Below are 144,179 nucleotides of genomic sequence, written 5' to 3'. Positions count from 1 at the left end.
CAGTATTGCACTGACCTGCTCCACACTAAGAACTCCTGGGGCCGATGGCTCAGCACTCGGCCCAGTAGCGTACTTTGCCAGCCACGCTTGTTTCTCCGCGTCTGCTCCAGAAGCCCCTAGGCTTGCCAACTGCACTGAGCGTGTTGGATTGACGCTGTCAGGGATGTACGCGCACATGTAGCTGTACGGGATCTCCTTGGGCGGCTCGGTGAGGAACTGGCCTTCTCCAGGATCACCGCCGATCTTGTGGATGACGTAGATCGGAGAATTCTGCTGTATTGCTGCCGCAAGCGAGTAGGACACTAGCGGCTTGGTTTGCAATGCAGCTTCCCCCTGTGACTCCCCAGAGTTGGTCCCGATGGGGAGTATTGGTTCTTGATCACCTCCTGGACAACGCAATGTGCCACGCGCTCAAGCTCATTCACCAGGCTTTCCGAGTGCCGATGGAGCGTGTGAGCCACCATGTAGTTCATCTCCTGGCGTAGGGCCCTGGTGCGTTCCTCTAAAGGCACGGACAGATCAACGTTGTCGAGAGCGCCTTCTGGTGAGAACCTCTTCCACCTGATGCCATGGTTGCGGGTCCTCTCAAAAGAGCCGATGAGATCGGCTTCGAACTGAGCTTTGATCTCATCATATTTTTGCTTGTGTTCCAGAGTCAGTTCTTCATACGTGACAGGCTTGGTGACCGGCAGAATCGATGCTTGGTCCTGAGCTCCTGCCATCTCTGCGGTGGGCGTTGTTGTTGATGAAACTCCCACCGGGCGTGCCAGAATGTGTTGTCGGTCAAAACCCACCGGCGAGCAGCGACAGGCAACACGAAGAGCCGGGAGGTCACCGGGGTGCTGGTAGGCACTGCTCCCTCGTCGACGGCCCGCAATTCTAGCACACGCCGCGGCTTGTGAAGACGCAGGGCATGCCACCTGACCTATACCCGATCAGGAAGGTGCGGACGTGCTTGCAATGATTTGCCTACATACACAAACACGTGGAAACATAAGTCCGAGCCATGGTCGGCTCGCCGGGACGACTCTTGCATCGGCTTTAAAGAGCCGATCGAGTCCCGGTGTCAGATTGGATCTGCATCTATCCGGATATCGATAAATAAAGCAAATAAGTGTAAAGCTGCTTCAATTAAATCTAGAGAAACTAATCCACGACGGTCAAAGCTTTACTGCTAGATCGGAACATCCTACACGTGATTGGGCCTAATAAACGTAAGAAATAACTGAACCGTAGCAAAAAACAGAGGCCTAAGAACTAGCAAGAGCCGATTCCCGAATCAATTCCCTATTAAGACTAAGGCAAAGCATCTAATACATCACCGGATCATCCAATCTGTTTGCAAGGCCTAACCTAGCAGATATCACGCCAACTCTTATGTACAAGAGCAAACCGTAACAGATTGGATCTACTAGACAGAAAAGAAGCAGGGTGTTGTCTCCGTGCAACTAATTCTACACAACAAGAACTAGCATAAGATTGAGACATGACTGCACAAAAACAACATGATATTCGTAGATGATAAGCAATAAAGCACAATAGATCTATTAAAAGCCATGCTACGAACATCAAGATAACTAGCATTACTCGCCATCAAAAACGCTTCAGTACGAGTAATACCAAGGTAAAAGCAAGAACAACGCTGCCCTGATTGCAAGAGGCGATCAGGGCAGCATGGCGCTTACTTGGATGAAACCCTAGAATTAGGGGTGGCGATGCGCCGAGAGTTGTTATTTGTGAGACGTGATGATGTTCCCCCCTTTATGAATAACATAGGGTACATACTTATAGTCCGGAGACTTGGGAAACAATCTAAACTAATCTTGTCCCGATCGGACTCTATCTCTAATCTTCAACTAAATCTAAAGATACATGGCCCATGTGGCCCAAACGCTCACACAGGAGCCGATTTGCAAGCCATCTTCAATCTCCTGCTTCAAGCCCATCTTGTTTTCGGCCCATAAATTAATCCCGTTAATTTATGGCGATAACAGAGTATACCGGGGTGTCATTTATATTTCCGCAGAGAAGGCGATGAGTGAGAGAATACATAGATCAGTTGGTGAGCTCTATCTAGATTGGATATTCTCATACATAAACAGGGGTAAGATAATAACATGGTAGGAGGTAGTGTGACACACACACAAACTACTCTCTTGGATAAAAGAATAAAGGTTACTTTAGGCCGGGAGCAAGGTAAAAGTCAGAGCTCGAGACAGCTGTGCTAGGCTAGCTATATCTACACTTTCTCATTAGTTAGCTCGTCAGAGATTAAACTACACAACAGGGAGATCGCTATCGAAGTAACGGGAGGAGCCCGTACACCCCGGCGACTTTATGTACCTCCTACCCCCCATACCGAACGTGGAGGATTACTAAAAGGCACAGACAGGGCTGTCACCACCTATCGGCTACCTCTACAAACCGTGGGTATAGTTGACATCCAGCAACTCTTAGCTAATCTAGACACCATGTCTACACTAGTAAGGGATACTCTAGTGCCCCACGCGGAGCCCCCACCCTCCGGATGGACAGACATCACACTAGAGCAATCATATGAATACTGGAGCAGTTGATAGAGTTCTAAAAACAAAAGACTAACCATCTCCAGCATAGGGCGATCATGCAATGCAAGCATTGAATAATAACACAACCATGACAAAAAGCATATACTCGATAACTCATAATATACTTCAAGCAGATATCGGTAACCATAGTCTAATTCTATTACAAACGACCAAATATTACAAGAGAGAGCTAGAGATGAACCCATACCAGACTCTCGAGCAACTCCGGTGACTCGATGACTCCTAGACTTCTTCTAAACTCCACTAAGCCTAAAGACTATGCAAGGAATGCAAGAGAGGAAGAGGTGTGTGGGGTGTGTGTGTGTTCTATTCTCTACCCCCCCCCCATTGTATTTATAGCAGGGAGCCACCAGCCGCAGCACCCCAAACCAACATTGTGAGCCAACAGGGAAGCGCCACGTGCCTTGTTTGAAGCGGTGGGGCCCACGGGCCTGGCCGGCCGACCAGGTAGGTCGGTCGTCCTGCTCGGGCTGCCAACTGCCCCCAACTTCCTAGGGTGGGCTTGTCTTGGTCTCCTCTTGTCCTAAAGTTAAGGCACGGCCTGCCCCAGCTGGGTTTGCTTCAGTTCTTGGGCTTCACTTGGTTCATTTGTGCCTGAATCGGTACTCTGATATATTCTGTGATTTTGTGTCGGGCCAAAGTGTGCTTGTAACCTGCATATTAGCTTGAAAACACAACTTGCATATTCTAAAAGGTAAAGTGTGATTTAGGAACTTTATTGGATAAGGATGCGTGTAAGAAATGCAAACTCTCATGATTTTCTGATCAAGTTGACACCTGGAAATGGTCGTTAGTGAGCGTCAACAGTAGGTTCCTCTGGGAGAAAATCCTATCCACTTGTGGAACAAGCGACGACGGTGCCATTGGCATTGGTACCTTCTTGGAGGCATCGCTTGTGGAGACCCATCTCGGTCAGATAATGGAAGGCTTGCCGGTGGCTTAGCGGGGCTGCTCAGGGTAGGTGACGAGCTCTAAGGGGGTTGGCGGCCTGTGGTCATCACATGAATGTTTGTTTTGGCTGCTTGCAGCGGACTGCACCAGCTAGCGTTGCTTGGGACTGTTAGTGCAGCGTGGGATTGCGTCGGAGGGCGGCACTTACAGCACCAACATCACGGGATGGCTTGGCTTCCGGCAGACTGTGGCGGGGTGCTCAGGCTTGCTCAGCGACTCCGGTGTGGTACATCGTCAAAAGATGGCACAAGCGACAACTTGACTTGCTAGTATGGCAGCGGTGGCTATTGCGTGGGTGGTGCAATGCGATGCGGTCATCCGGTGGGCGCGGTTCGGCTGTTTGATGGGGATCTTAGAACATGGGGCAACACTATTCATCATCCTGATGGCAATATAAGGAACGGATCCGCGACACGGAGTACTGTGGCAGACGTGGCGAGGGCCCCGCGTGCGGTGTCTTCTGCGTGGCAACGAGAGCTAAGAGGAGGTCTAACGGCAGGTGAGGCATGGCCACCGCGCATTTTGTCATCGCGGTGGTGATGGTGAGGTAGCCTTCGAGAGGTCCGGATTTGGTGGTTTCACTCTGTTAGATGGTGTATGGTGGGGTACCGGAACTACAACGACAGAACTTGCATGACGGTGGCCTCCTCGGTGTGGTGCGGTCTGGTTTTCTCGACTTCTTATCTACGTAGGATTGTGTTTCGATGGCGGCTTCTTGGGTAAGAGAAGGTTGGTAGGCGCGGCAACATTGTCTTGCTCGACTGCCATGGCCCTGCAGTTTTGAGTACTGTGGCCATCGAACCCTAAACCCTAGTTCATGCCCCAGTCCAACCGGGTGAGAATGGAGGTGTGAAGTTCCCCATGTTGATGCCCAATCCAACTGGGGGAGTTGAGTTACGGAGTTCCTCATGTTGACGTCTCAATCCAACCGGGTGAGTGTTCTTTTTTTATTTTTCCTGCCTATGGTCTCTTCCAGGACTGCAATCTATTATATCAATAGTAACCCGCACTAACTTGTGTGATTTGTTCAAAAATATTGAACAATGTGATTTGGCTCCACTCCATGAAAAAAAAAACCCAAATACAAGAGGAAGTTCCACTCCACTCCACCAAAAACTGGCTCCACTCCACTTTTTTTTTTTTGAGTCCTCAAGAGGTGCTCCACCAAAGAGCTGGTGGAGATGGAGTTATTTACCCACCATGCCACTAGTAAGTGGGAAAAAATGATTCGATTCTAATCTAGTCGCGATCAACAGGTCTTCCTCCCCACGCACAGAAACTCCTCCCATCGGCCGCACCGACGTTGGGACGCGCCGCCCATGTGTCGGTGTTTACCGCCAAGCTTGCTCAGGGATACCCTTAGTAGTAGGGTTTGTAGGTAGGGATCGACTGCTCTAGAACTTGATGGTACATGGAACACAAAGATTTAGACAGGTTCGGGCCGCGAGTTTATGTAATACCCTACGTCCTGTGTGGTTTGTATTGCCTTAGGTGTTGATGGTTGTTTGGAGGGGATCCCTGCCCGCCCTTATATATCCGGGGGGACAGGGTTACATGGAAAGTCCTAGCCGAGTACAGTTGGAGTCCTACTACAACATAATCGGGTAGTTTCTTTTGTACTGCAGCTAGTTCTATACCTATTCGGGTAGTTACAAAAGAGGTAAGGTACATCCATGAGCTATCCCTTACTCTAGAACATTCTATGTCTATAAACAGTCCCGCTGTCCCGGGTCTGACAAGCCCCCGAGCTCTTCGTAGCCGAGTCTCGCAGGCGTCGAGTACTTGGCTGGGTGTCTTCGAGTACTTCAAGTAATCAGAACATCCTTCTGGTTGCTTCTGGTCCTTCCTTCAAATACATCGAGTAGTCCTTCAAGTACTTCCGTTTGCTTCGAGCCTGTGAGGTGCTCAAGCCCTGAAATTATGATCGTATATGGTGTGCGAAGTACTCGCGCTCCATATGGAGTAGCCCCCGAGCCTTAGGTTGAATCGCAGAATCAGGCTGAGGATCACTTCAGACTATTTTCCAAAAAAATTGAAAAATAAATCCCTGATGCCTATATCCAGCAGCCCCCGATCCTTAAATCAAAATCCTTTTTGCTGCGAGTAGCCCCCGAGCGTAGATTTGGAATTAAGGATTTAAGTCGTCGCATCAGATTTTATCCTTCGGATTATTTGCAGGATTCATCAGATCCGGAATCCGACAAGACCTATTTTTCGGGTAAAATCCCAGAAAAATAATACAATTGGATCCACCACACAGATTGCACCCGAAATAATTTCAAGAATAAAACCCGGGATGTACGGCTCTTTATTCAGTGCTCACATGAGATGTTACTGTTTGGAGAATCTGCATTATTGCAACTTTGACTGCGTCCGTGAATGCTGCCATGAATGCGTCCGTGAAATGTGCACTGTTGATTCACGGGCTCTTCTTCAGCAAGCCTCCTTGTGGCTATAAAAGGTAGGGGAGAGGTCCTTAGCAGAAGCACCAAAGTGTAGCAGCCATGGCTTTTCCTTGGTGTTCTTGTTCACGCCCTCCTGAATTTTACGTAGTTCCTTCCAACAAAAGATGCTAGAAGAGAACTTGCGAGTGACAAGAGAAGTCTCTGCTGCCTCCTCCTGCATCCCTAGAGCTCTCATCGAATCCATGCTGGACATCATGTCCTTGCATCTTCCAATGAGGCAGATTTGGGATCATTGGGTTGGGTCTTGTTGTGTCACATCCTTGGGGTTGCCTATTTCTGGGTGCCCAAGAACTGACATCTATGGCAGGGAAGCTTGATCTTGCCACAAAGTGTTCAGGGAGAAGGAGAAATTTCTCTGCAAAATGCTACAAGAGGACTTGCGAGGTGATTACTGTAATCTGCCTCCATACTCTTGTAGCTTATCTCCCTGAATACAAATTTCTTTATTCCCGAAATGGGAATAACAAATTTGTACTTTGTCATGGCCTCGGGCCGATCTAGCTGCAGCAGGCATCGACTAGAAGCTCCAAGAGATCCAGGCGATGGGCGTGCAGGTCCGAGTCATTGTAAAGTTTAGTTAGGAGAAGGTACTCGAGTTGTAATGTCGAGTAGTTGTACTGTGTCGAGTACTTATGTACTGTGTCGAGTACTTATCCTTGTTTTGGAATGTAATCCCAGTTAAGGAAAAAAGGGTGTTGAGTAGTCGACTAGGGCTGTGAGTGTTTTCTTTTCCAGAATGTAATCTCAGAAAAAGGAATGTCTCTTTTAAATCCCGTTTTCCCGCGATTTGCAACGGACTGTTGGCCTGTTGGGTGTTTTTACCATGTTGCCCCCGTCATTATAAAATGAAGCGATAACTTAGGTTTTACCCCACCGGCCGCCACTTGTTTTTACTGCTTTAGATCTGTCTTTCTGCTCTCGAGCTCAAAGATCCAAAGTTCTTGCTTCCCTTTGCTCCCCACTATCGCCCAAGGATTTCCGCCAGTGTATGCACGTGAAGCGATCCGTAGATTTCCGGATGGCCCCAAGAAAGCGACCAAGGGGAAGGGTGTGGCTGCAGAGCCAACCCGTGATGAGGGTTGGAACACAAGTAAGTGTACTCAATCTGAGTTAGATTCTCTGGTGTCGCAGGGTCTTTTAGTTCCCAGATCTGTTATCCAATGGCATCTTGCCTTGGGTTCAGATCATCCGTATGAAAATACGGGGGAAATCATTGCTTTCACCTCATACTTGGAACGTGGATTGGGGTTTCCTTGCTCTTCTTTCTTTTCTGGACTCCTGCGCTACTACAGGATCCAGATGCATCATCTGACCCCAAATTCCTTTGTCCATATTTCCATCTTCGTGCATTTATGCGAAGCTTTTCTGGGCATCGAGCCCCATTTTGAGCTCTTTCGCTTTTTTTTCATTTGAAACCGCAGCCCAACAGATTCATCTTAGATGTAGTAGGGGGCACGAGTCTCCAACTTAGACAAAGGAAGGATAGAGTGTATATCCCTTATGACCTTAGTAATAAAGTAATCGAATGGAAACCCAAGTGGTTCTATGTCGAGAACCAGTCGAGAAGTTTTCCATCCATTACTCCCAGCCCTCCAATCCAATGGCCCGAGTGGAATAAAAAACTAGGCGACGAGAGTCAAATCTCTGAACTACTCGCGCGGATTGCCATTTTAAGGCAAAATATGTTGACTGGGGAAGCAGTCATGTTTGACTGAATGAACCGAAGAATGTAGCCATTGCAGGCTCGGGAATCGTTTGGATTCTAGTATCAGGGAACAACTGATCTGTTGAGATACTCGAAGGAAGAGATCTCGGATGATGTAGTTTTTAGTCGAATACAACGACTTCTGAAGAATGTAAATACTATCCCAATTGTTACTGGTACATTTTCTGCTGCGAATCCACCAAAGCAGGTACTTAATAAGAGTAGTCGATTCATAGAAATCGAGTACTTTACCATAGTGTAAATCTGATAGGATTTGTTTTCTGTAGGAGGACGTGGATCGCTTTAAGAGTAGTCCTTTGCTACCAGGCATTTATTCGCCCTTTTGTTCTTCTAATTTCCTCAATTTGTTAATCAAATCTTAGCATGCTCATATGAGGTTTCATATAAACAGTACTGATATCCAGACTTGGTTGTGCAGATGAGGCAACGTCTGGAGAAAGGAGTGATGGGGAGCACAGCCCCACTCTAAGTACTGATGCCCAGACCGAGCGCCCAAGGAGTACTTGGTCAGCAGTGAGGAAGCGTAGCAGCTCCTCCCATACCACTAGCGACAGGTAAGTAGCTAGTTATTTTGCAATCAAGTACTTTCTAGTTGTCGATTTGCAAGTTTTGATTTGTGTTTTTGCTTTTCTAAGTCCGGCGGCAAAGGTGCCACGGACCTCAGCATCTGGGGATGATACTGCGGTGGGACAAACTATCCCCTCCACCATAGTGGACCCATCAAGTGGGATCAGGGCTACTCATTCAGCGAGTAGTTCCAATATAAATAAGACCGTCGATGCGGGTAAGCTGGCCATGATCGCAAAGCCTACCCGCAAATTTGGCATCAAGGGGTTTGCCCTAATAAGAGCTCCTGTGTAAGTTCTTTAGAACTTATATGTGTAGGATCTGTTTTGTATCTAGTAGTTTGTAACTACTTTGTCTTTGTAGAGATGCAGTCCTGGGAGAGGACGTGGGGGCTGAGAGCCACTCGGATTCTCAGCTGTGGCTGGAAAAGCCCCCGAGTACTCCTGAGATGAGTACTCATGATGCAGAGGTGATGGCCAATAGTATGCTTCTGGATTCTCCATTGCCCAATCCTGAGAGGGCCAATGAGGAGATCCCGGAGGATGATGGAAGCAGCAAGCTTCCAGGAGAAGGAGGAGGCGAGAAGCTTCATGAGGGAGGCGATGATAGAAAGCCTGCGGAGACCCCTGCAAGTAAGCTTGTAGTGCCTTGTAGAAAGATATCCTTCTGTTTGCTCTTGATGTAATTAAGTAGCATGTTCTTCCTTTAGATTCCCAAAACACGGGGAATACTGTAGGAAGGATTGAAAAAGTGCCCAAGAAGGCTGTTGTTGTGGCGAGTACTTCCCAAGTCTGATCGGGAAGTGACTTGTCGTGAGAGAAAGTGGAGCTAGCTTTCAAGATGCTAGAGGTAAGTAGTCGAATGCTTCGAGTACTTTTAGAATAGATCGAGTAGTCTACTGATCTTTTTGTTTTGCAGGAGGCACTGGAACGAAAAGGTGTCCAGACACCAGATGAGACAGAGCTAAATGCTCACAAGGAGAGGGTTAAGACGCTCTCATCTGAGAAGACTGCTCTTGAAGGGAAGCTGAAAAAGCTTTCCCAATCTAAGAAAGGTTAGTCATCTGCATTTGATATGCACTCGACTAGTAGATCTGCTTAGTGTTTATAAGATTTTCTTTCTATCGAGTACACAGCTTGTGCCAAATCCTTAGAGATTCAGGAAAGCTTGGTACTGGATTTAAAGATTCTTATGTACCGAAACGCAGATGAAATAGAGAAGCTCAAGAAGATCAAGGAGGACTCTGACCGTGAGGCAGCGACGGTGCTGCAACAGCTCAAGACTTTGCCAGAGTCTACCTGGAGCCTTCGAGAAGTTTGTCTCTCACATTACCTGTCAGTATGTAGGTCACATACTTGGGCTGGTGAAATCTTATTGGCCGACCACTCGTCTGGATGCTCTTGGACGAGGAGCCAAGGCTGATTGTACTGATGATCAATTCCGTCAGTATTTGGTAGAAACTTCCGGGGTGGCTGATCAGATTGTAGAAGCTTTGAGCAGGGAAGAGTCTCCTTAAACTTTTCTTGTAATTGAGTTGGCGTGTGGGCCAGAAGTACTTTGAACAAATGCTGGATGTTTGTGTAAAGTCAAGTACTTGTTTGGATTATGGAATCCCTTAATGTGTCGAGTAATTGTACTCGTGAGTCCTGAGTGTAGGCAGCATTGGGCCCACTCAGTCATAATAGTAGATATGATGTATTGTATCCGTGGGTCCCTTAGAAGGCAACATATTCTCGAATCAAATCGAGTTTGTATGGTTCTGAATCATAACCATAGTGCTGACCGGTTAGGATTGAATCCCGTGGGATTAACTAAGTGGGAATAGCACTTAAAGGTGTGAGGAGCCGTAGCTTAATGTGAGTTTCCTTTTTTGGAGAAAAAATTCAATTAGCACATGGCTAATATGAACTTTGTTGTCCAATCGAGGGGAGAACTCTTATTGAGTATTTAGGAGTTTTAAGAAGTTTCTCGATAGATAAGAGGACAGGAAGCTCTCGACAAGTACTTAGATTACTAAGGGAGAACATGAGTTCTTTTTGTGTCTCAAGCAAGCGAGTAGTACCCGTCAAGTACTCGAGCCAAAAAGATTCTGTAACGGAGATTCCCATAGTAAACTATGTAAGCAGGAAACTTGTGTCAACTTATTTTAGAGTATCAAGAACTTATTTGTACTCCTTGAGGTGTTTTCGTAGTTGACCATTTAGGATAGACCTTGTTTGGTTACCCAGATAGTATGCAGCTGTTTACGAAAATGGCCCAAACTACTCGATCATATCGAGTAGTATGTCCTATTAATGGACTGGATTGATTTCTAGAATAGGGCTATTAGGATTGAACTCCATCGAGTTAACCAAGACGTGAATATTCTAGAAACTTCCCAAACATACTCGAGCAGAGCGAGTAAGGTGTCCTACCTGAGGACTAGAGTAACTCTAAGGCAAGTCTGTTAGGTACTAACCCCGTCGGGTTGTCCAAGATGAAGGTGCCGAAAGAGTATCCAAGACCTACTCGAGGCGGTGAGTAGGGTGTCCTTTAACCAAGGACTGGAGTAATCCGTAAGACAGAACTGTTAGGTACGAACCCCATCGGGTTGCCCAAGACGTAAATGTCGAAGGGATATCCAAAACTTACTCGAGCAAAGCGAGTAAGGTGTCCTTTAACCAAAGACTGGAGTAATCCTTAAGACAGAACTGTTAGGTACAAACCCCGTCAGGTTGCCCAAGACGTTAATATCAGAAAGATATCCAAAACTTACTCGAGCAAGGCGAGTAAGGTGTCCTTTAACCAAGGACTGGAGTCATCCTTAAGACAGAACTGTTAGGTACGAAGCCCGTTGGGTTGCCCAAGACGTAAATGTCAGAAAGATATCCAAAACTTACTCGAGCAAGGCGAGTAAGGTGTCCTTTAACCAAGGACTGGAGTAACTCTTAGGGCAAGTCTGTTAGGTACTAACCCCATCGGGTTGCCCAAGATGAAGGTGTCGAAAGAGTATCCAAGACCTACTCGAGCGGGGCGAGTAGGGTGTCCTTTTAACCAAGGACTGGAGTAGCTCTTAGGGCAAGTCTGTTAGGTACTAACCCCGTCGGGTTGCCCAAGATGAAGGTGCCGAATGAGTATCCAAGACCTACTCGAGCAGGGCAAGTAGGGTGTCCTACCGGAGGACTAGAGTGTCTTTTAGGACAGAACTGTTAGGTACGAACCCCGTCGGGTTGCCCAAGACATAAATATCAAAAAAGCACTCGAGTGAGAACCATAAAAACTACTCGATAGCTGCTCTAATGCTGAGCAAGACTTTCGAGGTGGGGTATTGGTCGTATGAGCGAGAGCCAAGTAGTCAATATAGGAGAAATCAATTTTATTTGGATTTGTCGAAATTACAATAACTGTAAAGTGACAGACTCTGACCCTTAAGACCTGCCCCTTGCTCGTTTGACGTGAGCAATGGTTTACATAACTGAATAAAACTTATTCGAAGATAGTACTAGTCGATATGGGGGTCGACTAGATTTGGGGTAGAGCTAGTCGATGCAGAGGTCGACTAGATTTATTGGTGGGGTCTCTTTCAGGAGAGGTGCCCCAAGGGCCTTGCGGAGTGAGTCACACTGGAAGATCATGTGAGAACTCTTTGGGTGGATAAAGCACTTGTGCAGTAGAACTTTGTTGATCCTGTTTCCTTTCTGAGACGATTCAGCTTGATGTTGGATGCGTGGTTTACCCTGAGGACGGATACTGGTGGTTGCCGTCTTGTACTTCTTGAAAGATGCGGAAGCCTTTCGGGGATGCGGTAGTTGGAAGAAGGGTTGTATGCCTCGACTTCCTCCCGTTCCTTTCTTCTTGAAATGATGACATTGCGCGCATCGCGCCCAACATTGATCACACTGCGGAGGTCGCAGTTGGAGTAGTCATAGTTGTCGCCTTGTTGTTCTTGTAGGGTGTTAGCGAGGCGCTGACGCCTGAACGCCCTCTTCTGGTTGAGATGGCGACGACGTTCATAGAGATCTTCTGCTGGATGCTGCTCGTCCAGTTGGACGGTGACGGTCACCGCTGGAGGAGGAGGAGGAGCAGGTAGATTCTCCTTGGTAGCAACTTGGGTTTCTGTGATTGTAGGAGTAGTTTCCATGTGGTCGGAAAGGTACTCGTTAAAATCATCAGAATTGTAGTCGTCGAGGTTGAGACGCTCCGTGGGATCGCCCTCAGGTTCTTCGGCGATATTAACCATGAGGATTTCACGGCAGAGGTCTTGAACTTCTTGGTCATGTTTGCTTGAGGACGGGTCTAAAGGAGTGCTCTGTTGGAAGGGCAGATCCTCTAGCTGTGAGGCAGAAGCGTTGGGATCTTGTACCTTCCTCAGGTGCACTTTCCGTCCTTGCGGCGTTGCATATATAATCAGGTTCGGGAGGGAGTCCTGATCGGACTTGAGGTTCTTAGCCGAGTTGGACTCGACTTGTTTACTATACTGGATTAGGTCGTCCAGTTGTTCCTCCGGGTCGGAGGAGTACTCGGATTCGGAGTTGGTTAGCCCACCGATTTTTGAGTATGTATGCTTTGGGTGAGCGAGAAGCGGTATGCCCATCTCTATATGAAGGGCGTTCTCATTCATCCAGTGTAGCCATGATTGAGTAGGAGTTAGCCCCTCAGGCTCCTTAATCCAGGGTTTGTCATAGATTGAGTCGCTGGATTGTTCTAGGGCCTTGGCTTTTCCTTTTTTAAGCTTGGCCAGTTCCCAAAGAGCGTCGGCATGCTCGGTTGGTTTGGCCATGGCATCCATGAACAGCTCGACATTGTCTGACCACTCTTCAAGATCGTCAAATGGTTCAAAGTTCTCGAGACCGTTCATGAAGCGATCAAAGTCCTGATTGAACTTGGACTTGACTGGTTTCGGAGTTCAAGTGTGAGCAGGTTTCGGTGAAGGGCTTTGAGGTATCTTGGAGATAGACGGTCACATCCGAACAAGACGGGGGTTTGTCTCACCATCTCCCCCGCAGATTCCTCCTCCTGATTTCTGCTCTTTGTTTTGCAGAGTGCTTTCAGCCATCTTAATGCAGTTAGCAAGCTTCGAATTTACCCGATCGATCCCTGAGAGCATGCCACCCAACCTTTTCTGCGGCGGGTTTAGTGCTTTAGTATTCTGCAAGTTCGATGCAGCCCTCTATCGATCGTGAAACTTGATCCACTCCGATGAGTAGTTCTGAGTTTTTGATCTTAGGGCGTTTGATTGTCTTCAGATGAGCTAGGTATTTTCCAAGGGTTTTGGAAAAGTAAGGCTTTTCGGAATCAGAATTTGTGTCGAACTCGACCGAACCAAGAGTTCGGTTTTGAGTTATCACGTTACCTGGGTTGTCTGGGTCGAGTTCGGGTGGAGCTCTTTTCTCGTCGAGATCCGCAGACTCGCGGATGTCGGCGAGTTGGGAGCGGGTTTTCGATTTAGGCGAGTTAGGTGTGACAAGGTGGCTGGAAAAGCCTGTCGGTGTTTACCGCCAAGCCTGCTCAGGGATACCCTTAGCAGTAGGGTTTGTAGGTAGGGATCGACTGCTCTAGAACTCGATGGTACAAGGAACACAAAGATTTAGACAGGTTCGGGCCGCGAGTTTGATTAAATACCCTATGTCCTGTGTGGTTTGTATTGCCATAGGTGTTGATGATTGTTTGGAGGGGGTCCCTGCCCGCCCTTATATATCCGGGGGGACAGGGTTACATGGAAAGTCCTAGCCGAGTACAGGTGGAGTCCTACTACAACATAATCGGGTAGTTTCTTTTGTACTGCAGTTAGTTCTATACCTATTCGGGTAGTTACAAAAGAGGTAAGGTACATCCATGAGCTATCCTATACTCTAGAATATTCTATGTCTATAAGCAGTCCCGCTGTCCCGGGTCTGACATCATGGCCCTCCCCGCCGCTCATGGCCCTGCCACCTCTCGCCACCCGCTGAATCCTGCCGCTGCCGCCCTCGAGTCGGACCGCCACCAACCCTCGGGTCGGACCGTCACCGCCGCCCTCGAGTACACACCGCCACCGTCAGGGCTCTTTGCAGAGCCTCCACCCTCGGGGCTCCTCGCGCCGCGCCGCCCTCGGGTTTGCACCACCGCTGTCGCTGCCCTCCCTTGAGTTCGCGCCACCGCCGCGGTCGAGGCTCCTCCCGCCACCGCCCTCTGGCACGGACGAAGAAACGCATGGAGGAAGAAGCCTTCCTCTCAATGTTAGTGTGGGCCCACAATGGTTAGTAGAGTGGAGTGGAGCCAAACATGATGAGGAAAAATTGATGGAGTGGAGGTGGAAGGTGGAGCAGATTTCCTAAAGTGGAGCACCATTTCTTATAGTGGAGTGCTTCCAAACAGACCCTAAAGTAGAGTTGTTACTCTAAATCTCATGTTCTGTAGCATCATAAGGTATTCATAAAAAGTCTAGAATTAGCTCTAGGAATGAAATATCTCCCTGCCAATATTATATATATAGAGTATACATACATGCGTTCTTGTGATGCTGACCAGTTTTCTTATACGGCGCGCGTAGAGCAACGCACGGCTCCTCCGACGCCGGCGAGCTGCGGTCTGGGGGGAGGGGGCGGCCAGGGAGGGTGAGAGGTGGGAGGAGCGGCCACCGGCGAGGTCGCCGGCGGCCGGAATGGTGGTGGGAGGCGGCGGCCTTTAGGTTCTGGGTTGCCGGGGGTGGGGGTGGGGGTGGCTTCATGGCCACCGGCCATAGAGGGAAGGTCGGCGAGGGCGGCGGCCAGGCGGTGGCGCCGGGCCGGGGTAGGACAACCGGTGGGCCTGTGCCGGCGGCGGGGGCGGAGGGCGCCGGCGGCCATGGGGGGTGGGGGAGGCCGGCGGGGGCGGGTGGCGGGCAGAGCGGTGCGGCGGCGAGTCGCCGCCATCCGTGGGTGGCGGTGGGGCCGGGCCGGGGCGGATAGGGTGGTGGTGTAGGAGGAGGAAGAAATCTGAAGGAATAAGAAAGAAGGAAGGAGGATGAAGAACAGTAGAGATGCTGTTGGCTGGCGACGCACGAGCGTCCATTAGCGTGACCGAATTATCATACATGAAACATTAATTGAGATGTGGCCATGCTGCTTTGTGACATGGACCTAGTATGCTTCTGCTCAGTTTCCTATTTTTTTGACGTATCCATAAATTAAGTTAGTGTGGTCCGTGCATGCGACACTACCTTGTGGCAGACATGCATACAATCATTGTATATATATGTAAACACATTTGGAAATGGGTACTTCTATGGTTCTACGTTGAACACACCATCCACTATTAAACATTTATTATATATTGAAGTGCATCTAGGCCGATAGATGTAAATGATAAGTTCGGTGATTAATGACAACCATATGCGACTAACGTGTGTTTTGAAGGAAAAATTATTGTCTAATTTCGTCTCATATGAAATGAGAAAAGAGACCCCTCAATTCGGAACAATCATGCGTGCCAAGAACTCAATCTCAAAGATTAAGGACCTTTCTAGTCTCAAGTGTCACAAAGAGATGAAGGACACTTGATTTAGATAGGGTTTATAGTTTTAGTTCTTGACCGTACTATTAAGAGGGGTTCATGAGTTAGTAGCTTGATCAAAATTGAGTTGGCTTTAGTAATCTTGCACACTCGCTCAAAAACAGCTCAAGATAGTCAGTAGAAGTTAACACAACACTTGGAAGAAGAAACAATCGAAGTTACTTTGAAATCCAAGTCAATCCAGCTGAAAACCAGAAAAAACAGCAACACCGGTTGAACCGGTGCCCTAGCGTCGGAGCATCCGATGCTTGGCGGAAGGACCGATGCCCTATCAGTCTATCTTCTCTGAATGAAGGCACAAATCAAGTCTAGCACCGGTTGAACCGATGGTCAGAAAAGTAAGCACCGGTGCAATGGAAGTTCTTTGTTCCAGAGAGCATGTTTTGGTGGACTTCAACTTCTCTTCAGCACCGGTTGAACCGACGCTTCGAAATTAAAGCACCGGTGCATTGAACGTCCTATGTTCCAGAGAGCTTGTTTGAATTGATCAGTGAACCTCTTCAGCACCGGTTGAACCGATGCCCCTACGGAGCATGCACCGGTGCATTAAAGCAAGCCTGGACACTGTGTCAGAACTCCAACGGCTACAATTTGGACACAGAGAGACCGGTTGAACCGACACCTCAAAACAGACACCCATCGGTTCTTCCGGTGCTCACGGTTTTTCTGCAGTGGACCTCCAACGGCTATGTAACTTCTTCCACTCTATATAAGGGCACCCCATGGCTCATTTCAGTTGCCTTTGACACCCTGAATACTTGAGGCCACCCTTGAGAAGAAGAGAAAGTGCTTTGAGCAAACAAGAGAAGATCTAGCATTTTGTTTGTGCTTCAACCTTGAAGAATCCATCTTTTGCAAGTGTAGCAAGTGTGCTTGAGCCAGGGCCAACTAAGTGTAGGTTAAGTGAAGGCTTAGGAGCTTGTTACTCTTGGTGTTTGACGGCACCTAGCCGGTCTTGGTGATCGGGAGGTTCTTGGTGAGCTCTTGGAGTTTGTGGGAGCCCCAAGACGAGAAGTTTGTACACGGTGTGAAGCTCGCCGTTCCGGAGATGGAGAAGGAGTATTCTTAGTGATCACTTGCTTCTTGGTGGAGCAAGGGAGCTATACCCTTGTGTGGGTGCTCCAACGTGGATTAGGGGGGAGCGTCAACTCCTCGATACCACGGGAAAAAATCTGGTTGTCTCGTGTCTTTTACTTTTACTTCAAGCATTTAATTCCTTCTGTTGCTTTTCTTGCTTGTAGTTTGACTAGGACAACTTGCTTGTTAGCGTGAGCTCTTACTTAGGATTTGATCTTGCTAGTGTGCATCCATCTAGGCAAAATGATCATGATAGTGTATTTACCTACCTAAGGACCCTTTACTAGCATGCTCTAGTGACTAGGTTTCGAATTTATAGATTGGGCAATACTAGTCTAGGTTAAGGACTAGTTAGAAATTCGAAAAAGTCCCAATTCAACCCCCCCCCCCTTCTTGGGCCACGATCCTTTCAATTGGTACCAGAGCCAGGGCTCTCTTTGTAGGCTTAAAATCCTAGAGAATGGCCGGGGGAAGTGGTGGTCCACCCAAGCTCGATGGGAGAAACTATGCTTATTGGAAAGCTCGCATGGCGGGTTACCTTGAGGCTATAAATCCCATCGCTTGGGCGGTCACGGAAAAACCTATTGTTGGTCCGTGGAATGAGGATCAAGTCAAATATGGTGCTAGAGCTAAGAATGCCTTATTTGATGCTCTTAGTGAGGAGATCTTTGCTCGCGTTCATAGCAAGAAGGCCTCTCATGAAATTTGGGAAGCACTTGAAGCTATCTATGTTGGTTCTAAAAAGCTTCATGAAGAAAAATATCAAGTGCTTAAGGAAAAACTTAATGAATTCAAAATGCTTCCAAATGAGTTGGTTGAACAAATGTTTGCTCGATTAAATGTGCTTATTGAGGACATTAATGCTCTTGAAATTTCTCCCTTGTCTAACAGTGACATCATACGGAAGATCCTACATTGTCTACACAAGCCCAAGTACAACATTGTCACCTCATTGCTCTATGAGAAGGATCTTGAAACGCTTGAAGTGAGTGATGTTGTTGGGAAGATTCGATCTCATGAGATGTTCCTCTTGGGAGAAGTTGATCCACCGCAAGACAAGAGAGATCTTGCACTCAAAGCTAAGAGTGATCACAAGTCCAAGAAAAAGAACAAGTGCAAAGTTCCATCACCAAGCTCAAGTGAAGATGAAGCTAATGAAGATTTAAGTGATGAAGATGGTGATGTTGAGCTAGTACTTCTCATGAGAAAGACCTCCAAGATGATGTCGAGGTTGAACAAGAGAGGGTACAACTATGACCCTAAGAAAAATAAGTTTCGTACCCGGAAGAGCAAAGACAATGTCAAGAAAGTTTGTTACAATTGTGGCAAATATGGTCATCTCTCATATGATTGTCCGGAGCCTTCAAAGCTCAACAAGAAACAAGAAGATGGTGACAATCAATACAAGACTTCAAAGAAAAATCATGAGAAGAAGGACCACAAGAAGAAAGGGTCTTTCACAAGAAAAGAGAAGATCAAGGCTTTCCTTGGAGAATGGATCATGGATGGTGAATCCTCAAATGATGACTCAAGTGAGGAAGAATCAAATAAAAAGATTGTGGGGATTGCCATGCATAATGATGAAGATGATGGTGATGAGGCACCTCTACCTCCACCACCCATGTGCTTCATGGCAAGAGGTAACTCCAAGGTGAGTAATAATGATGACTCCTCTAGTGATGAAAGTGAACATTGCTTATCTCCTATTGAAGTGCAAACATCCTAGAAGAGTACCAACAAGTGATCAAGAAGTACAAATCAAAATGTAAAGTTCTTGAAATTGAATATGCCAAGCTTAAGGCCTCAAATAATGAGTTAATTGTTAGGCACAATGAGATAATAGAAACTCATGATACAAGCATTGTTCCTAGCAAACAACTTAGAGAGGAGCATGACAAGCTACTTGTTAAGCATGATGAATTAAATGTTAAATATGAGGAAGTAGTTGTGCTTAACAAGTCACTTACTTCATGCAACAAAAAGCTTAAGCTTGATTATGCTAATTTAAATATGAAGTATCAAGAACTTGACCTTGCCTTTGATGCTTTGGATGAAGAACTAAAAGAAACTCAAACAAAAGTCATCAAAGTCAATATAGGTACTTCTTGTGATGATCTTGTGAAGTTGCCTCACCCTACTACTTGTCATCATGCTTCTCTTTCTTGTTCAAAGACTAACCATGATAGGGAAAAACAACTTGAGGAGGAACTTGAAAGCATGAGCAAATGCATGTTCAATGTGACAAAAGGAGAATACTTGCATAAGGAGATTCTCTTCCACAATGCAAGGCACTTTGGGACAAATGGACTTGGATCATTTCCCAACCCTCCGGAAAATTGTCCCAAGTCGCCGGAACTCATGGCATGCTTCAACAAGGAAGTTGGCTCATATTGTCAACATTGTCAAGTCACCGGGCATCACACAAGGGAGTGTCCAATTCCTACACGTCCACCTCCTACCTTGCCTCCTAATTACAAGTCTCAATTCAATGAAAATCATTTCTTGTTAAGCAAGCTTAAAAGTGGCAAGGTTAAGGCAAAGTTTATTGGCACTCAAATTAAGGGAAAGCTACCACGCCAACTATGGGTTCCTAAAGCTTTAGTAACTCATGTCAAAGGACCCAAACTTGCATGGGTTCCCAAACCTCAAAAGTGATTCACTTGTGTGTAGGTGAACTACAAAGCCGGTGGCAAGCATTGGGTGCTTGATAGCAGATGTACACAACACATGACCGGCTATGTAAAGATGTTCACCTCACTAGATGAAGATGTGGGCGATTATGAACATGTCACCTTTGGTGACAACTCAAAAGGAAAAGTGGTAGGTTTGGGTAAGGTAGCCATAACCAAGGATCTCTCTATCTCTAATGTGTTGCTTGTTGAGTCGGTTAGTTTTAATTTGTTATCTATTGCTCAACTTTGTGATTTAGGACTAATATGCACCTTTAGTGATAGTGAGGTTGTAGTGACAAGCAAGGAGGACAAGAGCTTAATATTTAAAGGATTTCGACATGGTAACATCTACCTTGTTGACTTCTCATCTAATGATGCAAGCTTGGCGACATGTCTCTTCTCCAAGAACTCCATGGGTTGGCTTTGGCATCGCCGCATTGCTTATATTGGCATGAGTCAACTCAAGAAGGCTTTCAAACGAGGAATGGTGGTTGGTGTTAAAGATGTTACATTTGACAAAAACAAATTGTGTAGTGCTTGTCAAGCCGGGAAGCAATTTGCATCATCACATCCCATGAAGGCTTATTTGTCAACATCAAGAAGCTTGGAGCTACTACACATGGATCTCTTTGGACCAACCACCTACAAAAGTCTTGGCGGTAACCTCTATTGTCTTGTAATTGTTGATGATTATTCAAGATACACTTGGACTTTCTTTTTAGAGGACAAGAGCAAGACTATGGGGATCTTCAAGATTTTTGTCAAGCAAGCTCAAAATGAATTTGAGTCAAGTGTTGTGAAGGTCCGGAGTGACAATGGCACGGAGTTTAGAAACACTCAAGTAGAAGAGCTTTGCAACGACTTGGGGATCAAGCATGAGTTTTCATCAACATACACACCCCAACAAAATGGAGTGGTGAAGAGGAAGAACAAGACATTGATCACACTTGCAAGAGCAATGTTGGATGACTATGGCATCTCACAAAGATTTTGGGCGGAAGCCATCAACACCGCATGCCATGCATCCAACCGAGTTTATCTTCACCGCTTCTTGGGAAAGACACCCTATGAGCTTCTCATTGGGAGGAAGCCCAACATCTCCTACTTTCGGGTGTTTGGTTGCAAATGCTATATATTCAAGAAAAGGAAGCACATAGGCAAGTTTGAAAGTAGATGTGATGTTGATTTTCTTATTGGTTATTCATCAAACTCCAAAGCATATCGAGTATTCAATAGTGCTACAAGCAAAATTGAAGAAACTTGTGATGTGGAGTTTGATGAGACTAATGGCTCCCAAGGGGAAGTTTTCTCTTGTGATGATGTAGGTGATGAACCACTTCGAAAAGTCATGAAGAACATCGCTATTGGTCAAGTCAAGCCAAAGGAGGAGGTAGAAGATCTACAAGTCTCATCCACTCAAGTTGAAGCCACTTCCAAGGATGACTCAAAGGATGAAGACAAGTCTACATCATCCCATCACCATGATGAGTCATCCGATGAAGAAGATGATGCCTCACCTCCTTTTCATGATGCCCAAGATGAACAAGTGGTTGAAGAACAACTTCCATTTGATGACACGCACAACACAAGTGAACAAGCTCAAGCTCAAGATCAAGATGATGAATCACTAGAAGAATCAACGTCTCAAGCACAAGAGAGGCTTACAAGAACTTCAAGAAATCATCCCATTGACTTGGTCATGGGTAACCCCTCTAGTGGAGTAAGAACTCGTAGACGTCAATATGCCTCTTTTTGTGAACATTACTCGTTTGTTTCTTGCTTGGAACCCACAAATATAGATGAAGCTCTTGAGGACCCGGATTGGGTGATGGCCATGCAAGAAGAGCTCAACAACTTCACCCGCAATGAAGTTTGGGTTCTTGAAGAACGTCCTCAAGACAAGAATATCATTGGTACTAAGTGGGTCTTCCGCAACAAACAAGATGAGCATGGTGTAGTGATTCGCAACAAGGCAAGACTTGTGGCAAAGGGCTTTGCACAAGTTGAAGGGTTGGACTTTGGTGAAACATTTTCCCCCGTTGCAAGACTTGAAGCCATTCGTATCCTTTTAGCGTACGCTTCACATCATAACATGAAACTCTTTCAAATGGATGTGAAGAGTGTGTTCTTAAATGGCTTGATTAATGAGTTGGTATTTGTTGAACAACCTCCCGGGTTTGAGGACCCTAGATATCCTAATCATGTTTATAGGTTGCACAAGGCGCTCTACGGGCTCAAGCAAGCACCAAGGGATTGGTATGAACGCCTTCGTGACTTCCTTATCAACAAGGGCTTCAAGATCGGGAGGGTGGATACAACTCTATTCACAAAAATCATCAATGAAGAGCTATTTGTATGTCAAATTTATGTTGATGATATCATTTTTGGTTCAACTAACCCCACTCTTTGCAAAGAATTTGGAGAAATAATGGCTAGGGAATTTGAGATGTCCATGATCGGTGAGCTCAATTTCTTCCTTGGGTTTCAAATCAAGCAATTGAAGGAAGGGACATTCATCCATCAAGAAAAGTATACAAAGGATATTCTCAAGAAATTCAAGATGGATGATTGCAAGCCGATCAAGACTCTAATGCCAACTAATGGACATCTTGACTTGGATGAGGGAGGTAAATCGGTTGACCAAACTCTCTATCGTTCTATGATTGGGTCACTTCTTTACCTAACCGCATCTAGGCCCGATATCATGTTTAGCGTATGCATGTGTGCCCGCTTTCAAGCTAATCCTAAGGAATCACACATTAGTGCCGTTAAGAGGATCCTTAGATATCTCAAGCATACGCCTAGCATAGGCTTGTGGTACCCCAAAGGCGCTAGTTTTACACTTTTGGGATACTCGGATTCGGACTTTGCCGGATGCCGTGTGGATCGCAAGAGTACATCCGGTGGGTGCCACTTGCTAGGGCATTCCTTAGTCTCTTGGTCGTCAAAGAAACAAAATTCCGTGGCCTTGTCAACCGCGGAGGCGGAATACATTGCCGCCGGGGCTTGTTGTGCTCAAATCCTCTACATGAAGCAAAGCCTCTTGGACTATGGTGTAGTATTAGATAGGATTCCGCTCCTTTGTGATAACGAGAGTGCTGTTAAAATTGCTAATAACGCGGTTCAACACTCTCGCACCAAGCACATAGATATTCGCCATCACTTTCTAAGAGATCATGTGGCAAGGAATGATATACTACTTTGTGGTGTTCGTTCCGAAGATCAATTTGCAGATATCTTCACTAAACCTCTAGATGAAAGCACCTTTTGTAGGTTGCGAAGTGAGCTTAACATTTTAGATGCTTCTAACGTCATATAATTGCCTTGTCATATAGATGCATTTCATATGTACATGTGCTAGGGGCTTGTCTAACCTTGTCAAGATAGTGATGAACTTGGGTCTTGCATGAGCCGGTGGTCTTGGTTTCACTCATGGCATGAAGAATGGTTCATCATGAAGAAGCTTGCCGAGGGTTCAAACTTGACAAGATAGATTTAAATTTTTGCAATGCATGTGCTTGCCATATAGAATGCATCCATATTTAATCTCTCGCTTTGCATTGGCATTGCATCACGTTAGTAGCATCACAAGGGAGCAAATCACACTTCGAGAAAGATATTCATGCTAAATATGATATATCATCTCCACAAGAGTGATAAGATCAATGTTGCGCTTTCATGCCTATTGAGCCACGTCCTATCGAACTTAAAGTTTCAATCTCTAAGTTCATAGGCAAAGTGGCTCATACATTTGGTTTTTGTGTTTAAACCTCGCTTGGATCTTAATTTGCTTATGTCTATGTAAAAGCTTGCGAGCACTTAGAAAGAGTGTTTGAGGGGTGAGGTTGTCTCTCGAAAATGATCCAAATTGAGTGTTTATGGCTTTGGTTTTTCAAATTTGGATCAGAAGTAGAGTTTGTAGTTCAACAGAAAATTTCCTTAACCACCGGTTAAACCGACGCCTGGTTTTTCACACCATCGGTTCAACCGGTGCTTCAGTCTTCGTGGCTCAGTTTCTGCATCGCCTCTGGAACAACCTCCGACCGTTACACCAATGACCACCGGTGCTTCCGATGGTTGGTGGATGAACCGACACCTCAGCATCGGTTCAACCGGTGTTACTGCGTGGAGTAAATGGCCCTTGCATAGCCTCTGGACCTTACTCCTGCCAACGCACCGACACCCGTCGGATGTTCCGGTGCCTCATTAGCAGATCTTCCGGTGCCCCTGTTGACCACGCTTTCAAATTCATTCAGATCCGGTCAACGTTGCTCCGATGGATACACCGGCGCTATTTCTCTGCACCATCGGACCTTCCGGTGCCTAGGGTTGGCGGACCTGCCCGTTTTGTTTTCACTTAACCCTTCCGCGGGCCCACGCGTCAGCTTCACTGTTTTTCTTCCTCCACGCGAAACCGCCGCCCTGCACCCGCACCCGTATGCCGCTCCGCCGCCGCCACTCCTGCGCCGCCCCTCCGCTGCCGCACGCACGCCGCTCCTGCTCCTCTACGCCGTCGCGCCTCGCGCCACGCCAGCGCCGCGCACGCACCGCGCCTGCGCCTACGCCTGCGCCGTCCAGCGCCGCCGCCCTGCTCCGCGCGCCGCCGCCATTCCAAACCAGTGCCGCCGCAGCACCTTCCCCATCTCCACGCGTGCTTCTCTGACCTACTCGCGCCGCTGCCAGGGCTCTGACCCATTCCCTAAACCCTTTGTTCAGGCGCCCTCAAGGTGTTCGAGGAATTGCCTTTTAGGTTTTTCTTCGGTTTCTTCTCTGATTTGCAAGGGTATGGCCTATAAACTCTTCAGGGATGTGAAATTCCTTTGATACATCATCCTTTGCACAAATGTTTACACATATCCTTGCCTTGATCACACACATAAGAATCTTGTCATCTATCTTTGCACATGCTCACATAGATATCTTTTTAAATCTTTTAGCGTGTCATCGATATCAAGGCTGCTATCCACTAGATTTCACGTCATAGGCTCCAATAAAATCTTTGTTTTGACTCTCTATGACAGATGGCTGGTGACAAGAAGGGCAAGGGTAAGATAGTTGTGCAGAAGAAGAAGAAGCGCACCCGTGAGGACCGCGAGCGAGAGCAAGCTGAGGCAGTTGCTGATGCAGCCGATAGGCAGGGATCGCTCAGGATCAGGGATCCTCAGGTTCAGGGGGAGCCACAGCAGCAGTTACGTCTCTCAGGACGTACTCAGATAGCTCAGGCCACACCTGAGTCCCGCTCACGTCCACGGACTCGAGGTGGTGGCACTCAGAGGGGAGCAGGTCATGCACAGCAGCAGCACACCGACAGTCAGACTCAGACAGGAGGTCAGGACAGTGGTGAGGAGCTGCCCGAGGTTGAGCTTTTCGATCTCAGGGGTATTCCAGGACCTAGGGTCAAGAGACTGCGTTATGTGACCCCGGAGCAGTGGTTTCCCGAGCAGAGGGATGTTGGAGTTGATCGTCGCTTTTACACTCTGCTTCAGGAGTCCTTTTACCATACCTACTGCCAGTTGGACATCAAGATCAGTGAGCACAAGATGCTCCACTGGGTAGCTATGCGTGTAGCAGCAGGTGGGACTCCAGTGCTTCCTCTCTTCGAGAGATATGTTGGATTGCCTGCTCTACTCAGTGAGAGGTCCAGATACATTCGAGAGTGGGTTCGAGTTTTCTACGCCACTCTGTTTATTGAGGAGGACCGGCAGTTTATAGACTTCATGTTCCAGGAGAGGCACTATCGTTTGACCCGAGCACGACTGGCTACCTTTCTTGGAGTTCAGATTGCCGAGGAGCCACACTTCATACACTATCAGGCTTATGGCAGCACGGTACCTCCTCGACGTCCTCATGAGTCTCACGTTCCATCTGACGAGGAGATCAGTGTTCTCTTTCAGCAGCCCTTCCTGCCTGGCACACCGAGGACTCCGGACAGGCTGACTCCCATGGCGCACTCTGTCCACCTAGCTCTTAGGAAGAGTCTGTTGTTCCGGATTGGATACAACGAGGGAATTACAGCTCTGCAGCAGTGGCTCTTACTATATATCATGACAGGTTGTGACTTTGATCTTGTCGACTTCTTTATCTGCGAGCTAGAGGATGTGATTTTGGATGGGATGACAGTTCACCATCGCCATCCGTTTGCTCATTGGATCTGCTGGATTCTTGCTCAGCTCAGTCAGAATGAGCATATGGATGAGCTGGAGCACTCGAGGACACTCTTCAGTTTTTACTCACCTGCTACTCCTCGAGACGGTCGTCGTGGCTCGAGAGGCCAGCGCCGAGCACAGCGGGTTCTGGATGAGCGGTTCTTGGCTGAGGGCAGAGTTGCAGACGATCCGATAGCAGCCGAGGATGCTTCACTAGCAGCAGCAGAGGCCCAGCTCCCACACTACCTGATCACAGACTCGGAGGACTCGGAGGATGACGAGGATTTTATTCCCACAGTTACTATTCCTCGAGGTGCTAATGACGATGAGGCAGGATCCTCCGGTGCAGCACGAGCCCCTGCTCCTCCAGTCTCCACTGCTCAGGTCACTCAGCCTGATGCACTTGCTGCCATTCTTACTCGGCTATCAGATCAGCAGGACAGATTTGCTGCAGCTCAGCTGAGCATGCAGGCCGAGCAGGCTCGTCAGCAGGAGGCCCAGACACTTGTTCTTGAGGGCATTCGGCAGCAGCAGGAGGCCATGAGGCTACAGCTACAGCAGCAGTCCCAGATACAGCAGCAGATGTTCACATTCTTCTCGGGATGCTTCGGTCAGCTGTATCGTCACACTGGACTGCCTGAGCCTTAGCTCCCTACACCCCAGCAGCTCCAGTTCGACCCTACTGCTCCCGCTCCTCCTGTTGGCGGATTTGTGCAGACACCCTTGTCATCTTTCCCGATGTCACCACTTCTTCAGACCGGGTTGTTTGCCAGTCCTGTTCCTACTGCTGCTCCGGTTCCTGCTCCTCAGCCTAGTGTTTGGACTGCCGAGCAGCGTGTAGAGTTTCATAGACAGCAGCAGATCCTACACTAGCTCCAGCACCCCTCGGCCCAGTCACTCACGTTCGAGTCACCTTAACAGCCTGAGGTGCTCCGTCCGTCCGTCGCGCGCCCCACTCAGCCAGACCTGACTCCCGTCACGTCTGCTCCTCCGACGGACTCCACGGTCGTCGCCACGCTAGCTTCTACCGCTACTCCAGCTACTTCTGCTGCTCCGACGACTCCGGTCGAGCAGAAGTCTTCTTCGGTCGACGACGACTAGACGGACGACGACGCCGACGACTCCGCCGCTCAGTTTTCCACCGGACCCAGCAGGAAGACCCCGCCTTCTCCAGCTCAGGATTAGATCGCCTTTCTTTTTGGTGCTTTGTTGCCAAAGGGGGAGATAGATAGGGGGAGTAGAGATAGGGGGAGGCTTGGTGGTTTGTGGCGTGATTGGATCTTCATGGACTTTGTGTATGGACATGTTATTTGGATATTGTGTTTGCTCTGTGTTGACATGTCCCTACATGTGCTTTATTTCAAGTAATGCTTGCTTGTTTATCGCTTTCTTTTTCATATCTTGTGTATCTCTACTTTGTGTTGTCATCAATCACCAAAAAGGGGGAGATTGAAGTGCATCTAGGCCGATAGATGTAAATGGTAAGTTTCGGTGATTAATGACAACCATATGCGACTAACGTGTGTTTTGAAGGAAAAATTATTGTCTAATTTCGTCTCATATGAAATGAGAAAAGAGACCCCTCAATTCGGAACAATCATGCGTGCCAAGAACTCAATCTCAAAGATTAAGAACCTTTCTAGTCTCAAGTGTCACAAGGAGATGAAGGACACTTGATTTAGATAGGGTTTATAGTTTTAGTTCTTGACCGTACTATTAAGAGGGGTTCATGAGTTAGTAGCTTGATCAAAATTGAGTTGGCTTTAGTAATCTTGCACACTCGCTCAAAAATAGCTCAAGATAGTCAGTAGAAGTTAACACAACACTTGGAAGAAGAAACAATCGAAGTTACTTTGAAATCCAAGTCAATCCAGCTTAAAACCAGAAAAAAACAGCAGCACCGGTTGAACCGGTGCCCTAGCATCGGAGCATCCGATGCTTGGCGGAAGGACCGATGCCCTATCAGTCTATCTTCTCTGAATGAAGGCACAAATCAAGTCTAGCACCGGTTGAACCTGTAACACCCGGTTTATAAAAGAACATAAACCGAGCAATCATATACGTGCCAGGATCAAGTCACACGTATATACAACAGAATGAACAGTATATCATAGCACATATCACGTAAAAAGACATAATAAAGCGAATACGAATGTTATTTATTACAATAATGACATAAATGTCTGATACAGCGGAAGCGAAGTACAAAATACGAATAAAACTCTCCGAAGCTGAAGCAGGGCGCCACAGGGACGTCGACTGGGAGACGAAGCACCTAGAAGTCCTCGTAGTCCTGGAAGCGCTGAGCGAACTCCCTCGCGTCGGCAGGAACTGGGCAGCAGTAGCGTAGCCAAGAGGAAAAAGTAGAGAAGAGGCAAGGGTGAGTACACAACTTGTACTCAACAAGTATAACACAAACTATGAGGCTCTAGGCTGGCTGACTCAACTGCATTAGCTTTTAAGTGTTGGCAGATTTTATTTAAGCTATTTACTACTAGTTGATGAATTACCATTAACCCAGTTACATAGAAATTAATCAAGTTTATTCATGTTACTACTGGGAACCAAACCGAAACCAAGCCACCAAGGTAAACCCCGAGAAGCACCTCCCTCGTCGGAAGGAGATAACTTCACTAATCAAAAGGAGGATCTGGGCCGCTCATAACCGTGAGCACGGCTAGTATACCAGTTTTACACTCTGCAGAGGTTGCACATCTTTACCCACAAGTCGTGAGCTACGCCAGTTGTTCATCACACTTCCTTAGGTGAGATGGCCAGCGACTCACTACGAGGCCTTTAAAAAGAATCTCGTTGGTAAGGCGTAACCGCGAGAGATAGGTCGGCGACGATGGGGCCCACCTCCGGGGGTACAAGCACAGGAGCGCAATCCAAGCACAGACCAAGCCGGAGGAGCAGGGACCATTGAAGCTTACTACTCTTGCCCCGCAGGTAAGTTACTCCAAACCAAAAAGATCTAGTTATTACGCCAAGTCTATCCCATTCTAGCCTTGTGGTAGCGCTGTTGTCCCAGGTTGTCGCTCTATGAACCGGTCCTTATGGAGAGTGGCCAACCAGGCAGTAAGCACCGTGCTGGCCCCCTAAACCATGTTTCTAAAAAAAACATCTTTTAACGAGAAGTGAGCCACTCAAGCCACACAGAGTGCCACTCTCAGAATTAAGTTCAAGTAAACCATTAATCAAATTAATTAAAAGGACCAGAGTGTGTTATAGCGCAGCAACCTAGCACAACTAACCAAAATGCAACCCAAAGGTATATATAAAGGATATAAAGTGGCTAGGAAATCCTTAAAGGCATACAGTATTAAAATGCAGTATGAAATTGTATTTAAAAGTGATGGGTTGTTCATGTTATACTTGCCTTCCTCGTACTGCTCCTGCTGCTGCTCAAACTGATCCGAAGACGGCTGCTCCGGGTACTGGTACTGGGGCTCCTCAGATGGATCAACGTCTACTCACGAACACATGGCCAAAACAAGGCACAGGAATAAGCATACAAGCAAACACTAACAAAAACTAAGAAACAATACATCAATACATAAAAACAGCGCACAAAGCTACTCTAGAACTATTCTACGCGTTACAACGATCGCGTGGATATAAAGAACGCTAAAATCGGAGCTAAAACGCGTAATCTAGGCTAAAAACAAGGTTCAGGGGCTTATTTGTAAGAAAACTGGAGTTTCAGGGGCTTTTCTGCTAAAACCGAGGGCCTAAACATAAATACTGAAAAGATCCAGGGGCTAACGCGCAAAACAACCTTAACTGGACTGCGGGTGCTAAAACTAAAAAGGTCAGGGGGGTCCGAGTAAAAACATGGGTCAAACTGCAATTATTTTTGAATAACTCAGGACTGCGGGTTGATTGCAGAAAACTTCAGGGGTTCTTTAGCAAAAGAGCGAGCCGAACCGTTATCTACAGATCTGGGCGCTTGGATCTGGATCCGGCGGCCGAGATCTACTGCGGCTCCGATCTAATCTGGGCCGTGCTTCTGGGATCGGGCGGCTGGGAGGATTTGGGCGCGTGGGGGCGGCGGCGGGTCAACGCCGGCGAGGAATCCCGCGGCGGCGCGCAGGGGAACTCGCCGGAGAAGGTCTAGGCGGCGCTCCAGGGGTCACTTCGGGCCGGCTTTGGTCGTGGGGCAAGCCCGTGGCACGCGCAATGCACATATGCGCTCAGAGCAGTGGATTGGGGTTCGAAACGGCGTGTGTGGCGGCGGTGGCGGGTGTGCACGGCGGAGCATCGCCGGCGAACGGGGTTCTGGGGGTGCTGGGGCTTCGGATCCACAAAAACTAGTGCCAAAAGATAGAACGGACCGAGGCGTGGCTCACCGAGGGCGCGGGGAGGCTGATTGCGCGGCGCAGGGCGGCCGGCGTCGAGGTCCGGGCGGCGCTCGGACGAAGCTCGGCGGCGTGGTCGAAGCGGGGGTCGTGGTGGGGTGTAGCGGGCCCGGAGACGCTCCAGAGGTCGAGGCGGAGCCGGAGCGCTCCTCGGCCGGGGCTCCGGTGTGGCGGAGCGGCGTAGCCGCGGTGGCGCAGAGCCGCGGCACGGCGGAGTGGGGCGGTGCGGCGGCAGCTAGGTTTAGGGGCGGCGATTGCGAGGCGAGGTGTGGGCGCAGACGATTGGGGGCGGTTTAAAGGAGGCAGGCCGGGGATCCTGGGCGTGCGTGCCCAGCGTGATCCCGGCGGAGATTTCGGGCGGGGCGAGCTGCGCGAGCGGCGGTTGCGGGGGGGAAGGGGAAGGACCGACAGGCGGGCCCGGGCTGCAGCGAGGGAGAGGCGAGGCGCGGGTGGGCGCCGGCTGGGGCCAGGCGCGGGGATGGGCCGGGGAGAGGGGGGGCGAAGTGGGCTGAGAACTGGCGCGCGCGTTGGGCCCGCGGGGAGGCCGGCTGGGCCAGCGGAGCGAACTGGGCCGAGCGGGGTGTTTGGGCCACAGGGGAGAGACTGGGTTTTGGGCTGGGTTTGGGTTTGGGTTTTCTTTCTATTTCTCTTCTATTTCTAATTCAAACAAGGTTTGAATTCAAATACAAATTTGAATTCAACCACGCTCAATCAATTAAAAGCTATGCACCAGCATGAATGCAACACAAAATTTAAACCTATGGTAAAATTTTAATTAATTAGGAACAAAAATTAGATTAAATGCCATCTAAACACAATAAACCTTAGAAAATTAAATAAAGCCAATTAAATTTATTGATAAATACTGAAATTTAAAAAATTAGGGTGTTACAGACCCTACCCCCTTAAAGAAATCTCGTCCCCGAGATTTAGCTGGGCTGGCTAGCAAAGAGATCTGGATATGTCTTCTTCAACTCATCTTCTCGCTCCCATGTAGCCTCAGCTTCACTGTGGTGACTCCACTGAACTCTGCACATCTTGATGCGCTTGTTCCGAGTAACCCTCTCTGATGTCTCCAGAATCTTTACCGGATGCTCAATATAAGTCAGATCCTCCTGGACATCGACTCCATCCAGAGGTGCCTGCTCTTCGGGTACGCGCAGACATCTCTTCAGCTGAGATATATGGAAGACATCATGAACTCCTGAGAGACTGAGAGGTAACTGCAGGCGATAAGCAACTTCGCCTTTCCGCTCTAGCACCTTGAATGGCCCCACATACCGAGGTGCTAACTTCCCTTTGACATTGAATCTGCGGATTCCTCTCATCGGAGACACCTTCAGGTATACATAATCACCGACACTGAAAGTCAGGTCTCTCCGTTTGCCATCAGCATAGCTCTTCTGCCTGCTCTGTGCAATCCTCAGATTTTCTCGCACAGCCTGAACCATCTGCTCGGCATCATCTATGATCTCAGGGCCAAAGAGCTGCTTTTCACCAATCTGATCCCAATAGAGAGGAGTCCTGCATTTTCTGCCATACAATGCCTCGAAGGGTGACTTCTTCAGACTGGCCTGATAGCTGTTGTTATATGAGAATTCAGCAAATGACAGGCACTTATCCCAACTAGTACCATACTGGATAGCACAAGCTCTCAGCATATCCTCCAACACCTGGTTGGTCCTCTCTGTCTGCCCATCGGTCTGAGGGTGATAAGCCGTACTGAAGCGCAGCTTCGTATCCAACGAATCATGAAGCTGCTCCCAGAACCGAGAAGTGAACTGAGACCCTCTGTCAGATATGATCTTCTTCGGCACACCATGCAAGCAGACAATCCGAGAGATGTACAACTCTGCAAGTCTAGCACCGGAGTAAGTAGTGTTCACTGGAATGAAGTGAGCAACCTTCGTCAGACGATCCACTACTACCCAAATAGAGTTGTACCCTTTCTGAGTACGAGGCAATCCAACAATGAAGTCCATAGTGATTTCCTCCCATTTCCACTCTGGAATCTTCAAAGGCTGTAATAGACCTGCTGGCCTCTGATGCTCAGCCTTGACACGCTGACAGGTGTCACAAATAGCCACGTACTCTGCCACCGAACGCTTCATTCCATACCACCAGAAACGTTCCTTCAGATCATAATACATCTTCGTGCTGCCCGGATGAATAGAGTAAGCTGTATCATGGGCCTCACTCAGAATCAACTTCCGAAGATCCTTCACATCTGGAACACAGATCCGGTTCTTGTACCACAAGGTACCCTGATCATCCTCTCTGAAATGAGGAGCCTTGCCCTTCTTGAGCAACTCACGAATCTCCTGCAGCTTCTCATCATCTTTCTGATGCTGCCTGATCTCTGCCTCTAGAGTCGGTACTGCCTCAAAAGCTGCACTAGAGGTATGATGCAAGAAGCCCAGACTCAACTGCTCGAACTCCTCGCATAACTCTGGAGGCATCTGGAAAGCCACGGCCATGTTGACATAACTCCTTCTGCTCAGAGCATCTGCTACAACATTGGCCTTGCCCGGATGATAGTGAATCTCCAGGTCATAGTCCTTGACTAACTCTAGCCATCTTCTCTGCCGCATGTTCAGCTCATTCTGCGTGAAAATATACTTGAGGCTCTTGTGATCAGTGTAGATATCACACCGCTGCCCATACAAGTAATGCCTCCAAATCTTCAGAGCATGCACAACTGCGGCTAACTCAAGATCATGAGTGGGATAATTCAGCTCATGCCGGCGTAGCTGCCGTGAAGCATAAGCTATCACTCTGCCCTCCTGCATCAGAACACACCCAAGACCATCCTTCGAAGCATCACAATATACCGTGAACCTCTTCGTCTGGTCTGGCAGAGTCAGGACTGGCGCCGTAGTCAACCTTTTCTTCAGCTCATCAAAGGCCATCTGGCGCTCATCAGTCCATACGAAGACCACATTCTTCTCTAGCAAAGAAGTCAAAGGCTTCGCGATCTTGGAGAAATTCTCAATGAACCTCCGATAATATCCAGCTAAGCCCAAGAAAGATCTGACTTCCTTCACTGTCTGCGGTGTCTCCCACTCGAGCACATCCTTCACCTTGCTCGGATCAACAGCAATACCTCCCTGAGAGATAACATGACCGAGGAATGGCACCTCGTCAATCCAGAACTCGCACTTGCTGAACTTGGCATACAACTGATGCTCTCTCAATCTCTGCAACACGAGCCTCAAATGCTCCTCATGCTCTTCTTCTGTCTTGGAGAAGATCAGAATATCATCAATGAAAATCACCACGAAGACATCCAGATAATCCATGAAGACCATGTTCATCAGATGCATGAAGAAAGCCGGGGCATTAGTCAAGCCGAAGGACATGACTGTATACTCATATAGCCCGTACTTGCAGGTGAATGCCGTCTTCGGAATATCCCCAGGACGGATCCTTAGCTGAAAATATCCCGAACGAAGATCAATCTTCGAGAATATACGAGCACCTCGAAGCAAATCGAAGAGATCCTCAATACGGGGCAGTGGATGCTTGTTCTTGATAGTGACTGCATTCAGCTCCCGATAATCCACACACATCCTCTTCGAGCCATCCTTCTTATCTACCAGCAATAATGGAAAAGCCCAAGGAGAGAAGCTGCGACGGATATAGCCCTTGGCTAGCAACTCATCAATAGTCTTCTTTACTTCTTCATGCTCTATAGGTGCCATACGATAGGGCCGCTTTGCAATAGGGGCTGTGCCAGGCAAGAGATCAATACAAAACTCAATGGCGCGTTCAGGCGGCATACCTGGCAGATCATCCGGAAAGACATCCGGGAATTCAGACACCACGCGAATTCCGTCCGTGGGTCTAGCCTCCATATGGTGAAGAAATCCAGAAGGCTCTACTGCATTGATAACCACCTCTTGGCCACTGGAAGCTGATAACAAGACTGTCCTCTGAGCACAATCTATCCGAACTCCCCATTTGGCCAGAGTCTCCATTCCCAGAATGACATCAATGCCCTTGGTGTCTAGCACCATCAGATCAGTACAGAACTCTACTCCCCTCAAAGAAACACTGACTCTCGGGCAGTAAGTGTGAGACCTCAACTGTCCACCCGGTGAAGATACTAACAGGCACCTCTTTAATGTGCTAGTATGAATACCATGATGCTCGACAAAAGACTGAGTAATGAAGGAATGCGTAGCACCAGTATCAAAAAGCACTGTAGCTGGATATGAATTAACCATGAACGTACCAATAACCACGTTGGGAGCCTCGGCCGCTGACTCGGCCGTCACGTGGTTCACCCTGCCCTGTGCTGGCGCCCTGGGCTGAGCTGGGCGTCCCTGCTGTCCCGCCTGCGCCTTCCGGGGGCAAGCGTTGGCGTAGTGCCCCGGCTGGCCGCAGTGAAAGCAGGTGCGAGGAGGTCCCTGAGCCTGCTGTCCGGTAGGAGCTGCCGGACGTGGAGCCTGTGGTGCCGGTGGAGCTGGTGGAGCACGAGCCGGAGGTGCCGGTAACCTCGGGCCCTGACCTGCCTGCTGCTGTCGAGGCGGGTACTGCTGCGGTGGCCTCTGCTGGTACTGCTGAGGAGGCCGGTACTGAGGCTGGTACTGCTGGGGCTGCTGGAGTCGAGGACGAGTGTTGCTGCCGGAAGCAACGGGGACAACCTTCCTCTTCTTGTCCTCCATCTCCAGGTGCTTACGCTCAGTGTTGAGCGCACTGTCAACCAGATGGTTGAAGTCGTCGAAGCGGAGGTTGAGCAGCGCGTACTGGAGGTAATCCTCAAGACCCTCCATGAAGTGCTCCTGCTTCTTGCGGTCATCCGCAACCTCGGCAGGGGCGTAGCGTGCCAGCTGAAGAAAGCGATCACGATACTCCGTGACCGACATAGTCCCCTGAATTCACAAAGACAGATAGATATCGGAAGATTAACTCAAGATTCATAAGGATGGAACAAGGGGTATTAGCTCAAAAGAAACCGCTGAATGATTATATTTAAGATTACCTGCTTCAGTGCAAGGAACTCCTTCTGCTTCATCTTCATAACGCCCGCGGGGACGTTGTGGCTACGGAAACGCTCCCTGAACTGGAGCCAGGTGAGAGCCTCGCGGTCGTGAACTGGGTGGGACTCCCACCAGTCCAAAGCTGCCCCTCGCAGCTGTCCTGCTGCGTACAAGACGCGCTCACGATCATCGCACTGGGCGATGTCCAGCTGACGCTCCACTGCACGGAGCCAGTCGTCAGCCTGAAGAGGGTCGGACGTGTGAGAGAACGTCGGCGGGTGACCCCTCAGGAACTCAGCACGCCTGTCGCGAGGCTGCGGCGGTGGAGGAGGCGGAGGCTGAGTGTGAGCGTGCTGAAGAGCCTGAACCGTGTTGTTCAGGGTAGCCATCATCTGCATCTGGAGCTGGAAGTACTGCTCCGGAGTCAAGGGTGGAGGCATCGGGATCCCAGTACCCTGGTTGTTCTGACCCTGCTGCTGGCCAGAACCTGAACCGGTGCTCCTGGTGTTCACCATCTGATTTGAACAAAAGATTCCACGAGTAAGGATATTGCAGGAATAAACTCGGATGGATATGATAACTCTTTGCGGAAAAAGACTCAGCCATGATAAAGTAGACAGGATAGAGTTGACTGTTTTACCCCCAACGATCTAACTCATTTTATTAATTAGTTAACTTTAACATCTGAGGGATTTTCTTTAAACAAATTTAAACTACTAAACTATGCAATCAGTCAAAAATCCAAATCAAACATGTAGCATAATAACAAGCAGACAATTTTTCACAACTTAGCCGAGTTTAGCAAAAGACTCGACTAACACAACGCGTCGCAGAACGTGCTATCGTATTATTATAAAAGGGTCACCTAGCTATGCTCATGGTGGTCAGATGACTGATTCAGGCCAAAATCTACGAAACTATTCTCCAGAGAGAGAAATCAAGGCAAGACGGGTAAAAGGTCATAGAAGTCAAGGGGTATAATAGTAAAATAGTTTCAGCAGGCAAGGATTGGAGAGAAGAAGTCCTAAAACTCGACCAGTTCTATCTAGGCTTCGTCCTACAGTCGATATGGCTCTGATACCACTCTGTAACACCCGGTTTATAAAAGAACATAAACCGAGCAATCATATACGTGCCAGGATCAAGTCACACGTATATACAACAGAATGAACAGTATATCATAGCACATATCACGTAAAAAGACATAATAAAGCGAATACGAATGTTATTTATTACAATAATGACATAAATGTCTGATACAGCGGAAGCGAAGTACAAAATACGAATAAAACTCTCCGAAGCTGAAGCAGGGCGCCACAGGGACGTCGACTGGGAGACGAAGCACCTAGAAGTCCTCGTAGTCCTGGAAGCGCTGAGCGAACTCCCTCGCGTCGGCAGGAACTGGGCAGCAGTAGCGTAGCCAAGAGGAAAAAGTAGAGAAGAGGCAAGGGTGAGTACACAACTTGTACTCAACAAGTATAACACAAACTATGAGGCTCTAGGCTGGCTGACTCAACTGCATTAGCTTTTAAGTGTTGGCAGATTTTATTTAAGCTATTTACTACTAGTTGATGAATTACCATTAACCCAGTTACATAGAAATTAATCAAGTTTATTCATGTTACTACTGGGAACCAAACCGAAACCAAGCCACCAAGGTAAACCCCGAGAAGCACCTCCCTCGTCGGAAGGAGATAACTTCACTAATCAAAAGGAGGATCTGGGCCGCTCATAACCGTGAGCACGGCTAGTATACCAGTTTTACACTCTGCAGAGGTTGCACATCTTTACCCACAAGTCGTGAGCTACGCCAGTTGTTCATCACACTTCCTTAGGTGAGATGGCCAGCGACTCACTACGAGGCCTTTAAAAAGAATCTCGTTGGTAAGGCGTAACCGCGAGAGATAGGTCGGCGACGATGGGGCCCACCTCCGGGGGTACAAGCACAGGAGCGCAATCCAAGCACAGACCAAGCCGGAGGAGCAGGGACCATTGAAGCTTACTACTCTTGCCCCGCAGGTAAGTTACTCCAAACCAAAAAGATCTAGTTATTACGCCAAGTCTATCCCATTCTAGCCTTGTGGTAGCGCTGTTGTCCCAGGTTGTCGCTCTATGAACCGGTCCTTATGGAGAGTGGCCAACCAGGCAGTAAGCACCGTGCTGGCCCCCTAAACCATGTTTCTAAAAAAAACATCTTTTAACGAGAAGTGAGCCACTCAAGCCACACAGAGTGCCACTCTCAGAATTAAGTTCAAGTAAACCATTAATCAAATTAATTAAAAGGACCAGAGTGTGTTATAGCGCAGCAACCTAGCACAACTAACCAAAATGCAACCCAAAGGTATATATAAAGGATATAAAGTGGCTAGGAAATCCTTAAAGGCATACAGTATTAAAATGCAGTATGAAATTGTATTTAAAAGTGATGGGTTGTTCATGTTATACTTGCCTTCCTCGTACTGCTCCTGCTGCTGCTCAAACTGATCCGAAGACGGCTGCTCCGGGTACTGGTACTGGGGCTCCTCAGATGGATCAACGTCTACTCACGAACACATGGCCAAAACAAGGCACAGGAATAAGCATACAAGCAAACACTAACAAAAACTAAGAAACAATACATCAATACATAAAAACAGCGCACAAAGCTACTCTAGAACTATTCTACGCGTTACAACGATCGCGTGGATATAAAGAACGCTAAAATCGGAGCTAAAACGCGTAATCTAGGCTAAAAACAAGGTTCAGGGGCTTATTTGTAAGAAAACTGGAGTTTCAGGGGCTTTTCTGCTAAAACCGAGGGCCTAAACATAAATACTGAAAAGATCCAGGGGCTAACGCGCAAAACAACCTTAACTGGACTGCGGGTGCTAAAACTAAAAAGGTCAGGGGGGTCCGAGTAAAAACATGGGTCAAACTGCAATTATTTTTGAATAACTCAGGACTGCGGGTTGATTGCAGAAAACTTCAGGGGTTCTTTAGCAAAAGAGCGAGCCGAACCGTTATCTACAGATCTGGGCGCTTGGATCTGGATCCGGCGGCCGAGATCTACTGCGGCTCCGATCTAATCTGGGCCGTGCTTCTGGGATCGGGCGGCTGGGAGGATTTGGGCGCGTGGGGGCGGCGGCGGGTCAACGCCGGCGAGGAATCCCGCGGCGGCGCGCAGGGGAACTCGCCGGAGAAGGTCTAGGCGGCGCTCCAGGGGTCACTTCGGGCCGGCTTTGGTCGTGGGGCAAGCCCGTGGCACGCGCAATGCACATATGCGCTCAGAGCAGTGGATTGGGGTTCGAAACGGCGTGTGTGGCGGCGGTGGCGGGTGTGCACGGCGGAGCATCGCCGGCGAACGGGGTTCTGGGGGTGCTGGGGCTTCGGATCCACAAAAACTAGTGCCAAAAGATAGAACGGACCGAGGCGTGGCTCACCGAGGGCGCGGGGAGGCTGATTGCGCGGCGCAGGGCGGCCGGCGTCGAGGTCCGGGCGGCGCTCGGACGAAGCTCGGCGGCGTGGTCGAAGCGGGGGTCGTGGTGGGGTGTAGCGGGCCCGGAGACGCTCCAGAGGTCGAGGCGGAGCCGGAGCGCTCCTCGGCCGGGGCTCCGGTGTGGCGGAGCGGCGTAGCCGCGGTGGCGCAGAGCCGCGGCACGGCGGAGTGGGGCGGTGCGGCGGCAGCTAGGTTTAGGGGCGGCGATTGCGAGGCGAGGTGTGGGCGCAGACGATTGGGGGCGGTTTAAAGGAGGCAGGCCGGGGATCCTGGGCGTGCGTGCCCAGCGTGATCCCGGCGGAGATTTCGGGCGGGGCGAGCTGCGCGAGCGGCGGTTGCGGGGGGGAAGGGGAAGGACCGACAGGCGGGCCCGGGCTGCAGCGAGGGAGAGGCGAGGCGCGGGTGGGCGCCGGCTGGGGCCAGGCGCGGGGATGGGCCGGGGAGAGGGGGGGCGAAGTGGGCTGAGAACTGGCGCGCGCGTTGGGCCCGCGGGGAGGCCGGCTGGGCCAGCGGAGCGAACTGGGCCGAGCGGGGTGTTTGGGCCACAGGGGAGAGACTGGGTTTTGGGCTGGGTTTGGGTTTGGGTTTTCTTTCTATTTCTCTTCTATTTCTAATTCAAACAAGGTTTGAATTCAAATACAAATTTGAATTCAACCACGCTCAATCAATTAAAAGCTATGCACCAGCATGAATGCAACACAAAATTTAAACCTATGGTAAAATTTTAATTAATTAGGAACAAAAATTAGATTAAATGCCATCTAAACACAATAAACCTTAGAAAATTAAATAAAGCCAATTAAATTTATTGATAAATACTGAAATTTAAAAAATTAGGGTGTTACAGAACCGATGGTCAGAAAAGTAAGCACCGGTGCAATGGAAGTTCTTTGTTCCAGAGAGCATGTTTTGGTGGACTTCAACTTCTCTTCAGCACCGGTTGAACCGACGCTTCGAAATTAAAGCACCGGTGCATTGAACGTCCTATGTTCCAGAGAGCTTGTTTGAATTGATCAGTGAACCTCTTCAGCACCGGTTGAACCGATGCCCCTACGGAGCATGCACCGGTGCATTAAAGCAAGCCTAGACACTGTGTCAGAACTCCAACGGCTACAATTTGGACACAGAGAGACCGGTTGAACCGACACCTCAAAACAGACACCCATCGGTTCTTCCGGTGCTCACAGTTTTTCTGCAGTGGACCTCCAACGGCTATGTAACTTCTTCCACTCTATATAAGGGCACCCCATGGCTCATTTCAGTTGCCTTTGACACCCTGAATACTTGAGGCCACCCTTGAGAAGAAGAGAAAGTGCTTTGAGCAAACAAGAGAAGATCTAGCATTTTGTTTGTGCTTCAACCTTGAAGAATCCATCTTTTGCAAGTGTAGCAAGTGTGCTTGAGCCAGGGCCAACTGAGTGTAGGTTAAGTGAAGGCTTAGGAGCTTGTTACTCTTGGTGTTTGACGGCACCTAGCCGGTCTTGGTGATCGGGAGGTTCTTGGTGAGCTCTTGGAGTTTGTGGGAGCCCCAAGACGAGAAGTTTGTACACGGTGTGAAGCTCGCCGTTCCGGAGATGGAGAAGGAGCATTCTTAGTGATCACTTGCTTCTTGGTGGAGCAAGGGAGCTATACCCTTGTGTGGGTGCTCCAACGTGGATTCGGGGGGAGCGTCAACTCCTCAATACCACGGGAAAAAATCTGGTTGTCTTGTGTCTTTTACTTTTACTTCAAGCATTTAATTCCTTCTGTTGCTTTTCTTGCTTGTAGTTTGACTAGGACAACTTGCTTGTTAGCGTGAGCTCTTACTTAGGATTTGATCTTGCTAGTGTGCATCCATCTAGGCAAAATGATCATGATAGTGTGTTTACCTACCTAAGGACCCTTTGCTAGCATGCTCTAGTGACTAGGTTTCGAATTTATAGATTGGGTAATACTAGTCTAGGTTAAGGACTAGTTAGAAATTCGAAAAAGTCCCAATTCAACCCCCCCTTCTTGGGCCACGATCCTTTCATATATGTATATATGTCATCGCAAAAAAATTAACTAAGTGCGAAGAAGACAGTTACGCACAATGATGAGGGCATGGCTCCTCTAGATTTTTTATGTTGACAAATCTAGTTTCTCATCGAATATTGCATTGGGCAAAATTATTTGGACTGCGTAGGCGAGTCTTTATCAGGTGGTATTCAGAGACAGGTTGTTCACGGTACTTTGCTAATTTTTGATGATGGATTACTCCTTTGACATATACCTTGAGTTTGTGCCGATGTTGTATGCAACAACCTCTCCAACAGAATACTATGAATGGGAGGATGCTATAATACATTGTTATAGTATTGGTGAATTGCCGTTAAACCAGCTGGCAAATTTGGCAAAACAAAGCTTCTCTGTTTCTGTGTCGTTATGGTTTCGAAGAATGCAGATGGAACATGGTGATGACTATTGCACTTCTTGGTATGCGATGAAGGAGGTCTTATGAGGACGATTTGCTCCTCCTCTTGAGCCAGACAAGAATATATTATCACGTAGTGGGAGTTTTTATATGGTTGCTTCTGAATTTGCTTCTGCTACACAATTTGAGAATAGTGCTTCTACTAATCAGCCGGCTATAATGGGATTGCCTAGTGATCTTTCTGCAGCCACATCCATTGTGGGAGGAGATGTCCATGTGAATGCTAGTATTTTTTATATTTCTTCTCCACTTGATTCTTGTGAAGCTTCTTGTGATGGAGCAGATAATGAGCCATTAACAGAATCTAATGATGATGCCACGACTGGTTTTTCATTAATGTCGCATGAGGTGCAGCGTGATGGAACTATTGCTAAGGTGATGGGGCAGCGTAGCAATATTTTTTAATCTGAGTGCAACATTAAAGGAAAGGTATGCAAATTGATTATTGATGGTGGAAGTTTTGCTAATGTTATTAGTTCAGATTTAGTGAATGCATTATCTTTGTCTACGCGGAGGCTTCCAACACCACATTATATGCAATGGATGAATCACAGTGGCACACTGAAAATTACTCATAAGGCTAGAGTTAAATTTTCAGTGGGAAATTATATTGACACTGTGGATTGTGATGTTGCGCTGTTGAGTGCGTGCCATTTGTTATTAGGTCGGCCTTGGCAGTTTGATCTTGATGCTACTCATGGTGGTCGTTCTAATCATCATTTGTTTGTGCACAAGGGAGTTAATCATGTGCTAAAACCAATGTTTGAGAGTGCTATACAGGCCGAGATTTTTCCATCTGTCAAGGTGAAGAAAAAGGTTGCTGGAATTACCCCAAAGCCGAGGACGGCTTTGTTTCAAGGAAGGGAGGATGATGAGGCCATGGCTCCTCTAGATTTTTATGTTGACAAATCTAGTTTCTCATCGAATATTGCATCGGGAAATTCTTTGGAGTCCTCTACTCTTAAATTTGGAGCTTTCATTTTTAATGAGAAACATATGAAAAATATGGAGAAATTTACTACTGCTGGTCTATCTTCAAGTATCATCTTCGGCGGTGTCACATTCAAAAAAGAGCAAAATATGAAGCCAAGAAAGTATATATTTATTGGTTCCATGCAGATTGATATTACTTGAATTGTTATGGCTGTGATGATGAAGAAATAATTGGAGACGTGGGTGATATCAAGTACCCAGATTTGGAGATCAGCTTGCATGGTTTATAGTTAGCATCTCTGCCGCATTATTTTATTATTTCCATATATAGGGGTCTCTAGTTTAAGTACGTAGTATCCTTGTGTTTGCATGCACTTAGAATTTTGTCATGCTGCGTCACATCTTTTTGATACGTGAGTCCAACAATGTTGGGTAGAGTCTATTCTTTTGGTTGAGTCGAACATGCATGACTCAAGGGCCTGCGTGCCTTTTAATAGGGTCGGTGTGACCATGTAAAGGTTAGACTTGATTTTATCGTGGATTTTCCTGTCGAGCCGTCGCTCCTCCTCGACCGGAACCCTAGATGGCGATCCCATCTATTATCAAGAATTGAAGCTGATCCTATCGTCGGATTTGCGTGGAGTGCGTGATCGAGTTGCTACTACTCGGGTGCGTCACTTGGATTTCTTGTTGAGATCCCTCTTCTTTTGATCGTGTTCTTCGGAAGCACGGGTGGAAGAACGTCGCTGCTGTTAGGGTTTGGATTTCTCATCTTGTGTAAGCCGAATCCAGCTATCATTCGCTGCCACTATTCTTTTCATTATCGGAGATAATCATTGCTGTGAAGATTTTCATATCGATAAATTCTCTGAGTCCGATTTGGATAGCTGAATGCTGGTGTCTTATTTGCTTTTGCGGCGGCTGATTAAAATAGTTCCAATATTGTTGCCGTGAGACTCTATGGGGGAGATCAGGTGTTTGTTTCGTTAATTGGCGTGAATACCTGATATTGGTATTTGTCTTCACGTTGAAGGATTAAGCCTGTTGAGTTGCCGCCCATATTTATTTAGTTGGAAAATACCGAATATTTAGTTTCTGGTGGAATCTCGAAGAGAACTTGTCTCAGCTATACTACTTTGTTGCCGTGAGGATAAAAATTGATATCGCTAGCTGCTGCACACTTGCTTTGGTCTGACAATAACAGGCATGGTTTGTTAATTAAACAATCATTATAAACTTATTGTTGAAAATTCAGAAGGGGATTGTTTATATTTACTTGTACCGTGAAAGATTGGGCAAAATTATTTGGACCGCGTAGGCGTGTCTTTATCACACAACTCTACAAATCCATGCATGTTTGTACATACATTTTCTGGCTTGCATGGTTTGGCCGTCACTTTCATGGGGCAACCTGCAGGGGACTGTTGCCTACATGCATCATGTGCAGGCGGTGCAGGATGTAATCAGCATCTATATATCCCACTCTCATTTGTTACCCAGTGAAACTGTCACGAGTGCAATATGGTTGGATTGATCGAGATGTCTCTCCGACAATATTAATAAGTTGTGTAGTAACAGTGGGATGTTATCATGCTATGCCCCTGATCTCGGTGAGATTTACTCCCTCCTTCCCCGTTTATAAGGCATGGTGGAACATGACACGGTCTTCTAAACAACACTTTGACCATTTATTTATCATATATTATATCACTTTTGATTATAAACTTATAATCATTGTAAAATATATTTGATTATGAATCCAATCATATGAAATTTGCATTATAAAAATAAAAATTTAATAGTCAAATTATTGGTCAAAGATGACAAGGTTTGAATCTTGATATACGTGTATGCCTTATAAACAGGGAAGGAGGGAGTATGTGTGTGATACAGTGCCACCTATGCTGTCCTCTCACCTGAATGCCTATGTACTTGATAAATCTTAGTTTTCGAGAAAAAAAAATGTACTTGATAAATCTTGTTTCTGCATGCACAGTGCATTGATACTGGGGGGTTTCCGGCCCTGATTAATAACAATATTCGATACCGTGCACCGGGTCGGCGTCCGCTCTCCGACGTCGCTGACAAGGGACGCCCTGCGCGAGCAGGCCGAGGAAGGAGATGGGCGGGCCCGAGGCCACGGAGATGGCGCGACGGGCGGCGGGCTGTAAGAAGAAGGCGCGCGCGGCGGTGCCCGGCACTGACTTGCTGGCCGCTCGGTGTTGCACATCGGGTCGCCCTGGCGGGTACATGCAGCTCCCACTACAAGAAATCCATTGATCCATGACGAATTTTTTGTGACGTTTATGAACACCGTCATAAACAGGCAGGATCTATGACGATTTATGAATTTTCGTCACAGATTTGTAAAAAGCCCATATGGACTCTAATTTGGGCTTAGTTTCCATGACAAATCTCTGAAAACGTCATAGAATGAAAATAGAAATTGTCACGGATTTGATATGGTGCTCAAACCATAATATGTTGCTTATTTTAAAGAAAATAAGATGTGTTACTTTTTTTCTTAAAATAATGTGGGTGTTGTGCAAGGTAGGAGATAAAAAAATAAGTTGCCTTCATTTGCACGTGATGGGAGAAAAAAATTCTCCCGCAGAATTGGTGATAAGAAAAATAAAGAGCTGCTCACAAAAAAAAAAGATAAAAATTGGGGTAAAAAAAGAGAGAATGGAGCGTTCGAACCTTGATCTCCAGGACCAGACCACCGTACCTTACCACTGTTCCACGCCTTCATTTGCGAAATAGTTTGGTATTAATCTCATTATATCTGATATCAGTGCTTTAATTTAGAAAAATAATAAACACCTGCGCTTGTAGGGCATCGAGCACTGCGGGGATTCGAACCCTGGGCATGGCGGTAAGACCCGGGTGCCCTACCAATGCGCCAGGCCTTAGTTTGTGATTACGCTGAACAATAAATATTTTATATAATAGTGTTTCAACGTGGCCCTACAGTGAAGAACAGAGGTGTGAATCATCTTTTTCTTTTTGATCCGGAATTAAATTTTGTAATTGGTATTTCTTCCTCATATGAACTCCAAATTTGATGGTTCTTTTTTCTGAAGTTTTCTAAAATCTGGATCTTTTATTTAGTGCCTTTTTTACATTAATTGCTATATCTAGATTGTTTTCGTAATACATTTTTTATTCCAATTAAATAGAGAATTGAAAAACATGTTTTTTGCATAACAATTGCTAATGTAATTTCATATTTTTCATTGTTATGGTCAACATAAGGTGGTGTCCAAATTTGAGGTGCATACAAGTTTGAACATTTTATGAGGTATTCAAATATCAAAGTTTGACTTGAGATATATGAAACTATGTGAGAAAGGTATCCATTTGTGAACAATGTATAGTGACATATTATTAGAACTACTTGATTTTTTTATGGGAAGCTAAAAGACCAAAAACATGTTGTCATATCAATTTATAGAATTTTTTTGACTAGATTTGGATATTACTGTAATTATTATATGGTAATTTGGAAAAAGAAGTTTGAATTATCCCTAGAAGACAATTGAATTTTTCATCCATCTCTGATACTTGGGGACACAATGGAACATATGAGCCTAAATATAATTTCTTTACAATTTTTTGTATCTTTTTGGGGTACACATAGTTCAAATTGTAATTACTTTCAATAAATATGCAGAAATTCATTTAAACCATAGAAAATAGTAAATGAGTTTGAAAATTATTAAAACTTCTACCAGACAATTTATATGTAGTCTATTATATTCAGAAAATATATTAGTGTATAGAAGATAATTATTTTTATATATTACTTCATTATGGTGCAATAAAATGGGAATAATAAAGAAAAATGTTAAATGGGCCGAAACTGCAGCTACAGCCATCTTCCATCAAAGCCCAACTTCTCCCGACCGTCCATCTTCGATCCAACAACTCAGATCGATCCGTAGATGTATAAATAGGCCAGCAAACCCTAGGTCAGCCGCCCTCCCATCCATCTTTAGATCCTGCCGCTCCTCCATTCCCCACACCCCCGTCTGGCCGCCTCCCTCCTGCGCAGCCGCAGTCCTCACCTCTCTCTCTCTCGTCCCTCCCCAATCCCCATTCCCTCATATCCTCCTCCACCAGCCGGAGCCGCCGCTCGTCCCTTGCCTCCTCGCGTGAGCGATGTCCTCCTGCACCGCCAGAGCCGCCGCTCATCCGCGGCCTGTGGAGGCAGCCGCGCATGGAGGATGGATCCGGCGACGGCCTCCTCGACCTCAAGACTCGCGGTCGGCCACCTCGTTCATCCATGGATCTGCGTCAACTTACGTTTCCTACCTCGCTGCAGGATCTCATTCGCGCCGGAGGGGCAGATCGAGATGCGGATGGTCCGAAGGCGAGATGCGCTGTTGCAGGTCCAGAAGCTCCCCTTTCCCTCTCCTTCCTCTCAGTTTGTTATTACCACTAAGAAGAAGCCGCTGTTGCAGGTCCACGAGTGGCAGGCCATCACGTTCCTGTGACTTGCCTATTACTGCAGTGGCACGATTTGAGGCAACTTCCTCGGGGGAATATTTTAGGTTCCTTCTCCAGCTGTAGATTGCTCTATTTCTTGTTTCTTCAGTTCTTGCATGTTAGCACCAGGACTTCAGTTATGAGAAGTGCCCCTTTCACTCTACATTAAGCAATCATTGGCGTGTGCTGTCTTAGCTTCTCGGTGGAATTCTTTCATTTACTATTGTCGCCCAAATTATGTATTCCATGATACTTAAGTTAGTTTTTCTTGCTGGTTAGTTTTTCTTGCAAGCAAGTATTCAGTTGAAATCTGCTATGCCCATAAGCTCAGTAGGACATGCATGTACATAACCTGTTTGATTTAATCCCTCAATGCTCAACAACTATTTACATGTGCCTACATAAATTGTCTCCGTTTCTAGTGCTGCTTAGAATATTTTACCTGCCATTTGTGTCATGCATTTAAATATTCACTAGTTCCCTTCTAGAGTGAACTGCAGTCCATGTTTGTTCTGATATGTGCTAGTCTACTTATCTCTAACTAGCTAACTCTGCTTGCCTGTTTTATTCTTCTGTGCAGTTCAGAATCGTTGGTCTAGCAGCAGCTAGGTGCCTAGGTAACAGCTGCTTGCACAGGTATAGTGAATGTGCCATCTGTCCATATGCTGTTTGTGCTTTGCACCTCTACATAATTGAAGCATCATATACAAAGGTTCGAGATAGCATTTCATGTTTTCAATGACTACTGTATGTGCTGTATACTCTTATGTCCAATGCGATGCATGCATGACTTGAATGGAATTAAATTTCATAGCAGCCAGAGTACTATATGTGCTGATGCATAGAAAATGGGCTTGGGTTGGGCTTCAGGGGCCCGGAGACATTCCATGACGGTTTTAAAACGTCATGGTTCAAGCAATCTATGACGAAAATTTAAGAAACGTCACGAGGTGTGATCTGTGACGCTCAATACATGACGTTATTTGAGATCGTCATAGATACTATTTTATGACGGTTTTTCAGTGATCTGTGACGAAATTCAATCGTCATGGATCACCAGATTTTTTGTAGTGTCCCGTCGCGTCGCTGCTGTGCGGCTGTGCCTGAGCAGTCAAACATGGCCGAGACAAAGCCGAGACAAATCACTTCCGAGACATGGCGTACATGGCCTGCTGCCATTATTAAAAATAAACACAGCCATGCTGTACATGCAAATCACTTTCGAGACAAATCACAGCCATGGCATGATAAAAAAAACACAGCTGTACATGGCGTGCTGGCAATATTTAGCACAAATTAACATAGTGATTCATACGTAATTACAAGTAATATATAACAGCAAGTATTTAGCAAACGTTGGTTCATCTTATAAAACCATGTTAGTAGCATAAACCATGTTTGTACAATAATGATGTTCCAAAATAGATCAAAGTTATATGAAATAAATAATGAACATCTCATCACAACTAAAATAAATACGATCATCCAATGTTCAGCTTTCTTCTCTTTGGAGTCATCTTTTTTGGTGGCACCGGGGTAGGCATCCTCACGGGGCTAGCGTTGTCAGGTTGTGAAGATGTGCCATCTCCTAATAACATTGCCACCATGCTGCAAGTAAATACGATCAATAATTAGATGTATGGAAAAATAATTGTATAGTGAATGTGTTAATATTGCTAACCTTCTTGTGGCCCTTCCTGGTAAATCCCGATTGATTTGTTCTCTAGTTGGCCTCTGTGGGGTGCTAGGTCCTTGTTGCATTTATTTTGTGACATTCTTCCTAGGTTACCTACGCTTCCTATAATTGATGAAATAAATTAATATTGATATTTTCATTTAAGTTTTTTGATAAAGGAAATCATCAATTACCCCTTTTTTGCGGTCACATTCAATCGGCACTTGGAACTAGCTTGTCTATGACTTTTTTCTCCGCATCTTTTGCAAGTCATAGGTCCTCTGCTCATCTTTTGTCCTTTTGCGTTTGTTGGAACAGTATCATTATCACCTTCACCCTCATGCCATCCCTTCTCACCTTCACCCTCATTGGTAGATTTAGCTTTCTTCTTATGTCCACCTTCATCCCATCCCTTGATTCTTAGTTTCCTCATTCTTCCAACAGATAATTTTTCCAAAGGTGCACCAACACCACATGGTAGGTCGACATGTGGCCACTGTGTTTTATCTGTCGTTGGCTCAATCTCTCGACCATAAGCAGCCCTGAATCTATTCATAGAGTAGTAGTCGTGCACAAATTGTTCTAGGTCCACTCCCCAAGTAGTCGTGCACAAATTGTTCTAGGTTCACTCCCCTTTGGCGGGTTGCATAGGCCAGCACAAGTTGGCATGGCTTACCGGTGTGCTGCCATTCAAGACAAGTACATGTTCGTTGGCCTAGCTTGACAATATGCCTCATAGAAACCGCTCTGCTATGGTCCCACACCTCAGCACTCTAGTTAGAACATGGTACAATCTTCAAGTGTCCCAAACCTCTAGTGTTTGCTCTTAGCTGAACCATAATAGCTGGGAGTATCCTGCCTTCAGGTAGCCTATATGCAATAATTCTTCTCTTGTTCCACAGTAACATGATCATTTCTCTGATCTTATCAGCAAGGTCAGCAACCTGTAAGTCTTTATGGTCTCTAATCCAGTTATTAAATGACTCAGCAATGTTGCTAGTTATGTAGTCACATTTAATTTCTGGGTTGAAAGCACACCTATACCATAATAGCTTATGATTGGCCTGTAACCATTGCACTGCAGTGATTCACTTACCATTTTTGCTATATTGTCATAGAAAATATCCTCTCTATAAGCCCGTGCAGCAGGATATATCTGGCCAAACCCTCTAAATCTCTTCTTGAAGTTTCTGACCATATGAAAAAAGCATTCCCTTTGCTCTGCATTAGGGAATACATTCTTCATTGCATTCTCCAAGCCCTTGCAAGCATCAGAACAAATAGCAAGAAGTGGAAGGTCACCTATAGCTTTCTTCAATTGTTCCATGAACCAAGTCCAGTTGACTGTTGTTTCCTGAGCTATGAAGCCATAAGCAACTGGATACATCCAATTGTAGCCATCAACTGCTACTGCTGCAGCCAAATGACCATTCCACCTCCCGTTAAGTGCTGTAGCATCTACGCTCAAATGAGGCCTACAACCTTCCAGGAATCCATCAATGCATGGTTTCAAGGCACAGAAAAAATGGTGGAAATATATCTCACCATCTATCTCAAGAACATCAATCTCAATGACACTCCCAGGACTCCGCTTCATCACCTCGGCCTTCCACTTAAATAATAGATCAAAGCTATCTGACCATTTCCCATAAATCTCTTCAAGTGCTCTTTTTTTACCCTGCTGTACAGTGTCATATCCAATTGAACACTTATGACTTGGATTTGTCTCCAACCTCGTTTTCAGTTCCTTAGTACCAATGTTTGGTTCAATTCTAAGGATATCCAGAGCCCTGCTAGCAACCCACTTGCAACTTGGAGTTGTAACCTGCATCCTCTCGCTAGACACACAGTCATGTTTATCAACTAGCACGGTTACCTACAAAAATAGAAAAAATGATATTAAATTACATAACTAGATGAATGGTTGAATTAAGTGATACAAAGAAATACCTCCACAGTAGCGCTGCCATCCAATTTCGATCCATTTATCCTCCAAGTACAAGGGCCTGTCGCTTCATCACCAGACTTGCAAAAAGCCCTATATTTCTTCGTAGTTGACTTCTCTACTCCTAAATGGAACTCCTTCTTGATGGCATATGTCCGCACTGCCGGTTTGAACTCTTCCATGGTTGGGTACTGTGTCCCAACCTTCATCGATGGGTTGTTCTTATCATACGAAATGATAATCACACCCGGTACGGCATCATTAGTAGGAATGGAAGCACCATCAACGTCTTGACCAAGCTCTAAATCATTTCACTGTTCATCCATTCGACGATGATGTCCATGTGTAGGTATATTTGGTGTGCCCTCATCTGCCAAGCCTAAAAGCTCGCACATTTGACTCTCGCTCAAAAGTTCAATTCGTCTCTCATCATCATGTGTGTCAACTATCTGTATGGTAGACCAATCAACTCTTTCTGTATTTTCGACAACATTTACTTGGGACCTAAAAAAGCAAAATCTAGTTTAGTGTACTAGTAACATTGATAGTAACATTGATACTAATAAATAGAGAGAAATAAATCGTTAATGGTTTGCATGGTCTAGTACTGAACTTGCTTGACGGATATACTGAACGTTCAATCAGATAGGCTGCATGCATGGTTCAATCAGATAGGCTGCATGCATGGTCTAGTACTATATCATTTACTACTGTCTAGCGTACTATACTATTTCCATGTCTTGAGCAAACTGAATAGTACATATAAATTGATCGTAAATGGCAAAAAAGAGAAATCGGTAGTGCCAATACCTCTGCACATCAAGCACCGGAAGATTGTACTCTATTCTCGGATGATGAACAGTGGGCAGCAGAGCTCTTGCTAGACCTACAGCATCGTCGCTAGGGTTCGGCTGTGGAAGGTCATCGGCCACCGTGGCCAACCCTCCAGGAGCACCAGCTGCCGTCACCTCCCTTCCAGGAGCACCAGTAGGCCCCAACGCGCCTAGGGCTGTTGCCCCGGCCGTGGGAACAGCATGGATTAGGGCAAGGGCACCACTTGGACCGGCGGCAGCTTCGCTGCATCCATGGACGGGCGGCGGCTCCCCTCCATCCAAGCACAGGCGGCGGCGTGGGGAGGTGTGGAGGGCAGCGTGAGGACGTGTGCCGGGCAGCGGCGTTAGTCGAGTGGCGGCAGCGGTTGTACGTGAGGAGTCGCAATCCTGGACCGGGAAAAAAGAAGTAGCGTGAGGATACAGAAGGACAATATTGTTATTAGAATCAAATACATGTATTTGACTATGTATTTAGGTGTATTTATGACTTAAAATATGATAAAAGGGAACAAAATCCTATTATAGCTTAGGAAAAATGTTTGGAGCCCTATTTGAGAGAAACCAATGTTTAGAGTCCTATTATAGAGAAACCAAATCTTTAGAGTTCTATAACAGCCAATTTCTCTACTTGGGAGCCTGGGGGAACATGTCATTGCAGAAATCCTCAGTGAGCCCAGGCCATGCGCCGTGTCGACCGAAGCACAGTAAGTGAAACAACTGAACATACATAGGCTGTGGTTCAGCCGTTCAAATGATCAATCAGGGAATGGAGAGAACCGCGTCCAGCAGGCCATGACTGCACTCCACCAATCTGATGATGGCAATTTCAGTATTAGAAGGGCCTGTCATGCTCTGCTTTCTGCACATGCAATGATAGTGAACTCACTATTGCAAGAGAGCCCTTCTTGGCATGAAGAATTGATCCAACATAGGGGTAGTGGGGGCTCGAGCCCTCTACCCCCTGCGCAGCATTGGAGCCCCAATCATTTTTTGGGGTATGGGAAGGAGGTTAGAGATATTGAAGGTCAAAGGAGGAGAAATTTTACGCCCTTTACTTTTATTTTCTAGATCTGGCCCTGTTGGTATGCTTCCCAGTGAATATTTTATCCAGGTCCATGTGTAATGTGACGCGTAAACGAATAATTTCCTGTGGATTTTAGATTTGTTGATAACTGAAGAAGAGATGGCAACCTGGTCTCTGACCCGGTCGAGATTATCAATTGTACTCGTACTGATGATCTAAGTTTTCTCCAGATTACAATTAATTTTTCTTGGTTCATTCAGCTCAAACTATGTATGAAACTTACTAATAAATTAATTTAATTAATTTAAGATGATTTGATTGGAGAGAGAAGTAGGATGAAATGGCTTAATCTCTATCTTTTGAGATGAAATGGTCCTCATAGAGCTGTTTGGTTGGGGATAGAGCGGCTCCGTTTTTTATTTGGTTGAAGAGACAAGATAACAGAATTTTTTTTGACGGTCATCACCCGTTTGAGGGTGCAACACCAACTCCGGCAGTTGTCCCAGCGCACCCACCCTCCAACTCCGGCCATTCCACCCCTAATCTGCCGCGGAAGCCCGTAGAGGTTCTTATATATCTTGCATACGGTGCAAACCATATAAGAATCGCACGACTAGTCGACGACACTACTACAAAACAGGTCTTTATTCCTGGCCATTTGTCCCGGCAGCCTTTGGGCCCGGGACAATAGGTGGCTTTTGTCCCGGGTCCAACGGCTAGCCAGGCCAGCGGGGGGGACGGGGGCCTTTTGTCCCGGTTGGAGACACCAACCGGGACAAAATGGGAGCCTTTTGTTCTGGTTGGTGGTTCCAACCGGGACAAAAGCCCCGCGTAGCCTTTTGTCCCGGTTGGAACCACCAACCGGGACAAAAGTCCCCCCTTTTGTCCCGGTTGGTGCCTCCAACCGGGACAAAAGGCCTTGGGCCCCTTATCCCCTTCCCTCTCCCCCCGCCCAAGCCATTCAGCTCACTTGTTTTCTTGCTGTTCTTGGCTCGGGATAGAGGAGTTCTTGCTCATTTCTTCACCACATTTGTGAAGATCTTTGATTCCCCGTCCATCCATCTGCTCCAAAGGTTTGGGGCTTGTTTTTCTCTTCTTCCTTGGCTTGTATAGCTCATTTCATACTTTAGAAATAGAGAAAATGTGTAGCTAGCTCATTTCTTGGACATTTAGCTAGCTAGATTGCATATGTAGGTGTAATTTTCTTTTAGATTTAGATGAGTATATGGATAGTAGAAATTTTTAAAATGAGTGTAGATACTTCATGTGATGTACTTGTATATATGACCATATTGTGGATAGTTGATTTTTTTATTCATGAATGAATTAATGAAATGAGTATATTATAGAATTTTTTGTATTATGAATGGATTATTTTGACACTCTAGTGATGTATTTAATCAGGCTCACATTGAAACCATCTAGAAGCTAAAAAAATCTTTATTTCGAAACAAGTATACATCGTTAATCTCCATCCAACGGTGATGGCACTACCTTTCAGGGATACACGATGCGCTATAAGGACGTCGCAAATCGGTTGGTCGCATCACCAGCACTTCCGATTGATAAGAAGACAGCATTTGACGCAGTCAGCATGCCCGTTGTTGTACTGAGAGCATATCAACGAGCATGCTGCCTGTGCCAAGTGCTGTGCCTATTAATCGTAAATGTTGGTGCTGCGACTAGCCGATTGGTGACATCCTTGTACCGCACCGTGTCCCCCCGAAAGGCAGTGTCATCACCACAGGGTTGAGGTTACTGACATATACATTTTCAGAAATAAAGGTTTATTTTTCTTCTAGAGGGTTTCTGGATATTGAAAAGAGTGTACTCCTGGAACTGAAGGGTGTCAAAGTAATTAGAAGTTATAGAGATTTCTTTCAATTAATTAGAGATTTCTTGAGGATTAATGATACATTTCGTCTTTTTTATATGATTTCATTGTTATTTGCAAGAGTTATTAATCTGATCATTGTTATTGTAATAGTAAATAATTTTTGCATTGTAATGGTAAGAATTTATAATTTTGTGGAAAATAAAGGTATTTTTCAGTAAAATATGGCTTCAGCAGCTGGAGGGTTTGATATATTTTATTTATTCGATACGTGTAAAGAATTCAAATCGATTTATTTAAAATGCAGATGGACCGGCAATGGATGTACAATGCTGACCGACGTTCGAAAGAATTCATTGATGGCCTACATTATTTTTTGTCTGTGGCTGAGGCAAACAAGCAGAATGGTTTTATGTGCTGCCCGTGTGTTCATTGTAACAATAACAAGGATTACTCATCTTCAAGAATCCTACACAGCCACATTTTCGCAAATGGTTTCATGAAGAAGTATGTTTGTTGGACGAAGCACGGAGAACAGGGGGTTACCATGGAAGACAATGAAGAAGAAGATTTTGACGACCACTTTCCCGGGAATGCTGGAATCGGTGCATTCGATGACGATATTCCCATGGAAGAGCCCGAAGTAGATGTAGCAGAAAATGATCCCAGCGACGATATGGGGCAGGCATTGCACAATGTGCAGGCAGACTGTGAGAGTGAAACGGAGAGGTTGAAGTTCCAGAAGTTGTTAGAGGACCACCATAAGTTGTTGTTCCCAGATTGTCAAAATGGATTTAAGAAACTTGGCACCACCTTGGAGTTGTTGCAATGGAAGGCGACAAATGGTGTATCCGACAAGGGATTTGGTGAATTACTCAAACTTGTTAAAAAAATGCTTCCTAAGGACAATGAATTGCCTGCCACAACGTATGAAGCCAAACAACTTGTTTGCCCTTTGGGACTGGAAGTGCAAAAGATACATGCATGCCCCAACGACTGCATCCTCTACCGAGGCGAGTACGAGAATTTGGATGCATGTCCCGTATGCAGTGCATTGCGTTACAAGATTAGAAAAGATGATCCTGGAGATGTCGAGGGGGAGCCTCCCCGGAAGAGAGTTCCTGCGAAGTTCATGTGGTATTTGCCTATAATACCACGTTTGAAGCGTCTATTTAGAAATAAAGATAATGCTAAGTTGATACGATGGCACAAAGAGGAACGCAAGAAAGACTCGATGTTGAGACACCCCGCTGATGGGTCGCAGTGGAGAAAAATAGATAGAACGTACCCTAAATTTGATTTGGATGCGAGAAACATAAGGTTCGGTTTGAGTACGGATGGCATGAATCCTTTTGGTGAGATGAGCAGTGGTCATAGCACTTGGCCTGTGACTCTTTGTCTGTACAATCTTCCACCATGGCTCTGCATGAAACGAAAGTTCATCATGATGCCAGTGCTTATCCCGGGTCCAAAGCAGCCCGGAAATGACATTGATGTGTACCTAAGACCATTGGTCGAAGAACTCTTATTGCTCTGGGGCGATGAAGGTGTACGGATGTGGGATGAATACAAACAGGAAAACTTCAACCTACGAGCATTGCTGTTCGTAACGATCAATGACTGGCCTGCTCTTAGTAACTTGTCAGGACATTCGAACAAGGGATACAAAGCATGCACACACTGTTTAGATGATACCGATAATATATGGTTGACTCACTGTAAGAAGGTTGTATACATGGGTCATCGTCGGTTTCTTCCCATCAGGCATGCGGTACGAAAGAAGGGCAAGCATTTCAAAGGCCAAGCGGACCACCGAACAAAACCGATGCACCGTAGTGGTAAAGACATCTTCAACATGGTAAAAGATCTAGAAGTTGTTTTTGGAAAGGGATCTGGTAGCCAACCTGTTCCGAACGAAAACGGAATGGCGCCCATGTGGAAGAAGAAATCTATATTTTGGGAGCTACCATATTGGGAAGTCTTAGATGTTCGTCATGCAATTGATGTGATGCACCTCACGAAGAATTTTTGCGTCAACCTGATAGCATTCTTGGGAGTGTACGGAAAGACAAAAGATACAGTAGAAGCACGTCAAGAATTGCAACGTATGGAAGAACGAGATGCCTTACATCCACAACAGCGAGATAATGGACGACAATACTTAAGTCCTGCCAGCTATACTCTTAGCAAGGAAGAGAAAGAAACCATGTTTGACTGCTTGAGCAGTATAAAGGTTCCATCTGGATACTCATCCAATATAAAAGGAATCTTAAATTTGGCAGAGAAGAAATTTACAAATCTCAAGTCCCATGACTGCCATGTGCTTATGACCGAACTTCTTCCGGTTGTGCTGCGGGGGATTCTGCCTGATAACGTCCGGTTAACCATCGTGAAGATATGTGCCTTCCTCAACGCAGTTTCTCAGAAGATAATTGACCCGGAGAATTTGATAAAGCTGCAAAACGATGTGGTGCAATGTCTTGTTGGCTTTGAGCTGATATTTCCACCATCTTTCTTCAACATCATGACACATCTTCTAGTGCACCTTGTCAAAGAGATTGATATTCTCGGACCAGTATTTCTACACAACATGTTCCCATTCGAAAGGTTCATGGGGGTACTCAAGAAATGTGTTCGTAATAGAGCTCGTCCAGAAGGAAGCATCGCCAGTGCCTACGGAACTGAGGAGGTCATTGACTTTTGTGTTGACTTTATTGATGACCTTAAACCGATTGGAGTCCCTGAATCGCGATATGAGGGGAGACTAACTGGAAAGGGTACATTAGAAAAGAAATCTTATGTCTGCACAGATGATTTCTCATTCAAGAAAGCGCATTATACGGTTCTTCAACAATCATCCTTGGTTGACCCATATATCGAGGAACACAAGAAAATTCTGCTCTCCAATTTCCCGGAAAAGTCTGAGGCATGGATTACACGTGAGCACATGAACACTTTCTACAGCTAGTTGCGGAAGCATCTAATGCATAACATGAATATAAGTGAACAACTGTTCTTATTGGTTAGGGGACCATCTTGGAATATCTTAACATACCAAGGGTACGAGATAAATGGAAACACATTTTATACGATAGCCCAAGATAAAAAGAGTACCAACTAAAACAGCGGTGTTCGTATGGATGCCACGGACAATAATGGAAAAAAAGACACATATTACGGCTACATTGAAGAGATATGGGAGCTGGATTACGGTCCCAATTTCAAGGTGCCTCTATTTCGTTGCCAATGGGTTAAGCTATCTGGAGGAGGGGTAACAAAAGATGAGTATGGGATGACAATAGTTGATCTCAACAATCTTGGGAATAGAGACGAGCCATTTGTCCTAGCCCAGGATGTCGCTCAGGTTTTCTACATTAAGGACATGTCCAGCAAGCCAAAGAAGGGGATAAACAAGCAAAAGGATGAGCCTAAGCGACACATAGTTCTATCAGGAAAGAGAAACATCGTTGGAGTGGAGGACAAGACAGACTTTTCAGAAGAATATAATAATTTTATTGCCATTCCACCTTTCGAAGTAAATGCTGATCCATGCATCCTGCTAGCCAATGATGATGCTCCATACTTGCGCCGTGATCATAATCAAGGGACATTTGTGAAGAGAAAGTCTGTTACCGCTAATCCTTCATGTACTTGAATCATTTTATATTATTGTATAAAAACATAATCGCAATTCGAATACTTTTATTATATATGTACTGTACAATTATACTTTATGTGTTATATATATTATTTTATATATTTTTCACTTAATTACTAGACTCAATTATAATTTTCATTCAATAATAGATTACTCAACTAATTTTATTTATTTCATGAAATTACATTCACATTAACACACTATACTCTCTCACTAACACACACAATCTCACTAACACACACTATCTCTCAAACTCACACACTACTCATTAATATCATGAAATTGCTTAATTTTATCTAAAATTCACTTTTTAAACGTTAATATCGTGATAGAATCCACTTTCTGTCGAAAAGCAACAGTTTGAAAAAAAAATTCACCTAATATATTTTTGCATGGTCAAAATAACAAATATGATTTCAAAAAAGTTAGATATTTCATTGACCCAATCACTTGAATGAAAATTAATTATTTTTGTTGCATGTATCAAGTTTATATAGAGATAAGAAATTTTGTTCCATAATTTTTGGAATCATAATTTTATTAACTGAATTAACAAATGAAAGCCAATTTTAAAAGAGAAGTAAAAAGAAACAAAAACAAACATAACATTAGGCGGGAACGAGGGAAAACAGGCCCCTTTTGTCCCGGGTGGTAGATCCACCCGGGACTAAAGGTGGGCCGCGGGCTGGGAATTTTCCCGGACCGCCCAAAAACCCCTTTTGTCCCGGGTGAAGCCACGACCCGGGACAAAAGGTCCTTTTGTCCCGGGTGGTGGCTTCACCCGGGACAAAAGGCCCCCCCATATATTTCCTTCCTCCTTCGCCCTTCCCCTAACACTTGGTTTCTCATCTGCGCCTGGTGCCGCCGCCGTCCTGCTCCCCCCACTGCGCGAGCCGAGCACCGCCACCATCGACGTCGCCGCCGCCCAGAGCCCCGACCTCACGCCGCCGCCCAGAGCCACCGTCGCCGCCGTCCTGCTCCCCCCACCGCGCGAGCCGAGCACCGCCGCCATCGAAGTCGCCGCCGCCCAGAGCCCCGACCACACGCCGCCGCCCAGAGCCACCGCCGCCGCCGTCCTGCTCCCCCCACCGCGCGAGCCGAGCACCGCCGCCATCGACGTCGCCGCCGCCCAGAGCCCACGCCGCGTACCCAAAGGTAGAGCTCGATCTCGTCCCCTCCAACACAGAGCACTAACAGAATCACCATGCTTGTCTGCTGCTCTCAAATGTAGGTGCATTGATGCTTGGTCATCAAACTTACAGTACCACAACAATGACTAACATAACTTTCTAATTATGATCTGCATGAGAGAAAAATTATTGATAAGTAATTGACGTGAATCTATGAATTTACTATAATAACATTCAGGGTCCAACTTAATTGACGTAAATTGCTGACTTTGATTTACTAGAAAGAAAACTCTTGGCAAGTAAGTAACATGGATCCATAAATTTTCTATAACATTTACTAATAAAAAAACTTTTAGTTTCGTGCTACTTAGACCTAAGTCCATAAAATCAACCACAACAAAAGAACCTGATGAAATCGGCACAATTCAAAGAAAGTAGCAAATTATATGGTTAATTTAGCATTGTACAGGATCAATGAAGGTCTAGAAAATTACGAGAATTGTGTACTAAGAAGCATGGTAAACTAGTATAAGAGCGATCAATCATTCAACAATACATTTGTTACCTAAAAGGTAAAAGTAATGCAGCCTGGTACATAAACTACTAAAGCTGCCTGTACCTAAAAATAGATGGAATCATACACCGAGGTTTCATCTCCTAAAAGATCGTCCTACTACGAGAGTCCCCTCAACACCTTCTCCATTCCATTGAACCCCAGAACCTCTCGCTACGTTGGGCAGCTCCTGCCTCTGTATAGTTCCCCAATGTTCTTTAATTTTTAGTTTTCAGAGTGTGTCGAGTGTTTGCAGCACTGAGATCGACATCGTCGACCAATTATGGCTCATTTTCAGTAGCTAGGAAGCTACACTCATGTAACTTTGGGACATGCTCATAATTTGAAATCATAATTTAGAGTTCATGTTATTTAGAGTGAAATCATAATTTGTTGTTAAGAGTGAAATCATAATTTGTTGTGTAAATTAAGGTATATTTACAAATTTTTAAATGTATGAATGTATGTATGTATGTATGTATGTGTAAAGTGAGTTTAAATTTCTTTTAAATATTTCATGTATATTTCTTGAATTACTTAGTGAAATATTTCTCGACCTCATCCATCGATCGGTACTTAGTGAAATTATCGATAGAATATTTCAAGTTCATTTCTTGAATTACTTAGAGAATATTACTCGACCTCGTCCATCGATCGGTACTTAGTCAAATGCTCGCAAATATGTGGATTATTTAGATAATTTTTTAAGGGTTTTATTTGTATTCATATTTTAGTTACGATGGACCCGCGACACACAGACGCGGAAGACGAACAGTTCTTGTTGAATATGATTGGCGAAGGTCAAGGAGATGTCGCTGAACAAGCTGATGATGGCAGCAATACCGACATATATTTGAATATGTCCGGTGATGGAATTGAGGCACCATCTATTCAGGATGACGCTGCTGCTGAACAAAGTGCTAATGTACATATCACAACTATAATCATTTGTAGTGACAATCATATTTTCATCTGAATCTATATGAATACTATGAATGTTTTTTATAGCCGTCTGGATCATCGTCGCAGCAGAAAAAGACGAAGCGAGGCCCAACAAAAAAACTGGAAGGGCGGTTCATTATAACGGAAGTTGGTCCAGATGGCGAACCGATCGCTCCAGAAGCTGCCGCCAAAAAATTCATAAGACAATCCGGATGTATTGTCAGGGACAACATCCCGATCAGCTTCAGGCTCTGGAAAGCTTCCAATCCAAGCGAGGAACGGGATGCGGTACCCGAAAGAGAAAAAGAATGGTGCTGGCGGGAGCTTAAGAAAAACTTCACGGTTCCAGCTGAATCCGAAGAGATATGCAAGCGCTGGACCCTGAGTAAGATGGCCGAACAGCTGCGATCATTCAAGAAAATTTTGACGAAGAAATATATCAAGACCGGGACCACACCCGTATTTACCGGCGAGCTCGAAAAGCTCAGGGGTCACCGGGATGCATTTGTAGAATACAAGTCTTCAGAGCTTGGGCTTCAGAAGGTGCAGAAGGCCAAAGACAACGCCTCGAAGAAAGTGTACCATCACACTCTATGCCAAGGAGGCTACAAGCTTGCAGTACCCAAATGGGAGAAGATGGAGCAGGATCTGCTTGACAGAGGCATCCAACCTGCGACCATGAACTGGCCTGAAAGGTAAAGGACCTGGTTTTATGGTCACGGGGGAAGCTTGGACCCATTGACTGGTGACTGCATCTATGGGTCAAACATCCAGCGAGCAGCCCAGAGACTACAGGAGGCCATACAAGCAGCGACCGAGGGAACATTCCAGCCGGATAGAGAGAGGGACGAGCTGACTTACGCCCTTGGGAATCCAGAGCATCCGGGCCGCACAAGAGGCAAAGGCGTGGTTCCGTGGAAGTATGGGTTCAGGGATTACATTGATTCATATAGAAGCCGACAAACAAGAAAGAATGATGTGCGGGAGCACTTGCGAAGGCTAGAGGAACGGCTCATGTCACACGATCAAAGACTGGAGGAAGAGGTTCAACGCCAAGTGGCCGTAGCAATGAGCCAGCAACAGCAAGCGCAAACGTTGCCTCCAGAGCCTAGTGTCGCAGCCGATCACCTGTCTCAGCGGAAAAGTAGCTGCGCTTCCACAGACGTCGCCGCCGCCGAGCCCACGGGGATCCAGGCCGCAGTTGAAGCGTCGGCCCCGCAGCGATTTCCAGTGGATGAGATCACCCACCGGACACCTTGTGACCTGCAGACTGCCATTAAGAACTTAATGTTCACTGTTGCGTACGGTACCGCCATGCCAACCGAACCAGGCGATGTGTACCACAGGCAGCAAATTCCGCCTAGATACACAAGAGTTGGCGTGGAGCAGGTGTGCTAGGGTTGGGAGACGCTCGAGCTTGATATTCCTGGAGGCGATGGGGAGAGGACACTAGCAGAAGCCATTCATGGCTACATCCTATGGGATAAGCGCTACATCGTCCTAAAGTCGGATGATCAAACACCAAGACCGGCATCTCAGCATGCCTCTCCAAGACCAGCATCTCCGCAAAACTCCCCAAGGGCAGCACTGTCTCGGCAAGGTTCACTGGCACATTCTCCATCACCATCATCTCATGCGCCGATGAACACTCAAGCGTCACCGTCGCCTCCATGGTCACCCCCTCCGCCACCGGCAAAGAAGCAGAAACGGCCGCCGGCAAAGAAGGTAGCTGCACCGGCTAGGGAGCCTCCAAAGAAGAAGGAAAATAAGAAGAAAACCAAGGAGGCTCCTATTAAACCCTGGGACATGAGCCTTGAAGAATGTGATCGGATAACTCAAGAAAGAGTTAAAGAGCACTTCAAGCCGAAGCCGAAGCCGGAGCCCGAGAAAGTCATAAATCCGATAGATTTGAAATTTTTTAAGGGAATGTGCGAAGCAAATAAGAGAAAAATCATTCCGAGAGACCCCCCTTCAGACTACGAACGCACAATTATCAAAACTACTAAGAAAAAGAAGAGACAATCAAAGTCGTCGTCGTCCGACGTTCCACAGCTCGGAGCCCAAAAGAAACAATCAATAGAGCCTCTCGTAGTGGGACAGACGACGCAAGAACAAGACTTTGTTACATTTCTAAAAGAATCAAACCTGATGGCCGCTCAGATTGCAGGGGGAGAAGATATTCCAAAGGCCGATGTGGTCGTCAAATGGATGTTTGAGATCGGCAAAACTCTTGTACCCCCCGAAGTAGTGTCTGTGCTTCCAACGCAAATGTATAAGCTGCACCAGCACTACATGCGTGCGATGGCCGATTGCATCTTCATGCAGGGCGCAAAGATTAAAGATGACGATTTCTTACGGGGGGAGGCCATTATATGGATAAACTGGGAAGAAATTTACCAACTATTCCATCAGGAGGCCCTCGACATCTCTATGGTCGGCTTGTGGGTTCTGTAAGTATTTTACTCTCCTTACGTATTGTTTTGCATGATCTCAACATACTGATCTCTTGATTTATTCGGTATCATGTAGAATGGAGATACATACTTGCAGAAGAAAGGGATACTCTCACCTCAGCTTCATCGACCCAATTACTTGTAATTGGAGGCTTCTACGTGACAATCCCGATGACATATTCCAAAACTTGTTCAAGTACATAAGCATTCATCACAACAAGCAAATGATATTATTTCCTTACAACTTTGCGTGAGTGATTCCTTCTGTCTAACTCTTTCTATTCTATAATCGAATTGTTTAAACCTTAACTACCAAGAACTGCCTCCGTATAATCTTGCAGTGAACACTTTGTCCTAATTGTCATAATTCCCGAGAAGAGCCTACTCGTGGTTATGGACTCATTGAGGAGACCTCCAGAACAATACGAAAATCTTCTTAACATGATGAAAAAGTAATTCTACCACTACTCCGTCCATGACCGATAATTTGAATCACTTTGTTACTTGACTATAATTGTTCTAATCATGCACAGGGTTTGGAAAGAATTCGCTAAAAATCATCCAGGCAAATTTGACAAGGAATTGAAGATCAAGACAGATTTTCCGGTACGCGCTTGGATGATTCGTTGCACGATTCATTAGTTTTATTATATATTCATGTAAATACCTGATAATTTCTTCTCTCTTAAAGTGTATGAGGCAGAAACCAGGCACTGTATTGTGCGCATACTATGTATGCGAGAACATCCATGGTCTGGTAGGTCCTCCAAAGGGCTGGACAGATTGGGAGGAGGAAGTAAGTAAAAAAACTTGTTAATATTTGAACTCGTATTTTAATTAGTCGAAATTAATTATCCCCTTTTTCCATAGGTCGGGGAGATGCGCGATAAACTCATACCGGAGGAAAAGATTATGGCGATTCAAGAACAATTCTCCGGATTTATTATTGAGCAAGTCCTCGATCCAAAAGGCGAATTCTACTTTGATGGAATATCTAATATTGACAATCACAGCAAATATGACAATATATGCGTATATATGTAATTAAGAACGAATATAACTATGTAAATATATATGTGTCTATGTATTAAATTTCTATTTATGAGTATGTATGTATTAAATTTCCAAAAGACGAATTCTACTATGTAATTAAGAACGAATATACCTATGCAAATATGATGGAGTATGTATGTATTATATATATAAGCACTCCAATAATATATATGTGTATATATATATTTATATAATATTGGTCCTAGACATTTTCATATGTAAAGGAATTCACATGTATAGATATGTGTATACATATATATATAAGTGAATTAATTTATATATGAAAACTATTTAGGACAAATATTATATAAGTAACTATATATATGTATATATTAGTGGAGATCATACACACTGAATTCCAATACATAAGTTTAATTGAAATGCAAAAGTATAATTGAAATAGAAAAAGAATTGAGAAAAGAAAAATATGAAAAAAAAAGAGACTTTTTGTCCCGGTTGGTAACACCAACCGGGACAAAAGGGTGCGCCAGCCACGTGGGCGCTGGCTGCACCTTTTGTCCCGGTTGGTGTTACCAACCGGGACAAAAGGTCCTCTTTTGTCCCGGTTGGTGTTACCAACCGGGACAAAAGGTCCTCTTTTGTCCCAGACAGGCGTTCCCGGTTGGGAAACCGGGACAACAGCGATTTCCCAACCGGGACAAATCAATGTTTTTGTAGTAGTGCGACTACCCAAGGCCCCTCAACCATGCCGCATTGCCGCTCATGATGCGCTAGCAGAAAGCAGACCAACACCGCACAGGAGGACAGGTGACTGACGGGTATTAGGATGGGCGTGCAGGCACATTTTTTATTATTTATTCTAGTATGTAGCAACTATTCCTTTTGTCTAAAGATTGTGACTATACCCAACATTTTCAAATACTAGATTCAACATTTTTAAAACTAGTTTCAACAAGTCGATAGACTAGATCAGTATCTTTTGGGGAAAATGTTGAAGTAGTATGTTCAACATGTTGACATAGTATATTCCGAATGTTGATTTTTTTGAAAAAAATATACATAAATATAACATATTGGATCTTATTTTTTTGCGTTAATTCCAGACAACATAGTGGTTCAAACAGTTTTTAAAACAGATTAACTGTATAAGATAAATTCATATTTCAAGTTTGAAGTTCAAATGACATCCCATCCGCCAGCTCCAATCCGGTGGTTACATCTATCCGTCAGCTGTCCACACACGTCCATATGCCCACAAACCGGCTCAGTATATGAAAGAAAAATAATTCCTGATGTTGTATAGGATTTCCAGAGGTCCACCGCCCCCGTCTCCACCTCGCGCCTTCACCGTGGAAGCCCTCTGACCCCAGTTCGCCTCTCGTCGCCGTGGAGCTCTGCCGCCCTCGGTCCGCCTCATGCGGTCACCACAGAGGCCTGTGTCATGACCAAGCATACATCCAGCTCAGCACAACCGTGATGTTTATTTGGCGTTCAGCAGTAAATGTTGACGCAAAATCCGGTCACACACTCGAATGCTCTAAACACGTAGTAAGATCGTCGACACGATCAACACTAGCAGTCTCCCCGCGCCGACCGGTCAGACCGGTATAGCGGACCGGTTAGACCAGTTCTTCAGGAAGATCCGCGAAGACCTAGGAACACGAGCTCGGGAGGGACCTCGTCGGAGCTCGTGGATCTAGGGTTGCTCTGAGGTCAGCAGGCTACTCAGAATATCCTCGAACGCCGTAGAGACGAGCGAAGAACAACAGATAGGGTTGGAAAAACTAGGGTTTGGAGATAAAAAGTAAGGTACGACTTGTTGAATCGATTGGGATTACCTCAATCGGCCTTAGCCTTTATATTTATGGGCCGGGGAAGTCGTACCCCTTCTCCTAGTCGGATTACACAAAGATTCCACAAATAAAACAACTCCTACTCGGACTAGAACTGGGCAGACCGGTTGGCCTCTGATCTGCCAAATTTTGGTATCAATATATACCCCCTGCTTTTTGGTGCGTTTCACAAGCCAAAAAGCAAGAACTAATCTGATGTACATGTTTTACATAGAGCATATAAGTCTAAAAAATAAAACTAAGGTCGATATCTAATACCGGCCATCTTCGTCTTCACGCACTTTTCCACACGCTGGGGTAAAATTTCTTCAAGTATCTCCTATTGATAGCTCTAGGTAGACGATCACCTTGCACCGTCTCCATCATATATGAATTTTCGGAGATAACCTTGATAATCTTGTTTAGACCCTCCCAACTTGGCGACCATTTGCCAAACTTGTTGCTTTTCATCCCAAGAGGCAAAATTGTCTTCCAAACCAGATCTCCAACCTGAAAAGATTTAAATTTTACCTTTTTGTTGTAAGCTCTGGCCACCCGAAACTTGTCTTTCTCGATTTTCTTTAAAGCCTTCAAACGCTTGTCGGTCACCTCATCAATGTTATCCATCATCAAATCATGGTAATCAACAGCGGAGAGGTCATTTTATTTTGTTAGTCTATAAGCGTCCAGATTTACCTCAATAGGTAAAATGGCCTCTTGACTATACACAAGCTCAAAAGGAGTAACCTTAGTAGCACCATGTCTAGATATACGATGAGCCCACAATGCCTCGGATAACACTTCATGCCACCTCCTAGGATTTTCTTCTATCTTCTTCTTGACAAGTTTGATCAAAATCTTATTACTAGACTCGGCCTGTCCATTGGCCTGAGCATAATATGGAGATGAATTGAGCAACTTAATCTTGTAAGATTCAGCAATGCCATGCACCTCCTTTGATATAAATGAAGAATCTTGATCCGTTGTCAAAGTTTACGGAATGCCGAATCTATGAATAATATGCTCAGTAATAAACTCAATTATCTCCTTATGTGTCATATTTTTCAGAGGAACTGCTTCGGTCCATTTAGTGAAATAATCCGTAGCAACCAACACGAAACGATGCCTCTTTAAAGACGGAGGATTAATTTGTCCAATGAAGTCCAACCCCCAACCTCGGAACGGCCATGACTTAATAATAGGATGCATCAATGCAGCAAGCACCAATTGTAAATCACCAAACCGCTAACATTCTTCACATCCTTTATAGTACTTGAAACAATCGGACATCATGGTGGGCCAATAAAAACCGGCTCTTCTAAGTAACCACTTCATCTTCGGAGCCGATTGATGAGTACCACAAATGTCTTCATGAACCTCACCCATAGCAACTCGGGTCTGATCTGAGTCTAAACATTTGAGAAGTAAATCTTTGGCAGTTCGACGATAAAGCTCATCGTCAATTAAAACATATTTGAAAGCCAAACGCCGAATATTTCTCTCTACACCACGACCAGGTTCTCTCAAGTATGATATAAGAGGGACCCTCCAATCCTGGGCTTCGGCCGAGACGACTGAATCATCCTCTTTGACCGAACCAGAACCAACAACAACATCACCGGTCAGACCGGTCTCGCTCATCGGTCGGACCGGTGCGTCCAGAACCAGAAACTTGGCTTTCGTTTGCATCGACTTGCGAATGTTGAAATATTTTTTTGTAATATTATAGCCAGATGTTTGCTGAGCCATAGTGTTTGCCTTTCCATTTTCTTCCCTCGGAATATGTTTAATAATAAATTCATCGAAGGAAACAATAATATCAAGGCATTTATCAAGATACATATTTAGAGAACCATTATAGCATTGGCATACCTTGGATACTTGCTGCACCACCAGAAGAGAGTCTCCAAAGTCTTCAACATACTTCACGCCCATGGATTACAAGAATTCCAAGCCAAATAGAAGCATCTCATACTCGACTTGGTTATTCGTGCATTCCTCTTTCAATCGGTTTGAAAATTCAAAAACGGCACCACTCGGAAAAATAAGAACAGCACCAATTCCTTGACCATCATCATAAACCGATCCATCAAAGTACAACTTTTATGGTGTGCAAGTAATATAGCCGACTTCTAGATCATGCTTGTCATTAATCCGATGCTCAACAATAAAATCCGCTACAATTTGGCCTCTCATAGATTTCAAAGGTTCACAAGCCAAATCATACTCAACCAAAGCATAAGCCCACTTGCCGATTCTACCACTCAAAATCGGCTTTTGCAACATATGCTTGATCACATCGGTTTGACACACTACTATACATGCATTAGATAGTAGATAATGCCTTAATTTGGTACAAGTATAATAGAGAGACAGACATAATTTTTCAATGAACATATACCTTGTCTCCGTATCAATAAGTCGCCGGCTTAAGTATGTAATGATGTAATCCTTTCCTTCGGTTTCTTGAGTCAAAACAGCTCCAATAACTTTGTCTTCAGCAGCCACATAAAGCCTTGCCCAAAAACTTTTGCAAGTCCTTCTTGCATGTAGGAGCTTCAACTTGCTTCATGGCTTCAATTCTCTTTGGATCAATTTCTATCCCCTTCTCATGAATAATGAAACCAAGAAACTTCCCAGCCGATACACCAAAAGCGCATTTGAGTGGATTCATCTTCAAACCATACCGGCGCATCCTCTCTAGAGCAAGTCTCAAATCGGCTAAATGATGATCTAGACCGGCCGATTTATTGATAATATCATTAATATATACCTCTAAGATGACACCAAGCAAATCATGGAAAATCAAATTCGTAGCTCTTTGATAAGTAGCACCCGTATTTTTCAAACCAAAAGTCATAACCACCCACTCAAACAAACCGACAAATCCCGGACATCTAAAGGCCGTTTAAGATATATCTTCTTCGGCCATAAATATTTGATTTTAACCAGCGTTACCATCAAGAAAACTAATGATACGATATTCGGAAGCCTCATTGATCAACATATTAGCTATAGGCATAGGATATTCATCCTTGGGAGTAGCTTTATTAAGATTTCTAAAATCAATGCACACTCTAATTTTCCCCGAATCTTTTTTCTCAACTAGCTCAATATTAGAGATCCAATCAGCATAACAACAAGACCAAATAAATCTAGCATCAAGTAAATGATTAATTTTAGCTTTAATTCAGTCATAAATAATAGGATTGAAACGCCTAACCGGTTGCTTAAAAGGTCTAAAACTAGCTTTAATTGGTAAACGATGCTCAACAAGATCACGACTTAAACCAGGCATTTCATGATATTCCCAAGCAAAGCAATCAACATATTCTTTCAATAAATTAACCAAATCGGCTTTATATTGAGCCGATAAATTTTTGTTTACAAAGGTCGGCCTAGGAATAGTCCCATCACCAATGTCTACCTTTTCAAAAGGATCAGCCGATGTAAACCCTTGGCCCAGCTTATCCAGATCATCAGAGTCTTCAATGGCTTCACACATATCGTTCGTACGTGCCCAATATTGATCTAGCCTCTGCTGCAGCCACTCAGCGTTGGACCGGTCTGACCGGTCGGAGGGTCCGGTCTGACCGGTCGGCCCTGTGCGCCGAACGGGACTGGACCGGTCTGACCGGTCGGCACAAGCTGTCTGACCGATCGCTTCTGGAGCTTCTGTTGCACTCATCTGATTTACATTAAATGATTTAGCCGATTGTCCATCGGCTTTAGTATAGCAGAAACAAAACCATCCTTAGTGCAACTGATCAAATCATAATCGGACAGATCCACGCCCGATAAACATTTAACGTTGTCATGTGCACTAATAGAATCTGAATCGGCTAAAGCAATAAATGATGAAGTGTCCCCATGGACTATCTCAACATCATCGCCGATCCACTGAACAAGAAACTGATGTAAGGTAGAAGGAACACACTGATTTGCATGAATCCAATCTCTCCCAAGAATTAAATTGTAGTTACCTTGCACTTCCGAGACGAAGAAGGCTGTAGCAAGCGTCTTGCTTCCAATAGTGAGCTCTATGGAGGCAACTCCCTTGGCGCTAAGGGGCTCGCTTCCGCCAACACCACTGACCGTCATGTTGTCTTGATTAAGTCCTCGTCTTGGCCACTGAGCTTCTTGTACAATGAGTAGGGCATAAGATTTACAATGGCCCCACCATCCACTAGCATGCGAGTCACCGGCTTTCCGGTTATCCTTCTCGCTTGGCTTCTGGAACACAGCTTCACCGGGCCCAAACTGAAGATGAGCCATGTCCTCCTCCGGAACCACGAAGTAATCTGAAGACAAATGCACCACATTGACCTCCAAGTTGGTGTGCTCCGGAGATGCCTCGTAATCCACCAATTCCTCGTCTTCTGATGTTGTAGGAGCTGCTGGGGTTTTATCAACAGAAGGAACCAAAACGGGTGGCACCAATTCGGCTACTGGCTCTGCACTGGGCTCGACCGGTCTGGCCGGTTGGTCAGAGCGGTCTGACCGGTCCGTCTGATCGGTCTGACCGGTCCGTCTGATCGGTCTGACCGGTCCATCTGATCGGTCTGACCGATCGGCTGCGGCGGTCCGACCGGTCTGGCTGGCTGATCAGCCGTCTTTATCTGCCAAACCTTACCTTGAGGGATCATGGGTCTGTACCTATTGAAGTGCTCATTCCTCATCTTCTCTGCCTCCTACTCCATCTTTTCCTTGTTGCGAAGCGGCTGCAGCTTCCTCTTCTATGTATGAGTCAAACCTGAAGGACACCACCTAGGCTGATGGTACTTGTCTGTTGTGCTCCTGCTGCTACCGGCCTCATGATCATTAGCCATGACTGGCTTTTGTGAAGGACCATCAACCGATTTCTCTATGTCCATCGGTTCTTTGCCCGTATCCTTTATGGGCACCTTGATTTCATCGATCTGAACAATGGCATCGGCTTTAGACTTCTCTGGATCAACAACAAGCTTCTGCTCCTCCTTCTTTTCTTTGACGCGGTACTCAAACCTCGGAACAGGAGCTTGACCTGGCCTCTGATCAGATCGGTCTGACCGGTCGGTGACGACCGGTCTGACCGGTGCAGCCTGCTGCGCTGGACCAAATTAGCGTGGCCTCAATCGGTCATGTACAGGTACTCTAGAACTTTCCCCCTGATAATGTGGAGGATAAGGCATCGGGAAATACTGCATCCATATCCCTTCATGCTCCCATGCCGGATTTGTTGCATTTGACGCTGGTGGCACCCATGTCATGGTGGCATACATCTTCTGGGGCGGATACAATGTGACAACATCACCCCTGCGCCTACTGGACTCCCTCCTTGGGGACACCAGGCGATCTTGGCGCGGTGGTGATCGCGGTCTCTTTTTAGCGGCCGATCCTTTTGAACGGTCTTTGTGTACTTGTTCAACAATTGGTTGAAGGTAGGCTTCTGATTAGCAGCTCTCCCCTGAACCTTCACCTCGTTGGTCTTCCAAGTACCCACTTCCGGACACTTCGACTTGAAAGTCTGAGGACGGTCACCAGACCGGTCTGACCAGCTGGAGGCACCGGTCTGACCGGTCGGAGACACCGGTCTGACCGGTCGTGCCTGAGCAGCAGACCGATTTTCTGTTGGAGACCCTCAAGCCTCGGGTTTCTGATGATGATCTTCAAGGTATCTTTGCCATCATCGGTCTTCTCCTTGATAACCTCTCTGGCAAGAATCTTGTCACTTGTATTCATCGGTCTTGGATCACCGATGACAACATTCTTCCCCTTAGCTCCTTCGGCTTGTTTCGGCCGAATGAGCACATTTGGATTGTTCAATTCCAGCGTATGAACAGGGAAAAAGCCTTATCAATTTGCATCTCAGAAAGTACCAATCATTCTTCATTAATGGTCAATTGTACCTGTCGACAAAAAACATTACAATCATTAGTAGCATGATATGTAGAGTTATGCCACTTACAATATGCATGTCGTTTAACCTCGTCGGGAGATGGAATAGCATGTGACAATTGGATGTTACCAGTCTTAAATAATTCATCAAAAATCCGATCACACTTAGAAACATCAAATGTAAATCTTAGCTCCTCTTGATGATTCTTTTGAATCGGCTTGAGAGACGGAACTGAACCGGGTTTGGCCATTGATGGCCAAACAAACTCAGCGGCATATACCTCTTTGCTCTCATCGTTCGAACTTTCCGAATCATGATCAAAGATATGAGTATTGGACCGATGAGGCTTAAAGGTATCCTTGGCATTTTTAAGTTTAAACTCTAAACCCATGACTTTGACTTGCAAGAAATTCACAGTATGATATTCAAAATCTTCAAGTTTCTCTTTCAAATAAGAACGTAAACCATTAAACGCCAAATCCGCCAAATCTTTTTCGGAAATTGTCAAACTAAAACACCGAATTTTAATTTCTTTAAATATTTTGAAATAATCCGAAGCAAGCTCATCACGGCCTTGCTTAATCGATGTCAAATCCAACAATTTTGCTTCGGTTTCCCCACTAAAGAAGTGATCATGAAACTTTGCTCCAACTGAGCCCAATTGCGAATAGAATTAGGAGCAAGCGAAAAAAACCAAGAGAAAGCGGTTCTAGTCAAAGATAAAGAGAACAAACGCACATGCAAAGCATCATTGAAACCGGCTTCCCCCAACTGCAAGACATATTAATTAACATGTTCCCAAGTTGTACGAGAATCATCACCATTAAATTTGGTAAATTCGGGAATACGCCAACCAGCAGGAAAAGAAACAAAATCAAACTCAGCGGGATAAGGTTTTTGATACAAACGTGTAGTACCCATATCCACCCCAAACTTACTCTTAATCACATTACCCAGATCTTCTTTGAACTTAAGGAGATCGGCTTGATAGTGCTGGCTGGTATAGAACTCGGAAAATCGACGATGTGCATTCGGATTTCCATGTGTCATCGTCTGTGAAGAATTTGGGATCGGTCCTTGGTTAGGCCCAGATCCTTGTGACCCTCCTGCTACAGCAGTGGTGCGAGGTGGTGTGTACAGTGACAATTCATTAGTTCGGCCAGGGGCAGTCGAACCTGGAATTGTCTCGAGAGGCGTCGGCGACGGTACTGAGTAACCGGTCTAGTAACCGGTCTGACCGGTCTGTGGGACCGGTCCAACAGGTACATCGTACACGATCGACGGTGGCGGGATTTGTCCTGGGAACGAGTTCGGCGGCATACCATAGAGTGGTTCAGATGTGAACTCAGGAGTAGCCGAACTCGGATCCGATGAGTTAGGATCTGACATAGGTTTTTTGCTCTTAAGCGCATCAATATCACTACTCAGCTTAATTAAAACGTCACCCGCAGCGGCTTGTGCAGCAACAATCTTTTGATACATCATGGATGACATCTTATCAAACATATCAGAGAGAGAGTGAGGCTTACATTGGGTATCTCTTCAATCTTATCCTTGCTAAGCTTGAGAGACGGCAGTACAAACTCCTCCACCCTCTTGACGAGGCCACCACGATCCTTCTTGAAGCCCTTCAAGAATTGGGTCTTGACGTGCTCCTCCACAAGAAGGTAAGCCTTGCGCTCCTCTTCGGTGAGCTCCTCCAGCGTAGCCATGATGATGTTTTCCTTGTCGATATATGAAGAGCCCATCTTCTTCGAGGACTAGATTAGATATGTTTTGAAACCAGATTAATCTGTCCCCAGCGGAGTCGACAAAAAGTGTGTTGATGCAAAATCCGGTCACACACTCGAATGCGCTAGAACGCGTAGCAAGATCGTCGACATGATCAACACCAGCAGTCTCCCCGCGCCGACCGGTCAAACCGGTATGGCGGACCGGTTAGACCAGTTCTTCAGGAAGATCCGCGAAGACCGAGGAACACAGGCTCGGGAGGGACCCGTCAGAGCTCGTGGATCTAGGGTTGCTCTAAGGTCAGCAGGCTACTCAGAACATCCTCGAACACTATAGAGACGAGCGAAGAACAGTAGATGGGGTTGGAAAAGCTAGGGTTTGGAGATAAAAAGTAAGGTATGATTTGTTGAATCGATTGGGATTACCTCAATCGGCCTTAGCCTTTATATTTATAGGCCGGGGAAGTCGTACCCCTTCTCCAAGTCGGATTACACAAAGATTCCACAAATAAAACAACTCCTACTCGGACTAGAACTGGGCAGACCGGTCTGACCGGTCGGCCCGACTGGTCAGACCGGTCGGCCTCTGATCTGCCAAATTTGGCTGTCAACAGTAATGTAGCGATGGGGATTATAAATCACGTACCCTGTGTAATGGAGAGAGACGTGTAGAATCTCTGAACTATTATCTCTATCCATTCTAAAGGAAGCAGACCTCCGAGCGCGTCCACGGCGCGAACTCCCTCAAGCTTCTTCTAATCCCAACCCCGATTCTTCTTCTTCTTCCTCAAATCCGTCCAGGCACATAACAATTGGTACTCAGAGCCTTTTATCCTACCTATCCCCAAAATTTTTCCATCCAATTCGCCAGAATTCGTAGCCCTCGTGCCACCATGTTCCATTTCCGATCCAGCGCTCTCCTCTGCATTTTAGGTCAGCGCCGCCGGGTCCTTCCCGACTCCGGCGTCCACGCCCCGCCCCCCGCCCACCGACTCCCAGTCGGCGGCGGCCACCACCAACCGACGGTTAGCTGCTCCGGCGCCGTCGTCCACTTCTCGTTCGCATGCCGCTTAGGTTCTAGTCAGGAACACGCTCTGGCTCCGCAGAAACCGTCACAGTTCGAGACCCACATGATGACTTCCATGGAGGATCTCGCTATGAAGTTCGATGGCTTCGATGCTATCATGCAGAAGGTCCTGGACAAGGTGACCGGGTTGGAGGCCTGGCGTTCCTCCGCGGACGCATTGATGGATGCTCTGCTCGCCAAAGCCGACGATACGGTGACACGCCTGCATTGACTCGAGTCTGCGCCTCCGCCACCGCCTCGGCGTACGGCCGCGCAGTTCCCTCCTCAGCCTCCTCCGGCTTGGATGAACCCGTTCGACCTAAACCTGGCTCCTGAGGCAGCGACGCGCCCATCTACGTCGACTGCGGAGCGACCCAATGGGCATGGCTTTGATGCTAGTACCCGGGTAGCTGGCGGTGGGATCCTTGGATCCGCTCCGCCACGCTCGGTCACGGGTACGTCTAACAATCCACCTCCTCATACTCTGGATTTCATGGTTGATCGTGAATCTCGTCCTGCTCGTTCTGGTTGCACCCCCAAGTTAGAGTTTCCTAAGTTTGATGGTCAGAATCCTAGGCTTTGGAAAGATCGTTGTGAACTCTATTTTGAGGTGTACACACACTAATCAGTTTTATGTGAAGCTCTCTAAGTGTGTCTTTGCTCAACAGCAGCTTGAGTATTTGGGGCATTTGATCACTCCTGCTGGGGTTGCCACAGAACCATAAAAAATTTCTGCTGTGAGTCGATGGCCTACACCTACCAATGTCAAGCAGTTAAGAGGCTTCTTGGGGTTGACTGGTTATTATAGACGATTCATTAAACATTATGGTCTCATTAGTAAACCACTAACTCACCTGCTCAAGAAAGGAGTGCCATTTCAGTGGACTTCTCAGGTTCAACAAGACTTTCAGTTACTTAAGTCTGCTCTGCTATCTGCTCCTGTTTTGGCAATTCCAGATTTCTCCAAGCCATTTGTTGTGGAAACTGATGCCAGTGATTTAGGGATTGGAGCTGTTCTTATGCAGGAGGGTCACCCCATTTCCTATCTGACTCAGCCACTTTGTGCCCGAAATACTGCTCTCTCTACTTATGAAAAGGAATGTATGGCTGTTCTTCTTGCAGTAGACAAGTGGAGACCTTACTTGATGAGTCAAGAGTTCATTATCCGAACTGATCACCGCAGTTTGTTGTTTCTCACTGATCAAAAAGCCACTACTAAACTCCAACAAAAAGCTCTCCTCAAACTTATTGATTTGCAATTTAAAATTCAGTATAAGCAAGGCAGTACCAATGCTGCTGCAGATGCATTATCACGATGTCCAGCCTCAAATGTTTCAGAGCTGCATACTATTTCAGCTTGTACACCATCCTGGATGAGCCACCTTCCGGAAGGCTATGCTGATGACCCTGAAGCCCAGCAACTTCTGGTTGAGCTCAGTATATCCCCAACTAATGACAAAGGGTTCAGTTTGCGCAATGGCATTATCAAGTACAAAGGGAGAGTATGGGTGGGTCACAATTCTTTGGCCCAATCTCATATTTTGCATGCTTTACATGCCAGTGGCATTGGAGGACACTCTGGCATTCAGGCTACTTATCAGAGGATTAAGGCACTATTTGCCTGGCCAAAACTGAAGCAATCAGTCACAAAGTTTGTTCAAGCTTGTCAAATCTATCAACAGGCTAAAGTGGAGCACTCCAAATTAGCTGGTCTTTTGCAGCCTCTCCCTGTCCCTGATAGAGCTTGGAAAGTGGTGAGCCTAGACTTCATTGAAGGTTTACCCAAGTCTCATGGGTGCTCTGTCATTCTAGTCATTATTGATAAATTTTCTAAGTATGGTCATTTAATTCCATTAGCCCATCCTCATACTGCTCTGTCAGTGGCTCAGTTATACTTTACACATGTTTACAAGTTGCATGGGTTACCTGAGGCTATGATTTCTGACAGATACTGTATTTTTACAAGTTCCTTATGGCAAGAATTATTTAAACTTAGTGATACTAAGCTGCTTATGAGTTCCTCCTATCATCTCCAGACAGATGGCCAAACCGAGCGTCTTAATCAATGTTTGGAAGCATTTCTTCGGTGCACTGTGCATTCTTGCCCCATTCAGTGGTACAAATGGCTTCCCTTGGCTGAATATTGGTACAATACGGCATTCCATACTGCTTTGGGTCACACTCCATTTGAGATTATGTACGGTCACCCACCTCGCCATCTAGGCCTGGTTGATCCTCAGGACTGTGTTGTTTCTGATCTTGCCGACTGGCTTCAGAACAGGAATCTGCTTACCAATCTTATCCAGCAGCAGTTACTACGTGCTCAGCAATGGATGAAGCACCAGGCTGACTCTCATCGTACTGAAAAAGAGTATGTTGTTGGTGATTTAGTCTATCTCAAGCTGCAACCTCATATTCAATCTTCAGTGGCTCCCAGAAGTAATCAGAAACTTGCCTTCCGCTACTATGGGCCTTTTCCAATTCTACAGCGCATTGGTGTAGTGGCATATCGTCTTCAGTTGCCTGACCATGCTCAAATCCATCATGTGGTGCATGTGTCTCAGTTGAAACGTCATGTTCCCCCAAAAGTTGAGGTTAGTACTCATCTATCAACCGTCTGCACTGATCCTGATGATTTGGTGTCGCCAGTGGCTATTGTGGAACGCGCCTTCAAGGGTGTGGGTGGTGCTACCTCTGCTCGAGTTCGTGTTCAGTGGAATTCTGCTTCTCGACTTCTTTCTTGGGACGATGAAGCCGATTTGCGCCGTCGATTTCCGAAGGCTTCAGCTTGGGGACAAGCTGCTTTCCAAGGGGAGAGAATGTCATGACCAAGCATACATCCAACTCAGCACAACCGTGATGCTTACCTGGCGTCCAGCAGTAATGTAGCGATGGGGATTATAAATCCCGTACCCTGTGTAATGGAGAGAGACGTGTAGAATCTCTGAACTGTTATCTCTATCCATTCTAAAGGAAGCAGACCTCTGAGCGCATCCACGGCGCGAACTCCATCAAGCTTCTTCTAATCCCAACCCTGATTCTTCTTCTTCCTCCTCAAATCCGTCCAGGCACATAACAGCCTGCCGCCCCTTGTCCGCCTCTAGTCATCGTGGAGACAACACGCCCCCGGTCGACCACGCTACCGCCGCAGAGACCCTCTGGCCCCGTTCCACCGCGCTGGATCTTGATCTATAGCCGGAGTTCTATCCGCGCTAGTTTTGTCGGCGTGTAAACCATCGCCCCACTGCGCCTGAGCTATTCTCCCGCCTCACGGTGCGGGATAGCGTCGAAGTGGGATGGCTCGATCCGCTCGATTTTAACACTTGTTTGGTTGTATTCTATAATATTTGCATACCAAGTTTGTATTTTGGTATGAGAGCAATCCACGTACAAAACTTTGGTTGTAAAATTGACACCTATCCAATTGCTATTCTTACCTAGGTTTTGACAAATAAATTTGGCATGCTATATTTTGACCTCCCATATTTTGATGTGGCAAATTTTGGCTGGGCAAATTTTTGAGTCCAAGCAAGCAAGCTTTAAGTCCAAATATTACAATTAAGATGACTGTCAAAAAAAAATGAAAATTGGTTCCTTTTGACAGCATTCGGAGTTTGGACAAGTTGGTTTGCGTTTTGCAACTCATGGTTTCCACAATAAAAGGTAAAAAAACAGCAAAGATATCTTTTCAAATTAGTGAACTGATCATAACTGTTTAGCTGAGTTTTGAGCTATTACAGACTTGATAGCTAGCCTCTTTCTTATACTATGTTTTGAACTAAAAAATTATAATTCATGTCTTTCAGATGGCTGTCAGATTTTCCCAGCTATAAACATTAAGTCAAACTTCAACTACAAATTTAATTCAAAAATTGAAGTAAAATTTTTGGACTAAATATTAATCATAGAAATACTGTCAGCGTAGGTGCACGCACTAGATTTGTTCATGGACCTGTACCTAAGATAAAATATATAGTTGCAAAATATCTAAAGATTTACATGAGCATCAGAACACATTTTTTAATAATACTATCACTCTGAACACTGAAATACATGTGTATTTCAGGGATGGCCCAAACCCAAATGTGAATGGCAGCCTGCTATTAGCTGGGCCATTGCAGCTACAAGAAAAGAGGCCCAATTCCATTACAAAACCAGAATGCTAGCTAGGTCCATCCCTTGGTTGCCGACAGATATACTAGACTATAATATTTTTAAGGTGGTAATAGTAACCAAAATCTTTCAGTCCTTTCCACAAAAATTACAGAAAGACTGAAAAATTTTGAGCTCTCATAGCATGGAACACAAAACTTACATAGACCCATAAGCAATCCTAAGCTCAAAGTACGATAAGAAACTTAATTGGCTAGTTTGCGCTTGTACCTCGAGGCACTATACGCAAATACAAAGCACATTCAGCAGCTGCATTCCTGCCATCAACCAGAAGAATTGATCCAGATGCCCTTCATTGAGGTTCTCCGAGATCCAGCCATGGCTCCATCTTTCCCCTGTCAATGAATTGATGAATTTCAACATGATAGAGACTAGGTAGCTCCCAAGCGTGATCGAAAAAATTACAATATTAAGACTGCAAACATTGACCACTCGTAAATTTACCACTCTCAGTGAATGACACTGTGGGATCATCTGTGCCTATGAAATGTGGGTCCAATGGTAAAACTGCAAAGACCAATGTTTGCAAATTTCTCAGCGTGATCATGATGAGAGAGCAAGCCTGACACAAGCTTCTCATTGCATCAGGAGACTGCTCGTACGCAAATTCGATGAAACCGACCACGGTGAATACTTCTGCTACACCTATGAAAAAGTATTGTGGTCCCTGCCACAGAATATCCATAGGGACTACAGAATTATGGTTCATTAGGCCTCCCTTCTTCGCGATGTCAAGGCGCACCATCTCAACTAGTGCTGCTGCAACCAAGCGAAAGCATAGCGAAAACCATACTGACACCAATTCGTTGGAGTTCAGACAGCCCTCTCTTCATGCCAGTGATCCTACTTAGAACGGGTACGAGAAATTTATTGTAAGATGGAGCAAAGATGAGGATGCAGAGACAATTGAAGGTCGTCAGAGTGGCGGGAGAAATGGATAAACCATCGTGTCCTTGCTCGATGAACAGAGGTAAGAATCCGTCAGCAGCAGTGTTGAAAATTATGCCAGCTAGTAGGACAGGCAACATTCTTGCCAAGATCTTCAACTCCTCCACTTGTGTCACTGCGCAAAGCTTCCATGGACTAGGTATATTACTAGATGTTTCGTCAGAGGCAGTGATAGTGGCAGCTCGATCAAAGAACCTAAATATGAAAATTATTAATTTATTAGAATAGAAAACAGAAAATTTATAGAGACATTAAACCTGTAACTGAATGTAGATAAAAAAATTACTGAATGGAGAGAAGATTGCGTTTCAGGAACTCTGAACGCCAGACCTTAGTCCATCAGTATGCATCAGTTTCCTGCTCCCTACTATTGCTGACTCCTTACCCGGCATTTCATACAGAAGTGAGCTATCATCTGGCACATCCACATTGATCTTGCGAGTGGCTGCAACCACAACCTGGCAAATCCTAGTGATGGCGCTTCCTCCCGATTTCTGGTACCTGTAAAATTTCATACATGCAAGAAACCCAGCAATACCGGTCGCTGAGAACAGCGTAGGAATCCCAAAGCCCCATCCCCATCCACAGTTGTCCTGAACCCACACAAGGAATGTGCTTGCAATGAAGAAACCGCCATTGACGACGAAGAAGTACCAGTTGTAATATAGCTCCTTCTGCACCTTCTCTGTCGCATCTGTGTCATTAAACTGGCCAGCTCCAAATGTGGGGACACATGGCCACATTCCACCTAAGCCTAGAGCAGTCAAGAACAGGCCCAGTGAAGGCAAAAGTTCCTGAGGTGGGCCGGGATCATCATTGTGTGCATGCTTGCTGGAAGGACTGCTGAAAGTGTAAGCAGAACCATTCCCTACAAACAGAAGTTCAGACATGCAAGCGCTCGTAATCACACACTTGAAAATAAAATTTGAGTTTGAATATGTGGAGCAGAGAGTAGTGAGATTACGGAGAGGTGCGCACACTTACAATGGTAAAGGTCATCTGGCAAATCACAATAGTTCGATGTTTGCCCCAGTATGAATCTGCCAAGAATGCTCCAAGAATAGGAGTATCCCGAAACCCAATCCCCAACCACAGTTGTCCTGAACCCACACTAGCACCGTGCTTGCGAAGAAGGAACCACCATTGACGGCAAAGTAGTACCAGTTGTAGTAGATCTCCTTCTACACCTTCTCTGCCCCATCGGTATCATCAAATTGATCAGCTCCAAATGTGGGAACACATAGCCAGATGCCACCTAAGCCCAGAGCAGTCAAGAATAGGCCCAGAAAAGGCAAGGCATGTTGAAGGGAAATCACAACTGATGAATGTTTGCTGGAGCAATTGCAGAAAGTGTCAGTAAAATTATTCCCTGCATACAAAAATAGGAAATCATGTGTCCAGCTCAAAATTGAATTCAAAAGAACATAGGTGCTGGCAAATTGAACATCTTAACTCACAATGAAACCCAATTTACCCAAGCATGATGCTGTTTTAAAGAAAAAGGAAGGACATATGAATTGCAAGATTATGGGGAAATGCCTACACTTACAAATGTAAAGTTGTCAGAGAAATCACGATTGTTCGATGTCTTCCCCAATATGAATCTGCCAAGAATGCTCCAAGAAGGGGACTAAGATAGCAGGTGCCTTGCCAGGAAGCAATATTGCTCGCTGCAACAACGTTGCTTTGCTGCTGCATCTTGGTAAGGTATTGTCCCAACTCCATAGTACGCTAATGCTCCACAAAATTCACCACCTGTAAAAACAAAGGTTTGGATAACTTAAGAATATCATACAACATACAGTAATGCTAGAATATGAGCTGATGAGAAACTGGACCGCAAGAAGGCTGCTGAGCCGGCGCGCTGGCCACCGCGAGGGTCCTCCTTGACTGCCATTTTCCTGCTGCCCTGGCATAGGCGACAATCGATGCAGCAGAGCTGTGTCTTTACCGCGTCCAGTCGGATGCATACTCTCGCATCGTCACATGCTGCGTGGCAGCGTGCACGAGTATGGGCTGAACTAACGATGTACAGGCTAGGATTCCATGCTTGCGTGCTCCAAGCCACACCTCTCTCCATCTGCCTGTATGACGGCCACCCCCAGACCCCAATGCTGCCAATCTGCCAATTTTTGCTACTGATAATGAATTCGGATTGGAGAATCAAGCCAAGGGTAAGTAGTGACCGGTCGAAGAGGAAGAAGACCACCCAGCTTTTCCTCACTGATGGAACCACCCTTCATTTTTATTTAGGGATTGCTATAGTGTGCTCGAGTATTATTTGTGCCACCCACACTCGATATTTTTCTTCTACCTCCGTCTACACCATGTGTGATTTCCACAATGACACCTAAGTCATCTATCGTTAATGATGATGTCGACTAAGTCATCTATCGTTAATGATGCTGTCGGTTTTGGTTTTGCCCCAGTAATAATCATTGGTTGATGATCCTCGGCTCACTGTTTCTTCAAGCAGAGCATATACATATGGAATTAATTTTGGGTGTATAAATAATGAAATTTTAGCAAAAATAAACAATTTGTGGAGATGCATTTTTCTGACGATGGTTAGAACAACTTATATGCACCATCAAAGTATGGATTTGAATAATGATGAAGAAAACAAATTCTCATTGTCAACACTCGGAATGAAGACAGCATCCTGATAACAATCACTCGGAATGAGATTATACTCTAGAGGTTTTATAATCACCTTTAATAATTTGGGTTATAAAAGGAAACTGCATCCCGTGAGGCTAGAGAGGCTTTTGTGTCCGAGAGAGGACTAGTCATCAGCCAGCCAGCCTAAAAAATAAAAGGTTCTTATGCATAAGTGCATACACAAATGCCAAGCCCTGTCCTGGATCTTGATCTGACTGAAGGGTTGCATATGTTCCCAACCATAATTGACATTGTTTGGTTTTTAGGTATGGCTTGTCGACCATAGATTGTTTCACATTGCACCTAAATGGTTTCACAAGAGCAAAGCATAAGTAGCAGGAAAGAAATAAAATGAACCATTTAAAACAATATTGCTTAAGAAAAGCCTGAACCTCAATAGCATGGACTCAAGAAGCATGACAAAAAACCTTCACACAATGTCAATACCAGATGCTATACATAGCTTGGAATCAGCTCCACCACTGATCACACTATCACCTTTCCACCAATCGGCACATAAAACCTGTAACAGCCAAAGTTAGCTAAGCAACTCATTCTTTTCCCCATTCCCTGAAATATGGAGAGAGAGAAAACACCGCACAAAAGAATACCTTATCTTTGTGCGAGTCCACGGAAGCCAGTGGCCACTACAATAGGAGCAATATCATTAGCAACAATTCCATGCAACAATTTAAGGAGTAAATGATGTAAATAACGAGATTATCAGAATCCTACTGCTGTTCTTAGATCCCACAACATGACTTTCCCATCAAATGAAGATGATACCAGATGGAACCAGGAGCTTGGATGCCATTTACAGGCAGTGATCCAGCTTGAGTGAGAGGAGAACTGAAACACAGGAGCTAATGTTCCTGTTTTGAAGGGGGCAAACACATCAGGTAGTTAGAATATGGTCCAAGAAAGATAACTAATAATTGCAGTTATAATATGTTTACCAGGTTTGCGAGGGTCCCATACCCTCAGGACAGGGTCAGAGCCTCCAGCAGCAATCAATGAAGAACCCTCACCGCCACAGTCCAAGCAATTCAAGGCCTTCCCACAAAACTGTGAAAAGGTTCAGGTGTAAAAGTTAAATAAGACAGATTTCGTTATGAAACAGAACACGATAGTTATAATATGAATTTGCAACATATAGAAATCAAGAACTAAGTGGAGACTTCCATTTTTCGGACAAACTCAGGAGAAAAATCATCACTAAAAGTGGAGATGCCAGTGAATTTGCATACGCAAATAGTTTTCTTCTAACTGTTGTGCTAGTGGAAAAAATAAAAACACTGTCCATACACCCCCTCCGCAATACATAGATCAATTTAAGTGAAGGAAAATCATCAGGAGTCGCTTATGAAAACCAATTACATGGAGTTAAGTACATAATTTGGAATATAAAGAAATTGTACATACCATATTCCATGTTTCTTTCACTGTTTGGACATCCCACTGCCGAACAGAATGATCCCAAGATGCTGAATATATCGTTTGTTGCTCAGGCCAGGTAACAGCAGTAACACATTGTGTATGTCCCAGAAATGTTATAGTGGCTAAACCCTGGATTACAACAGGATCCAAACTGTGAGATGAGCGGGGCATATCATGAATTCATGACTGGAAAGGAAAAAACCCTACCAACATAAAGTGACATCCTTCTCTCTCACAAAATCATGGCAGCTGATGTACATTAACTAGATACAGAGGTTTTGAAAACCATTAGCCGACCCAAACCCAATGACTGGAACGAATTCATCTAATCGTAAAACAGCATTATGGAAAGGACAAGCTTAGGGTAGACCATGAACAGAAATCATTGTTTTGTACGTAGCTGAGTATCCATATACTTTACAGGTCAGCACCTCAAGGGCAAATCAGTAAATATCAAATAAGGTGATGAAAATACATAACTTCCTGACTCACTCGAAGGTCCATGAATTCAGAGTAGAATGTAGCTAATACCTCTAACTGAGACTCTTCAGGTTCAGATGAGTCAGAATTCATCCTTCTCTTCTTCAATGAAACAACATCACCGTCTTCTTCGGATCCTTCAATTGCCCACAGCTTGATGGTGCTATCCCAGGAACCAGAACAGAGCTAGGTACCGAAATAAGAGGTCAGAAGGAAACGTGGTCACAGTAAGTAAAAATAGCAATAAACATTGATGTGAAAGACCAGATTGAGTGATTAATTACCAGATCACTTGAAGGGTCTACAGCGATACTTTGAACTGATGATGTGTGCCCACGAAGAATTTTGTAAGCCCCAACCCGCTTTGGGTAGTCCACACTGACCGATGGATCACACTTCAGGAGTCCAAGCCATAATGAAACATATAAGAAATATATTATAATGGATAAAGCAAGATTTTGGGTTAAAAGATAAAAAAAGTAGCTTCTTTACCTTGTACAGCCGCAATGACCTATCCTTTGAGCCAGTCACTACATGAAGACTGCCATCAGTTTCAACGCCTGCAATAACATGATTCATGCCGATCACTTATAAAATAATATGAAAATGCGACAATGAAGCAGAAATAGTTTTCGAACAGATGCCTTTTGTAACATAATGAGCAAAAATTTGTTATTTCAAGCATGCTGACCTTTATTGATGAATCTGGTAGAAGTAATTGCATCACTGTGTCCCTCCAAAATTTGTGTACATACTACTGCATCTTTCCATAATCTATGTAAAAATCGGAAGGGTAAGGTATGCAACAATTCCACATTCTTGCAACAAATCTACCAGAGTTAAATAAAAGATTGTTTTTTGAGCTATACATACCTTGCAAGACCATCGTAGCATCCTGTTAATATGAAACTGCCAAACAAAAAGAGTTTAGTAGTAATAGAAAACATGTGAAAGTAAAACTTAAAATAAATATTCAAGATGCAAAATGTTCATTTTAACAACAGAAATTATGAAATTCATCACTGCATATAGCTTCCTCTGATTTGATATTATAAAGGTGGACACGTGTTCTATTTGATTATTACCCCTAGATACATCTCCTTAATGTCCCCCTAGCTTATCTGGTGTGTGCTGCATTTTACAAACCAATGTCTATGTTAATTGGTGATTGGTCACTATGATTAAAGATGGGTGATAAAGGAGACAAATGAATTTTGTATGTAGAAAGGGAGATAATCTCTCAATAGGGTACATGGACATCCTGTGATTTTTATTCCAGTTGTACTCCTAGTTGTGTCAGCACTACCGAAGTAGGTGGAAGAAGGAGCAGCAAAACAGGAACAGCATGCTGTGTGCAGCAAAATTTAGCTGAAGTGCACCAATGCCAGCATAGTCAAAAACTCAAAATAAGTATCCAGAGAGGTATTTGCATGAGCAAAGTCATCTGATTCTTTTCAGAAACCAGCTGAACTAAACAATCAAGTTTCTGCACCTATTAATATCCTACCAAACTAAGGCACATCGATCAAATTCAGAATTAAATCCTGGTCATCCAGGCAATTCACATGTTATGACGAATAACAGGGGAAAAAGGCATTCCAATCCAGATAAGTTATTTCCACAGATGTCAGGTTGCACAGACACGACAAGGCATAAACCATACCTCGGGTTTGATCCATCAACCGCGCTAACCCAGTCATCATGGGGGCAGGGTTCCTCCTGCTTCCTTGGTGCCACGACTTTCACATACTCGAGGTCAAGCACCCTCTCCTGCAAAACATTCACCCAATCCTCACACAATTTACAACCACATCCTGCACAGCAACTCCTCCGGGAGAAAAAACAAGCGTAAAGCAAAAAAAAAATCGTACCGCCGAGATGCCCTTGGCGAGGAGGAACTGCTGGAGCGGCAGCCGCACGAGCTCGCCGTCCACGAGGAAGTCGAAGGGCTGCGCCTTGTGGTCCGGTTCGGCTGCACATCGGGAGCGAGTGAAGGGTTAGGAATCCGTGGCTCGTACGGCTGTATGGATGGCTGGGATTCAGCTGTGGGGTGCTCACCGGCGGCGAGGAGGCTGTTGACGATCTCGGAGAGGCCCATGCGGGAGAGGTCAGCGGGGACGGCAATGGTGGCGGGCGGCGCCCGCAGTGGGGGCGGCAGCTTGGTGACGAAGCGCACACGCACCTGGCGCGAGGGGTCGGCGTCCATGGCTGCGGCGGCGGACGGCGTTGAGGACTTGAGGTGGTGGTCGTCGGCGTGGCGGCGGCGGGAAGGGTCGGGGAAGGGTTTTGGGAGTTCTAACTGTGGGGTTTACTCGGTTAGGGTTTCAGAGATGCTGGCCCCAGTTTCAGCGAGACGACGGGGAGGGTCAGAGATATTATGGAATGGGGGTACAAATTTTTGGATAAGCCGCTTTGCCTAATTTTTATTTATTTTCTGACGAGTACTTATGTTTTTGTTTATGTTCTTTTTAATTAATATTTTTTATTTACTTTCTATATATTGCCCAAGTTCGATTTATAGTTCCAAACTCAAAATAATTTGTTTTCCATATTTGGACAGTTTCAAATATTTTTTTATCAGTTTCAAAGGCTGTTTTGACCTATTTTATGCCATATCATCCATAAACGGTGCCTTAGCATCTATTTTTCTTTTACTCTCTTTTTCTCTTACCGGTCGTGTTTGGTTTCCTAAAAATTTCTAGAAAAAGAATCTTGCACACATGGAGTACTAAATAAAGTTTATTTACAAAACCACTTCACGAATAGGTGTAACTTTTCGCGACGAATCTAATGATGAAAATTAATAAATGATTGGCTGCAGTGATGCTACAGTAAATGTCCTCTAATCATGCATCAAAACCCTCATTGGATTTATCAGGGTTCCTAACGCATGGGTTCTGAAGTTGATTTTGTAAATTTGCTTTATTTAATACCCCTAATTAGTGGTTAAAGTACCTTCTAGACATTTTAGGGAAGAAACCAAATGGAGCCACTGTTGAGAGATGTTCTCGGTCGTTTTTTAATTTCGATATTCTAAGTCGTTGGTAGGCTAGAGCATTACACTTAGTCCTAAATTTATTCTCAAAAGTAACAAAAACATTCTATGAGTTATATATGCAACGTTAAGTTGGTTGAACTGTCTCAAAGAAACATGTGTCCTCATTTCCCTCACAAAAATATACATTTCCAGGCAGGCCACAGAGAAGGGTCGAGCCGAACCTGCCCCCTCTACCAGCCATCTCATCATAATGCCGGTCCCGAAGCAGTAATCTCCCATTCAACATTGAGCAATAACGCATACACCGGGCCACAACCACACCCGATCATGAAAAAAAATCAATTGACCCTATTTCCATCATCAAATGGTTACGCTAAATTGATTTGATTGATTCGCCTAGTCCTCGAACTCTGTCGGGGTCAGTCAGTAATCGTTCTGGCCGAGGCAGTGTTGGTATTTTGTAACATCATCTCTAGATACAAGGTTATTCATGAATCATGGATCGTTTCACAAGAGCACGGAATACCGCTGTAGTACTCTACCCGAGAGTATTTCGGGGTGTCATTTATATTTTCACAGAGAAGACAGCGGCTAAGTTGTGTAGTCAGGTTAATAAACCAATTTCAATAGAATATTCAATTGCACAAAAAGAGGCAAGATAAATACTGGACAGAGGTAGTGTGACACACAAGTTCATGCTCAGCTCAAATAAAAGATAAAAGCAGGGATATAGGAAGAAGTTAGCAACTCGGGTTCTAATGTACTTAAGTTAATTATACAGATTACTGAGTACTTTACACTTATGATTATCCTAACCTTAGTCAACCTAGTACTACCGCGCTCATGACTGGCAGATAAATCTGAATGAGTCATCACAGTATTTTATGTACCTCCTACCCCTTAATCGAACATGTAGGATTATGATGGCACAAAGCAGGGCTATCACCACCTGCAGGCTACGTCTACAAAGCGTGGGAAAGGACGACATCAACACTTGATTAACCCAGACACCATGTCTACATTAATATGCGATACTCTAGTATTCCGCGTGGAGCCCCCACCCATCGGATGGTGTTGACGCTCCTTAGAGCGCCAAATTACGTACCGCAAGTGCACGGATCGTGTAGCTTTTCCCTTAGAGTATTCCCCCAAGGTTTATCAATCCACGGAATAAGTGTATTACTATGCTTAACTAAGTACTAATGACGTTGGTAAAAGATCTATATTGAGTGTTTGAGTGTGAAATCGATCTAATCTAACCAATCTAATAAAATCTAGATTAGTGAGCAATGATAGGTGTGTGCACAAGATATGAAGAGCATTTGTCCATAGGGTCTAGGATCACTAGAGATGTAATCGCCAAGCAACGAAGAACGGATCTAATCTACTAAAGGTGTGTTCCAAGATCAAAACATTTCCCTCCCGCATACTATCACTACACGAGGATAATCGGTAATGAATCAACAAGAACATGATAGTTGATGTAATCTAAGTAAACCATGCAAGAGCAAAGCAAAGCAAACCCAAAGCCAAGTCGCGAACTATTAAGCATCAAAGCATCATCAACAAGAATCGTGATATATCAATCTCATAAAGGATTCGGCAATTACAACTCAAGATCTCCTTACAACCCCATGAACAAACGAGGACTTTACCCCATGAAGCTAGGCGAAGCGTAGTCGATCATGGTGACGAAATCTCTGGCAAGGGATGGATCCCTTGCTGTCCTCCAACTTGCAGCGGCGCCGAGGGACGATGAGGCCTCCGATGTCGCCTTTCTCTTGTGTCTAACTCAATTCTGCTCCTTGACGTCGTCTCCCCGAATGCTCTCTGCGTGAGCCTAGGGGAGGGGTCTTTAAATAGCCTCAGGAAACCCTAGGTCGAAGGGGAGGCCGAGACTCCCTGAAAAGGGCCTGGGCCGGCCGGCTCAATGGGCCCAGGCTGGTCGGCCTGGCCCATGTTCTCGCCGCCTTGCATCCTCCTTTCTCCCCAAGTCTTCTGGAGTCTTCTGGAGTTTATATCTTTCACGATTGCACCCCGTTGGACGTCGTTATCTTCGAGATTTCTTCGAGGGAAAGGATAGGACGGAGAATCCTTCCTTAAATCTCTATTTGCTTTGCTTAGCCCCGAAGTATCTCGATCTCATCTTGTGGGCTTTGTCCTTTGGGCTTCATTGGAGGGTGGATGTGCATGAACGGGCTTCTAGTCGTCATGGCCTTTGGTCCTTTGCTTGGGCTTTGGCCTTCATCTTCCTTCGTGTTATTGCGTGATCATGGGTCTCGTCGAAACATCTACGAAAATGTCCAATTTCCTGCCAAAATACAACATGCTCCAAAATTCAGGACAAAATCGAAAACGGTCAAGTTCGGGTGCCAAGTGGCAGGTTAGTACATGAATCATCCCGAATAATTTACCAAAACCTCTCCTAATTGTATAACAAAATGGGTACTTAAGGAGCGCCAACAGATGGACAGATATCATACTAGATCAAACATTCGAATATTGGAACGGGTACCAGTGTAATAAAGCTAATTGTCTAATCATGCAAAACATATAGTAACAAAGCAAGCTAATTATGAAATCTATTTCTGACACCGTGGGAGATAGATCATTCAAATATAAATAACTATAAGATAAGTCTATTACAAACGACCGAGTATTACAAAGGAGAACTAGAGATGAACTCATACCTATACTTCGGAGCAACCTCGGGTACCCGAAGACTACTACTTTCAGCCTAAACTCCACTAGCCTAGCACTTGTGGTGTGTCCTTAATCCTACCCCCTCTCATATTTATAGAGGGTGCAAATGGGGGGATCTCGACTGAGTTGCAGCAGGGAAAGCACCTAGAACCGACTTAAGGAAGTCGTAGGGAAGTTTCACGCCAAGAGGCAAGGTCAATGGCAACATGGGCCGGTCGGCCGACCATATGGTCGGCCGACCCCATGTGGGCCCCAACCACCCCTAGCTTCGGCTGTCGGGCTGCCCTATGGGCCCTAAGGCCCAATTCAGGTGAGTGGCCTTCTGTCTTGGTAAGTTTCTGCTGCATGTGAGCCCATTTGATCCTTTGAATGGCATGTGCTGTGTTCTGATTGGTCGAATAATTTCCCTTTGGATCATAGGGTGCTTGCAACATGAATTTTAGTTCATATTCTAACATTGCATATTTCCTAAGGGCATAGTGGGTTTTGGCATTATTTTAGATAAATATGCATGAAAGAAATGCAAACTCTCAAGATTTTCTGATCAAATTGACGTTGAAAATTGTCTCCAGCAAGCGTCAACAAGATCCCCCAAGCTGTCCTTTGCTCGTCCCGAGCAAAGTAGGACAAATCAGATTGTTGATCAGAAAATCACTCTGAGTCGTACTTATCTGTCATGTCATATTCTGTAAGAAAGTAGTCCATCTAAAAATTCGAATAAGTTGGCCTACGTACCTTTGCCTTACTCCGTACTCATCCATGAGGCTTTTAGTCATCTCTTTGTCTTGAGCTGTTGAAAGTTAGAACAGTGCACAGAGCCACACTTACTTATTCCTAGGTCAGCAATCCATTTGGAGGTTTTTCTTGAAAGGTTTTTGAAAAAAAAAGGCTAAGTTTCTCGAATGATTCTCTTAAATCGCTCAATGTGTATAATTCCTTACCAGGGCAATCTTTGCCTCTTTTCTTTTCCTACTAAAAATAAGGCATTTGTGGAGCTCAATGTCGAATAAAAGAACTAGGCATACTTGCATTTCACATGTTGTAAAATCAAAAGTGAATCCATAGAGAAACAAATCATACAATCGTGATCAAGATGTGCATGTGTGAAATGAATGGTCGTATAACTTACTCCTGATTGCAATGACTCACTCTCTCCTTTATTCTCCCTTTTTCTTAGATCATGGCAGCCCCACCATCTCTATTTCGTCATGCTTCTTGGCATGCCTTCTTTTCTCTTTTTCTTGGGCTAACCAGGACATGGATAATTCCAGGGTATTTATTCTGGAAAGAGATTGTCAACACAAGGAGCATTTATTAGTGGATGGTGAATGATGCTAATTCCCAGTGTAGAAATTTCGCAAGTGGAGGTGGACGTGTACATGATCTTGATCACATGAGTATGAAAAGATTCTCACTAGGGTGATACAATTTGACAACACTCAATGAAATAGCAAGCAACATATATATGGTTTTCAATGTAGAACTGTATGTGGCTTTGGTAGAAATTTTATCATCATTGAGGAACTTGCCTTTCTTGTTTTATTTTATAAAAATTAAAACTCCAGATTTTAAGCATCACTCAGAAAAAGCATCACTCAGATTTTTTAATCAATCTTTTTTATTTACTTTCTAAATATTGCCCAAGTCCGATTTATAGTTCCAAACTCAGAATCATTTGTTTTCCATCCTTGGACAGTTTCAAATATTTTTTTTGTCAGTTTCAAAGGTTGTTTGAACGATTTTGTGCCATGTCATCCATCACCAGTGCCTTAGCATCTATTTTCTTTTTACTCACTTTTTCTCTTACTGTTGAGAGATGTTCTCAGTTGTTTTTTTATTTCGATGTTCTCAGTCGTTAGTAGGCTAGAGACACTTAGTCCTAATTTTTTTCTCAAAAATGTCAAAAAATATCTATGAGTTATATATGCAACTTTAAGTTGGTTGAACTGTCTTTAAGAAACCTTGTCCTCATTTCTCTCACAAAAATATACATTTCCAGGCAGGCCATAGAGAAGGGCCGAGCCCAACCTACCCCCTCTACCAGCCATCTCATCATTATGTCGGGCCAAAAGTATCAATGGCCCATTCAACATTGAGCAATAATGCACATGTTGGGCCACAACCGCACCCTGATCATGAAAAAAATCAATTGGCCCAGCCCAACCTCCTCGACCAACGTTTCTATGCCAGGCGAGGGCAAGGGTTCCGTCCTGAAGAAGCACAAATGCGTATGTAAGGAACAACAATAATTCAGGAGCAAGAGTGATTCAGCTTGGTCCTATGCAATTGCAATTACCCGCGTACCAGCGCAATGCTGATGAATGCCCGCGCACCAACCTTAGAACCACACGGTAATGAACAGCGAAAGTTTGGTAAGGCACTCGGGCAGGCGCACGGTGATGACCGCAACCATGCCACGACATTGACATTGACGTCCACGTGTTGGGTATTTTAGCGTCACGAATAAATCTGTAAGCACACGAATATTGTTGTAGTTTTCACCACAGAGTATTCCAAGAGTTATCGAATCCATAGGGAACATGTGTGCACTAACTCCTAATCTAGTCGGTCCAAGGACACACCAAGATAGGTGGAAATTGTAAAGAGGATTAATAAGATAGCACTATAGCTGAGATTAAAGGTCCATATCTCGGGCACAATGTTCGCTTTGGGCACCAGCTTACGCAGACGACTCCGGCCAACAGCTCTACGCTATATCCGAAAGTGGAGGATTACGAAGGACCAATAGGGCTGTCACCACCTACGGCCTACCTCTAACAAACCGTGGGATATAAGGCAAATGAAGGATAACCCTAGCCTAGACACCACGTCTACACTATTGATTACTATTGCAGTCTAACTACGTATGGTACCCCGTAGCAAACTATAGCACTCTATAAGAATACAGAGCGGTGAACCTGTGAGTAAGAGAACTGATCTCACTCGATTACAAGCACTACTAGCATCTACTATACCAAATAAAATACTAGAGATAGGAATCACGAATACTTACTAAAACTAGAAGAATGTAGCAGCATCCGTAGAGGTACAAGCTGAGAGAAGAATGTCGACACCCCCGCATATCACCCGAACTACTCTCTCACTTTCGTAGAGGTACAATTTGGAGAAGAGCGCCGAAGACTGGCGCCCCTCCTGAGTACCTTTACCCTCTCCCCTATTCTATGCACAAGCTAGAGAAGGCTTGCCTTTGGAGTGGAGCTCTCTTGGCTGGTGTTGTGTGTCTCAAATATGAGCCCCCACCTAGTATTTATAGAGGGTGACAAAGGGAGGTGCCTTGGGAGAGTGGACTTCCTCCAAGACTTCAACTCTTCTCCTTGTGCCACCTAGCACTTCTTAAGTCAGTGATTTCACCCCGAGCCTATTAGAACCGCCTTTGGGATGTCACAAGGAGCCAACACGTAGAAGATGGGCACGAGATGCGTCGACCATAGGTCGAGCAACCATAGTGGTCATCCGACCAAAAAAGGTGGCCAAACGGGCCCCCCTTTGGTCTAGAAGCTGCTAGGAAGGTCCTAAGGTCGGTTATGGGTGAGGCCCTTCTTAAGACGGTTTGCTTGCTTTGGTGGGCCCATGGATCCTCGTGAATGCGCCTCATTCGCTGACAAGGTGTCACCTTGGATTTATGATGTGTCCTCATGCTCTCAAGGTGTGTTTTCTCCCTTGTTTAACCTGCATACAAATATTTACCAACACTTGTGAAAATGGTTAGTAATAAACCCCTACCACTACATTGGTGTTTCTCTTTTACGCATTTTGCAGGATTTGACGGTCTAAAATTGGTACTTAAGAGCCGTCAACAACTCCCCCACACTTAGTCTTTGCTTGTCCTCGAGTAAAGGAGAAAAGACTAAGGTAGAACATAACTTCCGAAGGTGTGAAGCAAGCATAAGTGATATTCCAAACCATACCTTGCACTTGTGAACTTTGAAGTGTCTATCATACCATCTTGGGTAGTTGATGCATGGAATGGTCTTGAATCAAATCACTTCTACTCCTCATGTCATGTAGCTTGGGGTTTTTCATTAAGTTTTCAAAATAAAATTTTCCTTAGCTCCTCATTTGATTCTCTCAGATCGCTCAATGTGTATATGTCCTTACCACATCATCTGACTTGCCTTTCCTTCACCCTACTACTAATGATGGCTATATGTGGAGCTCAGGGTAGGGTATGAAAGATAAGGCATACTTGTATCACATTTATTGCAAAGTCAAAAACCGGATCCAAAGAGAAAAACAAATCACACAGTCAGATCAAGATGTGCACGTGTATGAATGTGTGGATAAGATGGAAACTCCTTTGTGTATGATCTTTCTCTCTCTATTTTTTTTGAGGACATGGCTATCTCTTTTTTTTTGGGTCGTGCTTCTTTGGCACGCCATCTTTTCTATCTCGCTCACTGTGGGTCTTGCTTCTTTGGCATGCCACCTTTTCTCTCTTGCTCACTATGGGTCATGCTTCTTTGGCATGTCATCTTTCCTCTCTTTTTTTTCTTTTTATAGAGATAGCCCATGTCCTTTTTTTGTAATAAAAACTAGAGAGAGAGACCAATACATATTGTGGAGCATTTTATGGGATGGATGGATGGTACAGTGCTAACTTCTTTTAGAAGCATAGCAAGGGGTATATGGTGTGCACGTGAATCTTGATCATGAAAGCATGAAAATACTTCTCATGAGGGTCACAACAATTCGACAGAGCTCAATGCTAAGACAATCAGCATATGTGTGTAGAGTTTTCATGTTATAACATCATATGGCTCTGGTAGGACTTTGGCAAATCAAAGAGGAGCTTTGCAAAGGGTTTTCCAAATTTTTAAATAAATTTCCCAAGCACTTGAGTAGTAAGAGCGAAGATCATATCATCAAACCATATCTCAAACATCAACTACTACGTATGCATCAAGATGATAAGCATGGAACAAAACATATGCAAGCCAACCATAGGAAATATGTGGAGCAAGAGGAACACACTGATCCATTCCATTTTTTAGTTTGATTTTAGTGGTTCGGAATTAAATTCATTCAAACTCATGAATTAGGGAGAATTGAGAGGAGAGTGCACATACTATAGCTCTTGAAGAAGATGGGGGTGATTCAGCCAAACCACCGTGTAGCCGGCTGATTCCAGTGTCCTTGCCTTGTCCCGTGTCATGTTAGTGCAGACGATGTAGTGCGATACCCATGTGGGAGATCCCGAATGTGTATGGTAATGATGATATTGAGAGATCTCCCCCACACTTGTGCTTGTAACTAGTGTTGTATTCAAACAAAATGGTGGAAAGAAAATAATGGCTCTGTCGGCTTTAAGAACCAGGGAGTCCTAAAATTTATTCGAACTAAATTTACTCTGACCATGAAACTTACTCAAGCAAGGCTGAATTGATGTTGCATCAACATGAATCCAATGCCTCGACTTACCTCTTCATTTGAATTAAGCTCAATGACTCACCCATTTGGATTTGATTGCCCTGCAGGGGTTAGTCCACATATACAACCAATATCTATAAAGGTATTGACTCTAAGAACATCAATCAAACTTGACACTAAGTCTAGGTTGACTGAAGAGGACATTTTAACCTAAGCACCATGCTTAATTTAAAATGCCTACGAATGAGTTTCCAGACACACATTCAAACATAGAGCATACAAGGATAGAAAAAGGATGCATAAAGCACGATTGAACTTTATTCGAAGAGAGATAAGCATGAGCATGAACCTGGTGATCCTCGGGCGACCTCCCGGAAGGGCTTTGATTAATGTCGAAAGCAAGACTTTTTTATAGAGCAAGGTGCAAGAGCTAACACTATTTCCAAAGCATGATAAGAATTGGTAAGAAAAGAACTTACTTGGGATAATCATGTACCTCCCCCACACTTGGAGTTTGCATTGCTTGGCAACAAAACTCAAGTGTGTGGAGTCCAAGTCACCTGTCGTAGTCGTTCCTTAAAGGAAACAAAACTCAAGGGTCTTGTTTTCGGGGAACCAGTTGAAAAACCGGTTTGTAAGGCTCTTTCCAACTGGTTTCCATAGTCCTTTTTCTAGTAGTGGTCATACAAAACTACTGAAGAATTCTGGGATGGTGAGATTGCAGTTGGCTAGTCTAACCAAAGTGTGGCATTATTTGGTCTAGATCCGACCAACTGATCTGTGAACTCGGTTTAGTTACGAAAACTTCTCAGTTTTTTTTTGCCAACTATAGGTAAACTTCTGAGTTTCCAATCCTTTGAATTGCTATTTTTGTATTTTTTTTATGACTCTATTTGTCCTGTAACTATACAATGCAATCAGCCCACATCCGCATTAGCCATACTGTTACATGTCAGTACAAGTTATTACTAGTACCAATGTGATAATTGATTTCCACCTGAAGATGAATATAATCCTTTTTCCCATTTACCCTTCAAAATACAATGCTTGCAAACAATTAGGAACATCTATATCAAGAACTTTGTAAATAAATTAGAATTATTGCTAATCCAATGTTGTAGAGTGGAACTAGTAGTGATATTTAGTGGAACTGCTGGTAGTAGTTGCACTCTATTGTCTTGTACAAGATTTATATTCCATTTATGTATATCATTACCGGGTGTAGAGTGGAACTGGTGTGTGTGTGTGTGTGTGTGTGTGTGTGTGTATTAAAATTGTTGGTTTTCCAATTAACAAACTAAACAATAAATGATTATTAATTCAATTAATCGACAATCTTGAATCAGCTAACCATGCCTTTGCTTGTCTGTCATCCTTCAGAGCTAGTAATTAAATCATACCAATGCTAATGCTTATAGTGAACAAATGTATTAGTCCTACTGTTTATGTTATCACTTGATCACTGAAATTACAGATAATGGCCTAATATTTTAAAAAACTTCACCGGAGGGGTATAACAGCTCCACTGTAATTTATTGGGAGGAAACAACCAACTTCTTGGTCGAGAAAACCCCCGATCTCTAGCTGCTCCAGTAAAGATTTTTTCCCCTAGCTTGAAAGTTGCTTCCAGAGGATTTGATCCAATCCACGACCTGAGCACTGCTACTGGAGCAATCTAACCAATTTAGTTAGGGTGTGTTTGGTTGGTGGGATGATGGTGGATGGAGCCGCTGCATCCCAATTTCTACAGCGTTTGGTTCATGGACATCAAGAACGGAGCCATCCCCGAGTAGGAATATTTGTGGTAGATGCTGCACCGCCCGGTTTCATTTTTTGGTCGAACGAAGCTGCTCGCGGTTCGTCTCTCTACTTCTTATCTCTTTGGTCACCGCTTGGTCCACTCATTCTCACCGCCCCACACCTCTTGCGCTCCATCCTGTCCTCGTCTTCCCGCCGCCGCCGACTGGCGTCCGACCCCGCTCAACACTGCAGCACCGCCCGTCACTCCTCTTCCCGAGATTCAATCGAGCACCGCCCGTCAGTCCTGTTCCCGTGCAGGCAGCAGGGCACCGCCACCTGACATTGCTACCGTCGCCCCTCCCAGCTCGTCCTCCAACCCAATCGACAGGTTCAGTTGAGAACAGGTCACGTGGGTTTCTCCTCCAATATCCCCTTTGCTCAATTGATAAAGCTAAACTTTTTTTTCTAGCAGATCGAGAGAACTGCAGCGTCCCCTCTTCTCCATTGTCCAAGATCTGTAGCATGACAGGTAATCGATCTGATCTGAAACTATATATGCATCTAGGGTTAGGGTAAAGCTTATTGGTGAAGGGATTGGAGATGGTGCAGGTGCAAATTTGGGTGTTACTACTATATTGATTGCTTACAAATTGTTTATGTAATTTTTTGCTTTGTTATTTAGATGGATAAAAGGAAGAAGCTTTTAATTTATATGGCTGCAGCACATATGTTGCTTTTAATGATGGTTGTGGTTATTCATCATCATTCCAGAAAAAGAAAAAGAGGGACACCTCGAGAAAGAATTAGCTATGGGCCCGTAGATGAAAGGGATAGGATGAGACTTGAGTATTTAGAAAATAAAATAGGGAAGAATGTTGTAACTTGTGTGAACATGCTTAGACTTAGTAAAGCATCTTTTTTCCATTTTTGTAAGCTATTTAGGGACCGTGGACTGTTGCAAGACACTACACATATGTGTGTTGAGCAACAGGTTGCCATGTTTCTGAACACAGTGGGACGCAACCTTAAAAATAGGGTAGTTGCCACAAATTTTGATAGATCCGGTGAAACAGTTAGCCGCTATTTCAACAAAGTGCTGCATGCGGTTGGAGAGCTAAGGAATGAGTTTATTAGGCCACCATCTCCATCAACACCAACTAAAATTTTAGGGAACCTGAGGTGGGATCCTTATTTAAGGTGTGAGGTTCAACCTTATATCAATTTCTTTTTCATAAACTTAAAGGTAACATGTAACTTATCTTGGTGCCTTGTATTCGTAATAAAATAGGATTGCATTGGGGCCATTGATGGCACACATATAAGAGCATCGGTTTCCGAGGACATGGAGGCTTCCTTTCGTGGTAGGAAGAATCATGCTACACAAAATGTAATGGCAGCTGTTGATTTTGATCTTCGGTTCACATGTCTTGGCTGGTTGGGAGGGGACAACCCATGATGCATTAGTTTTACGGGATGCTTTAGAGCGTGAAAATGGGCTTCGGGTTCGACAAGGTACAAAGATAATTCATATAGCTTAATTTTTTTGAACATGCCATAAATTGTTATTAGAAATATCACCAAAAATGTTCTTCATATGCTAGGCAAATTCTATCTAGTTGATGCCGGATATGGAGCCAAACTAGGATTCTTGCCTCCTTTTCGTGGTGTGAGGTACCACTTGAATGAGTGGGGGAACAATCCTGTACAAAATGAAAAGGAGCTGTTCAACCTTAGACACTCATCTCTTCATGTTACAGTAGAGCGTGCATTTGGATCACTCAAGGGGAGGTTCAAAATTCTTGATGATGCCACTCCCTACTTTCCCTTTCAAACTCAAGTTGATATTGTGGTTGCTTGCTGCATTATTCACAATTGGGTTATACAAGATGGGGGTGATGAACTAATCATAGATGAGAACAATTGGATTCCCCTTACTTATGCTTGAACATCAAGTGGGCAAGCAAGAGATCATGAATTTATGGTTAATTTTAAGCAATAAATTGCCAATCATATGTGGGAAGACCGTCAAAACCACTACACCAACAATTAGTGAATTCTGCATGTTTTTTTCTTTTTATGGAGTTAGTCATCTATGTATGAACCCCTATATTATTTGCTGAATGGACCTATGTATTATTGAATTTTCATGTATGAACACCTATATTATTTGCTGAATCGACTTATGTATTATTGAATTTTCATGTATGAACACCTATATTATTTGCTGAGTAGACCTATGTATTGCTGAATTTTCATGTATGAGCACATATATGCTGCTGTAACTTCCTTTGTTGTGTTGTAACTTCCTATAGGCAATGGAGGCTGAGGGAAGTGGATCAAAAGTTGTGGGTGGTGTATGTCAATGGACATCAACTCAGTCCTCTTTCATGCTCACTTTCCTTTCCAACATTGTAGCAAATGGCACTAAAACTTCATCTGGTTTTAAGAAAGTTCATCTCAACTCCTGTGCTAAAGCTTTGAATGAGTATTTCAAGCTCAGTAGGACTGGTGACCAGATTGCTAATCATCTGAAGACATGGAAAAAGAAATATGTTAAAATCAACCAACTTAGGAAGTTGAGTGCTGCTATCTAGGATGAGGACAATTTCATAATTACTCTTGATCATGAGCACTACACAGGCCCAGTGGCGGTAAGCAAGCATCAACTATTCTTGTTTAATTGTTACCACAAACTTGGTTGCTCTATCTATATATATATATATATATATATATATATTTATGCTATCACTAATAATTTTTTCACTCTTTCTTAGGACCACAAAGGAGATGATGAATATCTAAACAAGCCACTGCAATATTATGGTGACTTGGCTACTATCTTTGGTAATAATGTGGCTACTGGTTAGTATGCAAAGGGCTCAAATGACCCTTTAGGCACTGCATGAGAAGATGGAGAAAATGAAGGGAAAACAATGGTGCTGCAGCCACTTGATGATAATGTAGCAAGCAGACCAAACAAGAGAGCCAAAATTATTGAGGGTGATGTTGATAGTTTGGTTGCAGCACTTAAAGAAGGCTCTGAAAAGCTTTCTGATGCTATCAAGGATGCTGCTAAAACGGACAATGCACTGCCACCAGAGTTGTTTCATACTGTTAACAATCTTCCAGGTTTTGAACATGAGCACAAGTCCTTTTACCTTCTACATTTGGTGAACAATGCTCATATTGCTAGAGCTTTCAACTCCCTGCCCATTGATCATAAGATAACTTGGGTTGCCAAGTTTGTTACTGACAACTTCTGATGCACTATGGTGTAGATTGTGGTTTAGCTCATGTTGGTAGCTTTTGGTTGTGCAGATTGTAGTGGAACTCCTGTTGCTAGAGCTTTTGGTTGTATGGGCTGTGGTAAACCTAGAGCTTTTGGTTCTATAGGTTGTGGTAGAATTCATGTTGCTGCAGCATATATATATATATGTATATATATGTATATCTATATATATGTATATATATGTGTATGTATGTGTGTGTGTGTATGTATGTGTATGTGTATGTATCTGTATGTGTATGTATCTGTATGTATATGTATCTACAGTGGCGGATCTAAGGGGGGGCTAGGGGGCTCTAGCCCCCCTACCGCCTGGGACACCATGGAGCCCCCCTGGAGGCCCCCCCAAGATTTTTTTGCGCCATCAATGGAGGAAGGGGGGTGCTCAGGACTTCAGGAGCTCGAGAAAGAAGAAAGCACAACGAAGAAGACGACCTGTCCGGCTATCTGTGTGAGTTGGGCCGGCGGCCTACAGTAGCCCATGACTTACAAAGCCCATTAGCTGATTAGCCCAATCCATCCAATCCCCAAATGGCCTGTGCCCTTGAATCCCTAGCTTCTAGCGAGTACTGCCTCCGGCGGCGGGGTCACGGACGGGCGGGGTCACGGCCACAGGGGCAAGGCACCGGGGGACGGGGGTCCGCTCGCCGCTCGTGCATCGGCATCCCGCGGTGGGCGCATCCGCGCCGCGGCGCCAGGCGCCAGTGCGCCAGCGGCCAGCGCCACCGTCCAGCTCGCAGCCGCCTGGCCGACTGGCCGGACCCCTGCGGCGAGCACCGAGCAGGCGAGTGGCGGAGGGTCGGAGGGGCTGCAGCTGCAGGCCGTGAGGCCGCCCACGCCCCGCCCAGGCGCCCACGTGGGAGCAGAGGAGGCCTGAGGCGCCGAAGGGCCGAAGCGCCGAGCCAGGAAGCTTCTGATTTGTTTGAAGAAAGATAAGAAAGTGAGAAAATCCTCCTATTTTGTGATTTTTGTCCATCAATTGTTATTGATCTGAGTATACCATCTTCAATGTTTGTCAATTATTCGTGACTGTGAAAGGATGCTTCAAATTTCAGTTTTTAAGCTATTATTTGCCTTGTCACTAATTTATTTTGCCTTGTGTAGATTTCTCCTCAGGAAGAACATGCATGATTATGTGGGAGCGTCGTTTTATCTTTTGGCTTCTTGGTTTGATATGTACAAAAATTCAGATTTATCTTTTTAACTTTTCTTGATGTACTTCTCTATGTTTCTATGAAAAATGCTTGAATCTTTAGACCAATACATTGATACATTGTTCTATGGTTCCTATTATAAAAAACTTCAGCCCCCCTATACTTTATTCCTGGATTCGCCCCTGTGTATCTGTATGTGTATGTGTGTGTATGTATGTCTATATATATATATATATATGACATGTCTATTTAGCATGCGGGTTGTTGAATAGCTATTTAACACCCACGGCGGAGCAGCCCCAGAACTCTGGCGACGAGAGAAATTACGGTGCTTTGGTTCATGGGTAGTAAAATCTCTCGGGCGCGTGTATTTAATGAATAATTTGACTCCGGCGAGTGGTAAAAGCTGGCTGACAGCCAGGTGTTTTAATGTAGACTTGATCGATGGCCACTGATATTTTGGAGCATGGTTGTGTTTCAATGCACCATAGTGATAAACAATATTTAATTGGTGCAAGGACAATTCACGGGTCTGTCACAGAAATTCCCTGCTGTTGCCAGCGTCGAGCTCAATATCTATATATTCTATATAGATGCAACCCACTAAGTGTCATAATTGTATTTTTCTCAATCCTCGTGCTGCCACGTCATCAATTCACTAAGTGCCATGTTGCTATGTCATCAACCCACTAAGTGTCATAATTTCTATTTCTCTCAGTGATGTTTTTCAATATGTTGCGGTTCATCAAAAGTATAAATAAAGAAGAAGCCCAACAGCCAAATTTTTTATTTGTCAATTAAATATTACTCTATGTAACATACATATGTTAAATCCCCTCCCTTTATTTTCTTTTATTATTGTCTCATGAACATTATTTTCATTTATCAATTAAATATTAGTCTATCTAATATTAATTAATAAATTCACATTTGTTTCAAAAAGAAAAACAATTAGTCTCCTATGATATTTCTGTCTTCTAAAATTGATGCATCCCACTAGGAAACGTTATCAGAAAGAAAAACAATTAGTCTCCTATTGTATTTCTGTCTTCTAAGATTGATGCATCCCACTAGAAAATGTTAATTTATATTTCTCTCAATCCCCATTGAGCCACCAACAATGGAAGAACCACTCCTTCATCCACCTTACTATGTCTCTTCATTTCTCTCATGTTTGTAACTTTGATCATCCAAGCTGTCATTTCCTTAAGTCTCTCTATCTAACAATACACTACCACCACCACCCCTTCCACTTCTCATGATCTGTAGAACCCAACGCTCTATATATTTTGCTTAGTTGAAGCGATCGTAGCGTTACACACACTCTCGACTCCATTATTCCATTCGGTTCTGGTAGCTCCTTGCCTTCCCCAGCTGTTTTGCTACTCTTAAATTTTGTATTGCATCACTGTGGCATGCAGGAAGAGCACCGTGAAGGATTGTTCCAGGTCTCTTCTCTTCAATGTTACACATTCATTCATTATGTTCTGATATTGATACTATGTTTGGTTCCTCCTTAATATTTTACTGTTTGATACAACTATATTTCTAATTATCAACATTTCACATACAACTGCATTCCTCACATTTCATTTAAAAAAATATTTGCATAAATTTCGCTTAGCCAAAGAGTCGATACAAAGTCGAATCACTTCATAAAATGATGCAGACTTTTTCCATTTTCTCTTAGAATAAAATTAAAGCGATCTTACCATACCAATTACGATTCCTCTTTTTATCAGTTTCATCAACTTGAATTTTTTATATGCACTTCAATTTTAGTATTTAAGTATATCTTATATACAAACATGCCATATATCTCCAATGCTAAAATTGACTACAACTTCATATCTCCATCTTTTCAATACACTCAACTTCAACATTTTTGTCCACAAATCCCGCAGCAACGCGCGGGGTATTCAACTAGTTTACTACATGGCGACGCTCAATAATTACTACATGGAGTTGTAGAGGAGTAAAAAGGCTGCCCGTTTGAAAGAGTAAAACATACTGGTGTTGTAGAGTAGTAAAAAGGTAGAAAGAATAAAACATAGACAGTGTGAATCCTCGTACTTTTGGAAGCAGTCGCCCGACCTCCAACGATCTGAAAATACCGTATGTGTACGTAGGAGTAAAAAGCGACCCTTCTATGTCATGAGTGAACTTTGTTTTTGGAAACAATTAGAACCATGCGTAATATGTAATCAAGTATCTAAAAAAACACTAGCTAATCACACAGAATTTGAAAAATATTAAAAAAATCGTCACCAGGCGTTATGGCGGATCCATTTTTAATATGTGCTAGTCTCTACCAGTAATTACTGGATTCCTTAATACGGTCAGCATGCAGTCCAGGTTCAGTGGATCAACGAAGGAAAAAGTAAGGCAGGTTTGCATGACAACAAACTGCGTGATTAGTGCAAGATTACCTTCATTTTTTCTTATTCTGTTTATTATTGCATCCTTCTATGTGCACAGCGATCCATGCTTGCATGAAAATTTGTTTGTGTGGAAAATCTTTTAAATGAGTATACACGAAGGTACTTTTGCAAATGACAGGAGTATTTTCAATTCACAATAGAAGTAATTTTTTAAATGTCACAAGTATTTTTCAAATTGACAGAGGATTATCCTTCAAATGTTAGGTCCATATTTCAATAGAAATATTATTCTGCGAGTTAAATATGATTCAACGCGTGCGATGGAGCCTCCACTGGAGCTCCGATGAGCATATGGTACAAGCAAAATTACTCTGCTTTCATAAGCGGTAGTAAAAATTGAATCCAACCTGCATTGCGCATATGTGTTAATGCCTTTTGATTTCAGCACTCTGGCGGCTCTTGCAGCCGGAAATCTGGCAAACCTTTGCGATCGTAATATCCACCATTTTTGTGCCGCAGCCTTAAAAAGTCAGTAGCTAGCTTCTGGAGCTACAACGAGGTCCTATGACCGTAATTAGTTTGTAAGCGAAGGAGTAATTTTCTCTAGGAAACAAGGAGTGCTTACTCCTTTTTCCCTAAGGGAATAATTTTCGAGGAGTAATTTAAAATGTACGAACAAGAAATATTTATACTATCAACAAATAATTACTCCAAGATATCTTCATATACATAGATGGACAAAATTTGACCACTCATTCTAAGAACAAAAAGAAGCGAATAAACATCCATGAATGCATCGATCCCTGCATCCTTCTATCCCTGCATCCTTCTAGCTTGCCGCTTCTCCAATGAAAGGTATACAAGATTATCTACATGATATTAGAAACAATATGTCAAGATACTATGCAGATACTTTGGCTAACAAAAAAATATAAGCAATTGACACACTAATGTAGTTGTAAATTACTCCTAAGTGAATTTAAAATTACTTATGTCTTGCAATTCTCCAAATTAGCGTCGATTGGCTTCCATAAGCAATTCAAAATTAGTGCACCCTATATTCCTGCATGCATCATCGGGTGGCTCTTAGAAAAGTTGTAGTAAATTAGTAGTTGTGGAGAAGTAATTGAATAAAGCAACAAAGAAGCAGGAAACCCATGTAATCAGGTTGGAATCCTGCATATCTCAATATTATGACAGAGCACCAAATTAGAAGAATGGAACAAATCGTGCACACAAAGTACTACTTGCGTATAGATATTAAAAATTACCTTTCTGAATTAGACTGGTGAACACCTAAAGTGCAGTGCCTAATTTGGCCACTCAAAAAGTAAAACTCCCATGAATGTCATTCCTTCTGTACTCTAGAATACAGATCAGTTGTCGATCTTTCTATAATTTGGATCTGCAAAAAGAAATAATTTTTTACAATCTATGTCAAGGATGAACAATATGGATAGTTGTTACGCTAAGTGAACAGGATGAGTTGAGATTCTAACGGACTAGGTCCGTGAAATTAGATGATGAAGTGGCACTAACAGACTCACCAGAGAGGGGCGCATGGATGCGCGATAACCCATCAAATCGAAGCACCGTTGCGCCGCCCTCCAGGCACCCAACAACGGTTGCTTGCGGTCACCATGAGTATCGATGCCTGGCGCGCTCTCCTGAAAACACCATGATATGCCTCCTAGGGAATTTGTCGACATAGATGCCAGTGGATAAAGAGCTGCCGCAACACCCATGGCCGTGTTACCATTCCTAGGAAGGTGGCGGCAGCCCCCCATCACAGCTTGACGAAGCATCAGGTGGGGCTGGGTAAGTGGGGATCAAATCCATGCATTATTGCGTAACAGTTTTGATGAGGGAGGAGAGTATTAGGGTAAACAAAATTAAGACAATTAATTTCCACCAATTATAAAGCAAAATGACCATAATAAATATGGCAATAATGCCTATTTTATTTGCTACCAATAAATAGCAATCAATAGTGCGATTTACATGCGTAAACCAATCCCACCAAGCCACCGTAGTTTTTGGACCGTAAATTGTGGACCGTAAACCAATCCCACCAAGCGGGAGATAAGAGATGTGCACTTTTAATTGCACTAGGTTCATGCCCTTGCGTTGCTACGGGTGATAAAAATTAATTTCAAAGTAATAAATATAGCACAAAAAACATATGATATTTTGATCTTTACTAATATCCACACACAATCATATACATAATATATTATAGTTTTCAAATTTGGTAGATTCAACTACATCAGGATATCCAATGCCACATAACCCGCTTTCAAATATTTTTCCATGTGATGCTGCTATGATATTTCTAAACACTGTAAGGAGTATTTTTTCGATATGCATTTCCAGCAAATGCCAAAACATTGATCACAAACTTCTGCCTCGATGCTCGGCCATCCTGTATTCCTGTGCCAGTTCGTTGCTAATGGTGATCCCAAATTCCCTCCATAAGCATCAATTTTCATAATCTGAAACATAGCAACTGAGGCATACAAATTAGCTCCATAAGCATCAATCTTCAAGTATATATGTTCTCCCGATGCAGCATCGGAAAGGCATAAATCAAAACGGGCATGTCGTGTAATCCTTGTTCAGTACAATAAGGCAGGGTTTTATTTCCCGACCCGTAACCGGTAACCGCCGGGCTCCGGTTCCGGTTTACCGGACCAGTTTGACCGGTTACCGGTCGGAACCGGTGGAATTCAAATTTGAATTCAAAAGGCGCAGTTCAACCGGTTCGTACCGGTATAACGGCCGGTTTGACCGGTTTACCGGCCGGTTTGACTGGTAACCGGTCGGGTTGCCTGGTAACCGGTCAAATTCAAAATTTTTTCTTTTTTGGTTTAAATTCAAATGCCCGCAAAGTATACTAAATAAATGTTTGTATAACATATTTTAGTCTAAATGAACCCTCCAACCCTCTTTTGTACTACTTTTACATTATATTTGTATATTTTTGTATGCACGTTTTTTTTATTTAACTTCAAATCCCCGCAAACTATACTAAATGAACGAATTTTTGAGAAAATTTGACACCATTAGATTCGTCGCACCTTGAAGTATTTTTAGGAATTTTTTTGGGAATTTTTCATTTTTTTGAATTTAAATTTAAATTTTGAATTTGGGCCGGTTTGGTACCGGCCCAAACCGGAACCGGGCCGGACCGGTTTGACTGGCCGGTTACCGACGGTTAGGTGAACCCTGCAATAAGGTAGATGAAGACTTCATTGCCAAATAGAATATCAGAAAACCTAGTCTAAAATATAGATAATAAAATTTTCATTTTATCATGTACGTATAAATGTCCACATGTTAAGATTATATTATATGAACAAACATTATAAAAATTCAAACACAGATTGAATTATATATTATATGGAAGCACTGGTTTCTTAATAAGTAAATTCACTTGAGAACTTTGCAAATTCAGAAATTATGGAAAAAGAAACTGAAACAACATCGCTAGTTTGGAGAATACCACAAGAACCTCGACTACTCCAAACTTACATAGTGTGGTCTAGCAGTCTGAAAGTGTTAGCAATGTGACAAATGGTGAACTCAAACAATAAAAATTTTCAGTGTTAGGTTAGTCTCCAACTGCCTGATGTTTCAGCATGATTCATCATTTAAAAGGAGCAATGCTAGATGACTCACCATGGCCTATTAAATGGAGAAGGGACGGAATGCCTTGGCAGCCTGATAATCCATCAGATCAAATTAAGAAGGTAAACCCAAAATTTTTCTGTACAAAATATACCTGAAGATGAGATTACAAGGTTCTCTAAACACCAAGTGAAGATTATGCCATTCTAGCATGTCTCCTGTTAATTTCAGATAACATGTTAAAAGAAAAATAACTATCATATGATATTCAAAAATTAACTGCGAAAGCCATAAAAAAAACCAAATGCTTCACTTCAGAACCACTGAAGTGTAAGATTGGTGACATACATCAGCAAGGTCAAAGATGGATCAGGTTTTACCTATTGTTTGCAGCTTTTAATAAATCTCGGAAGCGCAACAGAACAAGAGCGTAGTTTTCTTGGAACCAGTAAGAAGACCCAATTATCATACTCACTGAAGCCAGCTACTACAATCTCTCATCACAATGACATGAAACAGAACAACTAAGTACAATTTTTTTACTCCCCCAAAAAACCTTGACTGAAAGTATCGATTGCCAGCCATCACAAAAAGTCACTACTGCCATCATCAATGGTCCTCTGCTTTCCAAGGCCAGTGGAGACCATGGTAAAACAGAATAAGTCGACGACCTCTTGAGCTCAGTGGTTGTGGCAATCTCCTACTCTCCTATAGTCTTTCTGCCTCATTTCTTATTCTGTCAAAAGCTCTAGTGTTTCACAGTATAATATGAATAAGTTAAATTCATTGGCCAATTTCTTATACAAGCATATCTCTATTTCAACATGGAACCAACAAATTGCACACAGATTAAACCATGATAAGTAGAGAAATGGGCATTTTAGCAATGCTTTTTTTTTTCATAGATGATTTGCAAAACATCAAAACAAGAAACTTTCAGATAAAGAACTTCATATTGTTCCTTCCTTTTGTCCTAGAAAATCATAGGTGGGGGACCAATTGGACCATATCAGCGATTAGGCAAAGTTTCCAGTTGCAAGGAAAAGTGAAAGGAATTGGACACTGGAGTTAGGCGTCAAAGTACACTCACCGACACAACATGTGACATTCTGCCCATGGCATAGTATGCAAACCGTTCAGTTGTTTCCTGAAGACAGTAACACTTTACCAAACAAATGCCATGTGTAGAACTCTAACCAGCAGGAGCTTCACACCTCACAAAAAAACCTGCATACGATTAGATGAATGACTTTTTTGTGATATAATAAATAAATCTTAAAAGGAATGGGCAAGTGGCTAGGACAAATGAGATTGTGAACTAACAGCGCTATCAAGATTCGATGACGCATCCTCAAATCCTTCATCAGAGGCATATGTGACAAAACCAAACCCCTTTGACATCCAACTCTCCTTGTCATAGATGAACCTCGCTTCCAGGATCTCGCTTCCAGGATCTCCCATTGCTCGTTGAACATGTTAGCAAGAGTTAACTTGCTGACACCCCCGGGAAGGTTCCCCACATATCCCTCTTAGCTTCAACATTGGAGCCTCTAGGTGAGGTCTGCTTGCTGGGTAGTGTTGGCCCTCAATTCTCACTCAAACTCCTCCTTATTAAGTACCCAATTTCAGAAATGAGGTCAACTAAATAGCCATGGGAAAAAAAAACTGGAAATTTGTGTAATGATTAAGCAATAAAACAGCTCAGTTTACTAACATATACTTAACTGCAGTCTGAAATGTAACAATGGTAGCATAAAAGTAAATTAGCTAATGCAGGTCACATCGAAAACAACAGACTATTGGCCAAAAACTGTACCTACTATAACCTGTCACAGCATCTAGTAACCTCAATTTTCTGCCAGCAGTTCAAAGATCTGTTACAATCTAACTATTTGCATAAGTGGACTTGTCACAACTCACAAAGATCACGATTCAATACAACCTAAGGGAGTGTTCCAATTGATGCTAGAGATTGCCAGAAATAAAAAGCTTTCACTATGCCCCTGTGTATTTGGATGAGCACCAAACATAGGCACGTCAGCTCACACCAGCAAAACAATGATTCTAAAATTCTAAGCGAATAATCCAAACTCCCCATAATTGTGTAAATGTGAAATTTTATATTTCAACTGCAGATGGTTTGATCAGCTTTAATAGATCACTTGGCTAGATTCGGTTATAACATTTTGGATTTCCCAAGCAAGAATGTTTCTTCAAGCTTTTTCCTAGTAGCATCAGATTCACTCTTTCACTAACACCCTCAAGATGCTACTGGATCAATCGCATAACCTGCATGGAATTAGTAGAAAAAAGGGAAAACATTCATTAAGTCCATAAGAGAGCAGACTGGCCAAAATCAAAACTGAATTAGATGTTCCTGTTAGGCAGGAAAGTTGCAGGCACAGCTGAAGCAGGCATACCACGTAAATCAATTAGCCAATTAACTTATTCAGGTATGCAACGCTGCAGTCCCTGAGAGTAAAAATAGAATAGCAAATTGGATGCAACTAACCATGATAAGCATATTCAAACAATTGGCATCCACTTTCCAGACTTGCTATCGACCGATCTCCAAGTGCAGGCAGAGTACACTCGCACACGATTTAAAGTCGAATATCATGTCATGGATCCGAGAGAGAGTAAGATGGGCACAGACTGGGCTGGGCAAGCGGCCATGATTGAGAGGGTGCGGAGGTGGGATAGGCGCAGATTGGAGAAAACCAGCTACTTCGATCGAGGGATTGGACCTCCGCCCAGAGATGAGGCCATCGCTGCCCTGTTCGCAGCGCCCAGGGATGAGGCCACCGCTTCCCTGTCCGCATCCGAGATCTCATCCGCATCCTCCATCCAAAGATGAGAGCGGACGGCGAAAGGCGGGGCAGGCGGACGGCGAGCTGGCGTGGGAGGCGGCGCGTGTGCCGGGAAGCACGGAGGTGCCGGGCTTGCGAGTGGGGAGAGAGACGGAGGAAGAGCACACCTTGGTTGCAGAGGACGGGAAATCGCCGCCGGTCATGTGGCCTTTGCTTGAACTGGTGGAGCAGATCGGAGAGGGCGGCAGGGCGGACTGGGCCGCCGGCGGCGATGCGGACCGGGCCGGTGCGGCGGCGTGGGTGATCCGGCGGCGGCGACGGCATGGGTGAGCCGGAGCGCGACGCGGAGCGGGACGGCGCGGACCGGCGCGGCGGCGGCGTTGCGGAGCGGGATGGGAAGGGTGCTGCGGAGCGGGATGGGAGGCGGGACGAGAGGCGAGAGTCGCGCCGATGGACGGGTGGGGGCTGCGATGATCATGCGCGCGATGGGAGGTGCGATAGTGAACGGCGCAGATGAATTTGATCGTCCGAACAACTGATCGGACGTGCGATAGCGAACGGTGGCCTGAACCAAAAACGACGGACGATGGGTCGCACCAAGCCGGCGTCCCTCTTACACAATTTTCAGGAGTAGATAGAGATAGAGATTTATGTTACGGATTACATGTTGGTGGGAGAAGTAATAACCAGAGTGACTTTTACTCGCCGGAGTTGGGCGGCGCCGATGGAGGTGTTGAATAGACAATATATATATATATAAAAGAGTCTTATGTACTCCTGCGTGTATCTACTCCTACTAGTATTATGGTCACAGGAGGTCAACAACCGTATCCCACGCTAGCTAACGGGTTCTAAACTTGACCCGCATACTCGTGCAGGTACGTACAGAGGGAGGCAAATACCCATGAGATCTGTATATATATATATGAAAAAATTTGTGGATCACGTCAATATCGGATGGTTGGTTGATCAACTAGCGAATCCTGTAAGCTCTCTCCGTCATAGCAATTCCTTTTTATTAGAATGGAGTTTGGAGAGAGAGTTAGCGAGCGAACATTTTTTTATGAGTACATGTTCATGTTTCTTGACAGATGTTAAATATACATATTATTTTTAGAAGGGGTATGTGTACATACTCTCTAGACAATAATATTAATATGTGCATACTTTTTTTTGCCTGACTACTGGCGGCCGGAGGCTGAGGATATATGTGCAGACTTTTTTTGACATCAAGCATGAGTATGCGTACATACTTTTCAATATGAAGAATGAGTATGCATACATACATACGCATGTACATGCTTTTCAATGGCCGTGTTCGGCTAGATCTTTTTCGGCTGCTCCTAGCTGTTGTTGGGCTGAATCCCAGCCCAGCTGTTCGGCAGGCTGCAGCTCAGTTGACAGCCGAATGGCTGCACAGCCGCCGGCTGCCTGCTTGCTGCTCGGCTGCTGCTGGCTACAGCTCGGCTGCTTCTGGCTGCAGCTGCTGCTGCCAGAAGCAGCCCAAATCAGCCAGCCGAACGGGGTGAATATGAAGAACGAGTATGCATACGTACGTGTGTATATATACTTTACAAAATGAAGAATGAGTACGTGTACATACTTTTCAATATGAAAAATGAGTATGCATACATACGCGTGTACATGTACATACTTTCCAGTAACTTTAGCATACAAGAAAGATAATATGCGATCTGAACGCATGTACATGTTGACTATACCCATGTATACAGGGACTAGCATACTAAAAGTTGAGTAACGTTGCTGTGATCTTGGTACTTGCTACTTCCACGAGAGCCACATTGCCTGACCCTTGTACTGTTGAGCCACCCTTCCTGTAAAAAAAGAAAAGAAAAGAAAATTTAGTATTGTTATGATGAGGTCGTTGCAGGAATTAATGCATCTGTGAATTTTTCATGGATGAAACATGCAGATTATTGCTTAAGTATGTTTTTCAACATAAATTTCTGGAAACAAGCAATGTATGCGTAAATACTAGGATAGTGATGTTTTATACAGTAATTTGATCAATTCTTAAATAATCTCTACTGAAAAATCTCCAGCTCCAAAACTAACGTGATTCACTTTCGTGGACACAGGTCATATTTGAAATTGACCAGTAAAATTGTGACAAATCACTGAGATGATCTAGGAGATATGATCTAGGTTGCTGTCCAGGGACCCGATGCATACCTCTGATGCGGGTTTTCTTTGGGCGTTCCAATGGCACACTGCAGGCTGCCAATATGTAGATCGCCACTGCTGTATCCCGTATGTCCAGCCAGGCATACAATTCAAAGTAAGGTGCTGCTTCAAGTTACCTTGCGCTCAGATCAGGCTAAACAGCACAATCTGCTCTCAAGGCCATGGAAAAAAACAGACTCACCAAAATGGATCTATGCGTACTTGCAAACAGATCAGATCAATCGGAACTAGAGAAGCAAATTAAAAGCAATCAAAGGACCTTATGGCTTACATACCTTCGCTGAACATTCTGATCAGCAAAACCACTTTCACATTATTCACCCTTGTGCTTCGTGGATGATCTCCACCATGGCGTCTTCCTCCATACTACTAGGTGTGAAGTCGAGACCTGCTAAAGCTTCTCATCTACGGCCGCAGATACCTGTCCACAGCGGAGTTCCCCAAGCAGAAATACGGACAGACCCTTGCCGCCGGCAGTAGGCCTGCCAAGGGAGCGGTTCGGTGCGACCCGCCTGCTGCCCCTCTGCCCCGCCAGAGAAATAAGAGGTTCGAGGATCGACCCGACCCTCACGTCAAAAGAAATTGTCAAAAGAAATTTACTGGCCCGCGGTGCACCCTGGATCGAACCCACACAACCTGTACGTTCGTGTACGAGAACCCACGCCCACTGGCGCTTCCAGGATCAGTAGCTAATAACTACGTGCGTGGTTACTGCATGAATGGGCATATATTGAATGTTTGAACCAGCTTGACCCTGTACGTATTGATATCAAGGCCCTGTTTAGTTTTTTACATGTAAACGCAAAAAAGCTGTAAACGCATTAAAGTGAAAAAGAATCTTGCTAATTTGAAGCACTAAATGAAGTCTATTTACAAAACTTTTTGTATGGATGAGCTGTAAATCGCGAGACGAATCTAATGAGCCTACTTAATCCATGATTTGCAACAGTGATGCTACAATAACCATCCGCTAATTATTGATTAAACATGGATTAATTAGCATCATTAGATTCGTCTCGCGATTTACAACCCATCTATGCAAAAAGTTTTGCAAATAGACTTCATTTAGTATTTCAAATGACCAATATTCATTTGCAAATTTTTTTTGCAAAATGAACTAAACAGACCCCAAGCAACTAATAAACAACTATGCAATGTATTCATAATTCAAGCAACGCTAATTCAAGCAACGCTAATAAAATATAAAGGTAGCTCGTAGAGTCATCATAAGGGTCTAAACAACTATGCAACGTATTGATATCAACGTCTCATTATTCCAAAGGATAACTTAATAATGTCTGATGAGAAATTTTTATTTCTCCTTCCACTTCCTGCTGTCTCTGTCTGTTCCTCTTGTTTTTCCAGTTCATCTTCACTCTTCAGTGTTGGTTCAGGAAGCTCTCACTAGCCTTCATCTTCACTCTTGAGGGATCTGAACTAAGTCAGCATGTTCGAAATTAAGGTACCTGCTGCTGCCCGGTACCAATCCTGAGTGCATATTAGTGCTTCAACCATCTCGGGGGCTAAGCTGCTGCGATGGTCACTGATAATTTTTTTTCCTGTGCTAAAAGCTGACTCAGATGCTACAGCGGAAGCTGGAACAGCTAGCAAATCCCGTGCTATGCGAGCAAGAGTTGGATACTTCAATGAGTTGCCCATCCACCACTTCAATATATCGAATTCTTCTGACCGTGGGATTGGACTCTCCTCCAAATATCGATCAAGCTCTGTGGCCATATGAGTTTCACGGTCATTGAGAAGTTGCTGATCCCATGCAGCCCATACATCTTCCCCTACTGAACTCTTTTCAGCATTTTCAGCTTGCTTTACTTGCTGCTCTGCTTGCTGAGTTGAATATGATGAAAATAACCCAAGCACAAGTTTTTTCACTTCATCAATCTTTTGCTTGCCAGTGTTAGGATAGGACTTGGTAAAAAGAAATTCAAGAAACTTAAGCTTAAACCTTGGGTCAAAAACCACAGGGACAACTAGCAGTATATATGATATTCTCCAATACTTCTTGAATTTCTTCTTCATCCCTTCCAATACATTGGCAATTTCAGCAACTTCTATGTTTGACTCTTGTTCCAAAGTTAGCTTGATCTTCCACATGTGATGGAAATAGAGGTTTGAGGTAGGGTATTCTATGCCTGAGATGACTTCAGTTGCATCTTTGAAGACTGCCAGCACCTTACAAAGTACTTCAGCTCTTGTCCATTGTTCAGCAGAGGGTGCATAAGTGTATTTTTGGTCCTCTGATTTTAGTGTGTCAAATGCTGCCCTAAACTTAATGGCTGCTTCAAGCATTGACAGCGTTGAGTTCCAACGTGTGGTCACGTCAAGGCCTGGCTTCTTCTTAGATGTAATGCCTAACCGTGCAACTATTTCCTTGAACATTTGTTTTCTAGACTGTGAAGAGCGAATGTACTTGATACTCTCACGAATGTCCTCAACAATTGGTTCCACAAACGTAAGCCCATCCTTAACAATGAGATTGAAGACATGTCCAGCACACCGATGGTGAAGCAAATCTCCATCTGCTGGTATATATTTCTTATCCATAAGATTTTTCTTCAACAGGGCAGCCATTGTATTGTTTGCTGCAGCATTATCAAGTGTGATCCCAAACAGCTTGTCTTCAATTGACCAATCTTGAACACAGTTGAGGATCTGGTTGAATAACTCCATTCCAGTGTGCGGTGTCTTCACATCTAGAAACTTGATTATCCTTTTCTGTAGTTTCCAATTAGCATCAACGAAATGACATGTAACAACGATGTAGCCTAGGGTTTGATTGCTAGTCCACATGTCCGCTGTCAAAGAGAACCTACAATTTTCATTCTTGAATATATCCTTAAGCTCAGCTTTCATCTCTTGAAAAGCTTTCATGCATCCATTCCTAGCTGTTGTCCTGCAAGGCATCTTAAACAATGGGTTCAGGCTTTCAACAAAGCTCCTAAGTCCATCATACTCCGTAACCAGGAAGGGAAGCCCATGCAAGGATATCATCCGCATCAGATGATATCGTGAAACATCTGGATCATAGCTCCAATCCTTTAAACGACTTCCACAAGGAGACCTCAATGTAGAGCTCAAGTCTTCTACTATCCTGAGAGCCCTACTCCGTTTCCTACATCTCCTCAAATGGGTTAGAAGCGCGCTTGTTCCTGAACCACGCTTCGCACCAATAATATGCTCACAATGTTTGCACTTTCCTTGAACCACCACTTCATCCTCGAGTATTGGAACATACTCCTTCCAGCATTGAGATCTGAACCTTTTTGTTGCTCTTGCAATAGTTGCAGCCATAGATACATTAGCCCCATGAGTCTCAGGTTGGTCACTATTGTTGTTACCATCGGCACCATCTATTTCAACGTCTTCTTCAAAATCTGTTAGCAAAAGAATTCAAAATGTTTGACTTTATCAACCACTATTGTTTTGAATGTTTGATTGAGCATGTAGAGGGAAATGGAGACATGAATCTCACCAGCAAATGAACTCGTGCCAATTGTTGTTGGGGAAGTGGGTGCTCGTGGGGAGCCCACACGTTCCTCACAAGCAAAGTAGGGACTTTCAGGGTACGATGGGGAAGGACACGGATCAATATAAGGTGGCAGAGGAGTAATAGGCTCTTGGCTTCGGCTTGCATGGAGCCCTTCATTGTGCCCGGGGGAGATGGCCAAGGCCAATCGGTCAGGAGATAAGATCGGGGATTCATCCATCAAATACCAAATCTGTTGTTCAAAAAATAATTAAATGTAACAGATTACTGTAATCTACTATAAATGTAGACATTACTGGAACAATACAGTAATAGAAGTGCCATGTAATAAAAGTGCAAGCAATAGAGCAAAAGTAAGAAATACAGAAATATAGATTCATGAGTTGCATCTAGACTGCCACGCCTGAGTTTCTAGTGAACAAGAGAATGAATCATAGGGTCATTAAGGCCATCAAAGGCTCTGTTTTGTGCGACACATGTAATGCTTCCGCCAAAGTAGCAACATCAATGATTGGGCTCCTCTACGCCTCTGCTTCCAGCCAACACACCAAACCAATCCGGACACGGTTCAGCTACTAAACTGGAAGTGCTATCTCACCAAGTTGCCAAAATCCATAACCTCCATGCATGTACTGTTAGGGTTACAGTTCGTTCTGTGCTAGCTACCATGCAATTCTGTAGTTGTGTACTTCATTTGCAGACATCGTTAGATGTAGCAGCTGCGTTGATTTTAGAAAAAAACAAACATTAGCCAGATCATCTGTGCATGATCTTACTATACTAGATTCTTAATACAGAAAGGGGATATAAATACTGCTACAAACTGCAGACTTTGACCCCTTTTTTTTTCAAGGAATTGACCCCTGGTCGAGGCTCGCTTTTGCTTGCATCATCCACCGGCCGGCAGCAATGCTTTGACCCAGAGTAGTCGCGCAAGGTTTTCACGTTCACTTGCGCGGATGGTAAGACCATCTTAATTATTATAGAACCTTCCAATAGAATTCCTGATGCGAAACAAGACAGTTCCACCTGTAGTTAGTTTCACGCATACGCACAAAACTGGGCTCAAAAGTCCCATTTTTAAACGACTAGACGATCATGGTCCGGGCAAGAAATCCGTTCGTATTTTTCGTGTTCCTAGTGAAGGGGTTGTCCATAGTCGGAGGGATATTCGTATCCAGATTCCAATCTGAACCCTTGCTTGCATTGCTATGAATAGTAAGAGAATAGTAAAGATTAACAACATAAAAATGATATTAGTTGATTTAAAATGAAACTGACTATCACAACATATGACCTTTTATGTTTAAAATTAATTATTTTTGAAGATATTATTGATCAAAGAAGAAAATGTTTGACTGTGACCAAATCTAAAAATTGTTAGGCCAGTCTTTATAATATTTTCTTTACCGTCTATGGTCAAAGATTAAAAGATTTTGACTTGGAAATAAATTAAAAATAGCTATATTCTGGGATGGAGATAATATGTTTTGACATGGAGATAGTATATCCCTTCATGGCTATGCTATCATACAATTGATGCGTGGACAGGAGATACTTGCATGCAGAAGAGCAATTAGGAAAGAAAACTAGACAGAAACGTTGTGTCATGAGCCACTGGTGATCTCAAAAAGTCAAATCTTTAGAGATGCATCAACATCATCATCAATTAGGAAGCAAGTTGCAGTATCACATCGTTGTCGTCTCTTAGTAGCAATGCATGCATCAGTCTAGACCGCAAACAAGAGTATTCCTATCTAAATGAAAAAGATTTTCCACATGTTTCCCAAGTATATCGAAGCCCATTTTGTGACGGGACAACCAAGTTGTCATTCATGAAGACATATGTTAAAAATTGGACCACACCCCTTTCATTTCGTCTTAAATAAAGGAAAGTAGCTCAGGTTTGATTGTTTGAACCAGGCTAATAATTAATTATAGGGATCTTTTTTAATGGTAATTATAGGGATCTCACCGAACCCGTTCATTGCTCCATAGTTCCACAATTACTTATATGATTTGTAGGGAGTTAAGCTATAGGGTGTTTTGTAGGGTGATGGACCGGGACGGGCGATTAAAGAGGGGGAGTGTATGGGAGCCTTTAAAAAATTCTCCTTGATGAGAACAAGGTTTATGTCCTGAGTTCAACCCGACACATCTCTTTTTTAACCGCCACGATAACCCAAGCCAGCTTGTGATGAGCTCACCTTAGGAACGGTTAGGAAAAACTCGACGCAAAGTGGAAGCAACTGAGAAGCAAACTACTCGATCCAAAGCTACCACAAAAGCTTTCACTTAACCGAGTATACGATGATTCAACAATGAATTAACAAAGCTCAGATGCAACCGGAAGCAAACCTTAACAAAAAGCCGATCAAATGACTCACCAAAAGGATTAGAACTAAACACTACAGAAGAGTCCTATTAACCACTACCGGCCTCGAGCTCTTTGCCGAGTGTCCCAAACACTCGGCAAAGCACCTATTGCACTTGGCAAAAGGTTTGCCGAGTGCGGCACTCGGCAAACTCCCCACGACGATAGTTATGACGGCGAAGAAGGCTTTGCCAAGTGCCTTTTCTCGAGCACTCGGCAAAACCTTTGCCGTGTGCCAAAATGCTCTTGGCAAAATAAAGTAAGGGGCCTGGCTAAACTGCCGGTAACAGGGACTTTGCCAAGTGCCAGATGGAAAGGCACTCGGCAAAGTTCTCTACTTTGTCGTGTGCCGTTGAGCTGGCACTCGGCAAAGATGGGAATTTTGCTGAGTGCCTAGGGTTATGCACTCAGCAAAGCTGATATCTTTAATGTGTGCTTTAACCTTGGCACTCGGCAAAGTCCTTACCTAGGATCCGTGGAATTGTCACTTTGCCGAGTGCCAAGGTAAATGCACTTGACAAAATTACCATTTTTTTTGTTTGTTTCCTCGCATATATGAGCCCCACTCATTCAAACATCAAACATAGCACAATATATACATCACAGGCAGTTAATATATCACAAAATGTTCAACTTTAGTCCACGAGCACAAGTCGAATATCCACAAGTCCCACATCGAATCACAAGTCCAACTTCCACAAGTCTAACATCCACAAGTCCAACATCGTATCACAAGTCCAACATCCACATGTCTAACATCCACAAGTCCAACATCCAACCACAAGTCCAACATCCAATAGTCCAGAGTCCAACAAGCACAAGTCCGAAGTCGAACAATACCTTAATCATCTCCGGTCAGACACCCAAGCTGGCCACTGCGACGCCAACGAGTGCTCGTCCGGAGGCTCATTTGATGTTGCCCCCGATTGATTCTGCAAAAAGGAGAAGAGACAAAATTAAATTTTTGAGTCAATATTTAATGTAGGCACATGCAGGCAAATACATTTAAATTCACGGGAGTGACTGTAGGGCCAGGTGGAGGAAGAAAAGACATCAGTGGAAAGGCCATCTGTGGCGGAGGTGGAGGTGGCGGAGGCTATGCCACTGTTGGCAGCGGTTGATAGTTTACAAGCGCGCCAAGACCTTGAATGTAGGCGAACATGGTCTGCATATGTTGTTACAAGGCCTCGTACCTCTGCTGCTCAGCATCCATCTTCCTCTTCCGCTCATGCTCCCGCTCCTGCTGGCACCTCAGCTCCTGCTCTTCCCTCAGCTTCCGCTCCTACTCCAAATTTGGAGTCCCTTCCTAGATTCCACCTAGGTCCCTAAACTTATCCCATAGTTCCACCTAGGTCCCTAAACTCTCAAATCGTCCATTTAGATTCCTAAACTGTGTCAAGTGTTCCATCTGAGATCCCAAACATGCCACGCAAGCTCTCAGTGCCGACGTGGCATGACACGTGACGCCATGTTGGTGAATATATACAAGAAAATCCTCATGTTGTCTGCATTTCTTCAATTTGTTCCTCTTTCTCCCTGACGGAGGTAGATCTATGTACCTCCCTGCCGAGTAGGGTTCCCGAACCCGGGTGACTACCCAGCTCGGTGACTCGGCTACGACTACTCGGCGTGCATGGACTCGGCTTTACGCTGAAAGGATCTTCAAGTAGATCAGGATGAGAGGCTCTAGCTAGAAGCCCGGATATTTAGAGATCTTAGCCGACCTCCTTCCTTGTAAAACAACCCGAGCATACCTTCCTCGTACCCCTACGTCTCCTAGACTATATAAAGGAGGCGTGGGAAGACCCAAAGGGACTTCTTCTTTTGCAGCATTCCACAAACCCTAATACAACCCCGAACACAGGACGTAGGGTATTGCGCACATTGCGGCCTGAACCTGTCTAAGTCCATGTGTCTTCGTGTTACCATCGAGCTCTTGGTCCTAAGATCCCCATCCTGAAACTCTACCACTAGGTACACCCCTGATGGATTGGCCGGAATAACAATCCGACAGTTGGCGCGCCAGGTAGGGGACTCAGGGCTCATATGTCGAGTTCAATGGCAGCCAACACCGGCGTCGTCTTCTCCGCCAGCGTCACCGCCCAGATGGAGGCGACAGTCAGCTTCTCCTTCACCTTCGGAAGCTTCCCGGAGGCCACGGTTCCCAGGAACCCCACTTCCGGCCCCTCGACCGTCAGGGCCAACGTCTTCGCTTTGGTTAGATCCGATCTGACCCGCCAGGCTCCCGTTACTTCTCGGATTCATCCGAACTTCGACGTGACGACCACGCCAACCAGGGTGACCCGTCGCCCTGCCGAATCTGCTGACGATCTAATCTTCCAGATAGATCGCGTCGGTAGATCTATCGCCGAGTGCATCCAACTCGGCGAACTCGCGCTTCACCATCAAGATGATCCTGACCGAGTCCTCCACGGACTTGACAGCGCTTCCACCAGGACTAGATCTAATCTGGTCACCCCGAGATCTATCACACCTCGAGTTCCCGAACCCAAGGCGGACTACATGACGATCACTCCTTCCAGGGCGACCCGCCGCCCTGTCGGATCTGTTAACGATCTTATCTCCCAGATAGATCGAGTTGGCAGATACATCGTCGAGTGCATCCAACTCGGCGAGCACGCGCTCCGACAACGCAACGACCCGGATTAGGTCCCCTTCGGATTCCGCAACGCCGCTACAGCGTACTCGGATCAGATCCGATCTGACTCAGCTTCGGGAGCAGAGCTCGGCTTCCAAGACGCTTCATTCACCCTCCCACCCAACCAGATCTTCGTCGTCTCCGACGACTTCGACACTCGTGAGAACGAGACCGACGAAGAGAGGGCGCAACGTCTCCACCACAACGAGGTCCACGCCGACATGAGGCGCAACGACGTGGCGATTCTCCGATCCGAGCACGAGGTGCAGGACGCTAACCGCCGCAACCCCAGGAACCGGCGCTAACTGATCCAGCCGTGCAACCTCGACGCCGACTTCGTCCTCGACTACAATGGCCAAGACGTCTTCGCCACGCCATCGGCCAACCTCGCCGCGGTGTTCCAGGTACTCGACAGCCTCCAGGAGACCCCCAAGATCGTCAAGGCTCGTGCTCATCTGCATGTGGCTGCCACGCAAGCCCAGCAGCTGCGCAAGGACAACTCGGTCTACCGCGCCCAGTCGAGTCATCACTCGACACGACCCCACGGCGACGATGAAGAGAAGGTCAACCAGAATGACCTTCGCCTCCAACTCAACCAACAAGATCTGCGCCCGCGCGTCAACAACCGTCATCGCGAACGTGACGCCGCCGAACGCGAGTGACGTCGCCAGTACGATGAGGAACATGGCGTCCCCGATGCCGACCACCAGAATTGTGGCCGCCGAGGCAACAACCTTCCTCGCAGACCGCATCGCGACTACGAACTCGGCAACGACCTCGACGGCTTCTCCGCCTTCTCAAGTCGGCTTCGGGCCATCCAACGGCCCGCCACCTTCAAGCCAACCGACAATGAGAAGTACGATGGTGAGTCGAATCCCAAGACGTGGTTGCGCACTTACTCCATCGCCGTCCGTGCGGCGAGCGGCGACAATGGCATCATGGATGCCTACTTCCCCGTCATGATGGGTTGTCATGCCCTCACCTGGCTCGAGGCGCTCCCGGCCAGCTCCATCAACAGCTGGCAAGATCTTTGTAGCGCCTTCGTCCAGTACTACCAGGCATCCTGCCCGGGTCCCAAAACCAGATGGGATCTGGCCAGCGTCATCCAGCAACCCGACGAATCCCTCCGTGACTACATCAAGAGGTACTTCACTAACCGTAATACTATTACGGAGGTTGATGACAGGAATGTTATCCACCACTTCCACCAAGGCCTCCATAGCATCGAACTATGGAGGAAGATGTTCGAAAGCAATCCCATGACCGTCCACCTCGACACAGGAAGAAGCACGATCGCACCGAGTCTTCCAAGAACCGAGACCGCAAGCGTGGCCCCGAGAACACCGTCGCTATCGCCGAGAGGTCCCAGTTCCGCTCCACCCTCAACCAAGCGGACCTGGACCGGCTCCTGGATGGCAAGTGTCCTTGGCACAAGGACGCAAACCACACCGCCCGGGAGTGCCGAGCACTCTCTAACGGTGTCATCAAGGATGACGACTCCAAACGACCCCGCCACGACGACTGCGACAGGCCGAGTGGTTCCAGAACCACCCGGGCGCGCCCGCGCAGGCACAACTCACCCAGGCGAGACGACGACGAGCAGAGGGAAGATTCCCCAGGGAACTTCCAGGAAGAAGACAGGGCTATCAACTTCATAGTCGGTGGCCCCAGCTAGCCATCATGCTGGCGCAAGCTCAAACTGGATGATCGTGAAGTCAACCTGGTGTTCAAACACCCGGTTGAGCCCCTGCGGTGGTCGGAGACGCCGATCACCTTCGACCGCCGCGACCACTGGGTCCACCTGCCCAAGCCGGGTGCTTACCCCCTCGTGGCCAGCCCGGTGGTCAGCTAGGTCCGCCTGGCCAAAGTACTCGTCGACGGTGGCAGCGCCCTCGACATCATCTTCGCCAGCACGTTAGAGAGCATGGGCTACGACATGACTACCCTAGTGCCATCTGACTAGGCCTTCTACGGCATCATCCCCAGAGTCGGGTCGACTCCGGTTGGCCGGGCTACCCTGCCGGTCACCTTCGACACCCGTGACAACTACCGCACCAAGTACATCAACTTCGAGGTCGCCGAGTTCGAGACCTCATACCACGCAATCCTGGGAAGACCCTCCCTTGCCAAGTTCATGGCAATCCCCAACCACACGTATCTTCTCTTGAAGATGCAAGCTCCAAAGGGGGTCCTCTCGGTCTACAGAGATCTGCAGACTTCCTACGCGTGCGAGGCCAAGAACATCAAGCTCTCCGACACCCTGGAACGATCCAGGAACTCGATTCTTGTTGCCCAGGCAGCAAAGAACCTCCCGGTGGATCAGCAGTAGATTCCCCCCAAGGAGTCGACTTCCGAGTCACAACTCGCGCCAGCCATGGCGACCAAGACCATCGTCCTCCGAGACGATGAGCTGCACAAGACCACCGTGATTGGGGCCAGCCTCGACCCGGCATAGGAAAACGTGCTCACCTCCTTCCTCTGGGACAACTGGGACATCTTCGCATGGAAGCCATCTGACACACCAGGAGCTCCAAGGGAGGAGTCTGAGCACTCCTTAGACCTTGACCCGAAGGCGAGACCTGTCAAGCTACGGCTCCGCCGCTTCGCGCGAGATCGAAAGGAGGCTATTAGGGTAGAAGTAACCAGGCTCCTAGCCGCTGGTTTTATCAGAGAAATCACACACCCAGATTGGCTGGCAAACCCAGTCCTTGTAAGAAAGAAAAATGGTGGATGGAGAATGTGTGTTGACTATACCGATCTCAACAAACACTGCCCTAAAGACCCCTTTCCTCTGCCACACATCAACCAGGTCGTTGACTCGACGGCTGGGTGCGTTCTACTCTCTTTTCTTGACTGTTACTCAGGGTACCACCAGATAGCCCTCAAGGAGTCGGATCAAGAGAAGACAACTTTCATCACCCCTTTCGGGGCCTACTGCTACAACACCATGACGTTCGGCCTCAAGAATGCCGGCGCCACATACTAGAAGGCCATTCAGAGATGTCTCCAGGGGCAGATCGAGTGCAACGCCGAGGCCTATGTCGATGACGTCGTCATCAAGACAAAATATAATGATCAATTCATTACAAATCTCTCCGAGACATTTGAAAATCTCAGGAAATTCAAATGGAAACTCAATCCGACCAAGTGTGTGTTCGGTGTCCCGTCCGGAAAACTACTCGGCTGCATAGTCAGCAGCCGGGGCATTGAAGCCAACCCAACCAAGGTCAACACTATCAGGTTCATGAAGCCTCCCAGGAGCAAAAAGGATCTGATGAAGCTCACAGGGTATATGGCTGCCTTGAGTAGGTTCATAAGCCGACTTGGTGACAGAGGCCTACCCTTCTTCAAACTTCTCCGGATGTCTGACAAGTTCGAGTGGAATGACGATGCTTCCGAAGCATTCCAGGAGCTCAAGGATTTTATCACCTCGCCACCCATCCTAACAGCACTAGAAGATGGGGAAGTCCTCCTCCTATACATCACCGCCACGACCAATGTGGTGAGTACCGTCCTGGTCGTCTAACGTGACAAGCCGGATCACGTCTACAAGGTGCAGTGACCGGTTTACTTCATCAGTGAAGTACTCGGTGAGTCCAAGGCACGCTACCCCCAAGAGCAGAAGCTGCTATACGCCATCCTCATCACGTCAAGAAAGCTTCGACACTACTTCCAGGCTCACAAGATCAAGGTGGCCTCCTCCTACCCACTCGGTCGTCAAATGGTCAGTAGAACTCGGCGCCTTCGCAATCGAGTTCACGCCACCCTCTATGATCAAATCTTAGGCTTTGGTTGACTTCGTCACTGAATGGACCGAGATCCAAGACCCTCCACCAGACACCAGGTCCGAACACTGGATCATGTACTTCGACGGCGCCCTCAACCATGATGGAGCCGGCGCTGGAGTCCTCTTCATCTCCCCCAAAGGTGAACAACTCAAATACGTCCTCCAGTTAATTTTCAAAGCTATCAACAACGCTGCCGAGTACGAAGCTCTCATTCACGATCTCCGGATCGCTGTCACGCTCGGCATCAAGCGTCTGTTGGCTTATGGTGACTCCAAAGTCGTCATACAACAAGTCAACAAAGACTGGGAGTGCACCAAGGAGAAGATGGATGCCTACTGCCGGGAGATCAGGAAGCTCGAAGCTAAGTTCTATGGCCTGGAGTTCCACCACGTCCCCAGGGACGACAACATCGCGGCAGACGTCTTGTCCAAGCTCAGATCCAATCCATCGTACCACCCGTCGTGTTCGTTCAAGCACCCAACAGTCCTACAGTCAAGATTGAAGAGGAACCTCTCACAAAGCCCGACTTGGTCCCGGCCATAGGGCAGCAGGTTCTGACTCTCGACACTGACTGGCGCTCCCCCATTATAGACTTCATCAAGAACAATAAAAGCTACCCAAAAGGAAAGGAGCATGAGAAGCTTGCACGCCGATCCAGTTACTACGTCGTTATAGGAACCGAGTTGTTCTAGCACTCGGCATCCTCAGGAGCCCTGTGCAAATGTATCTCACAGGATGAAGGAGTCCGACTCCTTAGCGATATCCACTCGGGTATCTGCGGCAACCACGCGGGTGCCTCCATCCTCATGGGGAAAGACTTCCGGTCAGGCTTCTACTGGCCTACGGCCCTGGCCGACGCTCGGAACATCGTCAGGTGATGTCCTGGGTGCCAGTTCTTCTCCAAACAGCAGCACGTCCCGGCTCAGGCCCTACGGACTATACCGCCTTCCTGGCCATTCGCCTGCTGGGGACACGATTCCGTGAGACCCCTAAAGACAGTTGTCGGTGGCTACAGTCACATATTCGTGGCGATCGACAAGTTCACGAAGTGGATCGAAGTCAAGCCCGTGACGGCCACTGCAGCAGCCAAGGTGGCCGAGTTCATCGAGGAGATATCACACTGGTTTGGAGTGCCTAATCGGATCATTACCGATCTGGGTACCTCTTCATGGGTTCCGAGTTCTGGGACTACTGCCAAGGGAGCTGCATCGACGTCTACTACGCCTCCGTGGCGCACCCCAGGTGCAACGGCCAAGTCGAAAGGGCCAATGGCTTGATCCTCTAGTGGCTCAAGGCCACAATTTTTGATCCAATCGAAAAATATGGTGCAAAGTGGCTCCAAGAACTACCCAGAGTAGTCTGGGGACTCCGCACACAGAGAAGCCGGGCCACCGGCTACTTGCCATTCTTCATGGTGTACGGTTCTGAAGCAGTACTGCCATTGGACATAGCTTTTGGTGCTCCGCGCATCCAGAACTACAACGAAAATGAGGCCGAGTTAACTCGATGCACTAACATCGACTCGGCAGAGGAGCACCGTCTGACGGCTTCCATACAACACGCGAGATATGAACAGGAACTCCGGCGCTATCATGATTGCAACGTTCATGAGCGAGACTTCAACATCGGCGACCTGGTTCTACGGTGAATCTAGTTGACTACTAGCACTCATAAGCTGTCCTCCCCATGGGACGGACCCTTCATCGTGAGTGGGATAGTGGGCAAGACGGCACCGATGTGGGCAACCCCTGGAATATCGAGCACATACGCCGCTTCTATCCGTAGAAGCATAGAAAATGCAAAGCTATGTACCTATCCACTCATTCAATAAAGTTTGTTGCATGTTATTCATCATATTCTACCCTCTTTTGTTCTTCACCTAGTCGTTTTCAATACGCTCGGGGCCACTCAGCCAGCCCCCACTCGGAGTCCGACCAGTCGGATAAGAACAACCCAGGCCACCGCTGCTTCTATCTTGGCCACACAGCCAAGTATGTCCTGGAGCCACTCTGTGTCACCCTAACTCACCGCGCACATTGATGATCAGCTCTCAAGCACTATCAGAAAGGGCTCAGAGTCCGACTTCCACCTACTCGGCAAATTCAGAAAGAACACGGACCGCGGGCATCACTTAAAAGCAACTAAAAATAAACATTATTTACATAAATATTGTTTTTAAGTCGGTCCATCCTGACCAACTCTTCTTGTAGCAAAATAAACAGCAGAAAATCCTGGAGGCTGGCAGCTTACAAGTCGGCCACGATCCGCTCGTCGACCTCCAGGACAGCAGCGTGGATGGCTTCCCAATCCGCCTCGGAGCAGTCAGCAGGAATGCCATCCCCCACCGGATCCAAATCCGCCTCCGGGAGATGGGCCTTCACCAGTCCCAGCGTGTGCTGCACGGCATCCCTGGCAGCTCCCTTGACGATGGTCTCTAGCCTCTCAGATAGGCTCTCGGCTGCCGCCACGCCCTCGGGCTCGAACGCCCCGAGAAGAGCCTCCAGCGGCTTGCTCAGGCGATCCAGTGTCGCCCGGCCCTGCGCCGCCTGATCCTCCGCTTCTGCCGCCAAAACTACGCACAACAAACAACCATGTGATTCCCAAATCATACCTCGTCGAGCCTGTTGCTCCAGGCGAAGCTTCTCCTCGGTGGTGGCCTCTCGAGCCTTAGCCACCTCTCGGAGCTTCTGCAGCTCCTCGTTGGCCTTGGTGCAGGCCTCCAGCTCTAAACAAAAAGCATGTCAGAGGCAAAACAATGCAAAAAGGACCCGGTAGACATTGATCCGACTCCTTACCATGCTTTTCCTTGCGCAGAGCTTCCTCTGCCTTCACCTTTTCGGCCTTCCACTGGCGGCCCTGTGCCTCCAGCTCGGCCACCTTGGCCTCGAGCTCTGCCACCCGACTGATGGCGGTGCTCCCCTCGGCCAGCTCCTGGGCGGCCTGCTTAGACAGCTCCACCAGAGCTTGGAGAACCACTCGGCGTTACAAAACAGAATATACAGGAACAAGTCGGCCACACAAAGAGCGAGGCAGGAGACTTACCTCGACCAACCCTTGGATGAGCTTGGCGGATGTCACGAGCTTGCCGAAGACAGTGCCATCTCCCACCTCGTCCTCGTCCTCCCCCGCCTCTTCCTTTGTCAGCAGGGCCCTGACTCCCTCCGAGGACTCGGCCTGGGTTCTCCCCACCTCGATGGCTGGGACCTCCTGGGTCCTCACCACGTCAATGGCCGGGACCTCATGGGGTCTCGACCACCACTTGCCCCACCCCTTCGTCACGGGGCGGATCCTACATCTCCACGTCCTGGAGAGAAGGGACCTTGTCGCTGGCCTCCTCCTCCTCCTCCTCCTTCTTCTTCTCCTCCTCGCGGCGGGCACGGCTCTTCGCCGGACTCACCCGCGGCGAGGTCAGCATCGCGGCATCACTGGAGCCGCCCTCGGTGGATGACTCCTCTGCCTTCCCCTTGGCGCCGCTGAGTGACACCCTCCTGCACCAACAAATGGGGCAATCAGCGCAATCCAAGGAAAGAAAATTCAAGCAAGAACAACTACAAAGATCAAGACACTTACCCGCCGCTCCGGCGCAGCGCGAACTTCAACTTCAGCGACGCGGCTGGCTGAGCCCTGAAACCAGGGCGTGGGGGCGTCACTTCCCCGCGCAGCTGGCCCAGTCCTTGGGCCGCTTTCTTCTCGGCTTGGGGGCCGGCCAACGCCGACCCCACTCCAATAGTAGCCGGGGGCGCCGATGGTACCCGGACCTTGCTCATACCCTTGGGGGTAGAGCTTCTCAACGACCTCTGCGCCGCCGTCAACCCCGCCTTCGACTGCGGGATCTTCTTCACGGCGCGGCGCATCTTACTCCTCGGGCCGACCGAGGATGGCGGCCCCGAGGCACCGGTGATCTCCACCTCCGGCTCACTCCCCATGGAGGAGTCGGAGGAGAACTCCATCTCCTCCTCCGCCGGCTAGCGCAGCTCGGCAGGGGCGGCTGCATACTTGCCTGTGTCCCCCTCAGGCAGAGGAGCGGGGGACCAATACTCCAAGACCTTGGCCTACAGAATATCTGAGTCGTATTACAACCCAACTGGTGCAGTCGGAAAAACAGACTAAAAATAGAGGAAACAACTCGGAAAGCGAAGGCAACAACTCGGAAATGAAGGAAACAACTCGAAAAATCTAAGAAGACTTACGGCATCAGTCGGCCGCTTCAGGCAGAGAGCTTTTGGGCAGCCCTTGTCCCGGATCTCCCTCGCCATGATGCGGGTGACCCGGTTCACAATCTCCTCCCGAGGGACTTTGCGTTCCTGTCCCCGGGTTGGGTCCTGACGACCCTAGTACTCGAAGGCCGGGTGGACCCTCTCTTGGATCGGCTGCGTTAGCTGCTTGCAGAAGGAGAGGACCACCACGGCCCCTGTCAGCTTCTGCACCGACAAGTCGGTGATCTCCTTGAGGAGGCGCATCACCTGCGTCATCTCCTCGGTGGTCGGCGGCTCCTCCCAGCACGCCTTGTACCCCGGCGCGCGGTCGGTGCGCGCCGGGAGGCAGGGCGCCGGGTTCGACACCACGAACCATTCCCGCGCCCATCCCTTGTTGGTGTCACGGAGCTCGAGGTTGGGGTAGACGCTCCCCTGGCGCAGCGAGAATGCAGCCCCGCCCACAACATTCCGGCAAGAGTTGGACGGGTGCCCCTTGAGACAGTACAGAGCCCGCCACAAGTTGAAGTGGGGAGCGATCCTTAGGTACCCTCGCAGAGGTGGATGAAGATGGCGATTTGGACGATCGAGTTGGGCTTGAGATGTGTTACCTCGAGCCCGTAGAAGTGAAGAAGCCCGTGGAAGAAGGCCCCCGCGGGCAGCGCGAAGCCCTTCTCATAGAAGGACTTGAACACAACCGTCTGGTCCGTGTCCTCCAACGGGAAATTCTCCCCGTAGCAGCACCGCCACCCAGAGATCTGCTTCTCCGGGAGGATGCCGCGCTCCACCATGTCCTGGATGTCGCTCTTGGAGCATACACTTCTGCCATGATGAAGCCGACGAAGTCTCCGGCACTCCTCGAGGTCGAAGCCGATGAAGTAGCAGGAGTGGCGGCCATGGCGATGGTGGCGAAGCTCAAGAAAGGGATGGAAATTGTGAGGAGCAGGAAAGCCGAGAGCTCTGGAAGCTAGCTGAGTCAGCAAGGCGGCGGAAAGCTCTAGAGTGCTCGAAAACAGGGTGGCCGCTCCGCGCAGCTTCCCCCGTTTAAATATCGGAGGCTGCACAATGGGCAGATCTGAAATCAACAGCCAGATCAGATCGGGCCAGAAATCTTATGGCAGACGAAGTGGGGTAAACGGTAACTTTCTTTTCACCGTTGTCCCTGACAGCCCCGCTCCTCTATCAGACGTGTCAGATCCGCGCGAGATAACGGTTTGATTTTTTACCGTAATAAGAATATGCTTCGAATATTTTTGCTACCCGGCGTGTCTCCGTGACCCAGCCAGGGCCTCAGGGCCTGGACGCCGTCACTACTCGGCACATCTCCATGACTCCGCCAGCGACCCTGCTCGGGGGATGGGCGCCATCTATGACCCAGCGTGTCTCCGTGACCCAGCCAGGGCCTCAGGGCCCGGATGCCGTGACAACTCGACGTATCTCCGTGACTCTGCCAGCGCCCCTCTTGAGGGCTGGGCACCATCCACGACCTGGCGTGTCTCTGTGACCCGCCAGGGCTTCAGGGCCCGGACGCCGCATTACTCGGCACGTCTCCGTGACTACGCCAGCGACCCTGCTCGGGGGCTGGGCACCATTTACCACTCGAAAAGTCTCATTGACCCAAACCAGGACTTTAGGGTCAGGGAACTGAGTCGAATTCATACACAACGGTTATCTCGAGGTAGCCAAGGACCAATATCCTCTGGGGATTGGTGTGACGAAAACATTTGTTGGGTGCCCAGGCATTTGGAATATCAGGAGTTGGAGATCAGTTCTTTGACCCTCGAAATGCTTCTCCGAAACCTTCCGAGGCTCGGGGGCTACACCCAACTGGTGCGCCCAGGGGCGCATCCCGTTCTGGATCTCTAACAACGACAGACATTTATAAAGAGCACCGAAAGACCTCGTCCAGTACGACAAGAATCAACTCGGCCCTCCAGCGCTCGGGGGCTTGACGGAGGTAGATCTATGTACCTCCCTGCTGAGTAGGGTCCCCAAACCTAGGTGACTACCCTGCTCGGTGACTCGGCTAAGACTACTCGGCGTACAGGGACTCGGCTGTACGCTAAAAGGATCTTCAAGTAGATCAGGATGAGAGGCTCGATTTAGAAGCCCAGATATTTAGGGATCTTAACCGACCTCCTTCCTTGTAAAGCAACCCGAGCATACCTTCCTTGTAGCCCTACGTCTCCTGGACTATATAAAGGAGGCGTGGGAAGGACCATAGGGACTTCTTCTTTTGCAGCATTCCACAAACCCTAATACAACCCTGAACACAGGACGTTGGGTATTACGCACATTGCGGCCTGAACCTGTCTAAGTCCCTACGTCTTCGTGTTATCATTGAGCTCTTGGTCCTGAGATCCCCATCCTGAAACTCTACTGCTGGGTACACCCCTGGTGGACTGGCCGGAATAACAATCCGACACTGCCCCATCCATTTTCTCTCTCCTCCTACCTCGGGCTGAGCCGAGGTCCCTCCGCTGCCGACCCCACCCCTCCTCCAATCTCTCTCTCCCCCTCTCCCTATGCTAGCTGAGCTCAACATGGGCTAGTGCCGAGCAGGCTGTCAAGCCTCGCACTATGTAGGCAGCCGCGCTTCGCATGCGGGGCCACCGCACAGGCCACCGAACCTCTCGCAACGATTCAACCTCAGGGTTGTTGTGCATAATGTGGAGCCGCACACCACGCATGCCAGCACAGGTAGGCGAGCCTCGCAAACCGTGCTGCGACCTCAATCCTCACTGCACGGAGCACCATGAGGAAGATGATGAGGACACTAAGGGGCTGCAACACCGGAGCTATGTGGGCGGCAGGGCGTACCCATGGTGGCTCCCGCTAGCCTGGGGCCATCGTAGTTCATGCACAGTGGCTCCCACTCGCCCCTAGCCAGCGGAGCTAGGGGGTAGTCAAGCACGAAGCTCCAATGTTGCACAGATCTCAATTTGGCCGCATGGAAATCCAATTTGATCACGTTGGACATCAATTCAGTTGCTCTGCTTGTGGCTGGAGGTCGCCGTGCCTCGCTAATGATCGCAGCCCACGTAGGTCGCTGACGTGCCTCTCTCACGGTCCCATCCCGTGCTAGTAGATGCAACACCTCTCTTGCGCCCCTACAGCGCCTCGCCCGCGCCCCATCCGGCGCCGGCGGCCATGCCTTGCCCGCGGCTGCATCCCGCGCCTCCCCCGCGGCCGCCGCCGCATAGGCCGGCGATAGAGATATTGGAGGTGAAGAGAGAGGGGGTGTGGCTTGTGAAAGAGGGTGCCCAGCTTGGCTCCATATGGGAGAAGAAAGAAAGAGACAAAGAGTAAGAAAGACCAAATAGGAGAAGATAAGATAATGTTGGGGGTTTGGTAAATATTTGCCAGCGTGACGCCACGTGACATGCCACGTCGGCTTAGATACTCACGTGGCATGTTTGTGTGGCAGTCCCGCCTAAATTAATCCGGCTTAAGTGCGCTAACCATCATTAAAATGACAATCAGGGTTAACACGCACTTAAAACGGAGTAATCCGGCAGTGATGTCGGGTAAAATCCCGATTAAACCACTTGAAACAGGATCGACAAAGCAGTTCAGAGCGTGTAACATTCCACAAATTTTTACAGCACAGAGTATAAAACTGAATTATTATTACAAACCGAGTTTGAATTCATAAAAGTATAATAGAGTTCAAGTTTGACGAAAAATGAACGATAGTCTAGCGTCGAAACCAGACGTCATGATGAAGTCCGTACATGACGTCAGCCACATCCTCAGATGTACCACCTGAAAACAAAGACACAAGCAAGGCTGAGTATACTAATACTCAGCAAGGCTTACCCGACTAAGGGTATACTTAGCCCTTTATCTAGACATGCAAGGTTTTTGGCTTGAGGGGTTTGTTTTGCCGAAAAAAAGTAAGAGTAGATCCTTAATTGCAGGTTTTAGCTTGCAGGTTCTAGTTCCATTAACCATTCTAGGTGAGCATCTATCCAATAACATACATGGTGAAAACAATTATCTTTTATCATCCAATCAACCATATTTATCATCATCATCTTTCACTTCTTACTCTATGTGGCAAAAGGGTTAAACAGTCCCAAACCGTGAGAAGCGGACGATTCGAATCGAATTTGTTAACCTGGCCAGGCAGACCTAACACACATGCATGGGGATCGACGTCTCGCTTTGCCCACACGACTTTTCCCTTCAATTCCCGCTGCACGGAATAGGCCCACCGCCCTCGACTACAAGAATCCACGCCACGGTACGACGCCGGGTCGTGATCCTTCTTGCACCCGCATGTGGCCGCATGAGAACAACGTTCAAAGACGGTGGGGAGTATGTTCCGGCCTCGGTGCAATCCAGTACTTAAGCTTACCGATTATCATATTTCTCGGCATGTGGTTAGTACGTTCAAAAGCTTAACCACCACTACCACACATTGCGGCCTTATCCATTTTCACTAAACAGACGGGGTATCACAAGTACCACAACCCCGCCCGTGAGCCTTATAGTTGAAGTATGTAGTAGACAATCAACTCCTATAGTTCTCGCGAGTGACAGGAAATCACTCGACTTCTACCGAACCATTAGCCTAGCCATCTAGCGACTTACACATTCTAGTGTTCAAAAATAGGTACCTAGGATTATGCAGCTAAGGTTCCAAGCAACTCCAGTAAACTTAAATGCACAAGTAGATAGAATCAATAATAAGTTGCATAAATTTAAAATAGATAGGACATGCTCCGGGACTTGCCTGGGATTAACACTAGTTCAGTGTTAGTTAGAGAATAACTGCTCGGCGAGCATCTTCCTTTGGTCATGCACATCGAGATCCATCCATCCATCTTCTAGATGTGTCCACCATTCACTGTCTTTTGGCTCGGCTTCAACGTCACATCCTTCACGTGGTTCATCTATCGTACCTAAATGAAATGCAGCAATGCATATGTAAGAATGCACAGTTTCGAGTTGTTTAGCGATTTAGGTGTTATTATTTTTCCTTCACGATAAAGTTGTAGTCCAACCTGATGTGAGTTTGGATGTGAAATTTCTTAATTAATATTTTCTGGGCAGTCATTTATAGAGTAGTAATTAACTTGATTTAAACTCATTCAGCAAGTTGGGTTTGTGATATTTTTCATTTGTCATTTTTCACATAGAAACTTAGTTTATTTACTATTATTACTAGAAAATGTTTCTGGTGTTGAAAATTTTATGCAAGAAACAAAACTTAACTACAAGATTACTATAAAACTTTCAGCCATTTTTATGAAGCAGATTAATCATGTTAACTAAAACAAATAGACACTGCTAGAAGCAAAACCTATTTATACAGAACAAGGTATACAAGCTCTGGTGTTCAATTTTTTTTTCTCTGAGTATTGCTAATATGATGTAAAGCATGCTGTGTATTTTTCATATATTTTTTTTTCTAGTTACTAGAACTATTTATCATGAAATAACACAATTAACCATGGATTTAAATAAAACCAAAGCTAGAGAGTTTTGATGTCTCCTGAACTTTTACCATATTGTTCATTTAGTATCTAAAGCATACTGGAAAAGTTTTATTTGAAAATACCAAGTAGAGCATCAAGAGCAAAATACAGCATTTAATCCTATCCTAGAACAAGATCTAATGAAACCTATAGCTAGAGTTGTCAAAATGTCCTCAAATTTTTACAGTAAGCTACTCATCTAGGTTATAGCACACTGTCCAAAAATAAACTAAATATCATGGATAGAACTTGAGATACATACAAATGTGGATTAAACTAATATTTAATATAGAGATAAAAATATTGGTCAAATGCAAAAGTGGATGTAACAAAAGTTGTAGGTCTTGTTGCAAGGATTCCAAAACATTTGGATTTGTATTTTTCTGATTATTCTACGATTTTCTAGGTATTTTCAAAGTTCGCAGCTTTTGAGTTCTATAGTTCCTGTCGTTTTTACACTTGGACCCCTGGATTTCTGTTTCTTCTCAGCGTGGGTCCCTGGTCGGGTGAGGAACAGAGGAGGGAGGGCGCGGCTTTTCCTGGCGAGGAGAGGCTCCGGCGGTGGGGGCCCCACTAGGGAAAAGCGAGAGGGGGCCGAGGACTACCTCTAGAAGGTCATGGGGCTCGAGATGGTGGCCTACAGCGATGGCTCCACAGAGAGGGGCGGACGGCGGCGGTCTGGACCGCGGCGGTGCCGCTCCGGCGAGGGAGAGAGAGCAAGGAGTGGTCGGGGAGCTTCACCGCGACACGAGGGAGCTGTTGGTGTGGTCAGTTTAGGCCGAGGAGGGGTGAAGGAGGGGGCTCCACGTGAGCTAGGCGGCGGCGTGGTGGCCATGGTGTGCGGCGGCGCTCGGGGTGCAGGGAAGAAGGGAGTTCGGGGCTCTGGGGAGTGAGGGAGCGAGGGGAGGAGAAACAAAATCGAAAACGACTTCGATGGTTGGCTAAAGCGGCCAGGGAGAGTGACGGCGAGGCGACGGCCGTCGACGACGGCGTGGGCGGCGTGGCACGTCGCCAGGCATCGAGGACGCGCGTCGTGCGAAGTAGGTGCCAGAATGGAGCGGTTTCAGGCGAAACCAGGGGTGTGCGAGGTGGAGTGGATGGGGGCGCTGCGCGTGGCTGGCCACCTGGCCGGCGCCGGCGTGCAGGCGCCGTCACGGCGAAAACAGAGAGGTAGGAGAGAGGGAGATGTAGGTGATGGCAGATTTGTAAATAAGCTGATTTTCAAACTGCAGTTTGTAAACTCAATTTTTCTCCCTATTCCAAAGGTCAAATGAAAAACTTTTGAATATCAAACTTGCTTAAAATTTTGAGATCTACAACTTTCGTTTTAGGCACTTTTTCATTTGAGGCTTCGTTTGAAAGATAAAAATTCGAAACTTGAATATATTTGAAAAGGTACTATATGTTTCGAAATTCAAATTTTTTCTCCCATTTTGTGGGATAACTCGAAAAACTTTGAACACGAAAGTTGTTCGTCTTTTGAAAACCTACAACTTTGGTTTTGGACAAAAATTCATTTGAGCTATATTTTAGAAATTATTTTCAAAGCATATTTGTTTAAAATTTGAAAGATTGTTTAAAACCTCGAATTCTATGGTTCATTTGACCTGTCATTTTATGTGCAAATTTTCATATACACATAAACACACATGCATACACATGCATATTCAAGGTTTCCTATTTAATGATGCATGATTTGGTTCTAATTACCCTAAATTGGTTATTTAAAAACCTGAGCCGTCATAGTTTGGGACCTCGGATGGAACACTTGACATAGTTCAGAGATCCAAATGGACGATTTGAGAGTTTAGGGACCTGGGTGGAACTGCAAGACAAGTTTAGGGACTTGGAGTGTAATTTATTCTAAAAATTTGTTATGTAATAAAAAAATTATTCCACCTCATGTGATGCTTTGACTGCCGGTCACAAGTGTGACTCCTAACATTTACGGTTCACATGATCCCAACCAAAGAAGTCGGTCAGCTCCTGCTTGGTCCAGTGTGCCTCGTGCACGGCTTGCTGCTACACTGGGCTGGCTGTTGCAGGCCTGCTCTAGACACCCCGGCTTGGTCTGTGTGCCACTGCTAGTGTCTTGGGCTGTGAGCCCAGGTGCTGCCTACCTGCTAGCCAAGCTGGCAACCATAGACTGGGCATGGCTGGCTTCAAGGGCTGCCGATCCAACACCATCCCGTGTTGTCTTAGCGTAGTTGGTGCGCTGGGCCGAGCCTGGCCCAATCGGCGCTGGCTGCCGTGCTCTTGGGAATCCTGTACACCTTCAAGAAGATTAGATTCGTGCAAGCATCAACATCCATCAGATCATCTCCACCAAAACCTAGCACAGCCCGTCCCCTACCTCCTCCATCCCCACCGCTGGCCTGATGTGCCGCCCCAGCCCCGCCGTGCGCCTCCGCCGGTTGACGCACTACCCCTGGCCCGCCGTGCGCCGCCCACGGCCGACGTGCAACGCCACCGGCCGAGGCTCTGCCCTCGGTCCTGCCGCACCGATGCATCGCCGCCCAGGCCACCGGAGATGAGGATCCAGCCACCCAGACCAAGGAGATTAATTCAACATTTTAAATATAGATTTTCAACATTTAGTGTTTACAGTTTCAACATTTGATTTCTCTAATTTCAAAATTTAAACATCAAATGTTGAACATGTTTAAGAAAAAAATTAAACATTAAATTTATCTCTATCCTCAGCTAATTGGGTCAAAGTGGATTTTAAAGATACATAACTTATCTATTTTCCATAAGATTGAAGCCCCCGCCTTGCTACGCAGCGAGCGCCGCCGCCGGGCCACGTGCTCTCTGCTCTGCGTGCGCGTGCGTTGCGCGAGCCCGGCACTAGGCACAACGCTGCACGCTCATGCACAACGCCTTGCGAGCCGCCGCACGTCGTTGTGCGCTCCCGTGTGCTGCTTGCTCGAATGGTCACCTCCCTGCGCGCTTCCTCGCGTGAGTACCAGACCCCGAAACAAGCTGCACAGTAAGCAGCAAAGTCGGAACAAAAGCTTCTGAAACATTAAATCCAAATTACTTTCTCAAAATGCAATGGATCAAATGAAATTTGAACCATAGATTTCGATACTACTAATCTAACAGATCCAAGAAGAAATTTGCAAAAAGACCGAGTAAATCCCGTGAATAAAAAAGCACTTGAAAACACCTAAAAATCGCAGAAAAAGAAAAATTCTCGAGATAGATAAAAGGGACACGAAATTTATCTTTGGATTGCTTCATGATGTCCAATTACAAGCCGCTCTTAGCCTAATTAAAGTATGGATGGTAAAAGCTCAAATAAAGAGCCACTCCTCTATCCCTCTCTCAAACCCTAGTCCAAACTCCCACAAAACAAATGAGAGGACCTCACAAAAAGAGATTCAAGATGTGGCTGCCCACAATAGCCCCTCCACATGTACATAGATACTGGACAAAACAACAAAACGTCCTTACATGAAGCTGTAGGGTCGAGATGGAGGACTAGAGGGGGGTGAATAGTCATTTCTAAAACTAATTGCGCCGGCTAACCGAAACTTATGCGGAATTGAAACTATTTGCTTAGCCAAGACTTCACCCCTCTAACTATGACTCTAAGGCACCTCCAAAAAGATCCTACACAAAACAAATGGAGTGCCAAGCTAGCAAGAGCTCTCCTAACAATTCTAATGTCAAGCCACACAAGCCTAAGCACTAGTACTTCACAAACAAGCGGAGCTCCTACACAATTCTAATGAGCAAAAGCACAAAGCCAAACCTAAGCTCACAAGATGCTCAAGGACAAGGATACACAATCCAAACCCAAGATCTCAACTTGCTTAGCTACACAATCTAAGCAAGAGCAACTAATTAAACTACACAAGCTAACTAGTTACACTAGGATCTCTACTTCTAGCTACACAAGTAAGAAGATGATTAGCAAGCTACACAAGCTAACTAATCACTAGAGAGCAACTACACAAGCACAAGATATATATGAATGTAAATACAAGGCTTGTGATTTGGAGAATGCAAACCACCGAGAAGAGTAGACAAAATTGACACGGTGATTTTTATCCCGAGGTTCACTTGGTTGCCACCAAGCTAATCCCCGTTGAGACAAGCTCCAAGGTTGCCGCCGATCCTCTTGCTAGTGGTGACTTTCAAGTCACACTCTCCCACGTGGAGTGCTCACACCGAGCTCTGGCACATGATCCGGCCGAACCACTTGTTGCTCTTCACATCTCGCTCAACTAGAGCTGCTCTTCGCGGCTCCCGCGGGGTGAGCACAATACCCCTCACAATCTCTTCTCCGGAGCACCGCACAATCTTCTTGCGGGCTTCAACGGAGCCTCTTGCCACCAAGCCGTCGAGGAGGTGGCAACCTCCAAGAGTAACAAGTACACTGGCTTGCAACACGATCACCTAGTGCCACTCGATGGAATCTCTCAAAGCAATCGCACTAGAATCGCTCTCTCACTCGATCGGATGATTACTATCAAGTTAGAGTGAGTAGAGGGCTCTCAAGCACTCTCACACATGGACGCCAAGTCCCCAAGGTGCTCAGCAACCTCAAATGGCCGGCCACTCCCTCTATTTATAGAGGGAGGCCCCAAACTAGCCGTTACACTCAAATCCCGTGAAAACAGAGTTTTCGCAGACTGTCCGCCTCACAGAGACCGGACCGTCCGCCATTCAAAACCAACGGCTAGAACTGCAATGATTATGTGTCAGAGTCGACCGTTAGAGCCCCGGGCGGACTGTCCGCACCCCTGGGGCGGACCATCCGCGGTTCAAAACTTCGAACCAACCGATTTGCAAACGTCGCTGACTAAATCTGGAAGTGACCGGCGGACTGTCCGCTCCCTAGGGGCGGACCGTCCGCCGTTCAAAAAGTGAGCACACACAGAAACCGCAGTGCTTCTGTCCCAGAATTTTCAGTAGGAGGCGGACCGTCCGCCCCCAAGGGCCGGACAGTCCACAGTACAATTTGGACACCTAACACAGAACTACCAAGTTTCTGCGCCTGCTTCAGCTTTTAAAGGCGGACAGTCCGTCCCCATTGACCGGACGGTCTGCAATTTTATTTTGTACCACCAACAGAGCCAAAAACGGTTCTGTTCGAGCTCATCCGAGATAACGGCGGACCGTCCGCCCCCAAGGAGCGGACCGTCCGCAGGTCTATTTCCAGCAGAAATGTACCTCGATAAAACGGCCATAACTCTTAGCTCCAATGTCCAAATTTGGTGATCTTGGACTCTATGGAAAGCTTATTCAGAGGGCTACACAACCCAACTGAATATTTGATCCAAAACACAATGGATCAAAGTAGTATTTCACTCCAAGAGCCAACCTAATCTCCGAAGAACACCGAAAAGCCTTTCTTGCTTCCCCAATTTGATAAACATCAACTCCAACTCTTTCTCCTTTGCAAATGTGCCAACACCACCACGTGAACAACACCACGTGCATGTGTGTTAGAATTTCACAATCATTTTCAAAGAACTTTCACTTGATCTCACCTTGCCACTCGATCCTAGCAACACCGCAATGTTAGATCGCTCAAGTGGCACTAGATGACCGATATGCAAACAAGTTTGCCCCTCTTGATAGTACGGCCATCTATCCTAAATCTGGTCATGCACTTCTCTACACAACCTTTGACCGGTGAAATGCCCTACAAGTCATACCTTTGCCTTGCGCATTCCATTTCATCTTCCCAAATGTTGATGCCACACAAGCACCAAACTCCATCAAGCCTTTTGATCATCATCATGAGTCAACACTTGGCTTGATCTTCCTTGAATGATATGATCCACTCCATATCATCACATGACCTCTTTGGTCCATCGATCTTGACCTTGCTCGCTCTTCACCGTTGCCTCAGTCCATCGGCGCCAAATCTTGCCCAAGCTTCACCGCCTCGCGATCCCTCTCTTCAAAGCCTTGACTTGTCCTTCTCCATTGCAACCGGTCCATCAAGCAAAGTCTTGTCTTGATCTTCTCCACTTTGGTCACATAACTCCATGTCATGTCTCATATGCAATGAGTTCCTCCATTACACTATATGAGCATAGCATCAACCCTTAGTCATTTCTCCTCCATGGCACATGTCGCTCATACTAGTGTCTTTGTGTGGACTAATCTCCTTTGTATCTCGACATAAACACTTATTAGTCCACCTAAGTTGTCACTCAATTACCAAAACCAAACAAGGGCCTTTCAGAAGCGCACGACCCAAATACCCCATCAGGGTAAACTGTCCAGCTTTCTTAGGGCCACCAGATGGACACGCCGCCTTTACGACTCTGCTTCACCTCGACGCAAGCTTCACAATGGCACCACATGCCCTCCATCACCGTCATCCTCTTGCACCGGATGTGCCCCCGATTTTGAGGTTCAAACCGGCAATCCTGCTGACGCTCGGTTTTAAGGTCCAAATCAACAAACTTGTCGATGCTCGGTTTTGAGGCCCAAACCAGTAAATCCTCTACCTCTGATGTCGATGCATGTCTAGCCTCCGCCAAGTTTTGATGCCTTCATGTTTTTCGTGGTCCTGTCGCACCGGCAGCCTACTCAACTCGGCCATCATTTTTTTCCTTGACTTGACCGATGCCATATTCATCAGCATCTCGCCCTCCATGTACTCTTGATCTAATCGTACACCATGTGGAGCGCCCATGACTCCGCTCGGACTTCTTGGATCCCTGGCGCCAAGCCGTCACTTGTCCTTCACCACTTGGTGCATCGGCGCACTACTAGAAAACATGCTAAAAATCCACCCTAAAAGTACCAGTATGAAGATGAACCGGTACCCATGCTAACATAGGTACCAGTTCATCTTCATACTGGTACTTTTGGGGTGTAAGGAACCTAACCAACCGGTACCTAAGGCTGCCCATAGGTACCTGGTGGTAACTTTTACATTAGTACCGGGTGGTACCACTAACCAGTGCCTATAGTTGAGCCTTATGTACCGGTTGGTGGTACCAACCGGTACCTTAGGCTCATCCATGGGTTACTTTAAAAGAAAAATATCTATCTTTCTATCAGAAGTGATGTATAAGTGAGATGGTAAGAAAGATACACGCGAGGCAAGAGATCCTGAGTTCACCACCGCATGGTCCATTGCACCCAACCCGGAGCTCGCCCTTCACCAGGTGACGTCTACCATCATGTCACATTCTACACCTACACATTACAAGCAAAGAGATATATCAAATTTACTCAATGTTATTAATCACTCATCATCCAAAGATGACCACCTGATTCTGATTCTCATAGGGGATTCTGTTAAATATATTGTAACATGTCAACAATCCCAACAACCTTGTGTTGTAGATAAATCTTGTATAGGTCTAGCCAATTGTTGGGATATGCCTTGTACTACACGGCAATGGTTGTTATCTTGCCTATATTAACAAAGGTACGCGGCACCTAGGGTTCAACGCTTCCATAATCTTTTACATGGTATCAAGAGCCAACCTCAAACACATCTAGATGGCGTCCTCCTCAAGCACGCCGGTGGCGATCCTCTCCTTGCCGCTAGGGCTTCCAATCTTTGAGAAGCTCTCCAAAAACATTTTCCAGCTATGGAAGCTCCAAGTCCTCCCGGCCATCCGAGGTGACCAATTGCTAGGGTATCTTGATGGATCGGAGGTTGCTCCGGCCAAGGAGATTGCAGTCATTGATGAGAACAAGAAGGAAGGCAAAGCCCCCAATCCTGAGTATGTCAGATGGGTGGCGACAGATCAGCAGGTTCTGAGCTACCTGTTGACCTCGATGACGAAAGAAGTCATGCTCCAAGTTGGAGCAGCAGCAACAACATCGGCCGGACTATGGGCTGCGGTCGAAGAGATCTTCTCCTCACAGACCCGTGCTAGGGCTGTCAATACTCGCATCGCGATGGCAAATCTCAAGAAGAACAATCTATCTGCAGATGAATATGTGGGAAAGATGAAGGCGCTAGCAGATGAGCTAGCCGTGGCTGGGAAACCCCTAGGTGAAGATGAACTTGTGTCCTATGCTCTCACCAGCCTTGATGCAGACTACACGCCCCTCGTTGCCTCCCTCACTTCTCGACGTGAGCTGGTAACCTACAATGAACTTTTGTCTCAGATTCAGAGTTTTGAGAGTTGTCTCGATCTGGTGCATGGCATCAATGGAGGAAGTGTGTCTCAGTCCTCCGTGAATTCGGCTACCTGTAGTGGTGGGGGGCGTGGCAACTCTGGCCCCAACACATCTGGTGGTGGCCAGCATGGACGCGGTCGCAACTCACAGGGAGGTCGTGGCCGTAATCAGGGAGGACGTGGTCGTGGTAATGGTGGAGGTCAGAGACCTCGCTTCAATGGAAGGTGTCAAGTTTGCTTCATGGAAGGGCACAGCGCATAGCAATGCTGGCATCGCTTCGATCCTGATTATGTTCCAGATGAAAGAAACATCAATGCAGCCATGTACTCTTATGGCGTTGACACAAACTGGTACACGAACACTGGTGCTACAGATCACGTGACCAGCGAGCTAGACCGGCTGACTGTCCAAGAGAAGTACACCGGCAATGACAAGATACGCACAGCAAATGGTGCAGGTATGAACATTAATCATATTGGTAATGCTATTGTTCGTACCCCTCATCGAGATTTGCATCTCATCGCCTTGCAAAAGATAATAAGGCTTTCCTTGAATTTCTCCCAAATTTTTTCTTGATTAAGGATCAGGTCATGAGGAAAACTCTCTTTGAAGGCAGATGTAGAGATGGCCTTTATCCTCTTCCCCAACTGAGTCGAAGTATCCTGAGTGCTACAAGGCCGAGCCCCACCATCTGGTATAGTAGACTCGGCCATGCTTCTTTTCCAATTGTGGATCATGTCATTCGTGATAATAATTTAGCGTGTGATAGGAAAGATAGCATCAATTTTGTGTGTGACGCCTGTCAGCAGGGTAAAAGTCACCAACTTCCCTATCCCAAGTCATCTAGTGTTTCCAAGTTTCCTTTAGATTTGGTGTTCTCTGATGTATGGGGTCCTGCAGTCGACTCGGTTGGGCGTAATAAATACTATGTTAGCTTCATCAATGATTATAGAAAATTTGTCTGGATTTATCTCATTCGGTATAAATCTGATGTGTTTAAGTGCTTTCATGAATTTAAACAACTCGTTGAGCGCTTATTCAACCGTAAAATTGTTGCCATGCAAACCGACTGGGGGGGGGGGGGGCGAGTACAAGAAGCTCAACTCCTTTTTTAATCAAGTTGGGATTTCTCATCTAGTGTCATGTCCTCATGCGCATCAGCAAAATGGAGCTGCTGAGCGTAAACACAGGCAGAAGTTGGTTTATCTCTCCTAGCTCATGCCTCTATGCCCTTAAAATTTTGGGATTAGGCCTTCCTTGCCGCAACCAACTTGATCAATCGAACTCCCACCAAAGTTCTTAATTTTTCTTGATCAATTGAACTCCCACCAAAGTTCTTAATTTTTCTACACCTTTTGAAACTCTGCTTCATGAGAAACCTGACTATTCCATGCTTCGAGTATTTGGTTGTGCATGCTGGCCGAACCTTCGACCTTATAACTCACACAAACTCTCTTTTCGTTCCAAAAGGTGTGTGTTTTGGGGGTACAGTAATATGCACAAAGGCTTCAAATGTCTTGATGTATCCACTGGTCGTATCTACATCTCACGAGATGTCATATTTGATGAGCATGTTTTTCCTTTTTCTGAACTCCATGCTAATGCTGGTGCCAAACTTCGTGAAGAAATTAATCTCATCCCGTCACATTTGATGCATCCATCCTATTTTCCTATGGGTACAACAATGCATACTGATGTAATTTATAGTTCTAATAATTTACCTGTTGCTACTGATAAAAATTCCACTGAGAACAATGGCCAGGAAGATGTTTTTGCTGCAGAGGGGTCAGGCACAGAACACGAGGAGGATCCGGCGCCGACTGTCTCCCTACCGACCGACGCATCAGAAACTGCACTGTCGCCGTCGTCGCCAGTGGACGACGCGGTTCCAGTGCTCGGATCCTCATCGGATCATGGGCCTGCCCTGTCGGGGGAAGCAGGATCTTCTTCGGACGCTGCACCTGCTGCACCTGCTACGGCTCCGGTGGCTGAGTCTGCTCCAACTCGGCCACATACTCGCTCGCAGAGCGGGATTCACAAGCCAAAAGTGTACACAGGTGGCACTATACGATATGGTCTCTCTGGTATTGCTGAGTCTGAACCACAGTCCCTTGAGGA

At 45.7% G+C, this 144,179-nt stretch overlaps 2 protein-coding genes, 2 long non-coding RNA genes and 1 pseudogene across 9 annotated transcripts; 1 reads left to right on the top strand and 4 right to left on the bottom strand.

Annotated features, from left to right (window-relative positions):
* Window positions 1–78,188: 78,188 nt before the first annotated feature.
* On the bottom strand, window positions 78,189–79,945 carry LOC120691342 (annotated as a pseudogene).
* A 1,718-nt stretch (window positions 79,946–81,663) lies between these two features.
* Window positions 81,664–86,000, bottom strand: LOC120691341 (ribosome biogenesis protein WDR12 homolog). 2 transcript variants are annotated; one of them, XM_039974381.1, is made up of 14 exons: window positions 85,717–86,000; window positions 85,530–85,630; window positions 85,322–85,428; window positions 84,532–84,567; window positions 84,350–84,432; window positions 84,151–84,218; window positions 83,943–84,053; window positions 83,710–83,844; window positions 83,164–83,307; window positions 82,698–82,806; window positions 82,477–82,613; window positions 82,353–82,388; window positions 82,134–82,264; window positions 81,664–82,044 (listed from the first exon to the last, which is right to left on the bottom strand). In XM_039974381.1, the coding sequence occupies exons 1-13, from the start codon at window positions 85,862–85,864 to the stop codon at window positions 82,172–82,174; spliced, it is 1,308 nt and encodes a 435-aa protein (XP_039830315.1). In that variant the 5' UTR covers window positions 85,865–86,000; the 3' UTR covers window positions 81,664–82,044; window positions 82,134–82,171. The 2 variants fall into 2 exon arrangements, with proteins under 2 accessions (XP_039830315.1, XP_039830316.1); XM_039974382.1 differs by having other exon boundaries at window positions 82,189–82,264; window positions 85,717–85,999.
* A 10,669-nt stretch (window positions 86,001–96,669) lies between these two features.
* Window positions 96,670–99,875, top strand: LOC120692193. Its single transcript, XR_005682509.1, has 3 exons — window positions 96,670–97,016; window positions 98,800–99,138; window positions 99,262–99,875. It is a non-coding gene; the product is annotated as an uncharacterized LOC120692193 (long non-coding RNA).
* Window positions 99,876–104,048: 4,173 nt separating this feature from the next.
* On the bottom strand, window positions 104,049–110,196 carry LOC120690808. Of its 5 annotated transcripts, none has more exons than XR_005681949.1 (6): window positions 108,259–110,196; window positions 106,987–108,162; window positions 104,856–105,800; window positions 104,580–104,713; window positions 104,298–104,371; window positions 104,049–104,177 (listed from the first exon to the last, which is right to left on the bottom strand). It is a non-coding gene; the product is annotated as an uncharacterized LOC120690808 (long non-coding RNA). The 5 variants fall into 5 exon arrangements; XR_005681947.1 differs by having other exon boundaries at window positions 104,050–104,177; window positions 104,856–105,814; XR_005681948.1 differs by lacking the exons at window positions 104,049–104,177; window positions 104,298–104,371; window positions 104,580–104,713; window positions 104,856–105,800 and having other exon boundaries at window positions 106,684–108,162; window positions 108,259–109,224; window positions 109,448–110,187.
* A 2,996-nt stretch (window positions 110,197–113,192) lies between these two features.
* LOC120689052 (zinc finger BED domain-containing protein RICESLEEPER 2-like) lies at window positions 113,193–115,259 on the bottom strand. The gene has a single exon (XM_039971397.1). It carries the CDS (start codon window positions 115,257–115,259, stop codon window positions 113,388–113,390), a length of 1,872 nt encoding a protein of 623 aa, XP_039827331.1. The 3' UTR covers window positions 113,193–113,387.
* Between the last annotated feature and the right edge of the window lie 28,920 nt (window positions 115,260–144,179).

This window comes from Panicum virgatum, chromosome 9N, assembly GCF_016808335.1.
Source record: "Panicum virgatum strain AP13 chromosome 9N, P.virgatum_v5, whole genome shotgun sequence".
NCBI classification, from domain to species: domain Eukaryota; kingdom Viridiplantae; phylum Streptophyta; class Magnoliopsida; order Poales; family Poaceae; genus Panicum; species Panicum virgatum.
This window is presented reverse-complemented; position numbering and strand designations above follow the sequence as displayed.

Excerpts from the sequence above, each read along its gene's own strand:
- LOC120691341 (XM_039974381.1), bottom strand. The coding sequence starts at position 85,864 with ATGGACGCCGACCCCTCGCGCCAGGTGCGTGTGCGCTTCGTCACCAAG. Across the intron at positions 82,807-83,163 it reads TGAAAGAAACATGGAATATG|TTTTGTGGGAAGGCCTTGAA; the intron begins GTATGTACAATT and ends ACCTTTTCACAG. Across the intron at positions 82,265-82,352 it reads TGGACTCGCACAAAGATAAG|GTTTTATGTGCCGATTGGTG; the intron begins GTATTCTTTTGT and ends TGGCTGTTACAG.
- LOC120689052 (XM_039971397.1), bottom strand. The coding sequence starts at position 115,259 with ATGGCTGCAACTATTGCAAGAGCAACAAAAAGGTTCAGATCTCAATGC.